The 144,179-nt window shown below is 36.3% G+C and overlaps 3 protein-coding genes across 7 annotated transcripts; 1 reads left to right on the plus strand and 2 right to left on the minus strand.

The window, feature by feature from the left end:
* The first annotated feature begins 19,173 nt into the window (after positions 1–19,173).
* Positions 19,174–32,847, plus strand: LOC126756339 (uncharacterized). Of its 3 annotated transcripts, XM_050469326.1 has the most exons (5): positions 19,174–20,068; positions 29,820–30,183; positions 30,287–30,579; positions 30,672–31,006; positions 32,160–32,224. In XM_050469326.1, exons 1-4 carry the CDS (start codon positions 19,492–19,494, stop codon positions 30,980–30,982), a joined length of 1,545 nt encoding a protein of 514 aa, XP_050325283.1. In that variant the 5' UTR covers positions 19,174–19,491; the 3' UTR covers positions 30,983–31,006; positions 32,160–32,224. The 3 variants fall into 3 exon arrangements, with proteins under 3 accessions (XP_050325283.1, XP_050325292.1, XP_050325303.1); XM_050469335.1 differs by lacking the exon at positions 30,672–31,006 and having other exon boundaries at positions 32,160–32,847; XM_050469346.1 differs by lacking the exon at positions 30,672–31,006 and having other exon boundaries at positions 32,163–32,847.
* Positions 32,848–32,974: 127 nt separating this feature from the next.
* Positions 32,975–40,148, minus strand: LOC126756447 (uncharacterized). The gene is made up of 3 exons (XM_050469519.1): positions 39,591–40,148; positions 34,186–34,361; positions 32,975–34,009 (listed from the first exon to the last, which is right to left on the minus strand). The coding sequence occupies exons 1-3, from the start codon at positions 39,678–39,680 to the stop codon at positions 33,433–33,435; spliced, it is 843 nt and encodes a 280-aa protein (XP_050325476.1). The 5' UTR covers positions 39,681–40,148; the 3' UTR covers positions 32,975–33,432.
* An 8,742-nt stretch (positions 40,149–48,890) lies between these two features.
* LOC126756292 (uncharacterized) lies at positions 48,891–115,471 on the minus strand. 3 transcript variants are annotated; one of them, XM_050469263.1, is made up of 8 exons: positions 115,342–115,471; positions 114,202–114,520; positions 73,405–75,075; positions 73,216–73,329; positions 50,266–50,698; positions 50,034–50,180; positions 49,807–49,943; positions 48,891–49,700 (listed from the first exon to the last, which is right to left on the minus strand). In XM_050469263.1, exons 3-8 carry the CDS (start codon positions 74,792–74,794, stop codon positions 49,198–49,200), a joined length of 2,724 nt encoding a protein of 907 aa, XP_050325220.1. In that variant the 5' UTR covers positions 74,795–75,075; positions 114,202–114,520; positions 115,342–115,471; the 3' UTR covers positions 48,891–49,197. The 3 variants fall into 3 exon arrangements, with proteins under 3 accessions (XP_050325220.1, XP_050325210.1, XP_050325229.1); XM_050469253.1 differs by having other exon boundaries at positions 49,786–49,943; XM_050469272.1 differs by lacking the exons at positions 48,891–49,700; positions 49,807–49,943; positions 50,034–50,180; positions 50,266–50,698 and adding exons at positions 68,047–68,286; positions 70,847–71,288; positions 71,346–71,498.
* Between the last annotated feature and the right edge of the window lie 28,708 nt (positions 115,472–144,179).

Genomic DNA, 144,179 nt, shown 5'->3' on the forward strand with positions numbered 1-144,179 from the left:
TTGGGTCGAACCTTTGGGTAGGGGCAAATTTTGAAAAATCCCACTTTGACCCATTTAGAGTGTTCCAATCGAGTCCAAATGTATGACCGACCCCCACTAACTTTGGACGGCCGATCCACCCATGCCAGTGGCACACCTCCTGGAACTTCCCTGGGGGGTTCCCCATACAATCATTTAAAAAAATCACCATTTTTGGTGATTTACATGAAAAAATCAGCTAAATTGCTATGTTTTTTCTTTATTTTTATTTATTTATTTATCATAATATCTATTTTTTCTCTTAAGAAATTTATTTCTTCTTCTTCTTCTTAATTGGCGTAGACACCGCTTACGCGATTATAGCCGAGTTAACAACAGCGCGCCAGTCGTTTCTTCTTTTCGCTACGTGGCGCCAATTGGATATTCCAAGCGTAGCCAGGTCCTTCTCCACTTGGTCCTTCCAACGGAGTGGAGGTCTTCCTCTTCCTCTGCTTCCCCCGGCGGGTACTGCGTCGAATACTTTCAGAGCTGGAGTGTTTTCGTCCATACGGACAACATGACCTAGCCAGCGTAGCCGCTGTCTTTTAATTCGCTGAACTATGTCGATGTCGTCGTATATCTCGAACAGCTCATCGTTCCATCGAATGCGGTATTCGCCGTGGCTAACGCGCAAAGGACCATAAATCTTTCGCAGAACTTTTCTCTCGAAAACTCGCAACGTCGACTCATCCGTTGTTGACATCGTCCAAGACTCTGCACCATACAGCAGGTCGGGAATTATGAGTGACTTATAGAGTTTGGTTTTTGTTTGTCGAGAGAGGACTTTGCTTCTCAATTGCCTACTCAGTCCGAAGTAGCACCTGTTGGCAAGATTTATCCTGCGTTGGATTTCTAGGCTGACATTGTTGATGGTGTTTACGCTGGTTCCAAGATAGACGAAATTATCAACGACTTCAAAGTTATGACTGTCAACAGTGACGTGAGTGCCAAGTCGCGAGTGCGACGACTGTTTGTTTGATGACAGGAGATATTTCGTCTTGCCCTCGTTCACTGCTAGACCCATTTGTTTTGCTTCCTTGTCCAGTCTGGAGAAAGCAGAACTAACGGCGCGGGTGTTAAGGCCGATGATATCAATATCATCGGCATATGCCAGCAGCTGTACACTCTTATAGAAGATGGTACCTTCTCTTTTTAGTTCTGCGGCTCGAACTATTTTCTCCAGAAGCAGGTTGAAAAAGTCGCACGATAGGGAATCGCCTTGTCTGAAACCTCGTTTGGTATCGAACGGCTCGGAGAGGTCCTTCCCGATTCTGACGGAGCTTTTGGTGTTGCTCAACGTCAGCTTACACAGCCGTATTAGTTTTGCGGGGATACCAAATTCAGACATCGCGGCATAAAGGCAGCTCCTTTTCGTGCTGTCGAAATACGCTCGATAGAACCTATTTATTTAGTGAGAACATATGTAAACGAAAAAAAATTAATTTAAGTGAGTTATAGAAAAGAAATTAAAAAAAAATATTGTTTGAAATCTTTTTTACTTTCAAGTCTGGGCAATTTCGCACGGCTCTCTAATGTCGTCGCCATAACAGCCTCTACATTTTCCGGTATAACCCGTTTGGATTTATCCATGATGAGAGGTTTCCCATGCTTATTTTTAATTTTAAAATCTTGCAAAAGAGCGGCTCCCAATGCTGATGCTACTCTGTCAGGCACACCAAATCTGTCACATACCAAGGCAAAGTTAAAACAATCGTATCTCTCTGTGTATTGTGAACTTGTGCTTCTATCCATATCTTCTTGAACCGGTGGCGGTGCGTATGTTGAATCATCGGGATCTTGGTATGTTGGCATTGATGACATAGACGTTGCTCCTTGCTCTTCAGTTTCCATCATAAATGCATTCATTGTTAGTCTTCTCTGATTATGTTGATCGTGCATGAACTCTTTGAGGCGTTCGGGAACCCAGCCGCATGCACATGGAGCTGCCTTCAAATCGCGTTTACATGTTCCAATTTAAAAAGGTGTTTGCAGAGATTTTACATATTCTGTAAATTGTTGGGTGTTGTTTCTTCTCTTGATTTGCTCTTGATACTTGTCAAGAAATTTATTCAATTTATTACATGCACTTTTTTTCAGCATTATTTCCATACAAAGTTTTTCCCAAATTCCAATCAACTTATCTTGTACTTGAATAGTGAATGATTTATGGGAAAACTTTTTTTGTTCTGTTTTAGCACGTTCGCTTAGGTAAAAATAATATCTCAAGATATCCAGATGGGTTGGTAAATTAAGATCAGTCAAATCAGTAGACACACCAAAAACAGTATCATCATGCTTGAGTATATGACTCATTGGGTTTTCGATAGTTGTTGATGTAGTTGCTTCATCTCGCGGTGTAGAGGATGGTGGATTCATTGTAAACTTTTTGAGGTAATAAGAATGAAATGGTAATTGTAAAGTAAGACGCGTAGGGTTTCGGTTGTTACATAGAACTCAGCTCTGGTTGCACAGAGCTCCTTTATTTATAGCATTCCTTATCCTAATTTATGTAGGCACCACATGCTGAGTGCATACACACATCTTAACACTAATCTACTGTACATACCGACAGTATGTACACATATCTTAAGCATAAGTGTTTTCTAGGGCAAACACAATTGTCTATTGTTAGTTTAAGATCATCACTTAAATTAATTTTTTTCATTTACATATGTTCTGACTAAATAAATTTCTTAAGAGAAAAAATAGATATTATGATTAATAAATAAATAAAAATAAAGAAAATACATAGCAATTTAGCTGATTTTTTCATGTAAATCACCAAAAATGGTGATTTTTTTAAATGATTGTATGGGGAACCCCCCAGGGGATCCATGGGGTGTGCCACTGGCATGGGTGGATCGGCCGTCCAAAGTTAGTGGGGGTCGGTCATACATTTGGACTCGATTGGAGCACTCTAAATGGGTCAAAGTGGGATTTTTCAAAATTTGCCCCTACCCAAAGGTTCGACCCAAATTGGGGGACATCAAAATTCGTTTTAGAGGTATGGTTCCTTCAGCAAAGTATATTATTTTGATCCCTAGAATATGATTTTCATAGAGCAATGGGCGATTTTTTTGCCCCCCACAAATCGACCCGGCTACTGTTCAGGGTATAAAAATATGCAAAAATTATAGTAAATTCATAAATACAGAATGAAATATAACATCTGAACGACAGCATTAAACACCCAGTATGTGAAACCCCTGCAAAATTAATACTTTTGCGTCATGTGCTGAACACATAGAGCGCGACAGACTGCAAGCGACATCTGTCAAATGTTAAAATACACACGTTCTTGTAGACACAGTCATTTTGACAGCTGCACGACCACACGACTGCAGGCTCTCAGTTGTCGCTCTCGCTTACTTGAAAATATTTTCAAATTTGCCGACGACAGTAGAGAGGAGTGATGCCACTAATATGTAAAATGTATAATTATTGAAAGCTCTACCAAACCTGACGTTATTTTACAAATTAAAGCATAAAATAGCTCCGTTATATCATTTGTAATAACAATTGATAATTTAAAGCAAAAATATTTACATATTTACTTATTTTTTGCATAAAAAATTTCACTTTGAACAAAATATTAAAATTTCATTGAAATGAAAGGTATTAGTATGGCCACAACGAAATTGTGTACATACAAAATGGACAACTGCGTTGTTTTGTGTACATGCCGGCCATTGTTATGTCGCTGCCTTCTTACAAATGTTCATGTAGTAGGATTCACGACGCCATTTACAGTTCACTGCCGTGCTGCCATTTCGTGTCGATTTCGATGTGTTCAGTCAAGAGCACCAAACTCTTCGTAGGCAACTGTCCCAGAACCGACAGTAAAAAACATTGTAGAAGCCCAAATAAATTTTGAAAAAGTATGTATGTGGACATACATATACATATATACATCATTTTAAAAACATTCAAATTGAAAATTCTCAAAACTCATATTCACAAATATCGCCGTAATTTTCGACGTAAACGGAACAACAACAACAAAGATGCTAATAAAATATAACTTGTTGCTTCAGTTCATTCACAGCATCAGTTTGCGGTCATTCAAGAGCAAACCGCCAACTATTCGGGCGTGAAGCGCAAATTTAAATGAAAAGTGCATACATACATACATACATATATATGTATGTATATACAAGCGATGTATGTGCCTGCGTAATGTGAAATTTCAAACGACCTAAAGTTGCACTTTGTGTGTAGCACTCATTGCTTTCTTGGACCATTTTGAACAAGCTTTTGCAGCTGCGCACAGCTCGCTCATGCAAATATGTAGTCAGGATGGATTGATGTACATATTTCATCTCACGAGCATGTTTAAAAGGCGAGACGTGCGTTTCAATATATGTATTTAAATGTAACACTCGCTATATACTTACATACATACAGATGAATATATATATGTATATGCTTAACTTTATATATACATATACATACATACATATATGCATATACTTACATATAGTGCATTGCATTTGTATGCATAAGTTTGGTTACAGATATAATTGCGGTTTGTTTATATTTTTGTTGGCGCATGGTGTGAAATGTTAAAAACTAATTTTTTAGCATTTTACTTTTGTTATCGTTTGGAAATAAATGGTCATTCACATTTTTCTTAGGTTTTCTTTTATTTCCCATTTTGACTATTACTTTTTGTTTCGTTTTGGAATTTCTTCTTTTTTGTTGTGCAGTGTTTTTGTCCGTGTTTTAGTTTTGTTAATTTGGCTAACAAAGTAATTGTGGTGGCCGTGGTGTTTGCCACCGCTTTGCCACTGTCACTGCCACTGTTGTTTGCTGTTGCGACAGCTTGTAATGGTGCAAATTGATAAATTGACAGATGTTTCTTGGTTTTCTTCGCAATAACTTTCCCTTCGATAGTTTTATTAACGGTTTCTTGTTAGTAGACCAAGAGCGCTCGTTAAAAATATTAGAGAAATATTGTTGTTTCGAAGAACTCGGCAATTAAATTCCCATTTATCAGATTTATTTATATTTATCTTTCTGCCATGAGAAGTCACTCAATCTATATATATTATGCATACATATATGAATACACGATAATAATTTAATTGTAACAGATGTTATGAAGGGCATCGAAAACACTAAAAGGTCAGAGCTTACAGATTTGCTTACGAAAAAATAACTTACGATGAAAAAACCCATAACTTTTCTCCTTTCTGAAAGTATTTTAAAACAAGAAAAAACGTTAAATTCGGCTGCACCGAAGCTAATATACCCTTCACAGGTGTATTTCTTTTAGTAACTATGTGTCCAGTTTGTATGGAAGCTATATGCTATAATAATCCGATCTGAACAATTTTTTCTGAGATTATGTTATTATCTTAAGCAGTGATCCATGTCAATTTTCTTGAAGATACTACGTCAAATGCGAAAGTTTTCCATACAAGCCCTTGATTCCAATCGTTCGGTGTGTATGGCAACTACATGCTATAGTGAGCCGATCTAAACAATTTCTTCCGATATTACATTATTTCTATGAACAATAACTCATACCACATTTCGTGAAGATATATCGTTAAATGAGGAAGTTTCACATGCAAGCACTTGGTTCCGATCGTTCGGTTTGTATGGCAGCTATATGCTATAGTGGTCCAATATCGGCAGTTCCGATGAGCAGCTTCTTGAAGAGAAAATGACGTTTGCAAAATTTCAAAACGATATCTTAAAAACTGAGGGACTAGTTCGTATATACACAGACAGACAGACAGACGGACAGACAGGCAGACGGACATGCCTAAATCGACTCAGCTCAACATACTGATCATTTATATATATAATTTACAGGATCTCCTTCTGGATGTTACAAACTTCGTGACAAACTTAATATACCCTGTTCAAAGTATACATAATTATTACTTTTATTGTTATTTTTAGGTCTAAAATAAATCGTTCATCCAAGTGATATTGAAGATTTGCTGGTCGCTAGTAATGCCAGATTGAGGTTCAGTTTAATTCGAGCTGAAGTATTCGTCTCACAGGACGTAAACATTTTTTGCGAACTTTAAGAGTTAATATCAAATTTTGATACTTCATTTAGTCCGTAGAACTACGGAGCTCTTAGATATTCAAGATTAGTTCTAAACAAGAAAAAACGTTGTTTTAGTAAATCTAAAGACGTAAACGGCCAGTGGTTTTCATCCAAAGGCAAACGTTTTACTAGTTCTTTTTAGCCAGGTTGTTTGCTAGAAACATTAAGGTTATTTAATAAAGAAAATGGATCTTTTAGACGTTTATAGTTATTTAAAATTTTAAGAAGATTTATTGTTAACACAAACTTAACTTAACTTAAATTATAATATTTATATATACATACGTATTCTTAGCATAATTTCAATTTCTTGTCTCAGTAAGTTACATGTCATACCTTATTACTTTTATTAAAAGCTCAAATTGGAAAGTAATTAATATAATAACCGATTTGTTTAGAACATATTATTTGTATAGTGATTAATTCTGATTACAATATAAAAAGATAATGTAGAATATTAACTAGTTCCGTCACACCTACAAACTGTAATACATTGCGGAGAAAATTTGTTCGCTATTTAATGAAAAATGTAATTCAAGTGAAATTTTGTGATGATATTTAGCCAAAGTTGCCCATATGTATATGAACTTGATTTCGATTGGACAGTTTGTATGGCAGTCCGGCCGTAACAATTATTTTCAATATTAAAGCGATATCTTGGGCAATAATACATGCCAAATATAATGAACATTTCTTGTCACATAAGAACTTAATCTTGATTTTTCAGTTTGTATGAAAGGTTTTGTTATCCGACCTGCAAAATTTCTTCAACTATTGTAGGGTTGCCTTAAAGAATAAACCACGACGAATTTGCAGAATATATCTCGATAACTGAAAAAGTTGCCAATGTAAGCATTTGACTCCGATCGTTCTGTTTGTATGGAAGCTATATGCTATAGTAATCCGATGTGAACACTTTCTTCGGAGATTAATATTATGTGTCTGTGTAGATGTTACAAGTTCCGCTGGCGATCCGCGTACTTTCGTGGCATATACTGTGTGATTTGTAACCATTTTTCCCAGCAAAGGCGTGAGGGTATATACTTTATTTTATACACCAAGTCTCTGCTTATCGAGTTATGCCAGACGGTTCTTATGGAGAATTCACCTTAGTAGTGTATATTAACGCTCTAGAGCGCTTCCTACAATTAGGCTTAGCGAATGAAGTGGATCTACGCTTTATACGAGTATAGGCGTCCTGTGCTTTCAACATGTTAGCCAGTATAAGATTCCCTGCAACGTAGGCATGCTGAATATTTCCGAATGTCTTCAGAAGGAATGAGGTTAAATTTATTGGTATATACATATAAATTCGAATACAGGGGGACTACTTTGTTCGTCTTCTGTATCAATAGGACCCTCACCTCTCCCCAACGCACAGGTCATATCCATAAGCCTTAAAAATCCACCTGCTGATAGTATTTTATCCTTCGTTATGATATCTGAGTGGACGTACTCTACGCTATTTCTTAGAGGTTGCAAAGTTGCAGCGTCAGTACACCCTGGGAAATGTGCGTTGACCACGTCCTCAAGTGATTTCTCAATAACTCCTCTCCATCTACTCTCCACGTAGTAGCCTAGGAGCAGAAGGGTGCTTGGACAATAATTTTCATAGTCTAGCTACTTCAGTTTTCTTTTCTAGTTTGAAGTTCTTCCACCACTCCCTCTTGTCTTTTATACTTCTTAACATCATCATGTTCAACACTCTAGAGCACTGAGCTCTAAATTACATAAAGGAATTTTAAGAGCGTGGTAACGCGTCTCTTCACTGATCATTTATATGTATGGGCCATTCCATCAATTGGCGACATGGTTTTGTACCCGTGGTTCTCCGATTGGTTGGCAACAAAGCACAAAAAACGGGTTTTTTTGGAAAAAAAAATGTTTTTTTTTTTAGATTTTGAAATTTTTTTTTGGATTTTGAAAATATTTTTATCAGAAAGCTGAGATTTTTTTACATAAAATTGGTTAATTTCAAAAAATTTTTTCACTCAATTTTCAGGTCGTTTAAAAATAAAAGAAATAATCATTTTTTGTTTGATCGGAATTTGAATTGCGCGCCAAAAAACAGTGGAGCAACTTTGACCACTAAAAGGTTAACAGATATTCTTCTTCTGGTCTATATTATGATAATCTATTCAAAATCCGAGAACCACGGATACAAAACCATGTCGCCAATGGATGGAATGGCCCATATGTATGTATATATAACTGTATATCCATCTCGATTAGTTTGAGGTGTTACAAACAACCATTAGGTGAAAAAACTATGGTACTCTAAGGCTGATGCATACCAAAATACCCTGCACTTGTGCGCCTAAAACTATGCAATTGATTTACTGCTGTTAATGTTGTACTTTAAAAGACGCGTGTGGCTTAACAAAATGGACTTTACTGTAGGCAAGCTATCTAATATTGTTAGCCGGTTTGAAAAGATTTGCATGTATTAATATACTCGAAATTATATAAAGTTATTAATTAATAATATAATTTAATGGCATTGCATTTCTGACCCGATAAGTCTTCGCATTAAAATATACTGAGTAGGCGAAGACTTGTAGGGGTCGTTTTCTCTATGTCTGGTTAGCCGCCATCTGTCAATTAAGTTCTGGAGAAAAAAATGATTTTTTACCTTGGTTAAGTTAACCAGAACTTAGCGGACAGACGGTTGCCAACCAAATATTCAGAAAACGGCCCTAAGGGTGGCGAATTTTTTCATTCAAAAATTTTGGTTTAAAAACTAGGTTTTTATTCTTCAATCCCCAAGGTTGGGGTTAAATATTAAATTTCATACAATAAACTCAATGGAGCATAAACTTTTATAGAGAACTTTGATGGAGCACGTACTTGACTTGTGAGTTGTTGCTTAGTTGTTTTCGTCTTGTTACCTTCAGTAACATTTTATTTGAGCTAAACATGGGAGAGCCTTTTCCTTACAAAATTTATTTCTCATTTTCTGATATATTGTAAACTTGTGAAGATTCATCTACATATCAAAGTTTTGAAGCGTCGTCACTGATCAAGCATACTAAGGACTATGTTCGGCCCCAGAAGTATGAAGGTTATACCATATATGTATGTATATCTACTTAACGTATGTTAACAACAGCGCGCTTCCGTCCTTTAAGATAATTTACAACTTCTTTATATTTTAGTTCTGGGATAGTAAAGTATGTGTGGAGAAGATCTTATAGTTTTAGATACCGTAATATTGAGTTAGCTACCTCAAATATTGCCTTCAACTGAAGTGAAGTATGTATGTGGCTAAGAAGCATTACATCTTTAAACACTTTTGCTTACAAAATTTGCATAATTGCCGTAAACGTTTGCACGCATCTATAAAGCAAATTCGGAGGCGCATTCACACATACGTGCACACTTAGGGTGTTTAATTGCCTGATCTCAAATTACTTTCCAATTATTATACGCCTCGCCTAATTCATTGTAATTTTCATTGCTCGCTTCAATGCATTCATCTCTAAATGAAGTATTGAAAGTTTAAAACCAGAGCAAAAAATATATGTTTTAAGAAAAATACCAACCAACCACAACATGAGAAATTACAACAGCAAAGAGGTATGAAACTCATACATTTAAAACAGCACCAGTGAAAGAAATTGTGATGAAAAAGGAAAAAGAAGAACGAAGTAATTACTATAAATTGCTGTTAACCGCATTAATTGGAAAACAATTAGATTAAAGCGTGCAGACAATTGGAGAAAAATAAACGCATTCAATTATGCGGGTAATGAGTAAAATACACATACATTCATACATATGTATGTATTTAAATATAATATTATGTTGTTTAGTATGCGATGATGTGAGTGGTAAATACCAGCGAAACAGAAAGCAAAAAGAATGTGCAGAAATCTGTGTCAGTGAAAATGGCATTAAGAACGGTAAATTTAAAGTAACCAAAATAGTATTTGTTCTGTCTGGTTGCTGTGCATTTATTTGAGGTTACGATGTCGTGTGTGAAACAAATAATCATTTATGGAACTTGGCACAGCAAATTGTTCGATTGCGTTGATAAAAGACGTTGTCGATGCAGAACTCAACGGCGCGCTCAGCGGCACAGAAATGGAGGAGGTTTGCTTAGAACAATTGCATGACTCCAGCATGAATAACACGCCTCATTTGGAGCATAGCGGCTAAAGAAAATAAACATAATCATAAATTTTCTTCGTGAATTCATGCTTTCGTGTCGACACTTGCGTATTTCTTATGCAATATTTTATTTTCTGAGGCTTCAGTTTTCCGTTTTAAACCTTTGCTTCCAATTTTCTTTGCTAAATTGACGACTCTTTGCAAATTGGCGATTTAGCAAGCAACGATGCACCAGGCGTGCAATAGACCATTTATTACTTTTGGATGCTTAATTCTTTTTTTTCTGGCTAAAATTGCATAAAAATGTGATTTAAATACACTGCACATATGTATGTATGTGTGAAACGATTTGGTAAAGTTGAGAATCTCGAAACACCAAATTAAGTTAATCTTCCTTTTACCATCAAAATGCAATTCAAGCCTGACAACAAAACCCGAATTCAACATTGAGGGTAACATTGGACTAGATTGAAAAGTAGGTGTGGTCCTCAAATATAATGTTTGTTAAGCTTAAACCTCAAAAACGAATAACAGGTCAAGTGAAAAGTCCCGACCTACCATAATAAAGTACCTTTTTTGGTAAAGTTCGTTTCTCCAAGGGTGTTACATTTTCAACATTTCGATACCATTTTTGTGGGACGATTTGTCCTTTACTCCAAAATAGACCTCAGATTCCGCGATCCCCTCTTCATTCGACGAAAATTTTTTCGCAGCGAGCATTCTTTTAAGAACTGAGAACAGGAAATAGTCAGTGGGGGCAGATTTAGAGAATACGGGGCATGCCGAAGCAATTCGAAGCCCAATTCATGAACTTTTAGCATCGTTTTCACTATTTGTATCTTGATTATACAATACTTTCTTTTTCTTCAAATGCGGCGCTTTTCGGAGATTTCGTACTTGGTACTCTCTGGTAACGCTACACAATGGTCGCTGTTGACCTTGCCAGTCGGCAGTTACGTTTTCCACGCTTTGGAGCGGGTTTATGCAGTGTGCAGTCGACTTGGGTGACTGTCGATGGGACTTCGGACTGAAATGGTGAAGACATGCTTCATCCATTGTTATATATCGACGCAGAAACTCGTGTTATTACTCTTGAACATCTCCAAACATTGCTCCGAATCATCAAGTTATTGCGTTTGGTCAAAAGTGTGCTCGGCCCAGTTATATGTTTTAATATATATGTAAATATTTTATATATTTCAAATGCATAAAGTTGGAATTTTTATATATTTTTTTTTATATATTTTAGCCATCATGAATCATTCCTTCAATTTTTTATTATATTTATTAATTTCTGTTAATAATCTAGTTTTTAGACTTTTGCAACATGGTACTAGAGAGCATAATATTTTTACTCACCTAACGTTTGGTTAAGATATCTTAATGGTACATATATTGGGACTTTTCCCAGGACATATTCGTTGATGTCGTAATCGGAGCACCGCCACACCCACAAAATACCATTAATCGAAAACATTTGAAGTGCCTAACCGAGCCGTAAATTAAGTTACAGAACTCAATTTTTTCACAACGAATCACATAAAAGAAGGGCACCTGTTGTTTCAAAATATTTAAAAAGTGGTCTTCGCCAGCTCCTTAATAAGTTTATTGCATATGTATATCTTCTAAACCAATAAAGTCACATAATCCAATTTTGCAGAGGACACATTTTTTCAACCAGTTTTGTTAAAAGCTACAAGAAGTGCGATAAATCAATAACTAAACACACCAGAGATCCATTCAGATGGTATAGGTGTTTTTCAAAGCAGCTGCTGTCAGAAGTGTGTCCCAAGATGTTGATGTAAGTGGGATTTTTAAGAGCCAAGTTCGAAATTGTACGTTGGACGTAGAACCGCACACTATTAAGTAAAATCACATATTTCCGGACCTACACAACCAATTTCAATTAAGTTCCATACACAATATTTCCTCACGATCCTATCTTATATTGCCAAAAAGGGCCAACCAATAAATATATCCAAATGAAACTTTGCACAAATAGGGCCATTGAGTTATTTCGAGTCTTAAAATCCTAAAAATCGCAACATAACGGTTCAAGCCCCCCTATATCGACAATTTGGGCCCCAGTGCGTATTACCTTTTTGCCGAAAATATCGGTAAATCTGTCAGATACATATGGTAGGTTTTTTTTATAATATTACTAGACAGTTCCAGCAAGGAAAATTACAAATTAGGAGTTGAGTAAGCGTATCGATGTGCTGATGTGCTTCAGACCCATATCAAAAATGGGTTAAACCGGGTCAATCATTTCCTTTTCATATACACAATATAAGGATTTTCAAACTTCCAGTTGACTTAATGCACATATATTGGCCAAAGTGAGAGTTATTTTAGTTTTGCTCCTAGTAATAATGTATCTTTATGTTTCTTCTTCTTCTTTACTGGCGTACACATCACTTACGCGATTATAGCCGAATTAACAACAATGCGCCAGTCGTTTCTTCTTTTCGCAACGTGGCGCTAATTTTAAATGCCAATCGAAGCCAGGTCCTTCTCCACCTGGTCTTTCCAACGGATTGGAGGTCTTCCTCTTCCTCTGCTTCCCCCGGCAGGTATTGCGTCGAATACTTTCAGAGCTGGAGTGTTTTCGTCTATGCGTACGTCATGACCTAGCCAGCGCAGCCGCTGTCTTTTAATTCGCTAAACTATGTCATTGGCGTCGTATAACTCGTTCCATCGAATGCGATATTCGTCGTGGCCAACGCGCAAAGTACCATAAATCTTTCGCAGAACCTTTCTGTCGAAAACTCCTAAGGCCGACTCATCAGATGTTGTCATCATCCATGCCTCTGAATCATATAGCAGGACGGGAATAATGAGTGACTTATAGAGTTTGGTTTTTGTTCGTCGATAGAGGACTTTGCTTCTCAATTACCTACTCAGTCCAAAGTAGCACCTGTTGGCAAGAGTTATTTTGCGTTGGATTTGCAGGCTGACATTGTTGTTGCCCTTAATGCTGGTTCCAAGATAGACGAAATTATCTAAAACTTCGAAGTTATGACTATCAACAGTGACTCCCACCTAGTCGCTATTGCGACGACTGTTTGTTTGATGACATTTCTTTATGTTTAAAATGCATAAAATCGGGCGAAAGTTGACTTTGCGCTCAAGTAACTGATATTCACGATTTTGGAACATTCGATTGAGTTTAATGCATTTTTATACTTCTATATTTATAAAAGTTCGTGCGAATATGTTCCCAAATATATCGGAAGAATGTAAAAATCAAATGCAATCAGCCCTTCAATTTCACTCAACCAATATGCCTAACGCTACAAAAGTAGACCGATGGGGATAGCAAACGACGTCATATTTCTCCCGTTCTTTTGAAATTTCTCTTCAGCAAGATTTGTCATTTCATCATGGAAAGACGTGCGGTCCAACAACGAGTCGAAATTATTAAAATTTACTACCGAAATTCGGAGTCGGTAGCCTCAACTTTAAGAGTGCTACGTCCAATTTATGGTCGTCACAATCGTCCTGTCAGATCAACAATTGAGCGTCTAGGGAAAAATTCAATCAATCTCTTACTCTTAGTTCTCAAGCGTTGGGCATCTCTGTGACATCGTTGTGACGAATTTTGTGAGAATAACTTGACCTACATCCTTACAGGACCAAATTGACGTTGAAATCAGCGTTATCGGTCAGGCAGCAATCCACACGTGCTCCATGAGTCACCATTGCATCCCGAAAAAATTACGGTTTGGTACGATTTGTGGGCCTTTGGCGTCATTGGCCTGTACTTCTTCGGTGATGATCAAGACCGGACCGTTACTGTGAATGGGAATCGCTGCCGCTCAATGATAACCGAATATTTTTGGTCGGAATCGGATGATATGGACTTAGGCAATATATGGTTCCAACAGGACGGCGCAAGTAGCCAGCGACTATTGATGAACTACGTACGAATATCGAATGTGAAATTTCAGCAGCATCGGCTGATTTATGCTTGAAAATCGAGTTCCATACATAATGATATCGAATGTACTTTCACAGGAGTAAAGAAAATTCTTTCTTTCGCAAACCTTTTTGTTTTATTTAAAAAACGACCTTATTGAAAAACACGTAAAATATAATAATTTCCGACTTTCCACTTGACTTTAAACCATTTTTGTTGGTCAAATGTGTGATATTTTAATGAAAGTAAGTGCACACGGTCCCTTATGGTAAAAGCTAAAAAATTATGTTAATAAATATTATTTAGAGAATTTTTACTGAAGATTTGGGTATAAAAAAGGTCTGGCGTGTTCCACATGAATTGAAAGCAGACTTAACAAATGAGTAAGGGCTAAGTTCGGGTGTAACCAAACATTTTATATATTTGTAACTTGCCAGAATCAACTCGAAGGAAATACCTTAATAATATGGGGGCTGAAGCAAATTTTAGCCTAATTTTGTCCATTTTAGGCATTAAGATATATTCCTTAAGATACAATATTAATAGAAAAACGTGCTTACTCAATTTTGATAAGATAACTTACATATTGACCGATATTGCATTATAAAGGAAGGTAGCAATTTGTCTATTAGGTAGTTGGAATGGGGACTAAGGGAATCATTGATCCAAATTTCTATAACATATCTCGCAGATTAAACCCAGCCTATTTAGAAGTTTTTGACCGAACCGTTATATGTACATATGTAGTAGGCGAAGTTATGATCCGATTTGACCCATTTTCACATTGTCGGTAAGGACGCCAAAAACAATTGTTTGAAACATTTTGTTACTATAACTTTAGCGGTATAGTAGATGTGTTCATTAAACTTATTAACAAAATTTTTGTAAACCTCAGATGCCTCTCCTTAATGTGTTTCGTTATACCAATTAACAGTATTATATCTTATCGTGGAGCTTAGTTATGGCACTATAAAAAAAGCTCCGTTGTAGCCGGAGTCAACATTTTTTCTTTTAAATGCCGCAATAGATACATACATACATACGTTCTGTGTGCTGAACGTTGATTCTCTACTTCAAATATACGTTTGCTTTAAAATAGTACAATAATTAATCGAAGTAGAATTTTTAAACTATATTCCTCCCCAAAACCACTTCATTTGTGAAAACAACTTTAATTTAATTTCCATGTTTCACTGTAAGCCGGGTTCACATCATTTAACTAAACAATAAGATAGATATGTGGCATGTAAATGAAAAACTACAAATATTTCAGAAAATAATTCAATGCAAACACGACAACACAGCATGCGCCATAACAAAAGCAATGCAACATGAATTCACTGCAAAGCACACATTTGTTCAAAATTTCACTCTGCCCATGGTGCTTGTACAAAACTTAATTGCGATCACTCGTTTACAGAATCGGTTTACGTTACACATATAAAAAATATATTAAATTAATTTATTTTGCATGAAAATGAAAATTAAAACGTGTGTATGTCAGTAGAAAACGGCGCTGCAAATACTGCTGAGCTAGAAATGTGCAACAAGCACGCACAAGTCGGCTTATTCAAGTCAGTGTGCACCGAAATTAATCCATAAATATGCCCGTTAATGGTGGTTTTCAACAAAAATAACAGTGTTTACTATATGCATTAACATCATTACTCAATTTACTATAAATTAAAACCACTTATTAGATGATTTACATACACATACATACATATGCAACTTCATTAAAAGTGTTTGAAAACTGAAAGTGAAAATAAAAAGGAAAAGTCTATAGGCATTGTGCTGCATTGAGCACATAAGTTTGTTCATCAATCGGTTGTGTTCAGCAACTATCAGGCAAATGTATAAATCTGAATAAAAGTTATAAATTTCACGCTGGACCGTACAACTGAACCAACTGTCCGCCAGCGCTTACAATGAATATTTCCTGAAAAACGTAATATACCTTCCCATAAAATTTCCGCCCGACCTGCTTGTTCTACTATACTTTAATTTCGTTTTCATTTAAGGGGTGATCTAAGTAGAAGCACTTTTTCCAATAGTCTTTTTTCACAGGTCGTGTCAAGCCGTCATGTTATTTTTGTTCAGTATTGTTTGACCGTGGAGAATAGATTCGGCGCCGTTCGCAGCAATTCGGACTTACGTATGGAACGACTTGGCGCAATTTACGTCGAGATCGTAAATTGCAAGCGTACAAAGTAAAGCTTGTGCAAGACCTGAAGCCGCTCGACATTCCCAAGTGACATCGCTTCGCTATATGGGCCCTGGGATGTTTTCGAGCCAAATGGGTATGTAAACAAGTAAAATTGCCGCATTTCTGAGATGTGGACGCGGTCAACATTTTGTCGACAGTTAGTTACAAGATACAAGAACAAGAACCAGTAATAAGTATACGTCTGCAATATTCGTGATAAAGTCGTGGACCGCCAAAGTCATCAAAGCAAATGACTAAATTTGGAGAATTGGAGTAAACATATAAATATACATATGTATATATTTCATTCAGTTTGATTTCCAACTGTGGGGTGTGAACTGATAACGCTAATACTTGTATATCAATAAGCTTGCACACAAAATTCTTGGTGCAATAACGTTCACTATGTTACATTCTAAATTATAATATACCTACATATGTATATGTATGGTGGACCAATTAATAAAGAAGTTAGAGGCACAAACGATGTTCAGAGAGTAATGTAGAAATTGAAAGTTAATTCGAAAGAAATCGCTTCTAACATTTAACTGTTACTTGCTTAGATATCTCTCATATTATAAAGGCTACTCATAAAAGAAACCATGCAAATGGTGAACGTACTTGTATATTCACACATGTACTGTTAGAGATATACAAATCTGCATTAGAAGTGACACCGCTTTGATGTTGGTTGATATTACTTAAACCACACACTGATGTATGCACATTTAGAGTTTCGAATTTTCTTTACGATACGCCAAGATGCCATATAGTTCAAAATTAAATATTTCAACTTAAAGTGTTTCACTTCTGTCCGGGTGATTGGGGCCCCACCGTAGTACCAAAGTTTTCTTTTAGAGTGCTTACTATTCATCGTTGAGATAAAAATAGGTGGTTTTAACGAATCGGGAGTGCCGATATTAGATAGATTGGTATCATTGTCTCAAACATTCGTTAGTGCTTTTTCGATCCACCAATCAATTAGACGAGATCGTTTTTGTGTTTTATAAATTGAAGATATAAATATATAGATATTTTTAAATTCTCTGCACTTCTCAATTTATTTCTCAATTAATAAATTTTCTGGCAACATCATTACTCAGGTGACATTGAATCTACGATGTGAACAATAATTGCGGTTTCCCTTTTCACTGAAAGTGGTGCGGAGAGGGTATCTTGTGGTTTTAATAAAAATGTGATAAAAATGTGTATATTTGAAATGAAGCAAAAATTCGTAGTAAATGTTGTTATACTGACTTTTATAAATCCATATATGTAAGTATATATACATACATACATGTACTGGCTAACGACGCGAGTTTAAGCTCTCCCTAAAAGTTTCCTTCCATAAATTGATTGTTATGTTTCGTTGGTTGTAAGGCATGTAGTGTCAAATGTCGTTCACGTCATGGCTGTATAGCATTCCCCATTGACTGGCCGGCTTCAGTTTTAAAGCAATATGGACCAATCATTTCCTCTTTCAACAGAGCAAACCAAACAGTGACTTTTTGAGGATGTTACAGCGTCTAACGTCTTGTGGACTATTATCACTTCAAATGCGAGATTTTTGTTTATTAAACGGTCCATTCAACCTGAATGAACAAAATAGTGAAAATCGGTATCGGTGGCTATCTCATTTTTTGACCATTCACCAAAAGTGCGACACCCTTGATGGTCGTTCGTCTTCCACTCTTGCACGAGTTTGATTTTGTAAGATTGCAAACCCAGATCCTCCTGCAAAATCATCTCTAAAGTGGATGGACACAGCTACATCAGTAGCATCTTCGGTGCGTACCGGATGCTGTCTCTGGGGATGCGCGTTATCCAAGTACACGTCGGGGGAAACCGACGTATAAGTTATTACGCATCATTAACTAAATCGAAGTAATAATTAGATATTCAATTTGGCTTCATAAAAATCTGTAAAGAAATACATTATACGACAGATTCATACCAGTATACATACAAGCGAGATTTCTCTTGTCTAACCGAATCTCTCTAATTCAGAGCACAGAAATGGGCGACACATGTTCTGTTACACCTACCACTTTGTGTTTCTAATTCTCCCGCCTGAGCTCCACTTCTTATCGTTCAACTGCTACCCCTTTTAACTTAATGATCTACGGTTTTGATGCAGGCACATTTACCTCCTTGCCGCTATTTAAACGAATTAAGGAGAAAATGCGCAGCGCAAAGCTGACGCACCGAAGCCGCACAGCAATACTGCTCGCATGCAACACCACAAGCACAATATGCAACTCGCTACATATTTGCACAGCAAAGAGCTAATAATCTGCGGCAGCCAATCGAACAGGCCACGGTAACGAACGTGGTGCTGTGCGTGTGGCATTTTGTAGGTGTTGTGTGACTGACTGAAAGTGACGGTGTTCGTGGTAGAGCCGACAACATTCAGAGGCGCGCAGCAGGGGGTACACCTTGGCATTGGATATTGTTACATATTGGTGTGGCAGCCAATGCTAATGTGATGAATGCTCATGATTGCCAGTGCTGTTTGCTGCATACCACCATATTGCATGCCGCACTTATATTTGATACTTGCGAATTGCGACGTGTTAGCCGATATGCTTACAACAACAGGCGCCACAGATGCCAAGGCGGTGTAAGTGAATATTAAAAGCATAGAAATTACACATGATAAGTGCGAAGATTGCAGCAAAGAAAAATGGTAACAAAATTACTGTCTAATTAATATATGTACAATTACATACACCTACATATGTACATATGTATATACATACATATGCGAAACGTTCCTATGCACATAGCGGCAGGGGCAGATAAATCTGTACGGCCTTGCTGGCAAAGAAAGACAATAAAACCGAGTTGCATGCCCAGTCGAGTGTTTAGTCTACATCGCGTTTCACCTCAAAATACATTCGCGCTCGCGTTCTATCGTCATAATTCCTAATTTCTTATATCTTACAGAAATTATTGGTCTATACTCGAAAACTGTCCGAAAAGTGGTGCAAGAGTGGTGAAAAGTGGTGGCGAATGTGCAGCCGCGCAGTCCAATGTCAAGGACATTTGCGTTACGTTAACGATCAGTGTAAATAATAGATGTGCTCTTGAGCTATCAAATAAGAACACACATATATCGACATAATCATAGAGAACTTGCATTGTAGGTAAAAAAAAAAATTAAAAATCGCCAGAATGTCGTACTCGAATAAACGGGCGCTCGCAGCTTGGGTATTCTGTTTGTGGCTTGTTCTGTGTGTTCAAATCTCCGTTGTGCGATCGGCATTGCATTCGCGTGCGCTATCATCGATTGCTAGTGGCAATACCAATGCCATTGGCGAAGGCGAGACAGAGACGGAGGAGGCCGAGTCAATTGCGGCTAATGATCCAAGCTATAAAAAGCAACAGCCTACTCGGCAGAGGTCAAATGTCAGCGCGAAAAGGGACTTTTCAGAAAAAATATCTTGGCAATGTGCTAATAATGCCAGTTGCCTCCATACACTAGGCACTGACATGTTGCAAGCTTACAGGCACGGCGAGACCATTAGCTTGGGTTTCATGGATTTGGTAAAGTTGCCACCAGTGGGCGATAAGGACAAAGAAAAATTGGGTGGTGCCGCAACGGGTCGAGGCATCTCGAGTTTCGTTGATTTTATTAGTGGAAATGCTATACGTATACCAGTTGGGCCGATGGTGTTCAGCGTGCAACGTGCAGAGGATGATGGGAATTACATTGAAATTGCGTTGCTGAAGAAGGCGAGCGGCAGTCAAGGTAGCGTTGCAGTGTTTTAGGAGTAAATAAAGAGTGGTTACTAATACTAAGTGATTAATTGCTTTGCATATTTAAAAAGTGCGAAGATACGTTCCTTACGGAAGAAGAACAATGCCACATGATAATACTAATAATTTATCATAATGACACTAAACATTTTTCATAAAAAGTGATCAAACATCTAATAATCTTAAAAGAATTTTAACGTGCCTCTAACGGAATCATTATAGTTATATATATATACATATATATCAACAAATATAACAACAAAATTATAAAGCGTTTATGGCTGAAATAAATTATTTAATTTAATTAAAAATTATTGATAATGGAAGGACAAAACGAACAATAGAATACAATAGACGAAGTTTTCTGATAAAGTGGGCATTTTGGGAAGAAATTGTGATCAGAGATTTTTGCTAATTTTTTGCATTTCAAAAACATTTTTCTTATCATGTTATTCTTCAATCCCTGTGTCACAATCTGTCGAATCTGTTTTTGGACGTTTTGCCAATTGTAAGGCATTTTTTAGTATATTTGGAAGCGCGCAACAAAATAATTATTGTTTTATATTCCTGTAAATTGCAATTCACAGGAAAGATTTAATCGTTAAGTGTAAGCACAAAAATGATATTAGTTACACTCGACTGGGTATTGGAAACTTATTCGAGAGATTGAATCTTCACTAACAAAGTAATTGCTTTCTTTTTCGAAGTTAGCCCCCAAAATCAAATTATTTGCTTTTGAATTTCGAAATTGAGCTTGTAGAATACCTAATCTTTAATTATATTATGTAAGCTCCTAACAAAGTTAAAATATAGACATTAGCCACATTTCTCTCTTACATCGCAACAAGGTTTCAAAATCGGGCCAATGATTTTACATTCTTGCAACACGTTGATATAATACTCTGTTATAGTTTTATATTAAAACAAGATAAGACAAATTGAAATCCGGAGGACTGTCTGTCTATCCGTTCGTCCGTGCTGTAAAAATTAAGATATCTTCATGAAATTCGGTACACACGTTCCTTCGCGAAAAAATACGGAGAATTTCGTAGATGGGCGAAAAAGGAATATTGTCAAGCCCACAAAACGCCATTAATGGAAAACCTATAAAGTGCTAAGCACTAAAACAGGTAAGAAAGGGCTAAGTTCAGGTGCAACCGAACATTTTATATTCTTGCAATTGGCAAGAATCAACGTCAGGTAAATACCCTAAGATGTCAGAAGTCAACCAGAGGATCGGAACCTCAGTAGTTTTATATATACATATAATCTATATAACTCGTACGCTGACCTACAAATTTGGCATAATCATTATACGTAATAATAGGAGTTGGGTAATATTGAGTCGATTTGACCTGTAATTTTCGTTGAGATAGCTTAAACATTGGCCGATATACCCAATATGAAGTCACCTGAATGTTCAAAAACTTTTATATTAGGTATGTGGGGGCTCAGGGAAGTGTTGACCCGATTCAATATTTTCGGTAAAAAGCCAACGATGGATAATGTAGTCCATATACTCGGTACCTTGCACAGTTTTGGTTGGATGTGGACAATTATTAGTCATAAGGTGGCATATGGTACTTTGAAAGAATTATTAGCGCAACATTTTATTCCATTATAGTAATTACTTCTTGATTTGTGTACTGGACAGTGAATGATTCAAGTAGTTGTAGTCTGATTCCGCCCATTTTTACACTGTGACGTAGGAACACAGGATGATTGCCACGTACCCAATTAAGTCGTAATCGGTCGGTAGGGTCCCGAGATATATGGTTTCACCAAAATGTGGGCAGTGCAACGCCCATAGTTCAATTTGCACACCGGCTCCTATAAAGCCCTTTCATACCAACCCAAAGGTAAAATGGCATAATTACTTATTGATTTAGTGCGCATTTAGTAGTTTTGAACAGTACCGTTATATGGGGAGTTAGCGGGGTTATCCTCCGATTTCTTCCATTCTAAGATTCTCGGTAAGGCTATGTCATAATGTTTACGCTGAGCAACTGTGTTTGTCTCAGCCTTAGTAGCTTAGAAGATATGTACATTAAACCTATTTGAGGGTGGGACCAGGCCCACTTACTACTACTACGATCACCTGTGCCAAATTAAAGTTTTAATTTTAATTTAGTACTTAATTATAGCACTTTATAGGTTTTCGGTTAACGACGTTTTGTGGGCGTGGCATATCAAGTTTCATCAATATATCTCAATTTTTAGTCAAGTTACAGATTGCATGGACGGACGGATGGATGGCCAAACAGACAGTCACCCGGATCTTAACTTTTCTTGTCATCTTGAACGAAACCGGAATTAAAACTGGTCAGAAAAACGGACGTACAGCCACGCCTACTTACCATATAACACAATTTGAAATTCCATTTGATTCTTTTACTTACCAGTACACTAATGAAGAAGTAATTACTATTACGACGTAAAATTTTGCCTTTATGTCCAAATACAACCTAAGCTGTTCAATACAAATATTTTCGAACTACCGAGTGGCTTTATATGGCAGATATCGGACAATATGCGAATTATCTCAATAGAGTTGACAGATTGACAATTACTCAAAACAGTGTATCTTTGTGCCAAAAATAGATAAATTTGAGCGAAAACTTGGCTAACCTCTATATAACAAATATCAGTATTTTCGAATATCGGTTAGCTTTACTCCGTATGATTGGTGATTGTAATGAGGTACTTTGATGAAACCCTGGGAGCATTTTGTTAGTATCTGGTATATTAATTGGAGCGGAATTAGTCAATGTTTTGGTCTAAACCTCATAATCCAAATATCCGATTCTCTGATTGACGTTTATCTCATCATCTCAGTATAATATATTTACCTTCTTCAAACAACTTAAAAACACAATATCTCATTCGAAGATTTTTAACATAGATTGAGGAAATGGAAATTAAAATATAGCAATAAGACTAAGTCCAAGTTAATGATATGTAATTAATGGTATTGTAATTAATTCACGATTTCATCAATTAACGGATGTTTACCTTTTTCTCAACATTTTTTAATAGACGTTTTTCCAGCACCTGAAGGAATTTCACGGGCTTTGATTCGTACAAGTTGCAAGAGTAACTTATAAAATGTTTGGTTACACCCGAACTTAGCACTTCCTGACTTGTTTTAATATTCTACAGCTTACTTGTGAAATCTATCCACGAATTACCTGAAATTCACTTACTACATAATGATTTTCATAATAAAGGCAGTCTTTTATTTAGTCAAAAATGTCGGTCAATGCATGAATAACTTATAAAATTTCCTGGTTATATATTTCTGAATGTAATCAGTCCAGACCTTCTTGTAGCCGAAATATACCCTATAGAAAGATTTACACCCTTTTAGACTTTCCGTTTGACAATACAGCGTTTATGTTGGTCGAAATGTCCGTTGTGGTATCTATGAAACTTCTATGGACTGGATCATAAGATATGTACATAAGAACCTAGGAAATTTCTTCAGGTGCATTAGGTTATTAAGAAAGTCTGGGGTAAGTTTTCACCAAATTTTTTAAATTTTAGGCAGAAAGACGTACCGTTATTAAAAAAACATGCATCCTCAATTTTAATAAAATGACTCACACATTTGCTGACATATATATATATATATATATGTAAAGCAACTAGAAGTTCGAAAACCGTTCTATTAGATACCTATACAAGGTTTGTCCGGAAAGTAATAGGACTAAGGCGATTTAAAAAAATTTATTGAACCAATCGTTGCAATTCTTTAAAAACTTTCTTAAATAGGCTCCTTTCGCGTCGATGCAGCACGATTTCCAAGCATTGATGGCTCACGGAAGGCATTCTCCGAATAGCCTTGAGAGCCGAGGTGCATGGCGCTTGCATCCCTTCTGTCGTCTCAAAATGCTAGCCTTTCACCGACCTTTTCTCATATCATACTCAAAGATTTATGACTCGTCATCTGTGATTACGTTATTCAAAAATTGCGGGTCCCTTTGATACATGTTAAAATTTTCTTGACACACTTCCACCCGCCGCAATTTCTGGTCGTCTGTGAGTACTTTTGGGACCATCTTCGCGCACACCTTGCTTGTTCTAGTGCTCCGTAGACAATTAAACGAATACTTAGTCGGCGGTCTGAGTTCAAAACTTTGCACACAAGAGTCACGTTGTCGGTGTTTGTCAAAGCCGCAGGTCTCGCAGAACGGTCTTCATAAGCGAACTCTTCCCGGCCCTCCAAAAAGGCCTGTTGCCACCGAAACATACCACTTCTCGCTAAAGCAAAATCTGGGTAAGCCTGCTTAATCATATTAAACGTCTCTGCTCGTTCGTTAACTAGGAACGCTCTCTACCGAATCCAGTCGGTGCACGCAAGCTCCGAAGTACAGTCGCGGCGGAAGATAATCAGTCCTATTACTTTCCGGAAAAACCCTGTATGGGGGCAAAAGAAATTGTTAATACGACTCAATCCTTTTTTGACAATATAGACATACTACTATTTTAGCAAAGGACTCTCCCCGAATTTCTATAATATATCTCAGAGATTGACCGAGATTTTCGATAAAAAGTCACAATTGGAATTTTCATGCACATATTCGGTATCTGAGGTCTTAAAATGTTTTAGTCTGATTTGAAAACTTTTTGGTCTTCCACAGCATTTTTCTTTACATTTTAAACATCGCACCTTTTGTTTGTTCAAATATTACATACTGTATACACCATTTTCTCTGTGGTGTGATGTGCATATATCCCATTTTTTTCAATTTATTAATCTAATTTCTGTTACGATGAGCATTGATTCAGTAATGCGTTCCGTTAATTAAAGCTGAACTTAACATCAAAACTTTGAGACAAATTTTTTTTTTTGACATTACTACTGTATTTGTTGAGTGGTCAGTGCCACGCCCATTGTCCAATGCTCAACCTGAATCACAGTAAAACCGCTTGATTTTTAAAGTTGGCACTTTATTCTATATTCATTAGTTTATGATATTATTTTGAATACATATTTATTTACATCGATGGTACTAGTATAAGCGTCTGTTAGGTGAACAAAACTGTTTCGTAAGTATTGTGGACACGCTGGGTGAATGCAGAACTTACACTGTTATCGAACTGCCTTCGTACGGCTGTTACCTCCACATGGTAGATGCCAATGTGTGTATTTAAATGATTTTCGAGATCTCCCATTATGTACTTAGTACAATGAAAATTCTAATTTGTATTCAGCCAAGGAAATTTAAAGCTAGCTTACGATTTCGTAGAACTCTAGCGCATGATAAAATTTGTGAGCATTAATTTGACAAATTTTACAATTTTAAGTTAACTAAAAAAAATAAACTTCGATTGCACGAAAGCTATAACACTCTTCAGAAATAAAAAAGTTCCCCATAAGAACTTAATTCGGATGATTTAGTTCGTATGACAACTATATGCCATAGGTTTTCGATCTGAACAATTTATTCGGAGATTTAGATTATAATCGGTGTCCGTTCGATTTGTTAAATTTGTTTGGTGATTGTATCATTGCCTTAGATTACAAGTATAATCCATACAGAAAAGATTGAGTTTGACCGTTCTGTTTGTATGGCAACTATATGCTATTGTGGTCCAATGTCGGCAGTTCCGAAAAATTAACAGCTTCTTGGAGAGTAAAGAACGTGTACAGACTGATCTATTATAAATGATAAACATATATTTTATAGGGTTTCCTTTAGAGTGTTACAAACATGATAAAACTTAATATACCCTGTTTGGGGTATAAATATTAATCATAAAAAATTTAATTAAAATGACAAAATATATATATGTATGTATGTATATAAAAGAAAATCGTGTTAGTTACACCATTTACAACTCAGGAACGGCTGAAACGATTTGGCTGAAAGTTAGTGGGGAGGTAGCTTAGAACCAGGGTAAGGACTTAGGTTACTTTTTTTTTTTAATCTATTTGTGTTAAAATTCAATGCAATTCATAAATACCAAATTTTCTTGAAGTCATGTTTATGATTCAAAATTCATGTACGAATCATTTAAAAAAATTTATTACTTCAAAAAAAGAAAGAAATGCTCCGTCAGATATTTTTAATATCACAACAAAAATTGACATTTTCGTCGTTAAGGCATTGCGGCTAATTTACTAGATTATGGGCGAAGGTCGCAAATACTTTCATAACAAAACACATCTAACATAAAAAATGAACGGAATAACTGCAGTGTTGATAAAAAGGTATGTTGTAATTTGAGATATACCGAAATATCTTCGAAGCATTGCACAGAGCAGTGCAATATTTATACGGAAACGATGAAGTATAAGCGTACAATTTCAAATCTGATCCTTTCTCAAAAATAATAAAATTGCTAAATATTGGGAATGGGAGAATAGAACTGCAACTAAATATGCAGTGAATGGATCATGACTGACTCAGTAATCAGTCGATGAATAATTTGGTGCAGGGGCTAGGGGCTGGCTAGAAATCATATAAATGGTATTAGTAGTACCATCTATGTATGTATGTATCTGTTATTTTATATCGACAATATCACGTTTAAAGTTAATAGCGCCATCTACCGTAAGAATATGTAATATGTATCTATATATGATGTAGTTTGCTTCTATAACAAATGAATTCAGTTCTTGTCTGTGATTCACGTGTTTCATTTGATTTTAGTATCAGCCACAATAAAGCGTGGATGGGTCCTCTAATATTAAATAAAATTTAGCATGATAGCCAGAGTAATTATATGTCACTAATCTCAACATCTATTCAATCTACCCATTTCAGGGCTACATACTTGTATATCACCCAAGCTTAATGAAAACATTGCATTTCATTAGTTGAAGGTGTTCGCTAATAACCATCATCCATTTAACCGCCATTATATAAAATGCGATAATTTTCAAAAATATTATCAAAGTTTTCAAAGTTTAGTTTTCGAATATGGTTGAGTTTATACTATGTATGTTATATCTACGAGTATCACTTCGAATACAAATTAAATTAAGCGAAAATATTTCGCTTAGCATCATATGGTTATGTGCAAAAAAATTTTTGTATCATTTTCGTCACATACTATACTATTGATGTTAATCATAAATAATCGCGAACAAATTATACCCTGGACACGGTACATTCAATTGTTTGGAACATCCAAAAGGAAACGTCAGAAAGGGAGAGATATAGTTTGCATACGAGAAGCTGCGCATTTCTCGGAACCGGCGATATCAGACTAGTATAGCATATACCTGTGCTTGACTGGAAAGCTTTATCATTTGATGAGATGTCTTTAAGAAATTTGGAATCGATTATTGCCTAAGGATATAATGCAATGCGAGGAAAGTGGTCAGATCGGATCACTATAGCACATAGCTGCCATTCAAACGGAACGATCGAAGTTCCTGTAAGGTATAATTTGTATATGTAAAGGGTTTTATAGCTTCGGTGCAACCGCAGTTAACGTGTTTTCTTCTTCTAATATATATATTATATTTCGGATAAAGAATAAAACGTAAAGTGATTTTAATTCAAAAGAACCTCCTAGTAACAAGCCGTGTTAAAATTGTTCAATCTTTACTTTTTTATATTGATTAAAAATGGTTAAAATGGACGAAAGCCATATATACTGCATATTATATATCTCATCAACTCCCATATTGAAAATATACTTATTTTCGCCTCCCTATTGAATTTATAACATGTGCACCACTTGAGTTTTCTTACTAAAGTTTGCGTAAAATTATACGTAGATTAGATCGGTTAATAACTTGTCTTAACCCTGATTCAATTTCCGTTCCAACCGTTGAGTTTAAATACTGTTATTCGATACTCCATGTCAATCTGCTTACTTTATATCTATCCTGATACTCAATTAACTATGGGTTTCAATAAATATGATACCAAAACTTTATCGATATGATTAACTTCGTCTACTGATGTTTGTGGAAAATATAGTCAACAAGTAAGGAAGGGCTAAGTTCGGGTGCAACCGAACATTTTATACTCTTGCAACTTGGAGGAATCAATGCCAGGGAAATAAGTTAAGGTGTAAAATGTCAACCAGAGGATCGGAGCATATTCTATATAACTCATACACTAACCGACATATTGGGCATAAGATTTGTTAGAAAAATTAAATTATATGTAGTAGCCATATAGGAATGGGCGGGTAGTATCGACTCGATTTAATCTATTTTTGCTCATTTCACATACTGTTAATATGCCACATATGTACTCAAAAAATGGTACCTTACATAAATCACCAATCATTTAGAACAAAATCAAGTAAATGTTCGAAAATTTTGGCAATAGTTATAATGTTGTACTGTTACGAGTAAAATTTGTTCTGTACTTTTCATTCCGATAACTCAAATATTGGGCGATACAATCCAGCAAAAAGTCAACTGGAAGTTCGAAAATCTTTATTTTAGGTATATGTGGGTTTTTGATACACAGAATAACTATTGTCAGAAAAAGATTATGTCTGAATTTCAATTGCATATCTCACACATTGAACAATATTTTCGGTCAAAAGTCAACTATAGATACTGGGGTCCACATATTCGAAACCTAGCGTCTTGAACAGTTTTGGTTGGATTTGGACAATTTTTGATCAAAAGGTGCCCTTGTGTAAGGAAATTATTATTCCGTTCTATTAATTACTGCTTGATTTGTGTTCTGGAAAGTGAAAAAATCAAGTGGAATTTAACTTTGTGTGATATGGTAAGTAGGCGTGGTTGTGGTCTGATTTCGCCCATTTTCGCATCGTGATATACATAGGAATATCAGAAGAATGCTGCATACTAAATGGTACCACGCTGGCTCCCGTAAAGCCCTCTCCTATCATCTCGGAGGTAAAATTGAATGTCTCTGACGTAATTAGGTTAAGCAAATTTGGTTGTTCTAGCTTTAGTACAGTTTTAATACAGTTTTATATCTTAATTTAGTGCTTAGTTATGGCACTTTATAGATTTGCGGTAAATGGCATTTTGTGGGCGCCTATCTACGAACGCGTAATTTTTATACCCTGAACAGGGTATATTAAGTTTGTCACGAAGTTTGTAACACCCAGAAGGAAGCGTCGGAGACCCTATAAATATATAAATGATCAGTATGTTGAGCTGAGTCGATTTAGTCATGTCCGTCTGTCTGTCTGTCCGTCTGTCCGTCCATCTGTCTGTATATATACGAACTAGTCCCTCAGTTTTTAAGATATCCTTTTGAAATTTTGTAAACGTCATTTTATCTTCAAGAAGCTGCTCATTTGTCGGAACGGCCGAAATCGGACCACTATAACATATAGCTGCCATATAAACTGAACGATCGGAATCAAGTTCTTGTATGGAAAACTTTCACATTTGTCAATGTTTCTTCACCAAATTTGGTACGGATTATTTTCTAAGGCACGAATGTAATCTGTGAAGGGTATATTAGCTTCGGTGCAGCCGAAGTTAACGTTTTTTCTTGTTTTTACTAAGAAACTCGCATGCCAACTTTCATCAAAGATATCTAAATTTTTACTCAAGTTACAGCTTGCATTGACGGACAGACAGAAAGTCACCCGGATTTCAACTTTTCTCAACATCCTGAGCATATATATATAAATGTAACCCTGACAACCGTTAGGTGAAAAAACTATAATACTCTGCTAAATCAGTTTTAGTCGAGGTTACATTTACTTAGCTGTTAAGTGGTACGGTAAAAATATTAAATAAGATTCTTTATTTTCTGAATTTACTTTTAAATTTGATTTTTTTCCAGGTCGAGGTGGACTTGGCGGTGGTGGCCTAGGCGGCGGTGGTGGAGGGGGTGGAGAAGGTCTTCTTAGCAGTTTAGGTTCAGGTATTGGCGGTGGCAACGGTGGTGGGGGTCTGATTGGTGGTGGAGGTAATGGCGGTGGCGGTGGTCTTCGTGGGCGGTTCCGCAAACAGAAACAGGAAAAGGACAAAAAGCAATTTCAAATGTACATACCAATGTATTTGGCCGCAACCACTTTTGGATGGACCATGGTAGCTGCAAAAGCAGTCGGTTTGCTGACACTCAAAGCATTAGCCGTCTCCAAATTGGCATTTATTGTAGCGGCAATGGTTATTGTGAAAAAGCTAATGGATAATGCCTCGGAAAAGTGAGTACCCCACCCTCAATTCCATATAATTGTACAGCGCCACACACAAATTTGGCTATTGGGTTCGCAGAAATCTAATTAAATTCTATTCACTCTAACGCAGAATGATGTATCAATTCCCTGAACACACACCCTACATGATGCCATACAGCATGGATTATGGCATGCATCCCGAAATGGCGTCGGGTGGTGAAATGTATCCTGCCGCATTGCAATTAGCCGCTGCCCCCATGCAACACCACGGCGTCGGGCACTCAGGTATCGAAAATCTCGCTGCTGAAAGCAGTTTACATCACAATATTGCCGATATGCAAAACAGTACACAGGTGTTGGCTGCGCTGAATGCGGTACATCTGGGACCAAAAGTAAAGCGCGAGGACTCCTGGTTGGGAAAGAGTGAGTATACTTGGCGGGGCAACCTTTAGAGGCCGACCTTGACAATATGTGTATTCTCCTACCTGTCGGTTGCGTTCAATTACAAATCCCAGTTGGCTGGCGAATGCCATTACGTTCCGTTAATAGTCCATTTAAGCGTACATTTTACGGGCATCCGTTTAAGCCAACTCGTTACAATGAATTTTTGATGCGCAACCAAAATTGGAGCCGACACAATGACGAACAAATAGCTGTAAAAGTGGCTTTGGCTGCAGCAGCGGCCGCAAACGAAGAAGAAGAACAGGAGGAAGTGGAATTAGGCGATGATGATATATTCAATGAGGAGGAGAATATTAAAGATACGTTCGAGTTTTTGGGCATGCAACTGAATATGAAAGCAGACAGTGCCCATAATCTTTCGTAAAGTTAACCAGCCAAATTTGCATATGTATGTACATGGTATATATATTGTAAAATCGGTCGAGGAAGAAGAGAAATTTAAGTTAACATAATAAAAAAGCCCTTCCATAAACCATGTCCCTTATATTGAATTAGAGGATATGTATTTTCTTTTTAATATAAAGAGACGTACATGTGATATGAGGAATTTCTTTTCTTTTGTCTCTTCTTCCATGTACGCTATATATTGATGAAAACCATAGATATATTAACGAAACTTGGTATGCGTATTTTTAGACATCATGTAAAGTTCGGTTCGGTACACAGAAAATCAAGACACCAAACAGTATTAAATTTAATTTTTTTTTAATAGAGAGTGTTTGACATTGTAGAATTCTAACTTTTCAAGAATAGTCCCTTTTAAGTATTCCATCACACGCACATACATACATATAAATAATGTCGGATTGTAACTTTTGAAACACATAAAATATCGGCCAATCTGTGGGGTCTATTGATATTGATTTGAAGATAATACTTTTAAGATAACAGCATGTGTCAAAACTAGATAAAACCGATTTGACCCCATATACCTAGTATAAAGGTTTTCAAAAATCCGCTTAATTTTATACCTTGTGTATTGATAAATTTTAAAGGTATCTTAATGAAACACAGAAAGCATCTATTTGCATTAATGAAAAGTCTTCTTACCAAAACGCAATAAAATCGAAACAATATACTAACAAGCTTCTCGATATATAATAAAAGACTTTCAAACTTCCGGTTGGCTTTATACAGTATACATTCTTCAATATGTAATATACCTTAGCATAATTGAGTAAAGTTATGATCCATTCAGTCTTCTGTCGAATAACGAATGTATTTTTTTAGTCTCGCAATATAAAGAGTTTTCCCCGCTATTGATTTTTTGGAACTGCGAGTGTATAAAATGTTCGGTGAATGCAATATCTAAATTTGCCGGCATTTCAATTAATCTTCACAGTTGACGAAATGAAGCACTATTACGTCCATATTTTGTATACAATTTTCGAACTGCAGCCGCCAAGCTTTTAATAAAACTTTAAATTAATATTAAAATCTCAATTTTGGCACACCCTTTGTCACTAAATAGTATTCAAATTTCTTACTTTCAAAGAAAAAAGTATTGATTTTTATTTTTAATATTTTAAAATCTTTTCCAGCAGCTGCAATGGGAGTGGGTGTCAGACGGCCGCTAGTTTACAACTATGTACAACCGCACCATCCGTATTACCGCGCATAAAAACAACGATCTGCTGCCTGAATCACGCCACTCTTAAGTTATCTGCAACTCCTGTTTGTTATGTCTTTTTAGATTGTAATTACAAGTTATATTTGTAATTTATTTACCGTAGATTTTTAAAGCAATCATATAAAAATGTGCTGAAAATACAAAAAAAAAATAATAATCATAATATACAAGTATGCGTCTTTCTAAAAGATTTAAACTAAATGCTAATACAGAAAACTGTTGGACACACATGCGTCAAAAATTAGTTCTTTTTATATTACAGAACAAGTTATACTAAATAAATGCAGTTTAGCAAGAAATGCTACAAAATCTAAAAAAAAAACAAAAAAAAAACTTTTTAATCTTAAGATTAGCCTTACATACGTTAAAGCAACTGAAACGAATTCTAAAAATAAGTACTTGTAGGATAAGTAATCTGCCCTGTGTTGCCAGTTCGATGGGAAAAATAGCCCTCGAAAGAGATTACGTTTTTGTATTTGTTGTTATTTATGAAAAGTATTTCTTACCCTGGAGTTGTTAAACCTTTCGATTTTTAATTTGTTTACGAATGTTTAGATTAACTAAAGAAAGTGAACAATAAAGCAATGTTGAAAGCTTCATTCGTTTTATTTTCATTTTTGATTTTAATAAATTATTGTACAATAAATAATAAAATAAATATTACATTACAAAAACAAAACAATATTTATACAAATTTTCTCTCTTATATAAAGCGATAGTCGGGAAAGGAATTTAAATAACGGGGTTCTAATATCATATATAAACATATAATTGTAGTAGATAAAACAGTTAGATGTATAAAAGCACCGTTACATATAATTATTTTCCATTTATTCCAGAAAGTAATATATTTTGTTGGTAAAATAAATATTTAATAGATACCTTTTATTAAAAGCCCGAATAAAAGTCTACAATATTGGTTTGTTTGTGTTCGTAGTCTTACCCAACAGAACCGACTGAACTTGCTCAGCTGAAGTTATTGGCTTTGGATTTTTACATTTTATTGCAGTTTTTCTGCAGCTGCTTTTCAATTAATATTTTTTAAGTTTTTATATATTTATTTTTCTTTTTTGCTTACGCCTTTCCTTCCATCTTTAAATATTCTTATTCGATTGTACTTATACATATGTTCATAAGTAATCGTTTGTACCACATAAATTAAGTATTGACTATCTAGCGTATGCTTAGTGCACTTCCTCTTTGGGCATTTGTCCGTTGTATGCCATATCCTGTGCTTCCTGTGCGATTATTTGCGCCGGCACTTCGGCCATGCCCTCTATGAAGCCGTTCAAAGCTCTCGCCCAACCCGAACTGTAGGTGTCGTGATGTGGTATTTCAACGATGTGCTTTTTCTGAGACAGTAATTTCTTTAATGCGATTATCACCGACAGCAGCAGTGCAATTTTGGAGACAATTAACGCTTTGCCCGCTAGCAGGAATAAGCCCTTGAGCATTATAGCACCCACCATGCCCGCCTTCGCCATCATTACCATCAACATTGGGCCCATGTTTTTCATCTTGCCACGTCCCTCCTCGAACGTCTCAACCGGGCTCACCGATACGCCAAAGTTTAAATTGCCTTTGGGTTCGGTGGTGAGCACGAAGTCTGCATTGTCGGAAAATTTATAGCGCAGCGTACGTGATCGTATGAATTTCCAAATTTTTCCAGCCACCAGCAGACCTAGCGTCTCATCATCTGATTCAATGGAACGTGCCAGCATTAAATCATCATCGGGGTCATCCGGGATGGAGTCAATATCTCTGCAATTGAGAAATTTGAAATGAATTTGAAACAGTGCCTTGGTATTCTTGTGTTCGTGTCAATGTTTAACAAGCAAGGCATTATATTGTTACGTTTGTTGGATTTTGATTTCGACATTTATCCACCGAAATGATTTCACTTAGACAATTTGGGGTTGCATCTACTTAATACTTACCTATTTTGCGAAACCCTTAGATTCTCATTGATATCGATTGAAGATTTTTTAAATATTCGATTCATGTACACAATCAATTTGAGCATCATACACGAATGATTATCCCTCTGACTACATTTTATGTTGAGTTTACGCAGGAACCCTTCTTCCAGTTGGTTACGATTCACAATGGGAATCTGTTGGTGAATTAAAAAAAGTGATATAAAAATATGTATTCGCTCGAGGTAAGATTGAAAAGTGCTATCTCATAATACCTATACGAAAAAGGTATTAATAACATATTACACCACAAAAATAATATTTTATAATTAATTATATTCAAAATTCACAAGTGTTCAGAACTCAAGAGTTCTGATGAGGACTCATAATTTAGAACAAAACGGAATCAGAAAAAACTGAAAATAGGAAATAGTGTTAATGACTTGAAAGTGATTTCAAAAACTTGATTCCTTCAAAATTTACTCCTTCCATATTAATATAGCGTTTTTTTTGCACATGAAGTGTTTAGGAAGAAATAAAATGCGTATAAATTAATGTGATTGATTCCCTTTGCCCATGAAGCTCACCAAACAGTGACTTTTTGGGGATGTAACCGCTTATAAAGTATCATCACTGCAAATGACACAATTTTGTTTATTAACGTATTTATTCAACCAAAAGTGATCTTCATCGCTGAACAAAATTTTCTTGTGAAAATCGGGATCGGAGGCCCATTTTTCAAACTTGCGACGCACTTGATGGTCGTTCGGATTTTTCGCACGAGTTGGATTTTGTAAGCTCGCAAATCAGAGTCCTAAAGATGCGCATTTTCTATTAGAGTAAAGGTGGTGTGAAACCGATTCATAGTAGCTTGAATTACTAACTTTGCTGAAAGATTATTATCTCGATTCGTTAGGTAGCTGTTCACAAGAAAGGCGGAGCGTTGTCGTGGTGCAACTTCCAATCGGCTGCGATGTCTTGTCGGATCCGATTGATCATTCATTTGAGTCTCTTGAGGACAAACTTGGCGCTGACGGTTTGTCCGAGAGGAACGAATTCACGGTGGACTATGCCTTTGATGTCAAAAAAGACGATGGGCATCGTTTTCTCACTTGCTCATTCTTCCGGTCTTCATCAGCGGCCCTCCAAAAAGGCCTGGTGTAAAGCAACATCATATCAAACGTGTCCGTCGCAGATTTACCGAGTTTCACACAGAATTTAATCGCGTACCGCTGCTCTAACGAACGCTGCATTTTCGACTTGCACCACTCATAGAAACACGTGGCGCGAAAATGTTTGTCCCTACTCTCCAGGTGCTCGGAGAGAACCTCTACCAAAGCCAGTCGGTGCGCGCACGCTCGGAAGTACAGTCGCAGCGGAAAAAAATCAGTCCTATATGTATATTATAGTTTTGTTCTCCTAACGGTTGTTCGTTTCACCTAAAACTGAAGATAGATATAGGGTCATATTTATAACAAGTAAGGAAGGGCCAAGTTCAGGTGCAACCGAACATTTTATACTCTTGAAACTTGTCTCAAAGCCAGGGAAATACTTTAAGGTGTTGAACCAATAATATACATAGATTAAAATCAGCCGGATGTTGGAAATCCTGATATTAGTTATATAGGGGCTAAATTTATCTATTTAAGGCACAAAGATACACTGTTATGAGTAAAATACGCTCTTTTATTTTCATTGGGATAACTCACATATTGGTCGATAAATGCGGTACAAAGCCGAAAATCTTTATATTAAGTATATGGGGTCTAAGGGAAGTATTGGTCCGATTCAATTCATTTGTGACATACAGACATCATCACACACATTGACCGATATTTTCGATCAAAAGTCAACTATAGGTACCGGGATCCAAATATTCGGTACCTAGAGGCTTGAACAGTTTTTGTTGAATTTCAACAATTTTTGGCATAAAGTGGCACACACTAAAAACATTATTAGTGCAAAGTTTCATCTGTACTGGAAACACTTAAGCTACAACAACCAATTTAGCTGAGCGCAAATCTTATAAGAACTTCTATCGACAGTGTGAAAATGGATGAAATCGAACTCACTCGCTCACTCCCCATATATACATATCGGTACTGTTCAAAACTATTAAAAGAGCGATAAATCAGTAACTAAATGCGCCATAAACATTAAATTTTACCACATAAATGGCATGAGAAAGCTTTATAAGAGCTGGTGTGAAAATTGCACGATGTGACTAATTTACTCAAAAAGGCGTATTACATCTCGTGCAATCCTGCACTTGCAAAACGTGGATCGAGACCACTTTGGTGAAAAACGGAAAGCGGGAAAAGAAGTCCGTTTTTACTAGAGAGAATATAAATTAATAAGTCTAACCTCATTAGACAGACAAGCTTCTCTGAGCTAACATAGCAGAAACCCAGCACGCTTATACGAAGGATAGATCAACGGAGACTACTCTTCACTCGCTAACCCTAAAGACAGAAAAGCTCTATAGCATAAGGAATATTCTGTGGGCGTCTTTCTTGACTTAAGTGGAACATTCAACAATGTATAACACATTTGTTGAAAGTCTGGATGTAGCCCGGATAGAGCGCATGGATAAAAACTTTTCTGAGCTGCAGAAAGATCAACGCGGAATGGAACGAAGTCACATTGCTCATATTAGCGCAATTGGAACTCCTCAGGGGGTGCACTGTCACCACTCTTGTGGTCCCTTGTTGCTTCTGAAAAAATTGCAAGGAAAGCACCCAAACTGAGTGGGAGCCGTAATTTATTGTTCAGAGCTGGATTTCAGGCAACCCTTCCAACTTCCAGCGCATTAAAGTATCTTTACTGGGTTCCAGGCTACAAAGTAATTCTGGGTAACGAAATAGCTGATGAGATGCTGGCATCACATGCGAGCCGGTTAGGCATAAGTAAATACAGAAATAATGGCATGAGTGAGCTGCAACACTTGCTATCTATTATCTAAAGTTTCCAAAAAATGTTGATATCTTGTATAACGAATACTTCAGTTCAAATTAAACTGAACCTCCAACTGGCATTACTAAGGACCAATAGAAGATCTATGTATGGCGTGCCGGCCAGTATAAACTAACCCATTGACATCTATCTAACAACTTAAAATAGCGATTTCTCTTTGGAATTTTCAATACTTTTTTCAATACTCGTTTTAAGAAGTGAGACTTTACGATCACAGTTGATTGTATCTGTCTTTTTTATCTATCTTATTTTTATTTAAAGCAGGGCATGGTACAAGTATATAGCCTGTATGAATAACTTTTATTTTTATCGTCTGTTTGATAAATATAGGAATTTCCAAATTGCCTGTATTTTATTGATACAAGTCTTTTTGTATTGCCTGTTTTGTAAATGCAGGACGTTTTAATTTTTCCGAGCACTAAATCCGGTACGAAGGACCAATGTTAAATTTCAGTGAAGTGATTATACGTTCTTACCACTGGTAAGGGAAAAATCAAGAATTTCATTGAGTAAGAATGTATTCTTATTCTTTTTTTTTTGTTTTGATTGAGTTTCGTTTCATATAGTTTGGGGTTTCACATAGACTCATAAAGTTATAAATTATAACGATTCGAAAACATAGCGTTCAGAGTTGTAATTGCGTAAACTTATTTTAGTATTCAAGCCAACAACAAATTTTTTAAACTAGTATAAAAATTTATGATTTTACGATGCTTTATGACACGTTGTGAGTACCCCAAGTATTATACATTATAATAGTAATCATACATAAGAAAACAATACCAAAACTTTTATTTACTCTCATCGGTCTTGGGTCACACTATCCAATTTCATCAATTTTTTTATCCCATCGATTTTATCTCATTCTGTGAAGTCTAGACAGTTTCGGGAAGATTAAAACTGATACAACGTTAAAATAACCGAAAAGAGTCCAATAAAAATTCTAACGTCAGAATTTATTATAAAAACCGGCTTTTAAAATCCTGGAAATTTTAAACCAGATACAAAACATCTATAGGATTGATCCGAGTGTATGCGTATTATTTATCAAAAAGTGTTTTCACGCCCTTCGACTTCCAATGAATAACTGAAACAACAATGTATAGTACTGTGGGCAAAAAATAGTAAGGCTTTTTAATTTCAATTTCTCGCGATAACTTATTCGTCGAAATATTCTTTTTAAGGTTGGTATGGCTGTCAGTGGCATCTGTGCCAAATGTCACATCAAAATACTCATTAGTGTTTAGTACACGCTTATCTTTCTGAAGTACATAAAGTGTATTCGGCGATTTTTACGATGAGTAAAATTATTCAACAAAGAAGTTCCATTAAATTTTGTATACGGATCAAATTTCTGGTGCCGAAACGTTTGGAACGTTGAAAAAGGCCTTCGGTGATAATTCCTTTTCACGAGCAAGTGTTTTGGGTTGGTACCAATATTCAAAAAGGATCAAGGACGCGGTGGCGAAGAACCATGTCTAGAACGTCTTTCAACATCTACTGATGATCAACACGTCAATAAAATAAAGGAATTGTACTTTAAAATCGACGATTAACAGTCAGAAATCTTTCTGGCATTAGGATCAGTGAAAGTCGTTTTGAAAGATCATTTGGGTCTTAGGAAAGTGAAAACACGATTTCCTCCAAAATATCTAAATTTTTTCGAGAAACAGCGTCGCATTAACGTCTGTGAAAGAATGTTTTCTGACTACCAGGATGTCATGAAACATATTATTACTGGTCATAAGTCTTGGATCTATGTTTACGACCTGCGAACAGAATATCGTGACAAAAATGAGCTAGAGTCGAAAAAACCTCGTCAACGCAAGTCAAAAATCAATTTTTCTTCATTTATCCGGGTGTGCTATTTACTTAGTTTACTCAAACGATCGCTCCCGGGAAACCGTTTTAAGTCAATTGAAGATATTAAACGAGAAGATTATTCCGGAAATTGACTTTAACAACTTTTTCGAGGATTGGAAAAAACGTTGCCATAAGTGTATGTGTAGGTGTGTAAATCGTCATTTTATTAAATATTGTATCATATTAAAGTTCAATTATTTATTTGTAAAAATATTCTCAAGCCCGAAACGTCAAATTCTTCTTATTCTCTAAACAGTCCATTTTATATTTGCTACAAAGTTCTTATGACAGTATTTTTGGGTGATGATCTGAAATTTTGCACACGTCTTTTCCTAAACAAGTGGCTGCTCATTTGACGGAAATGCCGATATTGGACCACTACAGAATATAGCTGTCATATACACTCATCGATCACATTTAAGTTCTTCTTCACGATTTAGCAAAGATTATTGTCCAAGTTACAATCTCCGAACAAATTGTTCAGATTGGACCACTATAGCATAAAGCTACCATACAAACTTACAGATCAAAATCAAGATAAGGATCTTCATAAACGGTATTTTTTCTTATTAAGTAAACTGAATAATTACCGCGTTTTCACTGGAACTGATGGCGGGAGTAGCTTGCACAGAAGCGAAGGCTAGAAGTGTTATTACACCGAACGATATTAGCGCTTTCATTTTGCACTCGTGTCAAACAGTTTTTACCGCTTCTGTTTTAGGATCTATTGAAGCGAGTAACCAGCAGCACAATACACTTTGCTTTTGAATATTCTGTAGTATACAAATTTATATAGCTCACTATTCCCGACTTAACGCACACACACACACTCTCAAATTAACCGCACTACTGCACTTTAACCGCTACATATGTGTTTAATTACACAGGATAACAAGCGCATGCGTTGCAGGACAACTCAAAAAAAGTACTCTAAAGTTACAAAAAGTCGTAATGTTCGAAAGAGAATGACGAACAGTTAATTAGCGCAAGCGAAACGAATGATATCCTTATTACATGAGCACTTTTAATCCTTCAGCTGTTAGTCCTTTTGATAGTAGAGTATAAACTTGCACACTTGCACCTTAAATTATTTTGCTATTTTATTTTGAAATCACATTGACACTGCACGAGCGCTAGAATGCGATGACATCGTCATGATATCAAGAGACCTAATGCGAATTTCATGCTCGTGATTAAGATTTTATATGCACTACTAACGTACAGGCGGCAAGCGACGTCTTCGAGGCAGCTTGGATTGCTGCACTTCGCAGTTAACCTAACTGTTGTTGCTGCTGCTGAGCGGGATCAGGCTGCTGGTTGTAGTTGTTAGAAAACCCGATCGGTGGCTTAGTTGTAGAATCCCAGTTAGTTAAATGAATGAGTGATATGCCAAAAGAAGCAAGCAGACAGCATGTTGCAAGCAAAATACCAACGGGTTCAAATTTGAAAAAGAGAACAACAACAAATGCACAAACTTGACTTTTCAAGTGCAAGGAATGAGATGTTATAGCCGTTCGCACTGGTTGTTGCTGTTGTTTGCGTGTGTCGCACTTTGCAACTTGCAGCAAATAAATCAAGACGGAGGCAGCGAATTGCTGGAGTAGGCTTTAGTTTCATAAACTTCTTTGTTTTTGTTAATCTATTAACGCTTAAATAGTCGCAAACACACATATACACACATTCAAATGCGGTTAAGCGCTTCTACTTGGCCGACGTCTTTGACCAAGTTAGGCAGCGAACGACATCTTCCTAGCACTTGCCACAAACCTAACATGCACCACACTTTCCACCTTATCCATGCACATAAGCATGTACATACATATGTATGTATATCCGTAGAGTAAACATCAAAGCATGCAGCAAGTCTAACATTCAGGAAACCCAATTCCCAACACTGATTTCCACAGTGAAAATTGAAATTTTCCTTAATGTCGTTGCTTGCGGTTCAGCAGCATTACTCACATATTCGCACACTTATAGGTATAAATATGCATGTGGTTAAACCACACACGAGGAGCCATTATATTTACGATTTTCACTTTATTACCGCAGGTCGACGGCGGTGCGCGTCTGTAAATAAATATTTGCGCTTCTGCCTTGTTTGTTTACAGTTGAAATTGCCACCACAGAAAGTGCAACACTTTTCAGTGTGGGAAAACCTTTTGAGACTTTTTTACGTTGCATCTTTCTGCATAATTCGCAGTTCACAATTAATTGCTTGCGCGTTGCAATTTATAATTCACACATACTTTAGGTGCTTGTCTGCAGTCCAATCAACCAGTCTCTTTACACCACCTCTTTACATGCATACAAAGTGCTTTCCAAAGTAAACTGGACTTTTTGAATCTAGCATCCCCTGTTGGCGCCATCTAAATGTCGACTGGTGCGTTAGAATCTGCTATCTTTATCGATTGTCCAGTGAGAATTTCATGACTTTTCATAAATTAGAAGTGAAGTTATTGTGTTTTAAGTGTCAGTATGTATGTGTTATCGGTGCGAAAATGAGCTTCTAACAAAGAGCCAACATTAAATTTTGTTTTAAAATTGGTAAAACTTTTACCGAAACGTTTCAATTGATGAAACAAGTTTATTGCGATGATTGTCTATCTCGTAGCAGAGTGCACGAGTGGTTTCAACGTTTTCAAAGTAGTCGTGAGGACATAAATGACGATCAACATATGGGCCAATCAAAATCCATGATCGACGGAAATTCCATCGAAACTGTGCGTGAGTTCGTCAAAAATCAGCCGAAATCATCATTGAAATTCATGGAAATAAAATTGAACATCTCCAAAACATCGATTTGTCAAATTTGACCGAACATTTGGGCTAACGAAAGGTGTGTGCACGGTTTGTTCCGCACAAATTGACTGACGACCAAAAATTGCTCAGAAAAAATCACATTTTAACCATTAACCACTCCCCGTATTCGTCTGATATTGCACCGTGCAACTTCTTCCCTTTCGGAAAAAGTTATGCATTTGCCCATGAAAGGAAACCGTTATGCAGACGTAGACGTAGAGGCCATTCAAAAGGCTTGCACCGGCATACAGGAGGCCATACCGGCCAACGAGCTGAAACACTCTTTCGACATGGTTTCGGACCGTGCAAAAAGCTGTATTGAAGTAGAAGAAGACTATTTTGAATGAAATTAATTGATTTAGCCGATAAAAACTTTTTGTTCTGTTTTTTTTTAAAGTCCTGTTTACTTTGGAAAGCACTTTCTATATAGTCCAACTAGTCAGGACTGGTTCAGTTGATGTTCTATTAGATGTCTATTCGCGGGAGTGTTTTATTGAGAGTACTCGCATAATTCATAGTTTTCTTCGCAAATTCAGAAAATGCGAGCTCTGAACGCTCCTTCGCCGCATAAAAACGTGGCTGAGGACGAACATGCTTCAAGATAGATTGATCGGCCTGGCGTTGCTGCACACGCATCTTGATATTCAAGTCACTGCAGAAGAAATTCTCGAAGGATTCTCAAAACTTGACCCACATCGTTTTTGGAATATTTTTCTATTTAATACATGAACTGACTACAGTATTACGCATTGCAATAAAGTATGCCTATTTTTACCATCTAGTGGGTATTTTATTTATGTATTGATTTGAGTTAGAAAAAATGTTGGGATCCCTGTCTTGCCCTCAAATGAAACACTTTTTCAAATAGTTCATATTTCTTATATGTAGTAGCGCAATACTGTAAGCAATCACATTACGCATTTTGATGTAGAAAGTGGAAGTATTTTTGCCCGCTGATGCCGTAAAAGACCGACCAATGCTATGGCAAACCTTCAATGAAACCCTTTATGAAATTTTTTTTCCGAATCCTTAAAACTTCTAGGTTATAAGTAGACTATTTCGCTTATCATTACAACTGACCCTGAACCCCAATGTATCCTATGTATACCCATTTTTCATGTTACTAAAAGAAGCTTCTCCTCAGTGTTCGGTAAATATTTGAAAGAATCTCACACATTTTTGCAATTATTTTTCACCATTTCCGCTGATAATTTGATTCACTTTATCTTATTTCATTAACAATTTTTCTAACAGAACCTTTCACCAGCATTGAATTGGATACAGTATAAAAAATTTAATTTAAAGAAATATTGGGGTCATACACAATTTCGAAATGTTTATGGTTCGACCAAGGAAATACATTCATACGTACTTATATGCCAGTGGTACATGATATACAAAGCAGGTTATGCTGAGGCTATGGTAAATGATCACAAAAATGAACCCTTCTCAAAAATACTAAAATATATGGGACCGTTACGTTTAAAACTAAGCGAAAAGTTTAAGAATATTTTTAGTTTTGAAAAACGTTTCTTCATTACCATTTGTATTGTGCTATTTGGGAACTGACAACATAATGTAGGTTATTTTCCTGGGTGTGATAAAGAAAGTTAAAAAATAGTCATATAAAAGATTTATGTATTCTAGTTCTCTAATTCATGTATCTTCCACAACTGGCTTGCACAAGAGCAGAAATACTAGTGCTACCAAAAGTGCTAAGGAATCTTCGATCGAAAACTGGGTTAACTTACAAAGAAGAATGTAGGAAAGAAATTATCAAGTTTAGAATAACATCTCAGACATCATAACAACATATTACAACAACGACATGGAGGAGCAGCTAAGGAAAACGGGTTAAATAAAAACTGAAAGGATTCATCATTGGCACAACGACACGCAAACCCGCCATCACCGCCTTTCGGCGCAGAAATGCGGGCATGAAGAACACAAGTGCCTTTTTATTGAAACTGCAATTATGTATATATGTTTGTATAGAAAATCATTAGGTTCAATAAAAGCAGTTGGCGCAGACAGAAATAGCAGTAACCGTTTCACACAATTGACAAGCGCACAGCTCACCAATCTACTAACAGACTGGCTGACATATTGACTGGCTGATAAGTTGCACAGCTGCGTCATTTGAGCGTACTCTATATGTAAGCGCACAATGCCACGTTTGGCGCTATGGCAAATACGGCTAATGTTGCATTGTAGCAATTTCACTGCATATCTCTAATCGGCCCGCTGCCGCGCCATCTCGCTGGCTAAGCAGTTTAACCACGCGCCACCTTGTGAGCTAGTGCCGCTGTCAGCGCATAAACACCAGCCACCAGCAATTGTTGCAAGCAGCTTTCTTTTGAGAAATGTTGCCTGGCTGCAACAACGAAAACGCTAACAACAATATGTCCATGACCATGGCGGCCATTAGTGGATGCAACTTGTGTTTTCGTACAATATGTAAGCGCAAGTGTGCCGTTAAGTGCCTTCAATGGTAAACATTCAACGCTTTATGGCATTACGTTTTCACGCGAGGCACTCATAGCAACAATAACAACTGTGGGGGCTGGAAATCGATTTCTGCTAATTCAGTCGTTGCCACTTCGCAAGCTTCACTGAAATGTTGTTGTTGTTAGTTTAGGCCATCATCATACTTTGAAATGGCATGAGTGGAACCAACTACAAAATTGTACATAAGCTGAAAGTCAATAGTTACATACATACATATTTATTTTAGAAAATCAGAAATTACTTTTGTATCAAAAATTTTTGCTGAAAGAATGATGTCCATGACATAACGTACATATCTTTTCGGTGAATATTTTCGAAGTTACACGCAAATTTGAAAAAGCGTTCCCTTTTAATCAATAAATATTTTTTTTATAAAAAAAAATAAGTCGGAAATTTTGGTCAAAAATCGATTTTTCCTGAGAAACCGTCATTTTGTCAAAAAAATGTATTTTAATTTTATTTTGCGTATTCTCCCAATTAATTACTAAAATTAACATTTCTTTAAATAAATCTTTTTCTTTCTTTAATTTCAGAGGATTGAGTTCAGAGATTCATAAATTAATCAATTAATTTAAAAGTTTTCCCAAAATTTTTTTTGGAAAATTCGATTTCTTCGGCTTTCTGACTCCCCTTAAGCGTTTTTGTTTAAAACTTAAACCCAAAGTATGTCTTGTTGTAAGCCACTCAAAGGGTGAAAGCATCGTAAGTCGAGGTTTCTTCAAAATCAGGTCAGATGTCAGCGAATACGTTCGTTGAAATGAAATATGAAATATTTTTATTTCCATCGATGTACATTTTTTCGTTGACAAAAATACAGATTTAACTCCTGTTAAATTATCGATTAGCCGATTGCGGATAATTGTGCCGAGGAAAACCGGCATCTTTGATTGACGATGTTACATCAGCATCGATGAAATACTGTTGAAAGTCTCTACCGATAAAGAAAGGCCAAGATCTAATGTGAGTCGTTTGCAGAATGCAGTTGGGAAGCAGTTCTGCGCAAGTCGAACCCTTTCGATTCTAAGAGCAAGACAAAGCTGCCTGCTCCTGTATCAACCAAACAGCGTTTTTTTTAAATAATTTTGTCTGTAGCATGTAAACGGAAAATTGTGCGTTGGGTGGTAATTTCTACGTTTTCCAATGAATTTAGGTTTTACCGTACTTTTGATTTCGTGTGAATTCTTGAAGTTCTGCCGACTTATGCAGCTATGGGATGAAAATAGACGTTGATGGCGTTCCAATAATAGACGATTGAGTGGCTGTAGTTAACTAAAATCATAGTGAACCAGAAACCCACTGAACAACGCATCTATGTACATATGTATGTTAACGCTTGACATCGGGGAATTGAGTATAATAGCCCTGACAGACGACAGCGCTAATTTGCATTAGCGGGCTTAATTTACATTAACTTGCGCATTTGACCCATGTTAATGCAAATTTGTAATGCACAAGAATTTCGTACATTTAGCTGAATTTACCAAATATGAGTAGGCAACACTGCTCAAAAATGGCCGATTTTTGCTATTTTTTGACAGATGCCGCTTGAAGTCTGCCGCCTCCTTTGCTTTTACAGCATCAAAGGTAAGCACTTTTATATTGCTAATTAAATTATGGACTAGCATATTAACTAAAACAAATTTTAATATTTTTAGATGGCAGAAAATAAACAACGCACAGTTTTCTATCAATTTTGCCAATATTCTTAACTTTTTCGCCCACTTTTTTCGCATTACAATCAAATATTGCTTTTAATTTCACTCTGGTACGTAGTTACTAATAAACGCATTTTTTCGTTAAATTTATATTGCTTTTCCAAAAATACCAAAATTTCTATTAATAATTTCTCTTATTCATTTTTATTTCACTTTTTTAATGAATAAACAAATCTCACAATCAACTGTTTAAATGCAAAATTCTGCCGTCTGTCACCATAAAATTCCAATGAGCATTAGCGTTTATTAATGCGCATTAATTTTGCTCGTCTGTCAGGGCTATTACACTAGTGAAAAATCTTTGTCTGCATTACTTGGAAATGGTCAGCCACTGTCGTTCATTGTTTGCGAGGTCACCAGTCTTTGGTGGCAGGTAGCAGATGGAATGAATATCGAGTTTTGTGACACAATTAAGACTTTATTATAACTTAAGTTGAGTTTACAAAATATTCAATTTTATTTTAAACAAGAAAAAACGTTAACTGCATTTCTTTTAGTAACTATGTGTTCAGTTTGTATGGAAGCTATATGCTATAGTAATCTAATCTGAACAATTTTTACGGGGATTACATTGTTGCCTTAGAAAATAATCCATACCAAATTTTGGTGAAGATACATTGTCAAATGTGAAAGTTTTCCATACAAGAAATTGATTCCGATCGTTCAGCTTGTATGGCAGCTATAGGTTATAGTGGTCCGATATCGGCCGTTCCGACAAATGAGCAGCTTCTTGAAGAGAAAATGACGTTTGCAAAATTTCAAAAGGATATCTTAAAAACTGAGGGACTAGTTCGTAATATACAGACGGACGGACGGACGGACGGACGGACAGACAGACGGACATGGTTAAATCGACTCAGCTCAACAAACTGATCATTTATATATTCTCTCTGGGTGTTACAAACATCGTGACAAACTTAATATACTCTGTTCAGTGTATAATGAACGCCAGATGTTTGTGGTACCAGATTGTTTCTAAATACATCAATGTGCAATAGTGAAATCGTCCACCCTTAGGAGAAATCCCGTACGCCGGGAACTACTCAACCAATTCTAAATTTGGTGCAATACACTATATATGTATGTATATCACCACATCCCAGTGTGAAAATGGCTGAAAACTGACCACAATCACATCTACTGCCCATAAGCACTATCTTAAATTACATCTTATTATTTCCCTATATATGTATGTAAGTATATACATATGCACAAAAGTTCGTTTCACGTCTAAAAAACCTTGAAATCGGACCAAAATTCCTCAAGCCCAAGATGCGTGCACGGTTTGTTCCGCACAAATTGACTGACGACCACAAATTGCTCAGAAAAAATTACATTTTAACCATTAACCACTCCCCGTTTTCATCTGATATTGCACCGTGCGACTTCTTCCATTTCGGAAAAATGCATTTGCGTTGTGCAGACGTAGAGGCTATACAAAAGGTTTGCACCGGCACCGGCGTTAAAACACTTGTTCGACATGCTTTTGGACTGTGCAAGAAGCTGTATTGAATCAGAAGGAGACTATTTTGAATAAAATAAATTGATTTTGCCGAAATAATCATTTGTTCTGTTTTTTTTAAGTCCTGTTTACTTTGGAACGCACCTTGTATTTGCGATTTTCGCTTCAACTTTGGTCGCAATCTTTATTCTTTTTGAAAAAAGTTCAGCATTATCGGGACTAGTCAATTAGGAACGCGTTTCATACCCAAAGTATCAACCGAAGCCATTCAAACGGACTCGCGACAGATGTCGAGCTCTCTTTCCATCTCTCTAACACTTGACTGACTATTTTCAAGCACCATATCTTTCACTTTTTAATATTTTCATCAGTTGAAGAGTAGTTGCATAAACAAACTGGTTGATAGATCGCGCTCATATTTGATAATTAAAGGCAACTCTACCAACTTCGCAAAATACATTTTTTTGAAATATCATTCACTCGGGGAATTTGAAATACAATTTGTTAGTACTTTTAAGTTACTTTTAATGTAAGCTTAACGAACATAATTTTTCAATCCCCAAAAAATTAAGGAATTTCTACTCTACACCGCTGGGTAAACAAAAATATATGCAACATGTTGATAGAGTATAAAAATTTCTTGCCTTCAAACACTTTGCAGTTTCTGATACAAAAGTTATGTTAACTTATTAGAACAGGAGTTACAATCATTGAAAGCTTAATCCAGTTAAGAGAAAAGAGAAAGAAAGAAAAATGTATCCTCAACATTGCCAATGAAAAGGCTCTCAAGGCGGATATTGCAATTAATTGAGTAGACCGAATGGCTGTATTGACTGTATGCCTTTTTGTTGCTGTACAAGATTTCTGTAAAATCTATCCTTTGGCAACGGGTTCTTTTCTTAGTACGGTATTGCTAAGGTTAGTGAATTCCGTCATTGTTATTTGTTTCAATAAATAAGACGAAATTTTCTCAATATTGGCCAAAATCTCAGTTGCTCTTGATTTCTTCACTGTGGCAACACACACACTACACATTGATCGGAGTGATTCGGAGACACGTTTTTTGTATAAGTTTTGTCAAACATTATGATTCCTTTAGCATTTGAATGATCGCGACTTATTTATTTTAAAAAATGCCGTTAAAAGAAATTGCGGATTAGGGATCTTAATGAAAATGTCTGATTTTCTTTGTATCGTTGTTCAGCCTTAAACAAGTGACATAAGATAAGTAATCGCAGCTTTTGTCTAGAGGTATGGATATCCGAGGGTCTTAGCGAATGGATATCAGTATAAACTGAAGCAAAATGTCAAAACATCCAATTTTCCCACAGGGTTGCATACACGAAACAACAACCAATTACTGAAATCCATTAAAGTTAAACCAACCAAAAATCAAACGGTAATTCAATTTACGAAAATGGCTTATAATTTATTTATATAAAATACATCCAATACATAAGTGTAGGTTAATAAATAATTAGCTAGGACATTGGATGAGAGCCCAACACTAAAGCTAAATAGTGATTGAGCAACTAAAATATTTACAATTCAACGGTCGGTGAAAACACGCACTAGCATATAACAAAATCAATGAAAACAACAAAAACTCAACTCTTAGAAGAAAACAAAAACGCGAGCACAACTTCAAAGAGTCGTGCCACTGGGATGGCAAAGGGAATATGGCGGCGCTCGGCCAGGTTTCGTCGCGCTCTAACTCTTCTGCTCGCTCTGTATATCCTTGCCAGTGTTGCGGCCATAATACCCCGAGTAAGCGGCTTCGTGAGCATCACCAAAACTTACAGAATTACCGCCGTTGCCAACAGTTTGGTAATTTTTGCTGTAGTAATCTGTGTATGGCTTCGAAAAGGCAGGATCCTGGCGATAGAATTGACCATGTCCAGCGCCTGCGCCCTCGTAGTGATCATGATGATGGTAGTAAGTGGCTGAACCCACACCTTGTGGTGAGTACTCGGGGAATGTATTTTTGCTGCCAAAGAGACCAGAGAAGGCGCCACCGCCAAAACCGGGACCACCTTGTGGACGACACAGTTTGAAGTAAGCGAACAAACCGGGTAGTATGATAGCAGCCAAGCCAAGTATCTTCTTCAAACCAGCAATGCCGAGGATGAAGGGCAAGAAGAGCAACAATTTCAGCTTGAAGATTTTCAATACCAACAACAATGGGATGATCATCTTCTTCAACTTCTTGCGAGCTATTAAGAGAAGAAGTAAATATTTCAAATGTTAATTTTTGATTCCCTAGGATATAATAGCAACTTGATGAGATGGATTATTTACATGTTTTGGAGCGCGACTTACTGAAGACGGGCGCATGCTTATCCTCAATGATGTCCAATTCACTGTCAATGTCGTTACCAATGAAACGTGCAGAATAGCGTCCCGCCTCGGTGAGTTCCTCAGGAACGTCGACTTCCAATGCTGTGGACTTGACAAAGCTACAAACGATATGAAGAAGCAGAAAATCGCGAAAGTGAGTAACGAGGGCCGAGGAAATACTTGGAACAAATAAACTGTCACACACTCACCGTTCGGCACGTCTCAGTGCGTATTTTACCAATTGGTCCCAATCGCTATCCTCGTTGCGCGGTTCCTGAGAGTACTCGAAAGGCTCCTGCAAGAGTGACCGTTGCTGCGTTTCAGGCAAACGAATGACGCGGGCGAAATCAGACAAGCTACAAAAGAATAAAATTGTAAAAATTAATTTTTATTATAATAAATTTGTTTTGACGGGATTGCCTGTTGCCCCGTAAAACTTACGCATATTGGTCGCGATAGAAAATTTCATCGAAGCTGCCGAGCGCTTGTGTCTTGAAGCACTCGGATAAATCGCCGCTCACGCAATTTTGGTTTGTGCGCGCCAAATAGGGGTCGTTATCCTGCTGCAGGCCAATTAAACTCAGGAAAGCTGAGCCCAAACCGCGCTCCTGTCCATAACTCACAGCAGGCGATTGTTGCTGCTGCTGTGGTTGCTGTTGCTGTTGCTGTTGCTGTTGTGGATGTAATTGTTGTGGCTGTGGAGCGAAAATCTGTTGAATATTTTGCTGTTGTTGAGGTTGTTGCTGTTGTTGTTGAGGTTGCTGATCGGGCAAACGCAGTCCCTGACCGGCCGCAAGCGCAACACAGCAGGCCGAAATTAGCAACAGCGCGGGCCAAGTATGCCTTAGGTGAGTTTCTGTTCGTGTTGTCATTGCTAAAACCGAAAGACGGAGATAAATAAGTAAAGAGAAAATCGAATAAACTGCAGTGATGGATGCTGATAAGCATATATAAATATTGGTTAATCAAAATGCGCAAAATTTGCATAAACTTCACAAACAAATTTCACACTCTCTCTTTTACTGCGAGGGGTTAATCAAAGTCGAACACAACAACTACAACTTTTGCTGGTTAACTACTCACGATTTTCCCGCGCAATGTCAATTTTACTACTCGAAATCAACAAAAAAATCACACGCGCACACATATGTAAAAATCAGTATGTATGTATGTATGTATGTGAGCGAAACTTGTACTAATCGTTTTTGGCTGTATTGACAGCGTCTCGATCCAGTTTCGAAATGAAATGACCAAACATCGGCAACAGTTTGAGAAACTCGCAAAGCCCGCGGTCGCCGGTCTGCCAACGCAATGTGGGCTTTTCACTTCGCTGCGGCGATCGAGTTCGGCGCAAGCGCAACACACTTGAGCGCATCATAGCAACAACAGCAAAGACTACACAATTTTAACTACAAATTTTAATTTTTTGCTTCAAATTTCGACTTTTCTCAAAGATACTCTTTTACACACGTACAAATGCGTGCGTCTTCTGGCAAAGAAATGCAGCGCCAAAAACAAAACGGAAAAGTGGCCAATCGCCTTTTGATTGCTCTGCGTTGACCGCATTTAACTCATGGCTTTGCTGGCGCGCGGAGCAGATTCTCTTTGACATCTGGCATACTTTCGGCAGACGACGCAATAATGGCCAGCAGATGAACAAGAGCGCGCCGAATGTGTGTGCGTGTGAACCTGCATGCCACTGATTAGCAACGAATTAATCTTTTGTCAAGCGAATGCCACCGCTATTTCTATTCTTTAGTATTGTGTTTGCCTTTGCAATATTTGATTTATAATTATTTAATCGGCATCATTTTAAAAAGACCTTTTTTCAACTCTGAGTGCGTTTCACCATTACATCTCCACTGGACAGGCTTGTATGAAGTGCTTCGATTCACTATAAAATGCGGCACAGACCATAAAAAAAACAAGTAAATTTCACTTTACTCTCAGCTGTTTGCAATTGTTGTGTGTGGTTGCCCAATGTATGCTGGACTTACATATACTTATATATATAGATATATATATATACATGTACATATGAATAGCTTTGGTGATGCCTCAGCGCTTGCTTGACTGCTTTCTGCCAGCTGTAATGGCACTGTGCGCTTGTGCGTGTGTATATTTTCTAATTCATAAATTGGACCCAAGACATGACCCATAGAAGCCAAAGCACATGTACTTATACTATTTCATGTGCCAATTCTTATGGCGAATATTATGTGGTATTTTGTTACTAAGTCGAATGTACATAAGTCATTAATGAATGCTTAAGCAATTTTGTTGGAGCAGATGGAGACTTAGACGATAAAATACAGAACCCAAACCAAATTTGATAAAATATGTTGACATTTAGGGCTAAAACTATAAATTATTTACTTGCAAATTTTCTTAGGTCTCAATTCTTTCTAACTTTCTAACATGGAAGGTGGTTTTCTCTTAAGAACTAAGTTGACAGTTCTGCAGAGACGTAGGCTAACTTTATACTGGAAAAATGAAAATTATGAAGATATGACGTTAACATATGCCAAATAAAACAACAAATTTAAAATTGCATAAACATTAGTTTTGAAAATTATTTTCAATAAATAATTTCAACTTGCAAGCACTTTGCTTACGAAACAAATCATTATTATTGAAACGCTTATTAAGACTTTTGCACTTTATGCGACTCGCATTGTAATTTAGTCGTCCACAGTCTTACAAATAAATGGTGAATTCGCCTCCACTATTTTCTTCTAACCCTTGTCTCTTCAATTCTTGTTTTGAATAATTTATGTGAATACTTGTACTACGGAATACGACTGCGGCGCACCTTCGTCCCGTATTTTCACTAACGAAACAAACCCAACGCTTTTCTCTCTCTTGCATTTGTCCATTGACTTTTAGCGACTAACTGATTGCTGCTGCGCGGCCAGCCAGTTGTACGGACAGCCAAAAGCAGCAACGAATGACAGTAAAAATTTGTATTTCTGCTTTGGTTATTGCTGACGAGGCTGTCAACCGTAGCGAGACACAAAAGCGCTTGTTCGCCATGGCGCATGCGCACAAACAGACTTCTCATATCAGCAAAAGAAGCGTCCTAACCGAACAAAAAATTATGAACGGGTGTAAATTTTCAAATTGAGTTGCTTGAGTTCATGCGTTAATGCAGAGTTGGAATTATGATTATTTAAAACCAAGTACCATGCGAAATTGGACCACTTTAAAAGTTTGTTAAATTTGGAAAACTAAAAAGTGAAATTAAAAAAAAAAAAAAAAAAGACTGTTACTTCGGTGGCAACGAAGCTATAATACCATTCACAAATATAAAAGATTCTGTGCAAGAACTTGATATTTATCGGTCAGTTCATATGGTATGCTTTAGTGCTCTGATGTTAATAATTTTTCCGGATATTTCACCATTTTCTTCTGTTCTTCGTTATAGCTATCCTGCCTTAACTGCATTTTTATTAAGTATCGTAATACTAAAGCGAAAAGCGCTTAAGTGGAAAGAGCGCTTTTAATTAGCCACGTGATATCCCCTTACTTTTAAATGTCAAACTTTTAAGCACCGCACGACCTCCGCACCAGTGTCTCTCATTTATGGTATTTTCCTACGTACATACATATATACCTCAGTTGCCTTGTGCCTTGTGACACCCCAACCATTACACTTTATTCACTTTCATTTATGGCGTAGGCGTAAATTCTATTTCTACACGTTTTTCCATTCACTTTACTTCCATCAATAAAAAATTGTAGGAATGAAAAATGAATGAATACTAAGTTATTATCAGCGTTTCCACTTAATCCCCACACACATAAGCAAGTATGTATACGGCAGCGTATCCAAGAAATAAGTAATTAGTATCACTCGCATCGTTTCGTATGGATAAAACTGTTCCATTTTGCACCCAAGCTGTTATTGATTTGGTAACTTTTTTAACACCTTTGGAACTAGTCGCCCAAAACTATTTCAAATTGTTTGCGAATTTGTTGCTAACTTTTGTTTTTTAAAACCAAGTACAATTTGATATGACCTCTGCAAGTCCATTAAAGAACATAATAACTAATTAACTCACCTAAAATGTTACTCAGTTGGAACTAGTTACTCCTGTACAGGTATTATAACTTTTTGCCCTGAATATTGTGTATTACTGGGATGTGCATTCATGGCAAATGTTTGCTATCATTTTGCTGTATCTTAGCGGCCATAAAATACCTATCTTAATAACGCAAGGGACGGATGATCTCAAAAGAAAAATTGTACAAAAACATAAACTTTGAAATCTTAACAAATGTGCGTGATTTGTTTTATGTTCGAGTGATTCGTTTTGCCTTCGTTTGTCTGTCTGGAGCAATTTGCGTTTTTTATTGATTTCTCTTACGGCTAAAGTTGGTCTCTTATCTGCTTTACACGTGTGATTTTTTTGTTTGGAGATTTTTGGTCACTGCTTCCTTAATGTTACTTTTGGATAGTTAAGGCAAAGTTTTGAATGAAAGTTTTGAAGTGATTACAAGTGACCCTTCCGTCTTAGTTGTTCGTAAAGTATAGTTGTATAGCAGTCATTTATGGCTATCAATATTTACTAAGGGCTTACATAAGAAATTTTAATAATTCGATATACTTGTAAAAGGTTGAGCACTCCGCAAAAATAGATAATTTTATATGTATGCAAATTATATGTTTGTATATGGTTTGTGTAAAAAACTCACTTGAGTCAAATTTTTCAGACTTGCTATTACTTTACAAAGCTTAATGTTGCTATAAACTTGCCAAAGTCTTGATGCTATTTATGATAAATTATATGAGAAAGTGAAATTTTTTATTTTGATTTAAAAGCAATCTCTAAGAGAGGTTTCACATTGACACATATTGACAAAATCCATTGCAAGCCATGACTTGTGATGCAGGTTTCAATTAGGTAATAAATATGAAGATCCTGTAATTTTAGATCTGCATATAAGCCAAAACCATAAAATAAGTTACACCGTTTATAAATCAAAAGTTATTTTAATGATTTATGATGTTGTGAATTCATCACCTTCTCGAGTAGCGAAAAAGCCGGAAAAATTAACTTAATCTATATACCTGAAAAATACTCGAATCGAGAATTATTATAGTTAGCAATTGGTTTGGAAAAAGTAAATAAAGTTTATGCCTGTTTGTGTTTCGCGAGTGTTATTAATAAAAACATAGCGTTCCAGAAGACCCAAATGGCAAATCCAACCACGAAAGAAGAAAATAGTTTAGGCACAGAATTTTTATCACAGACAACTTTTCCGTTCATACATAATTATACAATACACATCGGCACATGTCTATGCATTCTCACTTGAGCGCCACCGGTTCCATTAATCTTTACAGCAAGAATTTTACTGGTTTTTACTCTTTCCGTCCGTTTCTCATTCTTTTACGATTTCGCTTTTAAATTACGAAGCTCTAATGACCAAATTATCATTGTTAAGAGGTGAATAGCTACCGGTTTTTCGTCGCCTCTGTATGCTAAGTGGCAAAAATATGTTTTGTGGAGAATTGTGCTTTGACTTGTAAGAAATTGGACAAATTAACAAATGGCTCCCATTTGCGCCGTCGTAATTTGGTTGTTGATAATGACTTATGCTATACACGGTACCTGTATTATGCTCGTACATTACACTGCCACCAAGAGCTGCCGTTGTTTATAGTTGTTTATGAGCCACGGGTAATGTGATAAACTTTGTTGAGAAGTAGGAAGCGAAGAGTTGCAAATGAGAAATTTTAGAAACAAAAGCAACAGTTTCAAATTTTACTAAGCATATTTAATTTTGTTTCAAAATTTGGCTTGAGAGTATGCTTCTTTGACATTAAATATTTCATTCATACCAGAGAAATATAATGATAATATAAGCTTACTGAAGTGGACGCAAGCAGCGAGGCGCCCACAATGTTTGTCGGTGAATTATACAACAACAAGCGCTTGGCTTCAGCATTCAGCAGCCGCGCTATTTGGCCTTCTAGCCTTTGGCTTGCAATATTCGAGCATTTGTTGCATGTTGCACACGCGCTCTTTCCATGGCATGTGGAGTAAAAGCGTGCATGTGCTCGAGCACTTTCAAGTGCAGCCAGCGGCAACGAAAGCACCGCGAGATTTGTTTACAATGCGCGCTTTAGAAATGTTACCGAAGCGACCAGAAACCGAGGTGTGTTGATGCTTCTCAAAAGCGTGGATGAGTTTCGTATAAACTCTGAACAACGTCACCGTTGTTTGCTCCTACACACATACTTATGTGCATATGTATGTCCATAAACTTTTACTTTCAGTTTTCTCGCTACGCAAACGCTTGGCATTTCATTGTTGCTAAGATTTCATATTTCTTCACATGTTTGTGCTTTCTTTTCTCCGTTTCTAACATTACCATAATTTGCTTTCGCAAATTTTTTATCTTCGATCGTGCAATGGAATAAACGTGAACGTTTACGTGCCGGCATAAGCACCCGCACACACACTCACTTACTTGTGTGAGTGCTGTGTAATGGAAGTTGTGTGAATGTGTGGTAGCGTTGGAGCGCTGTACAAAGCCGTTGAACCCGCCTCATCTGCTCTGGCGCTATTCACCACGAAAGTGTGACTGTACGTGTGTGTGAAAATACAGTTTTTGCATTGAACTTTGACCACTTCAAAGTTATTATATTTTTTCAACATCACAACAAGGCCGGCGAGTGATTACTTATTGAAAACGTTGGACGAAGCCGTTGTGAATTTCAAGGAATGGTATGAATTTGTTGTAGCAACGCAAACACAAGTTTTTGAAATAATAAATTTAGTATGTAAGCAGTTGCTTTCGCTGGTGGGCGAGGCTTCGTAGTACGATATTGTAAATCTTTCAATCGTTGACCTCCTTCTCAAAAAACTTGATGTAAATGGTATAAATTATATCACAAATTTTGTCTGTATTTGCATATCGATCAGAATAAAAATTGAACGATATATATTCTCCTTAAATTTATAGCTGTTGCAAAAAGTGTCAATAATGTCCTCACATTATTCCGTTAGAGTAGCTCCACAAATCCTTTAATATCCGCACCAAACACCATTAAGTAACGGTATGCACGTAAGTGAATAACTTTCTACCTCGCGCATGCCTCACTCAAGCGCGCCACCGCAATGACTAAATTTATCACAGATGTCTGCATAAGCTCAAGTTTCTTTGGCAAATTGTTTTCAAGGTAAATTTCGGAATGCTTTCTACTTGAACTTCCCGGCCGACAGATTTTCCAGCAATTAAACTTTTTTGAGTCAACTTCGTCAACGAACTGTTTCAAGAGGGGGGTTTAAAGTGATGTTATGTGCTGGAAAATTTCTGTTTTCTTCGGAAGTTTTTCGTTGCCAAGTAAATCGACAGCAATTTAAGCAAGGGGAGCTTTGACTTTCAGAATTCAATCAATCCTTGTGCGATGAGTGTCGCCAAGAGTATAGGACTGCTTTGCAGGGAAAACGAGTCATTTCTTTTATGTGCCTTATTTAGTGCAGTTTCAAATAGCGTGTTCGTTTGTGTCATCTTTGACTTAAAGTTAAGTAAAAGTTATTTTGCGCTCTTAATAAAAACTCTTTAACACTACTGTTCACATGCGATTTGAAGCGGTAATGATTTTTTATCAAAAATCGTGCGCTTTTCAATCCACCGGAAATGCACAAACAATAACTAATTAATTGACTTCCGTGCCGTTTAGCCTAAAATTATGCCCCAAACCATTTCGATGCTTACGTAATGGAAACACGCGAATGAGCTTATTTTCAAACGAAGCTAAAATGCCTAAAAGTATGCAATAAAAATTGTAGTTTTTCATTTCATGTTATTTACGGTTGACTTGATTAGACCGCACGAATTTACGCTTGTACCAATTTGCAAAAAAAAAATACAAACAACAAAAGCAAACTGTTGCAGCCACGCTATAATACTTTATTTAGATCAGTCAGTTTGTTTGGCAGCTATATACTATAGTGGTCCGATCGGAATAATTTCATTGGAGATTGTAGCGTTACTTTAGACAATAATTCATGCCAACTGTTTTGAAGATATCTGGTCAAAGAAAACAATAGAGGTATTCAGACCAGCTTTGTTAATTCGTTAGTCGTTACTCGGTAGTTTTTTACGTGGGTTTTGTTTTTGTAAAATGAACAGATTATCGTTTTACCGAGTAACGTCTGGTACTGGCAAACATGATAGTTTTTTCGTTACTTGGTAACATCACTCAGCTGTTTTGTTCGCGTTGTTACCTCAAAAGTTAACTTAATTAGTTTCTGAAAAATTTTTCAAAAGCAAGTATTTAATATAATTGAATCAGCTGTTTTGAAACAAAATTTACACCCACTACTGATGTACAGCAAAATGTATGTTCACAGCTAAGTGTTTTAACGAAGTATCAACTAAGAACTACCAAATTAACAAGTTCGGTCTGAATACCCCTAATGTAAATTAAGGACATGGTTTTGATAGTTCAGTTAGCATGGCTGCTAAGGATATTATAAGCTAAATGGGCCGATATTAGCGGTTACGACGAATGAGTCCAACAGACAGAAAAATGGAGAGACATGGCTAAATCGGTTTAGCGTGTCATGCTTCATTTGTATATATGTATATGTATGTATGTATACATATGCATGTATATATGTAGATTTAATAGGGTCTCCGGTACAAAACTATTTTTTTATGAAATAATATTACATCTTAGTAACTGCTTGGTTTTCGAATCTTCTATCCAGATATGTTGTCTGCTCCCAAAATTGCTCGAAAAACTATAAAAAATTTCATCCAATTTGAAATTTGTTTCTTTTGAGACATATCATTTCGCGCAATGAAATTGTAATGAAACTAAAACAATTAATTAACTGATTTTTGGGGAATCAAAAAAATGTTCTCAAAACTAGACAAAATTACCACATTCGTTTCTCTCTTATCGTAATCTTATTGATTTTGCGAAATATTATAAAATAAACGGTGATTTGTATTTCGAGCGAAATGAGCCATACATTGAAAATGTGGACGACGCTTTATTTTGGCTTATCAAACATTTCCATAGAAAGCATATATTAAAGCTGAATATCTGCATTTGTAATGTGTTTATTTCGATTATTCAATGTCAAATGGTAGCGAACTTTGCTTGTGATAAAAATGCGATGTGCCAATTAATTAATATTCCGCCTATTACACACGAAGGTCAACAAATGCTTATGAATATTTACGAGTTGTGGCTAAGCGGCCACGCAGTGGCGCACATGTTTTGGTTTGCAGATATATTTGCATTTCTTTTATGCTAAAGTTCGCATACTCCATGGTTTGCATTGCGCAACCGCAAACGGCCGAAGTAGGCGACCATTCACACATACACACACACACGTCGTAAGTGACGCTAAATGATCGTCTATTTAGAGTCCGCAGTACGTTATGAGCACAACTCTTTCGTCCACCGACCGTTACACCGACACACTGAAAACTTCCAAGCATTGACTCACTGCCGCCTTTTGTTTATTTGCTTTACTTTTTGTTGTGTGAGCTCATATGTTATTTTTACCTTTCTTTGACGCTCGTTTCTTCGGGGAGCTTTCGTTTTCATTGCCAGCGGTTGTGGAAACATTGGCGACCTCTTTATTTCTGCGCTTGTGTGTTCGGTTTGTTTTTGCAATTTTCTTTGTAATTGCTTGCGAGATTTCATCTCTCACTCGTCCGGGCCGACCTTTTTCGCAATTTCATCGGGTTGCAACAGCAATGCTCAGCTCTGTTTGTGTACGAAATCTTGGCAAATGCGGTGATAATGGCAATGTTTATATTGGCATTATTATGAAACACTCTGAATCATCTGACACATTTAGCATTCACTCGTTTTCGTGGCAACAATTATTTGCCATTATTGAGGTGAATTTGAGGTTGCGTTGAGTTTCGGTTGCAGGAAGGGGAAGTTGTAATGCAATAGTTGGCAAATTTAGAGGAAATTACAATACAAATAAAACTCATTCATTGTATAAATTTGATTTCCTGGTCCACTCTTTTTTCGTGCAATACCAGATTAAAGCTCCTGCTTTCAACTTAGAAATTAATTGGTTATTAATACACCTAAAACGATTCACTAAGTGAAACTTTTATTTAAAATCATAAAGTTTGAATTTGTGAACCGTTTCAGTCAATTTGGCGAGTTGGCAGTTCTTGCCAGATAAAAATTTAGGTCGAGCAATGACACCCTACATAACCGTTTTATAAAGAGCTTTTGAAATATCTTTATTAGCAAATTAGTGATGTTCGTTTTTAATTACATAAAAAGTTTACTTTTCGAAGAGATTTGTGATGACCTAACCGATTATTTGCGTTATGAAAGAGGCGCACAACCATAGCTAAGGATCAAAGAACCATATAAAATATGTTTCCAAAAAGACCGTTAAATTAATGGTTTAAAATCAGACGTCACTTTTGCTTTTACGAAAACCTTCAAAACTATTGGTTTCTTTCAAATTTAGTACGATGACATTTAAAAGGGCTCAATAAATTTATTAATTACCATAAATCACTGTTAATCGATCACTTTCATTCACAATATTCATAAAATACAATAATTGTTCAATAACTAATTACACAATCCTAATTATGGATATCTCCGTTGTAACAAAAATTTTAATTTTTTTTTCAAAAACACGATAAAACACGTTCCATACACTATATTAAACGACGACTGCTCACCTTTTGTTGTTGCTTGTAATCGTTTAGGTGTTTTCATAAAATATCCTTCGACGGTTGGGTGCGTCTACCACAACTTTGCACTGCTGGCTCTACAAATGAACTGTGCCAACGTCAAGCGACCGCAAGCAATTTATATGGAAACCAAAAATTTAATGGATCACAATGCGAAAGAGCGATTTTTGTCTTTAAACGAAAGACAATGACGCTGGCTTGTGATGTTGGTAAAACCGAAATCGAGGAACCTATAATTGCAGTCGCACAGCGGAGAGGGGAATATGTGCAGAGTGTAGAGGAATAAGCATGTAAAGGCATAAAATCAAAGTAACCCAAGCAGTTGACACAGTAAGAAATTAAAAGTCGACAAAACTCAAAACAACAACACCAATAAAAATAACAATAATGGCCAAAGATTCAGCACGACGTTAAAGCGTCACTGTGATGCGTGTAGTCGCGAAAGCAACAACAACAGCAGCGGAAATAAAATTAAAAACCCAAACTTAAACAGTAAGGAAGGGCTAAGTTCGAGTGTAATCGATCATTTTATACTCTCGCAAGGACTAAAGCCAAGGAAATTCTCTCAGGTGCTGGCAAAAATTTTGATAAAAAAATGCTGCCAAAGAATTCAAAATTCATTATTCGACGAAAGGTTGGAAACATTACAATCATATTCTTATTAAATTATATTATCCTTGTAGGTCGTAAACTCACGTAGTCTCATAATATGTTTTGCTTTATATCCGACCTTGTTAACTCAAACGCGATTTATGTGATATAAACTCAACCGAAAAGGTCAAATTTAATACATTGTGAATGTGAGGAAAAAATTGACCATTGGAACTGAAATCAATGTGTTAGTGATGAGGATCTTAGGCCGCGGTCTAGACGGATTTCATTCATACTTAGCGCTAAACCTTTACTAAACGAAACATTATGAAAGTCGGAAATCATTACACATGGTGTATTTGGACTGGAGGAAGTATTTACCCGATTTTATCCATATTTGGCAATATAACATAACATTACTTGGAGAATATGCTCTCTTATTATAGTTTCATTAAGATATCCCATTTATTGACCAATTATGTATACTCTATATGTGGACTAGGGGAGGTGTGAAGCAATGTTCTACAATTTTGACCACAAGCCATATTATTTCAAGAAAACGATGCTCTCTAACTTTTATTAAGGTACTTCACAGATTGACCGATGAAAAGTGGGCGTGGTTATCATCTGACTTCACAGTAAATAAAGAAGTTTCCAAATCTTAATTAGGAGCTTAGTTATGGCTATGGCAGTGTACTCAAATCCGTTCACCTGCATTCCAACCCGATTACTTTCGGGTGATTCAAACAGCCGTTAGGTGAACAAAACTATAATACTTTGTAGCAGCATGTTGCGAGTGTATAGTGGACTAATATGATATAATTTATGCGAGAAAACAATAACAACAGCAATTCAGTTGTGGTAGGTTGTTGATTGTTTGTTTTGATTGTTTTCTACGTATTTTTGGCTGTTTCTTTCATACCATTTCCCATTGCTTACCCACCGAAATGCATGCTCTCTGCAGACTGGTGACGTTAACCCTTTCTGTAGCGTCGCATGAGCCCAGCTTGCACCTTGAGAAAACCCCAACATTCAGCCAGGTTGAGTTACACACCGCCGCAGCCTTGATGCTTTCATTCGAAGCCGTAGACGACGGAATGGCATTAATGCGACAATAAGCGGCAGTTCATCGAAGCAGTGTATTCGCGGTGCGGATGAGTCACCGCTAGGCGGGAAAATACCAAACGCATTGGCACAACATCTACATACATACGTACACACATGTGTACATGGAATTATGTAATCCATTCGACTGAAGCCGTACTACTAAAAACGCATTCATAGTTATTCATCAATTTGCTGTTTGTCTGAACCTCGGCTGGATGTTGCTGGCCTGTGGAGAATAATCGCCAATTACTGTTACCACATCGCAGTGTGAGATTGTCTACTTTCACACAGACACACACACTCACACATATCTCGTAACAAATTACATGCTCGTCAGTTGTCTCAAATTGAAACACATTTACTTTTTCCTCAGACAACTGGGTTCATTATCTCCTTCGGCCTTTTACCTTTACGTCTTCTACTTTGGTTCGCATATGCCGAGATTAATGCCTTGTGGCTGTTGCTTTTGCTCTCGATTGCTGCCGTTTGTCACAGCTGTTGCAACACACCCACTCGGTTCGTTAGCCATGTCCTCTGTTATTGGGGTTTTCATCGGTTTTCAAGTGGATCCACTTGAACGCTGTTCAATGATTTACATATTTAAATATCATAAGCTGGTATGGGCTTTTGCTACGGGCAGTTATTGAACGCGTGACATTCAATCGGATGAGACTGAACTTTATTTGGGTCGCCTGCGGTCAAACTTTTTAAGTTTGAAGAATACATAAGCACATATTGAGACTAAGACAACAGCTGTGTTAAACAAATTACATTTTCATTTGTTTACCATTTTTAATCTATTTTTATTTCATGTTGAAGCTTAAAGTAAAAAAACAATTGGTGAAGAAATATTAGTGTCTGTGTTCAAAACAGTTGTTACAAAATATAAAGAAATACAACAGATGTTTCCAAATTACTTCGTTCGGCCCGGAAATTATAATTCGGTAATTCATGTCAACATTCAAGACGAAAGAGCAGAAACTCATCGGTATTATAGGTGCTCTACAGTATCAATACTACGTATAAATAAAATGACCAATATGTACTTAGGATATTGATCGCGCACCTATAAGAACTACCCCGCCACGATGCCAAAATCGTACTTGGCGACTTTAATGCCAGGGTGGGCACAGAAGGTGTCTTTGGCAACGGACGGTGAATTTAACCTCCATGATGAAACGTCCCCAAATGTGTTGAGTCTGCTAGACTTCGCCGGGGCCCGACATATGGTTATCTGTAGTACTACATTTCAGCATAGGAAAATTAATCAAGCTACCTGACTGTCTCCGTATCGAAAAGCCACAAACCACATCGATCATGTTGTGATAGACGGAAGACAAGTCTCCATTGTTTTAGACGTGTAGGGATCGTTACAATCGGCCACAACACGTGGGGGATGGGATAGATAGAGTTCAAGAGGGAAGCCGTATTTGCCGATAAAAAAGAATGAGGCTGAAATGCGTCAGTACGAAGAGTTTGACAAGCTGGTAGACAGGGGTAATACTATGTTCGGACCGACATTGAAAACATTTTGAAAACACATTTGTATGTTGTGGAATCTAAGTCGTTCGGACCGACAATGTGTGTTTTCGATGAGTTTTCACTGACAACTATCAATAGCGGCATTTTTCTTGCTCTTGCAAGATTGCACGATGACACAAAATGCAAAAATCCTATACCGAAATATGCAAGGCCAAGAGAGCACCCATTGCAGAATCTAGTGATATATGACGGCACGAAAATAAACATGGGTTTTGGTCTGACATATTTTACAGGCATTGCAAATAATTTTCTGCGTGTGTTTGTTGTTGTGCCGTTGCACCAAGAGGAAAATTCTACAATTTCTGCACCGTGCAAGATTTTGCAAGAGCAAGAGAATCCTCCTAATATGAGAATATCAAGTGACAGCTGTATTTGTATATGGAATGTAAACAAACATCAAGTGACAGGGCCGGCAAAATATGTCTTCCAAAACATCTATTAAACTAGAGCAGGCACCGATTATAATGAGTGGAATGTAAGGTTTCAAATAGTTTTCAGCGAAAACTGTGTTTTCGTTTGACAGATTTTACATGGACGAAAACACAAGTTTTGTTTTTTCGTTGTCGGTCCGAACATAGTATAATGTTTGAAAATTCTACGAAAAGATGCCGCGACTGGGAAGGTTTGAAGTCCGAAGCATACTCTTGTAGAATCCACAGAGGTGAACACTTCTCCTGTCTGCTGAATGGCAGTGAAGCCATAATTTCAGATTCCCCAATTGATGACGATGGAGCGAACGTTCCTCTGCATGACCACGAAGAAGTTTGAATAGCAATTACCCGTCCGAATAACAACAAAGCGGCGGCAAAGAGCTGATAAGGAGCATGCATCAGCTTCTTTTTAGAACATGGTCGGACGAAAGCATGCCCGACGATTGGAATTTAACTGTGTTCTGCCCAATCCTCAAAAAAGGAGACCCCACAATCTGCACCAATTACCGTCGGATAAGCCTCCTCAACATTGCGTATAAGGTTCTGTCGAGCGTATTGTGTGAAAAATTAAAGCGCACCGTCAACAAACTGATCGGACTTTATCAGTGTGGCTTTAGCAAAATAGACCAAAAGAGCTGGTCCTTTGCGCATTGGCAACGGCGAATATCGCATTCGATGGAACGATGGCGATAAATGTATATGTAACGGCTGTTTTTTAGAGTTGGTAGTTTTGATGTTACTTGATTTATACTGATTTTGGTTTGTCATTTCATAATGAACAGACGTACTCCGGAGCAAAGTTTGCAAATTATTCAAAACTATTGCTAAAACACCGTTTGAAGCCTTACGGTTATCAAGCGCGTCGCACGTTCGATTAATGGGACCAAAACACGATTGTCTGGCCGTAATGCTAGAGTAAATGAGAAACGCTATAGAACCTTGTTTAAAGACTTTTATGCCTGAATTTGAGGAAGTTAATGTGGTAGGACTCAATAATGGTTGAGGTGTTAGGACAAGAAGTTTTAGCAGAAAACTACTTAATGTTGATAATTATACGTTTATGTCGATAATAACTGACATTAAGCAATGCCAATGAAATAGATGGCATAGTCAAGGATATACAAGTATAGCAAATAATGTCTGCGACAATTCACGGATCGATTTACTTCACTTAAATTCACAGAAACTAAAGAATAAGTCCAAATCTTCGCAGAACTGAGTATTATGTATTGATTCTAAATGCTCATTTTGAAAAAGTAATACTGATTGCTTATATGACATATTTGAGTTATAATACTGGGTTATATGTTTTTATACTCTCGCAACAAAGTTGCTAAGGAGAGTATTATAGTTTTGTTCACATAACGGTTGTTTGTAAGTCCTAAAACTAAAAGAGTCAGATATAGGGTTATATATACCAAAGTGATCAGGGTGACGAGTAGAGTTGAAATCCGGATGTCTGTCTGTCCGTCCGTCTATCTGTCCGTCCGTCCTTGGCTCCATAAGAAGATTAAGTTCGAAGATGGGCAAAATCGGCCAACTGCCACGCCCACAAAATGGCGAAAACCGAAAACTTATAAAGTGTCATAACTAAGCCATAAATAAAGATATTAAAGTGAAATTTGGCACAAAGGATCGCGCCAGGGAGGGGAATATTTGGACGTAATTTGTTTGGAAAAGAGGGCGTGGCCCCGCCCCTACTAAGTTTTTTGTATATATCTCGGAAACTACTATAGCTATGTTAACCAAACTCTATAGAGTCGTTTTCTTCAGGCATTTCCATATACAGTTCAAAAATGGAAGAAATCGGATAATAACCACGCCCACCTCCCATACAAAGGTTATGTTGAAAATCACTAAAAGTACGTTAACCGACTAACAAAAAACGTCAGAAACACTAAATTTTACAGAAGAAATGGCAGAAAAAAGCTGCACCCAGGCTTTTTTTAAAATTGAAAATGGGCGGGGCCTCGCCCACTTATGGACCAAAAACCATATCTCAGGAACTACTAGACCGATTTCAATGAAATTCTGTATATAATATTTTCTTAACACCCTGATGACATGTACGAATTATGGGTGAAATCGGTTCACAACCACGCCTTCTTCCAATATAACGCTATTTTGAATTCCATCTGATGCCTTCTCTGTATAATATATACATTAGGAACCAACGATGATAGCGGAATAAAACTTTACACAAATACGATATTTGAAAAATATGTAAATGACGGAAAATGAAATCTCGATTATCACTTTATCATGCGAAAGTATAAAATGTTCAGTGACACCCGAACTTAACCCTTCCTTACTTGTTAACCATTATTACTAATATTTAATCCAAAAAGAAATAAAATAAACAAAAATATATATTAGGAATGTCCCTAGTACATAATATTGACAACAACTACTAAGATTAGTAGATAGCTCAAGTGATTATTATTGTTAGGGATAGCCAATTGTGATTGAAATATTTCATACGGTCAAAATGGTCACCATTTATATACTGTTCGATTCCTTCAGAACATAAAATTTGTATTTTTTATATTTCGATCTTTTCCGAGTTTTATACACGGAGGATTTTTAATAAATCAAAAACTTGCTGTATTGGACTTCTAAAGATTTTTCGTATCCTAATAATAATTTATACGAATATTTAAAAAAATGGTATACACCTTCATTCAAGCAATTAACTAATACTTATTGTATGATATTTCCGTCAAGTTTTTATTGGCTATATATTATTATTAAAAAGCATAACAATGACAATAATAAATACAAACAATTTAATAGAACTGTAATGACTAAAACTTCGCCATACAGGCTTCGCATTAAAGCTTAAAATATATAAATACGTGAGACATTTTATTATTTATTGGAAATTAATAAATATAAAATGAAATTCTAACCTTTCAAATATTATGTAGAAAGGCATTTACTTCGAACAAGTTCATTTAATTGCTTATATCTCAAAACTTATCCGATTTCATAAATATTTATGATTTCTTCCGTTTTAAATTTAAAGTAAAATAAAACTCCTTAATTAAACTACAAGCACAAATATACTTAAATTTGCTATTTCAAAGCCATCATAGTTTAAGTGCTATAAGTTAGTAGTTTTACGTGGAAATGATCCTGTCAAAAAGCTCGAGGTAATTCCACTTTTAACCAATTACAGTGTAACTCAAGTTTCAAGCCGTATTTCATTTGGAAGTAATTTTATACCAGACTGTATGTGTATATATACACAGGTTTGCTACATAAGCCAGCACTTGTCCAGAGCAAATGCTATAAATAATTTATTTAATTATTTTACTAACTATATTTAAAAGTATCATATATAAGTAAATAAATAAATAATTTAAGATTAATAAAATAAATTAACTTAAAAATAAATATACTTATAATATGACCGTAAATTTCATGCCAAATATTTACATTAATATTTCTTCATTTTGATATATTTTTGCTGTTTTTACAGCAATTTTTTGTTATTAAATTCGTAAGGCATTCGTTTTGGGCACTTTAAAGTCTTTGCCAACAGGGAAACAAAGTCGAGAATTAGTGATAAATAATATAATGCATATGAAATTGCCGTCTAAAATTTGTTGGCCAATGAACTTAAGGATGGGTTCATTTTTTGTAAAAGATTAATTCATTCTCGATTTATATATTCCTCTAACATTCTATGCAAACATTTATTTAGTCCATACAGTACTTGTACGCCTTCAAGTCTGAGTTTAATGTCAATGCCCTCAATTCTCGCTCGTTAATCATTTTCGTTTACGCTTATCCAATTCGTCTCCTTTCCATTTGCCAGTTTCGCTTGCACTTTTGCTGTTGCTAGCTCTTACTCAGACGACGGTTCACTCTCCTCTACGCCAACTTTCTTGCTGATACCAATTTGTTGATGTCGTGATATGTTGAGACCATGGCTGGATTCTCGAAATCCTTAAATTCCTGACAACGATCAAACGATTTTTCACAATCAATGCCATCCTGCCCGTCCTTGGCGGCGCGCATATACTTGAAGAACCTCAAAATATCTGGATTATCAGAAGTTGGTTTGCGCAGCTCATTCAACTCACTGCAAGATATCAAATGAAAAATGATAAGAAACAGTTAAATCACAAAACTGCACATGTATTGCAAATAAATAAAAATTATAAAGGATTTTCTCATAAGTTTGTGCAGCCATTCGAGTAAATGATGTACAATGTCTTGCTGTGAACTTTAAGGCAAAATCTCTTTGGAAGCGGCATTTGCGATTTCAACACACACCGAACTACCTTTCTACTGCCTAAACAGTGGGACATACTCACTTTGCTAACATTCTCTCATTCAATTCTAAGTGTGTGCCGTGGCGTATGAGTATCCTTCTTTGATCGGCAGATATTCAGCACATCGTAGGTTTACTCTTTTGTTTTTTTGCTCTGTGATGGAAAAATCCATCGGAAGACATTGTTAGTATATATTTACATATATATACATGTAAGCAACGCTTCTTGCTCGTTTCTTGCACATTCCAGTGGCATTACAAAGGCATAGAATACACAAGTGTGCTGATAAACTGGTTGGTTAAACGGCTTTGCCAAATTGCAAACGTAAAATGTAATCAAACAAAGGATTGGCTGGAGCTTATTATGTTGGATGAACGCTGCCTAAATGCGAAACGAATATTTTATATAGACTCTTAAGGATTCGCTTCAATTTTTCAAGAGCCGAATGCAAAATTTATAAAACCATACTATTATTATCGAATTTTTAAACATTTTTGCATTTTTGTGATTTGATGTTTTAAATATTTAATTGTTATTGAGGCACTCTAAAACATAATATAATTTGGTAACAAACAAGTTGTCTGAAATAATAAACTATGAATCAAAAAGAATAAAAGAAAAATATATAATCTCATTAAGTAATTTAATAGAAAACTAAAGTAAATTAACAAAAAAGACTCTGAAATAAATGACTCTAATGAAATGATATATTCTCTTAGATTGATTACTCAAAGTTTCTCTCTATACTATATAGCACTTAGTATAACCGTGGTACATTCTAAAAGACAACAACTGCCGTCGAAATTTTTGTCGCCACGCGTGAAAGCAAGATTCTTCGCGGGTTTTAGAAAAATGGAATAATAGACTAATATTAGTTTAAAAAAGTGCCATCGCACCTAATATAATGCATATATGTAGTTGGGATTGAAATATATGTTCTTACAGACAAATAACACTTCTTAATACTTTTTTTAAATTTTGAAACGTCTGCTAAGTTCTGAGTTTTCACATAAAATATCGTTAAAACTCTGAATTTTTTCTTTGTTGTTGCATAATTTATTCAATTCTTATTAAGCAACAGTGTTTGTCGGATATAATTAATATAAATATTTATCTAACAAATCCGCTGCTCAAGTTATAAACTACTTCACAACTACGATTGAACAACGAAGTCCACGGCTATACTACATACTACTGTGCCCAAAAAATAAGGTGACATTGTGTTTATTTTGTAAATTCTTTATTTTTTCTTCCAAATCAATTTCATCCTCTTCGAAGTAATCCCCTCCCGATGCAATGCACAACACTACGATAATCGAAGAAAACAGCCAACATGACCTTGATTTTCGAGCGACTTTGGCGCGATTTTCTTGGTTTCGGCTCTCTTTTGGCACGATATTCGCTCGATTGATCGGTTGTTTCGGGGTCGTAAGCATAGATCCAAGTCTCATCGCCAGTTATAATGCGTTTCATGACACCCTGGTAGTCGTAAAACATCGTTTCACACACTTCAACGCGACGTCTTTTTTCCAAAAAATTCAATGTTTTCGGTACCAGTCGAGATTTGACGCGCTTGAGGCCCAAAACATCCTTCAAAATGGTATTGGCTGAGCCTTTCGATATGCCTACTTCATCAGCAAGGTCCCTTATTGTTAATCGACAAATTTTCAACACCAAATCTTTGATTTGTTGAACGTGAGCTTCGTCGGTTCAGGTTGAAGGTCGCCCTGGACGCTCTTCGTCTTCGACACGTTCACGGCCGGCTTGGAACTGACTATACCACTGGTAAACATTTTTTTAGACATAACCTCATCACAAAAGACTTTCTGCACCATCCTCAACGTATCCGCAGCAGAAAATTGATTCCGTAAACAAAATTAAATGCAAATTCTTTGCTCAACAAATTTCGACATCGCAAAAAACGAAAAACTCACTTTTAGCAGCTCACAAAACGACACGTATCTCAAACACTAATGAATATTTTGACATGAAATTTGACAAAAATATGACTGATAGTACTACCAACCTAAAAAAAAATAATTCTCCAAATCCTTCGACGCGCGCAGCTTAAATTCAAATGTCACCTTATTTTTTGGTATGATACTACCATATATACACTTAACCTTTCCAACACTTGCATCTTTTGGTTAACAAATCATAAATGGGGAGAGTGACGCATTTATATACAGATTCTCAGCCACACCATAAACTATGAAGCAGTGGTCGGATCAAACGGTAGCTATTATAGATAAACGGTATTGCCTACTTTTAGGCATCGTCAATTATGATTCATACTTATGCGCGTCATACGTACTATGCATACATATACAAGTGCATACATATGTATGAGTTTCAGACAAAACTTACCGCGATAATTGCGCTGACACAAGGTTGCTATAGGGCGCGTATTTCGCTGGATTTGCATACATTAGACAAATCAGCTTTTCACGACAGTTTTCGTTGTCGGAATTTAATTTCAATTGCGCGAAAACTGAATCCAAACGTGAGAGCAGTGGACTGTAGAAGGGGTCGTAGTTGGAAAGTAGCAGCGACGAGGCTGGCACCTTTTGGAAAGTCTGGAAAGTGTTGGTGTTTGCTGGTGCAATTGGTTTTGTGCGCAATGGTGCGCCGAGGCCACCTCCGCCCAGACCTCCCCCCGAGAAACTGCCCGAGAGCGAACCGGAATTTTTAAACGACGCGGAACCGATGGTCTGTAATGCACTCAAATAGGTGTCTGGCATTTTGTTTTGCTGTTCAATGCGATTTATGCCACCTGCTGCATTGTAGGTGTAGTGTGTTTGCGAGGCCTCTGCGAAAGACAGTTCATAGTAAAATTAAAAAATAGATACATTTTAGGTTAACTTACCCGCTTGATTGTAGGCATAGCCATCCTCTTTCGTGCCCTCCTCGACGGCGGCGAACTTGTCGTCATCGAAATTGATGGTATTATCACGGAAGTCTAGATCCTGAGGCGTGTCTGGCGGACGTATGAAGAGCGGTGCAGAACCGGAGACGATGCCTAAAACACATTTTCATTTTACTTTATTATACAGACGACCAATTTTCACACTACTCTCATTTTTTCAGATTCTACTGTTGTTATATATTATTACATACATACATATATAGATATATATAACGTGAATGTCCTACGACGTTGAGACATTTATGTCGAATCAACTTTTTACTTGAAAATATCGCAGAAATACAAATCTGGGCGCGCTTGCTAGGGGAAATGAAACTTTTTTGACAACTTTACTGAAGCACTTGCTGTAATAGCTCTTTTTACATCAACTCATTATCAGAAACCATAAAAATGACTGTACGCCCAAGGTATGGACTACTAGCTAGCGTCTTAGGGTGCCTGCAGAGTGAATGCTCAAAGTCGAAAGAGCGCAAAGCTTATGAATGCGAGAAATAACCGTCAAAACTGTGTGCGTACATTTTCATACGTCGCACAAGCAGCGCAGTGTGGGAGCGTAAAACTGATCGATTCGAAAAAGCAGCTTGTAGCATTTTACGGCGACAACCCCTGTTGAAATAGCACATATGTATATTATAAATTAAAAAAAACTTTTGCGGATACCATTTTAAAACAAATGGTGAAATTAATTCATTCTCATTCTGATTCTCATATCTATTCTGCGGTTCCTAAAATCGATCAGCGCTGATCAAAATTAGCTCGCTCGGTTCGGCTTTGCGCGTCCACTCTGCAGGCACGCATACGCTGAAGGGCTTAACTTGGCATACATTGAATTTCGTGGAAAGGCCAGAGCAAGTTAACACACGTCGAATTCGGCAACTTGTCTTTATCAGTCAATATTTCACCGATATTCGCCATGCAACTTGGAAGGACATGACAGCGAAACTAATTTATGATCAAAGGACTTTGTTGTGACCCCACTGAATTGGTGCACCAATTTCAAACGATATTACTTGGATTTCTTGTCGCATTCAAACGCAACATAAACGCTTACTCAGGATTATTTACTTATGGGTCAATCCCAAGAAAAGTTTTTGATAGCAACGAAGCTCTTAAGATAGTTCATATCTCGTCTCTAAGTGATCACTAAAGTTAATAAATTCTAATACGTAAATGTAACCCAAACATTTTGAATGATTCATTCAAAATAGTCGTGCGATCCGATGCCGATCTCGAACACTCTACCGTAGTTAATCGGACAGGAGATCTGCACCAATATCAATCACTCCTTCAACGAAAACTTGAACAGTGGACCGGGAAATGCCAACACTTTTGGCTGTTTGAGTTCGATAATATTTTTGGCCTCATCTAATATATAGTAAATATATCAATAAGACAGTGCTCAGGTAGAACTCTTATAATTATGGAAATGATACATGCAATGCAAGAACGCAAGAGAATATTGGGACACCGGCTCGTTCTAGATATGTATCATAGAACAATTTAATTTAGAAAAGGATGGTAAAGGTCAAAGTCTTTATATTATGTAAACGATAATAACAAATAATCTTAAATATCGGATGCTAGGATAATTTGGTTAAATATTTACCCAAAGACCTAATTAAAGCTAATTAACATTTTAATCCTAACATTAAAATCAATCATCATCAATTAACTTTGTACCATTTGGTTCAGCTGTTTTGCACATTAAAGCAACAAGACTAATAAGCTACAAATACGCGTAATTGCTTCAAGCATTTGCAATTTTCCATCGGATATTTAACCATCACTCGATGCGTTGAGCTAAACTTACCCTTGCCCAGGAATTTGCTGAATGAGCCAATCAATACCGGCATAAACAAAGCCAATAGCAGCGATTTCAGCACCTGCAATCCGATATACACTGGCCATAATGCCTTCTTCAAACCTATAAAACGGAGTTAACAGAAAAAATAAATAAATGAATTTTCGGAATGTATGCAAATAGCACATTGAAACGCACCTGAAAAGAAGAGCAGCCTTCCCGATTCCAAGGCACGCGGAATATTTACACTCACATTGCCATCTGGCTTACGTACAACAGCTGGCAAAGAATGTTGGCGGTGGTGCAGGTGGTTGTGATGGTGATGGTGATGGTGTGGGTTGGCATCGGCATGCCGTGTCGGACGCTCTTTGTGCGGGCCACCGACCATCGTGTGATTTTGTTGTAACGCATTTACCAGCTCACTAGAAGGCTCATATTGGGCTTTGTTGAAGAAATTCTCCGCATATTCAACCAACAAGGCTTCCAGCTCTTTTATATCACCACCGACTGTATTTTGAGAGACATCCCCAAAGTCTGTTATTGTTGCCGGATGCGGTTTGACATTTTCTTTGTGGCCACTTCCTACCTTTCTTTCTTCTAAAGCCAGCTGCCCAACATTAAAAGATTTCGGCAATGCTTTGCTTTTGTGTCCCAAAACTGTTGCTGTTGCTGCGATGTTAGTTGATGCACCCACTTTGTCAAGTGCGTGCTGCGTTTGCTTTAGTGGCCTTTCGTTTTTGCCAGCACTTACGCTGAGCGTTGCTTCCCTCTCAGTCTCTTGCTTGACATTCATTTGTTCCTTCATCTTTGCCACCATTGCTCCTTCGGCTGTAATTTTTATATTGTCATCCGTAGCACTACTGATATCGCCCACTATGCTGATATTGTGCTGTGCTATTAGTGCGTTGGCGTTCACCTCCACGCCATCGACACTGTTTACCTTCTGACCCATTGTCATTTGGGTGCGCAGGTCGCTATCTGTGGGCTCAAACACGCGATACTGACCTCCTTTCGTAAACACATTTTGTGCAATATATTCTGGACTAATGTCCTTGGGGATAATCGGCAGGAAGCTATTGTTATCTGCATTGTACATTCCCCCCTCAACGGTTAACGGTTGACTATATTTCGCCGCTCGCATAGCTCTGTGACCGGCTGTATCGGAGTGAGTGTTGATTACTCCCCTGCTGAGAGGGTGTGGTGTTTGCACTGCTGTTGCGTTAACAATTGCCACGCTGTGACACATCAAGAATGCTGCCACTGTGAGTAACTGTGGCATCCATAGCATCCTGACTTGTGCACTGTTGCTGAACACATAACTCTTGTGGGTGGGACATGTGCCGCGGTAGGCTCGTTGACGCTGTGGAGCGTGTTTTCTATTATGCCCGATACTATTTCGCTGTCGATGTGGTTGGTACTCGTATTTACCGTTACAAGTTGTGCTGGTAGGTATCACTGTTGTTATTGCTTTTTGTTTTGGGTGAAATGTGTGCGACATTTTTGCTAAATTATTCGGCCTCTGATCTTCTGTTGGCATCGCTATACTTGCCACTTGGGGTGCTATCGCTCGATTTATGCCTATTACCATCGAGTGCTGTATTTGCTAGGTTTCACCAGTTTTCTTTCACCTAATTGACCTCAACGGCATTTTTTTTATCACATCATGGATGAATGCGGATTGAGGAATAAATTTGCTGACTTTGAATCTGATTGTTTGTTCTCTTTATCGCTTGCCTTTGTTTGCGTTTCTTTAGTCTCCTGGATTTTGCAGTCCTTTGTTGTAGTTAATATCCGTATTTGTGTTTTACTAATGAAGAGTTATCTCCTGCGGGGACTTTCGTGTGAGTTTATATTAAGTCAATTTGTATCCTGAAACAATGAAAGGAAAAAGAACAAAGAATTTACTTAAATCACAAAATCAACAATAAGGGGCCAATGAGGCGCCACATGCTCAACGTTAATTGTGTGAACACAATACATCTTAATATAAGTTTAAATTCCCACAAATGGTTTGATTAACATTCCATACAATTTCAAAATTAAATTTTGCTTATGTGCTCGCATGTACGTGACGTTTAAAAACAAGTAATTGATCCTTGCAATGAGTAAATTGCAGGTTTTCCACTTAGAAGTTCCAAAATTAAATATTTCTCAACGTCTTTCATTCAAAAGGAATCTATATTCGTAATATTGCTTAATTTATTCAATGCCTCTAATAATAAAATTAAATTGCTTTCTATATTGTCGTCAATTAGCTGCCATAGTCAAAAAGAATAGGCAGCTTTTAATCATTCATTTCCTATGGTTTTTTAATTTTTTCATGTAAACCATAAGAAAAAGGAAAATATTACATCTTTGCATTTCTTGACTAAGTCATCTGTCCACTAACGATACAAACAACTTTAAGAACTCTTTTTTTACAGATAGCCGACAACATGAATTTCTTAAATGGGACGCAACGTTGTTTTACAAATTTTTAAGTGACATTTTTACAAAATAACCGCTACATGAAGTAACGACTAACGACCTTCCTATTTTGGAAAATGAGAGGGTCAGGGTCAGCTGTGTTAATTTCCGACTGCGGATTGGTCAAGGAACTGGTAGGGGGACTTGTTTTTTTAGTTTGGATGCTGAGATAAACGAACTGAATATAATTAAATACACTGAATTCGTTAAGAAAATTTAATTTTCACTTAGGAATACGGTAATGTTAATTCATATTGTGGATTGTCTAACGTAAAGAATTCATAGGTTTTCATATAGGTAATACCAGCTTGAATAATAGTAAAACAAGAAACATGTTAATTGCCTTTTATAAAAAATGAAAAGATCTTTATATTGCTTATATTCGGGCAGTTTGCTTGACCGTTATATGCTATATGGGTGCGATGTGACCAGTTTCTTCAAATTAATTATATAAGCAATGCTGGTATTAAATAAAAAGTATAAGTACTCCATCCTTCACTCTATAATTATAACAGTACTTTAAAGGATTTTGCTTTTATTTTGCATGTAATTTCTTTTCACCACATCAATCACACGAAATATACGTAGTAAAAATAACGAAATATTTCAACACATTTATATTTATATATTTTTGCTACAAATCAAATGCGGACTAGCATCTCTAGCTGGTACAGGGTAGTTTGATTATATTTTTATGGTTGTTGATTTTCTGCGCTTATTTATTCTGCTGAAGTACAGCAATAATTACACAGGCCTTTACAAAAATAGTTTACATTAACCGTGCGATCCTGCACTGTGATACTGTCTCAAGTCTCTAAATTTGAAATTTTTAATTTGAGACAGCAATAATTACACAGGCCTTTATAAAAATAGTTTACATTAAACCTATTAAAAAGCGGGACCATGTCCATTTTTCTGTGATGATCTCTATTGAGTATATTCAAAATGGCAGACAAGAGTTCTTTTTTGGTTTTGTGATCAAAAAGTTTGAGTCAATTGATTAATATCTGACTAATCTGCAGGTGCCCCTAGCTATAAACCTATTAGCTACGATCCCCTGTGTACGATCCAATTTACAGTACTATATCTTAATTTAGTGCTTATTTATGATACTTTATAGGTTTTCCTTTAATGGCGTTTTGTGGGAACACGTATTCCAATTTGCAGTTTTACGAAAGACAAGCTTGCACAGACGATCGGAAAGACAGTTACTGATTTCAACTCGCCTCGACATTCATTTATATATATACATATATTCATATATATATATATATATTCATATATATATATATAACCCTTTACATCGCGATTAGGTTTAGGTGATACAAACAACTGTTAGGTGAGCAAAACTATTCTTGTTCTTTTATCTCAAGACGCTTTCAGTGAATTTGTTCGAGACCTTGACCTTCAAAAAGAAGAAGATTTTAGCACCTCGACTCTAAGGAATAAATAATATCGTGATAATTTGTTTAATTTTTTTCATATAGTCTATAACTTTTTTACATTTACATATTTATGCCGTTAGTTTGATAAGCTTTTTTATAAATTTATACTGAATTTTGCTTTATATTCAGAGATTTGGCTAAGAAACTTATGATGGCAAAACTATAATATATAGGATTTTCATGAATATTTGAATGATGTTTGTGCTTTCAGTTTCGAGAAACTTAAGAAATTATGTTCAATAGATCTATTTTATTTTAAATTCACTCGTAAAATGAAAAGGTTAACGAAAGCAAACTTTGCAGTGAAAGTGTTCTTTAACGTCAAATTATGCAACGCATCATTTTGCAATGTTGTTTGACTTTGCATACCGACGACGTCTAAATACTGCAGTCTTTTCGTTCGATACTTTGCTAGTACGTTTTTCGAGGTCAGCTGTTTTCATCAGTGGACTTGATAAATATTTCAACCAGTTTTACTTTTTGCGGTAACAAAATCATCTTCCAAAACGCAAATCGCTAGACTGGCACTTTACTTTGCAAAGCCTCAAAACCGGCTAACAAAATCAATCTATTTACATAGTTTATGAACTACCCTTTGTGTTTGTATTCCATGAAATGACAGCTTGGCAAAAACATTTAATATCAAAAATATGTCACGACCATAGCACTGCAAGGGATTTTTTGCTGTTTTTACTTGCTATTGTTATCCGCGTTACAACAATTTTTTAAACTTCGCAACTACCATGGCGATTATTCCGTTTTTGTTATTACAAGACTTTTTGCTGAAGTGAATGGAAAATACGTCATACATATTTTTTTTGATACGCTCTGGAATCGAGTACTTTAACAAAGTGTAGGAGTTTTGTTATCCCAAAAACTGTTTGTAAGAATAAAGAGAGAAATGGAAGGTTATACATATGTATGTAGTTGTGTTTTTATGTATTCAACCACGATAACAAAAATTCAAATGACAAGGTCCAGAACCGTTATACCTTTTTCTCCACTATACAATATTTCGTTTAAAATACAGTTACGAACGAACTTAAAAATCATAGGCTAGGCTAGGTTGGATGACTGTTCTTTGTGATGCCAATCGAAGAGTCCTGAAGTTGAGTACACAGTACAACAGCTAATCTGGGGGGTGAGAAATTCCAAGTCAGGGTGATGGTACTAGGTCAGTATAGTAAAACCCTCAAAGGGTTTGGATACCAACGCCAAACCGTGTCAGTTTTTTTTATGACCTTTTAAATTTTTTCTTATGTTATAGTGAACGAAAATTGGGTACTAAAAATAGTGTGTAAAAGCTGCTACAACCGTCTATTGGATAGGAAATATAGATAATAGTGGTTCGCGGGTTATGTTAAACTACGTTTTTGCCAAAATGTTACAACTAAGCGAAAAAACATCAAGATAAGGAAAAAATTTAAAAGGTCATAAAAAAAACTGACACATACGAACGCCCTTTGAGGGTTTTACTATAGTGACCTTGTACCATCACCCTGACTTGGAATTTCTCACCCTTCAGACAGTAATCCCAAAAATGTTCCACAGTGGTATCAGCTACCAACAAAAACATACTAAACATATCACAAAACTGCTTAAATGTTTTATTTATATTTTCGCTATTTCTCCTGGATATCTTGAATTATGAGATTCGAGGAGTTTTTGACTTGATCTGTCGAAAGCGGAACATTCAAGTGGAAAGTCTTCTTCCAAACAGCTAGCATTCGGTGAGATATTCAATCTTAATGCAATAGGTATGCTGTGCCCTTGAAAATCAATTTTTTAGGATACCACTTCTCATATGCAGATCAATCTATCTCTCTAATGTATTCAATAAGAAAGAGGAGAGATTGATGTGTCTAAGGTACTTGGCCGGCACATGCGATCTCTTACCGGTCTTCGGTATGAACACAACCATAACCAGCCTCCAAGCCCTTGCAATACATACATATATCCCAATCCAATGCAGTTCGCATATACCATCCTGCTCAGGGGACTTGAACGGTTTAAAGTTCTCATCAGACACTCCGAAAGGAGCTAATTCACGGGAAGGATTGCCCGGAAGTGAGTGGCGTTCTTTGCGGAGATGCTCCTGAACCTTGAATCCTCCACTTTTCCTTCCTTATTTCTGATTTTTAGAATATGAGTCCTGCCTGGTACAATCCCCAATCGCTAGTTGTACGACTCCTGCGGGCTTCGTTAAAAAGCCGTCTACATGAAGCATTGATTTCCGAGAGTTTCAATGTTCACCAGAACGGTTGCCCCTGCCACTTGGTGATATAATTGAGCAAGATGGTCCTGTACGTTTTCCTATAGGGAGATGCTGTCCCTGTAGTTAGAGGATAAGGAAAGGGAAATGTCGCAGTTGTCGACCTCTTCCCTAATTGCCGTACTAAAAATGGGGACAGGAAATACTCTTTATAGTCACCATTAATTGTTTAGTAATTATCCGTTGCTCGATATCGTCGGACACCCTATAAAATATGTATATAAATTATCAGTGTGACGAGTTGAGTCGATTTAGCCCCTTCTGTCTGCCTTATATTGGTCTGAAATTCTGCACACCTATTCTCACAAAGAAGCTGCTCATTTGACGAAACCGATCACATTCGCAGATATTGGACAACTATAGCACATAGCTGCCTTGCAAATCGGAATCGATTAGAATCCAGCGCCTATATAGAAAAAGTTTTCATTTGATGAGCTATCTTCGTTAATTTCCTACGTGGTATATTTTAAATATATTCACACATACATATATAGTATTATCCGGCAATGGATTGAATTGTTAATAAAATTTTGCTTGCATGAATAAGGAATCTTCTCACAACGACCATACTGTTACGCAGTAAATTTGGATTTGAATAGGAATAAATATGAATAACTAATTAGCAGTGAGTATGCACTTATATGTAAGTACTGAATTATATTTAAAAACGATTTTTATTTGTAAACTACGTGACAAGATTTCGAAAGTAAAATTAAAGTATTCCATATTTTATACTCTACTACAGAGTACAAGAGTTTTCTTCAACTAAATCTTATGTAGATTGATATATATGTACCATATATAACGGTATATAACACATATAAATTATTAGGATAAGGAGACGAGTTGAATTCCGACTGTCTGTCTGTCCCTCTGTGTAAGCGATAACTTGAGTAAAATTTAGGATATCCTGGTACACATGTTCTTTGGCAAGGAGTTGGTATTACAGATTGGCGGATTCGCACAAATCTGAGCAAAACTGTTCAAGCCCCAGGTACAGAATATATTAACCCCTTTTCTTATCGCGAACACTTTATCGAAAATATCGGCCAATTTCTGAGACATATAAATGAAGCTTGCAGAGAATCTTTTCCTAATAACAGTCATCCTTTCAAAAATTGATTGAATCACCTTAGTACCCAATATAGCTTATTGTACCGGATATAAAGTTTTTCAAGCTTTCGGCACTTTATATCGCAAATATCGGCCAATATGTGAGTTATCTTAATAATATTAATAGAACCAGTTTTCTAATAACTGTGCATCATTATGCCTAAAATGAACAAATTGGGTGAAAATATCCCTAATATCCCTTTTTCCGGTCAACTCACTACATACAAATTAGACTCCTCGTTTGAGTTTGTTTTAGATAGGTCTTATGTGAGGTTGATTTTCACATAATTTTAACTGACGCGAAGTAAAATATAGTAACAGAACTGAATAAAATTCCAAATTTAATGGTAATTCATTCACGATTTCGACGAAATATGGATGTTGATTTTTTTTTAATTCCGGCTTTGATCCTGAAAGAATGCAATCGTATGAAAAGTTCGCTTACATTCGAACCTAGTCCTTCCTTACCTGTGTGGCACATATTTATATGCAATATATGTTCAAGTATGTGTACATATTTCAATGTTGCCAGATTATATCTTAAAATTACAGTAATTTACTGATCCAAAACAAAACAAGAGAAAACGTTAACTTCGGTTTCACCGAAGATAAACTTGTATGTAATACCCTTTACAACAAATAAAACAAATACATCTTAGTATATATGGCGTTTATACGCTATAGTAACATCCGAACAATTTGAGTCCTGGCCGTGAAAAATATTACGTGCCGAATTTCGTTAATATATCTTGTCGAAACAAAAGATTACATATCAGAATTTGATTTTTCCAATATGGACGGTTCCGACAAATGTGCAGGTGAGAAAACATACAGACAGACAGACAAATGGAAATTGACTCAACTCGGTAATTATTTAAATATTAGGTATGCTTTATAAGGCCTCCGACGGTTCCTTCTGGGTTTTACGTACGGTACTTTGTGGCAAAATTATTATATCGTGTTTAGAGTGTTAAGATATAATACAACAAGTAAGGAAGGGTTAATTTCGGGTACAACAACAACAAAGCCATATTAATATCGATTAGGTTTAGGTGAAACAGAAACCGGTAGGTGGACAAAACTATTATACTCTGAGCAACATGTTGCAAGAGCATACAAATTAATATGAAACATGACAAGGATGAGAGAAATGAAAAACAAAATTAAACCAGAAGAAAATTGTCGGAAATTAAAAATACGCTTTAATGACATGGCTGAAGTGCTTTGTTACGCGCTTACATACATACACAACATAAGTATGAAGTATTTGGCGCCAAAGCCTTAAAAACATTCTGCTGCATAAGGAAAAGAAAACGAAGAACACAAGTAGCAGCAACGTAAGTGGCAACCTGAAAGTGTACTCGAAGTCAAACTCAAAAGTACAGCTACGTACTTGTAAGTGTGTATGTGTGTGTGTCTGCATAAAGTGAAGAGCGCACCTGCTTCTGTGTGGCGCGCTGCCGCTTTGGGCGTGTAGAGTAGCAAAATATGAGCTGCAATTAAGTTGATTATGAAGTGCGATTTATTTGCAAAACAAAAAAAAAAGATGGAAATTAAAATACATGAGTGCTTCATTCATTTTAATGGAGTTTTTAGGTTGCAGCTTGAAAACAAAATGAAAGAAAGCCACAAAAAGTAGAGAAATGTATGCTAATTATATTTAACTTTTGTGTAGGATTTACTTTTAATTTTTTCGAGCTTATTTTTCAGTTGCGTTTGTTGTAAGTGATCATTATGTTTTATTACTATTCCATTTTCCTTTTGTATCCCGTCTATTAAGTCAAAAAAACTTCCTTTTAAGCTCTTAAATAGGTAAATAATACAAATGTTGACACTCGCTTAAAAATGTTAAAAATAAAAATAACTATACACCATAGTCGAATTAAAAAAGTTTCGGTTTAAAATTTTTAAATAACAAAAAAAATAATTTGGTTGTGTTAATTTTCTAACGTCTTATTTATAATGTACTTAAATCCTTAATATAATTTTAAGTAATAAAGGCCCAGCAGTCAGTGCTTTACATACGTAACTATAGGTGGCACAACTATTTATATTTCACAGTTGACTAATTTGTTAGGGTTGTCGTCTCAAAACTGAAAAAAACTGGAAAAAACAAATACTTCAACGCGTTTTAATGTACTATTCCAAGAAATTATAAAGGAGATAAAAACATGGTTAAAAACATTTATTAATTTGTATGAAGAATTGTTTTACTTCTTAATGGAAATTGATTCATTTTTTATTTGATAACCTTTTCAGGTCTAACCGCCCATATTGTGATTTAAAAAAGATACGAAGAGAAATTTTCTACCGGGGCCCTTAAAATTATTCAGATAACCTGAAAATCGATTATTCGAATATCCGGTTTGTAACCGTTCCTATGAATATTAACCAATTAATACTATTTGAATAGTTGTAATGTTGCTCTACCGAGACTTGCTCTGCTGCGAGTATTTTAATGAAGGAAAATTGTTAGTAATCCATGCAGACTTTGATTTTTCCTTTGATTGGTTGGATTTGGATAATTTTTGGTCAAAAGGTGCCATACTATAAGGGAATTATTACTGCAAAATTTTATACCGTTACATTAATTACTTCTTGATTTGTGTACTGGAAAGTGAAAGAATGAAATGGAATGTTAAATGGTGTTACTCGTACATGGGGAAGTAGGCGTGATTGTAGTCTGATTTTGCTTATTTTCACACTGTTACATAGGAATGTTAGAGAAATGATATGTATTAAATTTAGTCGAAATCGATTGGTCGGGTCCCGAGACATGGGGTTTCACCAAAAAGTGGGCGGTGCCATGTCCAATTTTCACACCGGCTCTCATAAAGCGTTCTTATACCAACTTCAAGGTAAAAGGTAATGTCTCTGGCGCAATTACTTATAGATTTATCGCGCTCTTAATAACTTTGAACTCTACCGTTAGAGGGGGAATAAAAGCTGTTATCCTGCGATTTCAGCCAGTCAGTAGAAGTTCTTATCAGATTTGTACCCAGCAAATTTGGTTATTGTAACTTAAATGGTTTAGGAGATATGTACATTAAACATATTAGAGGGCTTTTTCAAAATTTTTTACCCACAGGTGACCTTTGCTAATGGGATGTCCTGCGCCAAATTACAATTTTATATCTTAATTTTGTGGACGTGGTAGTGGTCCGATTACGCCCATCTACGAATACTTAGAACTCTAATTTCCACAATATTTGTAAGAACATATGTATGTTATAAACATTTCATTGCCCACAAAAAACAAAGTTTTTGGTTACGTAAATTTGAAGGACGGATAATGGAATAATTTTAATATGAATAATATGAAAATAATATGAAAATTTCAACATAATTTTACTTTTATAGAAATTGAATAAACATGTTGTTATACATAGTCTTATTTATCAAAAAAAAAATTATTGCTGCACCCCACTAGACGGTTATTGCTTTTTTCTGCTTCACACTTAAATTTTCTCTGAGAGTTCATGAATATTCCAGCATTATTTAATATTTGTTCTCTTTAACTATCAGTTGTTTACCTCTATCTCTTTTATACTCTCACTGCACAGCAATTCTTAGACTGAAACTAATTTTTTGCTTCATGGACTTATTCCTATAGACAAAAGCAGGCAATTTGTTCACCTTTCTTTCCTTCCACCTTTTGTGCCTTGCATTTTGGTGTTGTAATTTTCGTTTTGTAACTTCTTCAAATGTGTATATGTGATGTTCCCTCGGCGTAACTCAGCACTGCATTGCTGCATGCAATATTTGTGGCATTTACGCTTATTGTTGTTGTTATCATTAAATTTGCCAAAGAAAGTGAAAATTGGCGCGCTTCCACTCGGCTGACGGGGCCATTCGCCTGCGGTGATAATGCTTTATTGTTTTTCATGCGCTTGTATTTATGATTTATTGCTGCTGTGTATTCGAGAAATGCTGACTATTTTTTGTTTATTTGTTTATTTACTTATTTTTACCAAATTTGACTTTGCAATGTGCGCCATAATTTACCTGCCGCTGAATCATTTCGCTTTCACGCTGCCAATTACACCGTCGACGTGTTGGCCTGCACGTGAAGTGTGTTACAAAAACAAATTTATGGTAATTGCATTAAATTTAATTTGAGGCGTATCACATGCCAATTGTGGATGTCACGTATGTATGCGCGTGTGCGCTTGTAGTAGTGTTATATTATAATGTCGTGGTATTATGCAACAAAGCCGTTATCTGCCTCATCCTCAGCAGAAGTACATGTGATATAAACCAAAGCATACTCTTATGCATATGTCTATGTGTGTGTACATATGCCTATGTATATACTTATGTAAGTGTATTACCGCCAGCGTGATAGAGGGCTTCTAACATTAAATTTGCACGTTTAGTCCAATTGCTGTTATAAAGATGACATCAACTTAATTGCCCACATGGTTAGTGCGCGCTTAAATTTAATTAGTGCCATATGTACATACAAGTATGTGTGTTTGTATATTTGTAGCAATTATTGCCGCATTAAATAACTGCTCTCTTTTTCATAATTCACAAAATTGGTTTGGCACGTTTTTGATATGGTAATTTTAATAATTGATTTTACGTAATATTGCAACGCATCTAAATATTTTGACTTAAACATATGTATTAGGGTGCTTCAAAAAAATTTTTGAATTTTTTTTTCAACTCTTACCTCCTCAAATGTTAGTGATTGACATACAAAAAATCCTCCCTCAAGCCAGGCGCTCTAGCTTAACTCTAAGGAGTCGCTATTTGTTTTTTTTTTTAGGTTCCCATACATTTAATATAGGAATTATTTTTTCATTCAAACTAAAATTTCACCAACTAATTTTCTTTTCTCAAAAATAACCATCACATATTTAGAAAGCTCACTTTTCAAGCTTTAAAAATTCCCGCGACAAAATTATTAGTCTCAGAAACTTTTTTTATTTTTATTCAAAAATTTCCAAATTACAAATCACAAGGTTTAATCCTCTATTTTTGATAATCAAACTTTGTCGGCTTGTGGGAGAATTTCTTGTCAATCTCTAACATTTGAGGGGGTAAGAGTTGAAAAAAAAATTAAAAAATTTAATCTTGGAATTATAGAGTCTTGGAGCAATGTTATCTGCCACTCAAGATTGGACTAAAACTACAAAGGATCATAGAGAGATATATAGTTATTATATACATTTAATCTTATCTCTCTGTAAAAATCATGCAAATCACCTCCTTGGGGTTAACGGTCGTCAATGACGGTTACGTTCTCAATGGCATCAATTTTGAAGATATATGGACCGATAATTCCACCGGCCCCCATACCACATCAAACTGTGTTTGTTTCTCAATTAAATGGTAGCTTTTGGTTAGAAAACGTCGGATCATCTTGGAACTTTTCATGAGGCCATAGAGCGAACCGATGGCGCTTGTGAAAGTCAGTCGGTTTCGGTTCTTGCACAAGCTATATTTTGTACGCTTTCAATTTAAGATCTCTAACGATTTGTTTGTTTGAAAATAGTTCGAGCTGCAGAACTAAACAGAGAAGGTACCATCTTCTATAAGAGTGTACAGCTGTTGGCGTATGCCGACGATATTGATATCATCGGCCTCAACACCCGCGCCGTTAGTTCTGCTTTCTCTAGGCTGGACAAGGAAGCACAGAAAATGGGTCTGGTAGTGAACGAGGGCAAAACGAAATATCTCCTGTCATCAAACAAACAGTCGTCGCACTCGCGACTAGGCTCTCACGTCACTGTTGACAGTCATAACTTTGAAGTTGTAGATAATTTCGTCTATTTAGGAACCAGCATTAACACCACTAACAATGTCAGCCTGGAAATCCAACGCAGGATTGCTCTTGCCAACAGGTGCTACTTCGGACTGAGTAGGCAATTGAAAAGTAAAGTCCTCTCTCGACGAACAAAAGCTAAACTCTATAAGTCGCTCATAATTCCCGTCCTGCTATATGGTGCAGAGGCTTGGGCGATGACAGCAACCGATGAGTCGACGTTACGAGTTTTCGAGAGAAAAATTCTGCGAAAGATTTATGGTCCTTTGCGCATTGGCCACGACGAATATCGCATCCGATGGAACGATGAGCTGTACGAGATATACGACGACATTGACATAGTTCTGAAAGTATTCGACGCTGTACCCGCCGGGGGAAGCAGAGGAAGAGGAAGACCTCCACTCCGTTGGAAGGACCAAGCGGAGAAGGACCTGGCTTCGCTTGGAATATCCAATTGGCGCCACGCAGCGAAAAGAAGAAACGACTGGCGCGCTGTTGTTAACTCGGCTATAATCGCGTAAGCGGTGTCTACGCCAATTAAGAAGAAGAAGAACGATTTGTAAATGTTGTTCAGGCGTAAATCTCTCGATGATGAAATGCCAAACAATACTGGACAAAAATAACATGGCAGCGTGACACGACCCATGCGTGATTTGTCCAAAAAAGGGTATTGAAAGAAGCACCTCTGCTCGGATCACCCATTATAACTGGATTTTGTAAAGTTATAATACCCATTATATGAAAAACTTTTCATCCAGAAAAATGCAATCCTAACTTCGTGTTAAAGGTGCCTGGTAAATAACTTATTCGAACTTTTTGGCTTAAAACCAAAACACTTTCTGGCGTCAGTAATGAAATACTTTGCTGTCTTTATAAAACCGATATGCAAAGTACATTGCATGTTTTTATCCTCTCGCAGTATATTGCAACGAAGTATAATACTTTTGTTTACCTTACGATTGTTTTAAGGGGGTATTCTGGTTTAGAAATTCGAAAAATCGATTTTTTTTGCATATTTTTATAGTATAACCCTTCAAGAAAATGTCCCTAAGAGGATTTTTCGAAATTCATATTATTTTCCGAGTTACAGCTCATTTTGTGACAAAACCGTTTCGCAGTGACAACTTTAAACTCGTTTTTCTCATAACTACTTTTCTAGAAACGGTGTGCATGATATCTCAAGTTCTACTTAACCGATTCACATGAAATTTTACACAGAGCTTTCTTATACATTACAGTTTTTAAAAAATTCCGAACCACAAAAAACAGGGAAAATACGAAACTTTTTTTTTCAAAAAAGTGCGATAACTACACTTATGTATATCCTGCACACCAGGACAAGCCATTGTTTCATCAGTCTTTACTTCGCCGACCTGCAGTTTTTTAAATTTAATGTTTTTCCATATATTTTTTATGTTTTGTTTTCTTAGAATATCAATAAAAAGCATGTAAAAAAATAGATAGCCAAAATAATTTTTTGATTTTTTTATCGCGTCAAAAAAATACCTAAAATTCAGGCTTCTAAACCAGAATAACCCCTTAAACACCTAAGACTTTACGTTATAGATATAGAGTTATATGTTTAAAACTGATGAGGACTTCGAGACGTGTTGAATTCCGAGCGACTGCTTGCCCGTGCAATGAATACTGATATATCTTTAAAGTAGTATAGCTAAGACCCAAATTATTATGGGCAGGCCATATTTATATATGTGAAAAATGGGTAAAATCGAGTGAATACTCCCCTTATTTGCATATAACTAACGTTAGGATTTTCCGACTTCTGTATGAATTTATACCATACAATGTTTTATGTATATTTTAGTAAACTCAGAGAACTTCTTTTTCTGAAAACAGTATGTCATGCTGTCAAAAATTCATAAAATCAGGTCAATATTACCTCTAGCCTTTATAATTAATATAAGAATTTCAAACTTCCGAAAATAGGCCCCGGGTTTGGTCTTTCAAAATTGGGAGTGTATAAAATGTTCGGTTACACCGGAACATAGGCTTTCCCTACTTGTATCATATATTTGCGGAGATGTGTGTTCAGTCTAAGCTTTGTTGCATATACTCATTTCACATTTCAGACAGCAAATAAGCTCCACGCAGAGTCTCGCCGACTTCTTCACGCTCACAAGTGCAAGGCAACAGAGCAAGTAAAAAGCATTTCGAAGAAAAATAGAAGTGAAATTTCCATTTACGAGAACAAAACTGCGCTAACTTTGAGAAAAGTTTTTACATTAACATTTAAATAAATTTTCAAAGTGACAAAGTTTGGCATGCTACGTTGACAACTGGATTTCGATCTCCTTCATAAGTTGCCCGTGACGGACTACAAGTGCGCACCGGCATTAGGCGGCAAATGGTAAGCCCTGTTATATTGCCTCTTTGCGTTGGAATGATTTGCTTGCTATAATCCCCGAACTATCTGCTCGGAAATGGTCAATGGTTCGCGTTCTTTTCACGTTTCTACAGCAATAACTTTTGTTTTCCTCCGACGACTATTCAGTTGCCGACGCTGTGCTGAGTCGTGAGTATAAGCTTTATCGTTATGCGGAACGGCTATGACATTGTGTAACTAAAATTTATCATTCTGCATAATTTTGTGTTAATTGGCTTGTAACTTTGTCGTGTCTTGCTGTCTTGTTGATTTAATTACGAACAAGATGGAGCAAATGTAGTGGATTGTGAGAACATTAAACGAACATGAGAAACTGTTGTTTCAGCTTTTACTGTCCAACAAATTATCTTCTTGCAAGCTGAACTGTTTTATTCATTTTTAAAGTATGTATGAACTTTTCATTCATTACATACATACATAATTTTTATATAACATATAGTATGTATGGTTTTCATTAGTTAGTTTATAAGGATTATACATATTTCCCCTTATATTCAATAAATACATGTCAGAGGAACTTTTATTTTATGTTCGTTATTGCAAAATGCATTTCACAAACTGCAACAAATGATTTTAGCAGTTAATAGCTCTTTAAATCTACGTACATATTTCCGTTTCCTAGGCGACTGATCCAGCCAGTTGCATACGGTATACAGACAAAAATTATTACTTTGTAAAGCTTATAAGAATTTGTTAATAGTTTAACTTCTTCTTCTTAATTGGCGTAGACACCGCTTACGCGATTATAGCCGAGTTAACAACAGCGCGCCAGTCGTTTCTTCTTTTCGCTGCGTGGCGCCAATTGGATATTCCAAGCGAAGCCAGGTCCTTCTCCACTTGGTCCTTATAACGGAGTGGAGGTCTTCCTCTTCCTCTGCTTCCCCCGGCGGGTACTGCGTCGAATACTTTCAGAGCTGGAGTGTTTTCATCCATTCGGACAACATGACCTAGCCAGCGTAGCAGCTGTCTTTTAATTCGCTGAACTATGTCAATGTCGTCGTATATCTCGTACAGCTCATCTTTCCATCGAATGCGATATTCGCCGTGGCCAATGCGCAAAGGACCATAAATCTTTCGCAGAATTTTTCTCTCGAAAACTCGTAAAGTCGACTCATCGGTTGCTGTCATCGCCCAAGCCTCTGCAACATATAGCAGGACGGGAATTATGAGCGACTTATGGAGTTTAGCTTTTGTTCGTCGAGAGAGGACTTTACTTTTCAATTGCCTACTCAGTCCGAAGTAGCACCTGTTGGCAAGAGCAATCCTGCGTTGGATTTCTAGGCTGACATTGTTGGTGGTGTTTACGCTGGTTCCAAGATAGACGAAATTATCTGCAACTTCAAAGTTATGACTGTCAACAGTGACGTGAGAGCCTAGTCGCGAGTGCGACGACTGTTTGTTTGATGACAGGAGATATTTCGTTTTGCCCTCGTTTACTGCCAGACCCATTATCTGTGCTTCCTTGTCCAGCCTGGAGAAAGCAGAACTAACGGCGCGGGTGTTGAGGCCGATGATATCAATATCATCAGCATACGCCAGCAGCTGTATACTCTTATAGAAGATGGTACCTTCTCTATTTAGAAGTCGCACGATAGAGAGTCGCCTTGTCTGAAACCTCGTTTGGTATCGAACGGCTCGGAGAGGTCCTTCCCGATCCTGACGGAGCTTTTGGTGTTACTCAACGTCAGTTTACACAGCCGTATTAGTTTTGCGGGGATACCAAATTCAGACATCGCGGCATAAAGGCAGCTCCTTTTCGTGCTGTCGAAAGCAGCTTTGAAATCGACGAAGAGGTGGTGTGTGTCGATTTTTCTTTCACGGGTCTTTTCCAAGATTTGGCGCATGGTGAATATATGGTAGGCTGTTGATTTTCCAGGTCTGAAGCCACACTGATAAGGTCCAATCAGTTTGTGGACGGTGGGCTTTAATCTTTCACACAATACGCTCGATTGAACCTTATATGCGATGTTGAGGAGACTAATCCCACGGTAGTTGGCGCAGATTGTGGGGTCTCTTTTTTTATGAATTGGGCATAGCACACTTAAATTCCAATCGTTGAGCATGCTTTCGTCCGACCATATTTTACAAAGAAGCTGATGCATGCTCCTTATCAGTTCTCCGCCGCCGTGTTTGAATAGCTCGACCGGCAATCCGTCGGCCCCTGCCGCTTTATTGTTCTTCAGGCGGGCAATTGCTATTCGAACTGCTTCATGGTCGGGTAATGGAACGTCTGCTCCTTCGTCATCGATTGGGGAATCGGGTTCGCCTCCTCCTGGCGTTGTGCGTTCACTGCCATTCAGCAGGCTGGAGAAGTGTTCCCTCCATAATTTAAGTATGCTCTGGGCATCGGTCACTAGATCAACTTTGGGGGTTCTACAAGAGTATGCTCCGGTCTCGAAACCTTCTGTAAGTCGCCACATTTTTTCGTAGAATTTTCGAGCTACGTCTGCAAATGCGTCTCGCTTCCCTTTTCAACTCTCGGTATCTATCCCATCCCGCACGTGTAGTGGTCGATCGTAACGTTGCGAGGTAGGCAGCCTGTTTTCTCTCCGCTGCGGCACGGCACTGCTCGTTGAACCAGCTGTTCTTTTGCACTTTCCGAAAACCAATGGTTTCGGTTGCAGCTGTACGTAAGGAGTTTGAAATGCCGTCCCACATTTCCCTTATACCGAGTTGTTGACGAGTGCTCTCAGAGAGCAGGAGTGCAAGCCGAGTAGAAAATCGTTCGGCTGTCTGTTGTGATTGCAGCTTCTCGACGTCGAACCTTCCTTGTGTTTGTTGGCGTGCGGTTTTTGCTGCACAGAGGCGGGTGCGAATCTTGGCTGCAACAAGATAGTGGTCCGAGTCGATGTTAGGACCGCGGAGCGCACGCACATCTATAACACAATAGTTTAACTACATCTCGAGAATAATGCCAAATTTCTGAATGTTTTATTAACCAGAAAAATTCTGGTCTTAACTGGTGCAGCTTAAAACTCGAAAAAATAATACATTTTTGGCATTATTTCGGAAAAAAACAAATTTCAAACGACAAATTAGTCGAGTATATGCTGTCCATAGTAATACACAGGGGGTGACTGAGTAAAAAGAGGTTTATAGGATTAAAAACTATAGCCGTTGCATGGTCCTATCTTCTAATGGAGCTTACAGTTTCATATACAAGTATCTGTATAAATTGATACAAAAAATTTGTTTTTTTTTTATTGCAAATATTTACATAACATAAAAGGCAATTTTAAATTTAATCATCTAATTTATATGCGTGACTTTTTCCTATAAATTATTATTATAATTTTTTTTTTGAAAGCGTATTTAACAAGTAAGGAAGGACTCTGATTGATGGTATGTTATCCGCTGTAGCATAGGTAGTAGCATTAAGTTAAAATTATGCTTCCAATTTAGAAGAAATTGTTCTATTAGCCCTCTTGAAATAGGATTCATTCATATTCACTTAAAGGTGGTGCCACACCTTTCTGTACAACTTCTGGTGCCACATTGCGATCTTTGTACCAAATAACAGTTTTCAATCTAAATTTCGAACTTAGGCTTCAGAACCGCGGCATTTTGTGGGCGTGTGAATAATCGGATTCCGCTTATTTGCAGTGCCAAACTTCTTCTGCCATATATTCTATATTTCACACCCTCTTCATCCCGTTAATTTAGGTATAGGTATATAACTAACTCCATGCCTACCTCGATTAGCTTTAAATGTTACAAACAAATATTTAACAAGTAAGGAAGGGCTAGGTTCGGGTGTCACCGAACATGTTTTACTCTCGCATGATAAAGTGATAATCGAGATTTCATTATCCGTCATTTACATATTTTTCAAATACCGTATTTGTGTAAAGTTTTATTCCGCTATCATCATTGGTTCCTAATGTATTTATACAGAGAAGGCATCAGATGGAATTCAAAATAGCGTTATATTGGAAGAAGGCGTGGTTGTAAACCGATTTCACCCATATTTCGTACATGTCATCAGGGTGTTAAGAAAACATTATATACCGAATTTCATTAAAATCGGTCTAGTAACTCCTGAGATATGGTTCTTGGTCCATAAGTGGGCGGCGCCACGCCCATTTTCAATTTTTAAAAAAAGCCTGGGTGCAGCTTCCTTCTGCCACTTCTTCCGTAAAATTTATTGTTTCTGACGTTTTTTGTTAGTCGGTTAACGCACTTTTAGTGATTTTCAACATAACCTTTGTATGGGAGGTGGGCGTGGTTATTATCCGATTTCCATTTTTGAACTGTATATGGATATGCCTAAAGGAAACGACTCTATAAAGTTTGGTTGACATAGCTATAGTAGTTTCCGAGATATGTACAAAAAACTTAGTAGGGGGCGGGGCCACGTCCACTTTTCCAAAAACATTACGTCCAAATATGCCCCTCCCTAATACGATCCTTTGTGCCAAATTTCACTTTAATATCTTTATTTATGGCTTAGTTATGACACTTTATAAGTTTCCGGTTTTCGCCATTTTGTGAGCCGGTTTTGCCCATCTTCGAACTTAACCTTCTTATGGAGCCAAGGAATACGTGTAATAAGTTTCATCATGATATCTAAATTTTTACTCAAATTACAGCTTGCACGGACGGACGGACAAACAGACGGACGGACAGACAGACATCCGGATTTCAACTCTATTCGTCACCCTGATCACTTTGGTATATATAACCCTATATCTGACTCTTTTAGTTTTAGGACTTACAAACAACCGTTATGCGAACAAAACTATAATACTCACCTTAGCAACTTTGTTGCGAGAGTATAAAAACTGAGGGACTAGTTCGTATATATACAAACGGTCGGACAGACAGACAGACGGACATGGTTAAATCGACTCAGCTCAACATACTAATCATTTATATATATACTTTATAGGGTCTCCGACGCTTCTTTCTGGGTGTTACAAACATCGTGACAAACTTAATATACCCTGTTCAGGGATAAAAATAGGCGAGCATTGCTGTATGTCATAACAAATACACAAATTCCCAATGCATATACATACATATGTTTGTGGCTTTGTTTGTTTAGTGCCAAAATAAATTCTTTTGGAAAAGTAAGAAGCTATGATAGCATTGAAAAATCAAATATTATTATATAATATTATATTAAAATATTATGATTACAACTTAATAGCTTCTTGGTGACATATAAATTATTTACATTGGTAAAAGCGAAATTTTAAATTTTTTAAAAGATGAAATTATTCGTCAGTTCCTTTTTTCAGTAAAGCTTACAAGTTAGACAGCCAGCTGGCAGAAATGGGAAGGCATATGCCGGCATATTTGCACTTTTAAATATATACTTTAGCTAAGTATTTTGATAGCGAAGCTTAAAAGTAGTGGCAATACACACTGGAAATCATTGCTTGATCTTAAAACATAACATATTTTCTTCAGTTGTTTGTGAATTTCCATATGTGTGATTATACTCATGTTCACTGACAACGGTAAACAATGCGAAGTTTGTGTAGATGCAATGCAAGGAAAATAATGGATGGGAGAAGAGCCTCGACCGACATAAAGATATTATTAGCCTAGTTACCCACTCTGGCGGCTAGGAGCGACGTACGATATGTAAATTCGAGTATATTGTATACATATTGTAGATTTCTAGCACTCTGTAACTCTGTAGTTTGAGAGTAGAAGCAAGCTCGATTTAGGCAACACAAGTAAAAATGCAGAAATACTGCCGACCATATGAGTGAAATTAGTTTCCCAGTTGGTGTGGGTTTCTTCATACTTAAGTAGTGATTTATTGTACACCTTATATAATGAAGATATTATTTCTCTGGTAAGGTTTACGAATGGGTTTGTGTAAATGTGTGCATTTGTTACTTCATCGTCCACTTATCTTTATAATGCCGTTATTCCTTTGTTCGCTTTGTGTACTAAAAATTACTGTCATTTGTCACTTAACAGTTTAAAGATAACCCTTTGAGTTCGTTACCATTTTAGCACCTAACCGGTTCTACTCAAAGTTTGTTGCAACATTGGCCAAGACTTAATGCGCTCGCAATCAAATCTGCTTTTGTGCATGGCAACTTTTAGATTGCTTTGGAGACTTTTTACTTTCTTTACAACATAAAATTAAAATAATAATACCGACATTTTTGGAAGTCAAAATCGGACATTATGTAATTCTCATTTGGCGTTTGCTCGCATATTCGGTTCATTGTCATCTTTGAAGACACTACCACAAGTGAATAGCGGCACACTACAAGTAATAACCGGCTTAGCTTTAGTTTATCAACAACGGGGATTGTCCATTATGGAGTGAGCAGCGAAGTCGGCATTATAATTGCTTAGAATGTCGTTCTGCACCGATTGGCTTTCTGTTTTACGAGTAGCCATACACATGCAGTTGAGGAGTTGCTAGGTGGACTAACTGTCCATCAGCGCAATATGTAATCAATGGATATGAAAGTATACCAAATACCGCGCTTCTCTTATTAGTTGAAGAAATAAGTAAGCAAAGAAGTATTCTAGGAGAATCTCTCTACTTAGCTTTCATATGCTGTACAGTTGTTGGATAAATACATAGAATTAAAGTTCATTTTATATATTGCATTGTATATTCGTAGTTATGATCACATAACGGTTTTGTACATTTGTGCACTTGCATACAGTTGTGTGAGAATTAATAATGACAGTGGTATGCAGTTAATGAAATTAATGTTTATCTTGAATTGTGGGGGAATCAACGGCAATTAACCAATCAAATTAATTGAGAACAAACTAAAAATAAGTATTTTTTCAATTTTACCCATATTTTGCAAACACTTGTATTTTATTTGCATTTGTTTTCAAATTTGCGATATTAACGTGTGAAAAAAATAAGGACACTTCGTAGTTTACTATAAAAATACCTTATTAAATATAAAAAGTAACTGGTTTTCATTCAATTTAATATCAATTTCTGAGTAGTTTAATATTTTGTTGAAAATCCATTGTTGTTTAAAACTTATCGATACCGCTTCGGTATAGAGTCAATTAGGTTTAGGCAGATGAAAACCGGAATTGCATTCGATGAATTTTGAATAAGTTGTAAAAGCTCTTCATTAATACTTGAGCACTTTTCTCTTAACAACGCTTTCACTGTATTCCACAAATTTTCAATGGATTTTAGATCCGGGGGCAGCGGTGGCCACTCCATTATTGACCCTAAACCAATCTATTGTATACTTAGCCGTGTTGTTAGGGGCGTTGTCCTGCGTAAATATCCACCTAAGTGGCATATTGTCTTCAGCGTTCTAAAGCATAGCTTGTAGTATTGTCACACAATCGGTTGCCTTTATAGTTCCCTGTATCCTATGCAGTGAGCCCAGACAATTGTATGAAAACGATCCCCAAACCATAATGTTTCCGTCAACATGTTTAACGGACTTTGTCGTACACTTAGGGTTAAATGCTGCATTATTCGGTATTTTTACGTAATGGATACCTCAATCAGAATTAAATAAGTTGACTTTTGTTTCGTCAAACCCGAAAATGATATGTCATTTTTCTTCAGGCCAAAGAACATGTCCTTCAGCAAACTTAAGCTTTTGTTGCACGTTCTTTTTTGACAACATAAAATAGACCCTTTTCTCGTGCTTCGGCTCTTCGGCTCTTTAGATTTTCCTCTATAAGTACTTTGCGGTTATTTGATGGGTCAACATCAATATTCAAATCACATTTTATATGTTTTGATGAAAAAAAAGAATTTTTCTTAACACAGCACTCTATATTTTTTGACAAACAATGCTATTTTTGACTTCCTGTCGCATGTTTCAATTTGGGGAATGTCCAACCAGTGTTTTAAGTATTCACTAAATTCGCTACTTTTCTGTACAAATTTCATTGTTTCACTAAATATTTAATATGTTCCGAGTTTTCGGATTTTTCACATATCGATGCAATCAAAAGAAAACCGGGTTTTAATTGATTGATATCAAAATAAAAGTATTATGTTTGCCTTATCTCTGCAAAAAAACACACTTTTTAGTAAAACGATTTTCGTTATTGTTTTTAAATAGCAAACTGTCCTTATTAAATCGCACAAGTGCTTGCGGACTTTGTTAAGAACAAAATGGCTATTTACGAAATGTGTGCAAATACTTTGCATTTGTCTAACAGAATCTGTTTTTATAAATGAGGAGTCATAAAAAAATGCCGTTAGCGGGCGATAATTTTCATCACTATCCTTATTATTTTTCACATAACTGTATGTCAACTGTAGCACAAATATGACTGCTCTGTCTGTTCTTTTGCATATAAAGTAAAAAGCACAAAATACTCTTGGAAGTAATTACTTACTCAAATAGGTTTCATTAGGCTCAACACAAAAATACCAAGTTTGGAAAGTTCAACTTGCGCTTGCACAGTTTTTGCTTCGCCATATACAGGAATGCTCTTCAGCACCTCTGTTACGGGTATTTGGTTGGATATCCTCATAAAATGCTTTTTTTTCACTTTTGGGAATATAAAGTAGACTCTCGGTGATAGATCAGATAGGGTGGTTGATGAATCCGTCCGTTTTTTCATCAAATGCTCGTTAATTTTATTTATTATTTATTTATAATAATTCATATAACAAAAAGAGTTTTATTATATAAATACATAAACGCAGCACTGGCTACGAGGCCTTCAGCCGAATGCTCGTTAAATTTCGTGGTGTTCCTTTAATTTTTGTTGAACAAAACGTGCATTGATATTTCTTTTACCCAAATCTTCATTTGAAATTCGCCAAATAGTGTTTTTACTCGTATTTAATCCCTCACTCAACCTCATCGTAGTAAAATTTTCATCGATTCCAAGAAAATACAAGACCATGCTCTTATTAAATAAGTAAGCAAAGGCTAAGTTCGGGTGTAATGGAACATTTAATATTCTTGCAACTTGCAAAGATCAGAGGTCCCGGCAAGGAGCTGGAAAAACTTTATATTAAAAGTCGACTTTAGCACCGACCCCAGTACCACAACTAAGAACATGAATTTCAGTTATATATTCCATATATTGGCCCGTATTTTTGGTAAGAAGTCAATTATAATAATGTGGTCCACATATTCGGTACCCAGGAGCTTGAACAGTTGTATGTGGGTATGGTGAGTAGACGTATACTTAAAAGTATTGCTCTTTAGGTCCAAGTCTAGATTCGCATGACTTCTATCCATGCTTAAATATTTTGAGAAGTTAAATTTTTTCAAATTTTTTATCAACATACTTTCAAGGCATCAGTCCTTATAACTGTTAAGGATATTTTTTCGTAACGGTTGAATTTGAACAAAACCAATATCCGCATATTTCAGCCATTATGATGTCTCTATTCGAAATTTATATTCATCATTTCCATTTCTGTTTTTACAAATGATTCCACGAAATGTAGATTTAATGCAATAAAAACAGTAAACAATTCTACTGCAATAAAAAGCACAATACAATACAAGCCAGGCAATAATACTTTGAGCGACTTATGTGCGTAGACTCGCGCTATAATGACGGAGAAGAAGGCGATGGAAAAGAAGACGAAGAAGAAGCCATAACATTAAAAGTCACATGAAGGCCATGAACTACATGAAAGGAAAATCAAGTTTAAGGTCAGAAAAAAATTATGTGAAAAACGCCGAACTGTCATTGTGCATTGTAATTTAATAAATTCTCAGTTAATTAGTGCCATTTAGTCAGAGCCACAAGCAAGTTGAATAATACTGTGATTAACACCGAAGCCAACTGTGCGCTGAGAGTCTAGCAGAAAATAGAAGAAAATGCGGAATGGACGGTTAGCCACTTTAGGCTTTGATGCGATTAAAAAACTTAGAGTTCTTCTTAACTGCGCGAATGAGAATAAAGCTTGTTTATACTTTTATGCTGAAGTTAATCATTTGGACTCAAGCACTATTCCAGAAGTAGCCGCTAAATATTTACAAAGAAAAAAATTAAAAATACATCAGTTTATTAAAAATATTGAGTGGTTTTATCATTAATACCTCTGAACAAGAAATTACACTAATTCGTTATGAAATAGTTCAACCGTTGGTTGGTCAAAAAGAAAGCGCCTTAGCGCAGGATCACAGGCGGCCGCGGCTAGACCATCAATAGACCCATTGTGCTCCCGAGTGGTAACCAGGTATCCAGCAACTTCGCGGATTATTTACAAAACCTGATTCTTTCTACACCATCTGCCCAATGTATCTTAATTTGGAGCATTGGGAGCCGTGGAATATGTGTGGATGAATATGATGATAGGATCTTAAGGGTAGGTGTCTGGTGATGAACCCTACAATGTTTTGCTTAGCGGTAGGAGTTTTTTTGCTCTGTTCACCATCAACACTACCCCACAGCCCTGTGTTGCTTGTGTTCCAAGATCTGTAGGGTCAATTGGTTCAAACAACCCTGACTGGCTCATCTGCGTTTTCATTCCTTTCTATTGTTATATGACAGAGTACCAGTTAACATTATGCGAGTTATTTACTAAAAGTCTAGTTTTTGCCTGATTGCTTTAATCTGAAACACACTTTTTACTCTATAATATTATTGAAATTAATAAATAGAGAATAGAGCAAGTCTGGCAGAATATATACCCCTAAAGGAGGTATAAAGCCTAGAAATATAAAGAAGTTAAGATTTTAATTTCAATAATATATCTACAAGAATATTTTTCGAAAATAAAAATATTTTCGGAGATATTGCTACTTTGCTGACCCGGCATCTAAACTAATTCGGCCGGAACTGAAATTTTCAACGCGTTTTCCGAAACTGTCTTATTGAAAACGAAATTAGGTGCTATAGGACTGATTTACCTGAAATTTTCCGAGTCTTCTTTATAGACTTGTCTTTATCTGAAACTTTCCTTATCCACCCCAAATTTCAGTTTTTACTATTTTGAAAAACAAAAAATTCGAAACTAACAAAAAATGTTGTTAAAACTTTTTTTCAGATGTCTTCTTTTTTACTGCCGTAGAAACCGCTTACGCGGTTATAGCCGGGTTAAGAACAGCGCGCCAGTCGTTTCTTCTTTTCGCAAGGTGGCGCTAATTGGAGATTCCAAGTGAAGCCAGGTCCTTCTCCACCTGGTCCTTCCGACAGAGTGGAGGTCTTCCTCTGCTTTCCTCGGCGGGTACTGCGTCGAATCTCAAAAACTTTCAGAGCTGGAGTGTTTTCGTCCATTCGGACGACATGACCTAGCTGTATATCTCCTACAGCTTATCGTTCCATCGAATGCGATATTCGCCTTGGCCAACTCGCATAGGACCATAAATCTTTCGCAGAATTTTTCTCTCGAAAACTCGCAACGTCGTTTCATCAGATGTTGTCATCGTCCATGCCTCTGCACCATATAGCAGGACGGAAATATTTAGTGACTTATAGAGTTTTGTTTTTGTTCGTCGAGAGAGGACTTTACTTCTCAATTGCCTACTTAGTCCGAAGTAGCACCTTGTTGTTTTTCAGGTGTCACCATTTTATAAAAAGAGTTTTCCATTAGTTTCCACAGAACTAGACGTTGCGACATTCTTCTAGACTAATATTTTTTTTGGTTTCAGATTGCTAGGAAGGTTGAAATCGTAGATATGGTCACGCGCCAATTATTTGAGAGTCACCATCAGCTGGTAATTTTTGAAGCTTTTAACTTTTCTATTTTTTTCCTGTATTTTTTTATTGTTATTAATAAACTAATAAAAAATTGATAGTAAAAATATGAATAACCTGGCGTCATGCTTTTGAACTAAAATACTTCCTTACCGTTATTAAGTAAATTTTATCAGTAATACAGACCAGCGTTAAGGTAGAGGTTAGTTATTAAAATTGCAAAAAGTTACCACCCCAATTTCTTGTTAATGTTATAAGAATTATTTAAATTCTATTTTTTGTAATATACTTTATAATTTAGCGTGCTGAATCAGTACGATAATCACTTGATCCCACATTCCCGAAGCCTTTTCTTTCTGTAAATCAAACACATATACATACATATATTATACATTAAACAAAACAGAATAATCTTACACAGTAAAAATTACAAATTCCCATTTAAGTTACTATGTATATACAAATCTTTTTTCTTTTGGTAATTTTTAACTCAAAAATAAAAATATTAAATTTTAGTAGAAACAGTTTTTGCTTAAAATCTCCCTTAAATTAAACAAGTTCTCTTCTGGAGTTAACTACGAGAGGCCATGTAATACACGTACTCCAATCGTACACTCTTTCACAACCAAAAATTACTCTTTAAACTTGCGCACACAGTTCAGTGGTGCGCCAGAGACCATTTACCGGCAAATCCGGTGCTTCTCACTTGAATCAAAACAATTAAATTTTCCCGCTTAACCAAACCAAACGCTCAGCTGAAGAGAGTCATGCGCCGTTCAAAGCAAACACTAGCCCGAGAAATCCAAACACTGCTCATTGTTGTACAACAATTTCTTCAACAACTTTCACTTATAAGCCATAAATGCCTGAAATGGTTATTGGGGATTTCGTTCACTGTCATCTGCCGGTTCGATTATAGTGAATCGACTTTTTTGCTACTCGTACCACTATATGGTATACTGCTAGCTTACAAAAAACGCAGACAGTCACTAACTATGGCATGATGTGTTTGTATGCGTATGAACTGAAAAGCGCTCATGAAATTTAATATTAGCAGTTATTAATTTAATTAATTTTGAATCTAAAGCAGAACCATTTTACAATATAACAGATGAATTCAGTTAACTCATTAAATTTACGGAAAAATTTTAAATTATTATGGAGTTTAATATTCCTTCTATTGAACAGAATACAGGATGGAAGCGGCTTATTTGACAATTGAATAATTTAAACGAGCGTATTTAGTGTTGATAGTAGGTTGAACATTAATTTCGGTGGCACGGAAGCTAGAACACCATTCACAAATAAAGAAAAAAAAAACAAAAAAATTATGTTCAACCCATTAGCAAGCTGAGAAAAAATCGCAAACATTAGGCTGTCTAGTTTTTTTATAATTAAATAATTTTCTCCGTATTCGCAAATATTTACAGTTACTTTTAGCGAGCGTTGAAATTTAGAAAATTTATAACTCTAAAATTTTCACATTGTGTCGAAATAAAGAAATACGTGACCAATATTTTGCCCCAAGGAAAACAAAAAAAAAATATTTTGTACAAAAAAATTGTAGAATGTAAATTTCGGAGTGAGTTTTCTTCTGACACTTACAAAGTTCGTGGCAAACTTAACATAACCCGCTCAGGGTATATTCACGGTCTAGACGATGCCAAATTTGTGGACAAATTTTTATTTATAACCGATTGCGCTTACATAGGAGAATGCAAACCTCCGACTGTACTTGCATTCATTAGCAGAAAATAGTTGAAGCGCAATCGTTAATTAAAGGGGTTTGGATTCATGTGTAAAGGGCGATGTTATCACAAATAACTTCTAATCAAGCGTTCCAGGGCTCTTATGAAGAAAACAATGTGCGCTAAACAATCAAATCGATGTAAATATTTACCGCTTAAGAACCGCAATGCGGTTTACTACCTTGAAACTTAGCGAAAACATAAACAGCATTCACCAGGCAAGAAATAGAAATCGATATCACATATTCGTAGATACATTAACACTTACCTTGGCATTTGTCTCTATGCCAAGGTGTCGATTTGTTTATGAGTTTTGTAAGCTTGGGGCCGCTAATCGAACAAAGGTATATAAAAAGGTATCTTTGAATAATAAACATAAAGACACATAGCATTTAGAGTAAAAGGTTTGAAAATCATACAAATTGTATTCCCTTAAAACCACTGCTTCGAATTTGGATTCCCAAGTAATATTATAGGTAAGAAAGCCAATTTTAAGACCGAAATTATATGGCTTCAAACAAATAGCCAACATTAAATGCGCCGTCTCATCGATCGACGCGTGTGACCGATTAAATGACCAAAAATCACATTTTAACCATTAACCACTCCCCGTATTCACCTGATATGGCACCGTGCGTCGTTTTCCTTTTCGGAAAAATTGTATTACAGGAAAGCGTTATGCAGACGTCTCTACTATTCAAAAGGCTTGCACCAGCATACTGGCGGCCATATCAGCCAACGAGCCAATACACTCGTTCGACATGCTTTTGGACCGTGCAAAAAGCTGTATTGAAGCAGAAGTTGACTATTTTGAATAAAAAAAATTGATTTTGCCGAAAAAACCATTTGTTCTGTTTTTTTTTAAGTCCTTTTTACTTTGGAACGCACCTTGTATTTATCATATACATATGTATCTTATATCATTTTAGAAAGTAAAACAATCGATCCCATATGTAAAGAGCAAATTTTGGTGCAATGTAATACCAAATTAAAGTGAGTAAATCCCTATATTGCTCAGTAGGATATATGAAAGCTGCGACAATTGATAGATAACTGAGAGGATTAAATTCCTGTGGCTTGTTTGTTTGGCTGTTGCGGTCAGATTAAAATTGTTTGTACCGTTACGCAGCTTTGCTTATGTAAATACATTTGATATTATTGCTTCTATGTACATCATTTTACAAAATTGCTAAACTTTTTAAGACGCTAACGAAGTCTTTAAGGGAATAATATATATGTATTAAATTTCATTCTCAAATATATTATATTTTGGAATAGCTTAAGAGTTGTAAATTGCACAACTAGAGAGCGTTTCAAAATTACCAAGTTCCTTAACAATTTAAATAGAAACCCCAATCATTTACTGCACTAAAGCAATAATTTCGAAATAAATTATTTACTATAATTTGACATATGTGGTTTTAATATTCATACGGTAGTCAACAAAAAGGCAAAAATGAAGCCAATTAGTGTAATAGTTGGGTGTATAACGCAATGCCGACAATCAAAATCTCGAAATTTAGAATCCCGTCAGTGAAAATACCGCCAAATCAAAACACCGATAAATCAAAACACCGACAAACCAAAATGCCGACATTTGAAAAATATTTTACAGGGGTATAACGTAATGCCGACAATCAAAATCTCGAAATTTAGAATCCCGACAGTCAAAATACCAACAAATCACAACACTGATAAATCTTTCACCTGTTTTTGATTTAGCTGCATATTTAAATTTTGTCGGTATTTTGATATGTCGGCATTTTGAATTTCGATATTTTAAGTGTATCCCACATTTTACCTTGTCCGCCCTTATTTTTATCGAAGTACAGAAAGAGAATTCTACTGACTAAGGGCTATAATCCTGTGCGTGTTCGTAGCCCGAGGCCATCTTTTCTTCATTTGTCGGTATTTTAATTATACCCTGTATAGGGTATATTAAGTTTGTCACGAAGTTTGTAAGACCCAGAAGGAAGCGTCGGAGACCCTATAAAGTATATATATAAATGATCCGTATGTTGAGCTGAGTCGATTTAGCCATGTCCGTCTGTCTGTCTGTCCGTCTGTATATATACGAACTAGTCCTTCATTTTAAAAGATATAGTTTTGAAATTTTGCAAACGTCATTTTCTCTTCAAGAAGCTGCTCATTTGTCGGTACTGCCGATATCGGACCACTATAACATATAGCTGCCATATAAACTGAACGATCAGAATCAAGTTCTTGTATGGAAAACTTCCACATTTGACAATGTATCTACACGAAATTTGGTATAGATTATTTTCTAAGGCAACTATGTAATCTCCTAAGAAACTGTTCAGGTCGGTTAACTATAGCGTATAGCTTCCATACAAACTGAACACATAGTTACTAAAAGAAATGCACCTGTGAAGGGTATATTAGCTTGGGTGCAGCCGTTAACGTTTTTTCTTGTTTTCATTACAATTTAATGTGAATTGTCATCTCTATCGATCTATCGATCTGAAATTTTGTTCACGCTCTTTTCTCCCCAAGAAACTGCTATTATTTTTCCAGTTGCGAAACGTCAGTCCAATCGTCTGATCCAATGAAGTGTCGAAATCGAAAGTTCGAACTTATAAGGGCAATAGTGTTTTTATGTTGATCGATCGACCTTTGTAAAAATCTTTAGTGTTTATTTTGACAAAAAACTTCATATAAAGGGAGATCCGTTTCGAGATACACTACCTTTATAAAGCAAAAATACAGAAATTTCAAAGTTAATGGGGAATGTTATGTTAGCATAGATGTTACTATCAGTACTACCAACTTACAGAAAAACAAGTAAGGAAGGGCTAAGTTCGGGTGTCACCGAACATTTTATACTCTCGCATGATAAAGTGATAATCGAGATACTGTTATTAGCAACTTTTTTGCGAGAGTATAAAAATGATGCCCTCTGAATTACATGAAAATGTCTGAGAGATTTACCGATATTTTCGGTGAAAAATTAGGTTATGTTAGGTTAGGCACTGAGTTTTTCGTGTTCGATATCAGGGACCTTGAAAAGTTATAGTCCGATCACGACAATTTTTCCACAAGGGTTACCTCAGCTCAAATACCATATTTGTGTAAAGTTTTATTCCGCTATTATCATTGGTTCCTAATATATTATACAGAGAAGGCATCAGATGGAATTCAAAATAGCGTTATATTGGAAGAAGGCGTGGTTGTAAACCGATTTCACCCATATTTCGTACATGTCATCAGGGTGTTAAGAAAATATTATATACCGAATTTCATTGAAATCGGTCTAGTAGCTCCTGAGATATGGTTCTTGGTCCATAAGTGGGCGGCGCCACGCCCATTTTCCATTTTTAAAAAAAGCCTGGGTGCAGCTTCCTTCTGCCACTTCTTCCGTAAAATTTATTGTTTCTGACGTTTTTTGCTAGTCGGTTAACGCACTTTTAGTGATTTTCAACATAACCTTTGTATGGGAGGTGGGCGTGGTTATTATCCGATTTCTTCCATTTTTAAACTGTATATGGAAATGCCTGAAGGAAACGACTCTGTAAAGTTTGGTTGACATAGCTATAGTAAACTCTGAGATATGTATAAAAAACTTAGTAGGGGGCGGGGCCACGCCCACTTTTCCAAAAAAAATACGTCCAAATATGTCCCTCCCTAATGCGATCCTTTTTGCCAAATTTCACTTTAATATCTTTATTTATGGCTTAGTTATGACACTTTATAAGTTTTCGGTTTTCGCCATTTTGTGGGCGTGGCAGAATACCGATTTTGCCCATCTTCGAACTTAACCTTCTTATGGAGCCAAGAAATACGTGTACCAAGTTTCATCATGATATCTCAATTTTTACTCAAGTTACAGCTTGCACGGACGGACGGACAGACGGACGGACGGACAGACATACATCCGGATTTCAACTCTACTCGTCACCCTGATCACTTTGGTATACATAACCCTATATCTGACTCTTTTAGTTTTAGGACTTACAAACAACCGTTATGTGAACAAAACTATAATACTCTCTTTGGCAACTTTGTTGCGAGAGTATAAAAATTTGACGATTCGAAAAACACTCGAAGTATAAGTTAAAAATTCACCTTTCCATTTGATCACAGTCGTCCATTCCTATACGTAAATAAAAATCTTCAACGAATACGTTCTAAAAATCGAAACCCTTACATGGAATGTTTTACAGACTTGGAAACGAAACATAAAATTGGATATTTGTACTCGATATCATATTTATTTCTTTATATATCTACATATATCATACATATTAGTGTCAACTAGCAATCTTGAACTACAGTCATTGTGCAATTGTGCTTGTTCCCTGCTTCCTAGTTGCAATCCTCATTTAATTTAAGCATTTATTCTGCTGCACAAAACACAAACAAGTCATTCGGAAAATTGCATTTATTCATTATTCCTTTGATGGCTTAATGCGGGAAGGAACTTTAACGAATGCAGCTGTGCAAAAGTGCCGGCTTTTCGGTTACATTGAATTGAAGTTTCACCAGAGCCATAAAAGCTGGCTGCTATGTGCACAAAGAGCATCTATATGTACCTGGATGTAACGAACGCATACCCAAGCACATATTAAACACCTAATTCGCCACTCTATACATGTACATATACTCAAGTATTTCCGCATTTTCTTCCATTGGCCATAAAACTATGTAACTGCATTATTAATCCCCTTAAAAGTAAAAAGAAAATCGGAACAATCATCGTACCAATACATCAAAGTATCTATTACGAGCCTCTAAACTCAGACTCGTTAGTGGGTTAAAGTAATAAATATCAGTCAATGAAAAAGTAATTTTGCGGGGTATGCTCTTGCCATTGCACATATTCAAGACTATGGTGGCGTCCGTCGCAATGCAAAATATTTTCACTCTGTCAATAACAAGTATTTTGTCTGCACCATAAAATGTCGCTTGATTTTTCAACTCCAAAAACCACTTGAGCAGCGCTACCGGCTTTGCTAATTTTAGCACGGTACGAGTACGGTTTTTTATGTCTTTGAATTTTCTTTTATGAGACTTCTGTTTAATCTATTCGGTTTAAAAAGGATAGTTTCTCAGGGAATATTTTGAGAAAAGTTTTTTGTTTACCTAAAGATAAATTCAAAAGCTTTTCTAAACAAACATTTGTATTTGTATCTTCCGATAGTCTGTAAGAGAGACAGTTGAAGATGCTTTTCATCATAGAAAAAATTAAAGTCATGACAATCGACTTATAATTATATAAAGATGAGTTGGAGTAGTGGGCGTTTCGAAACCAATAATAAATTGGGTATTTAGCGAGATTCAATAATGATTTGAACATGGAGCCATTATAATTCTTTAGTACAGGGTCAATAAAAATGCATGAGCTGGCATTTTGCATTCAAGATTCCTATTTTTTGGATGTGATTAAATATTCACTCCTCCAAGATGAAAACAGAAAATATTATTATTTATCATTTTCCACTCGACGCTCATAAGTCAACACATATAATTATAGATTTTCATACGAATTTAGTACATACATATATAGCATTTCTATGCATCAACTTAAAGTGGCAACACCAAGAGTATTTTTAAAGTGGTTGTGAGAAGGATGACTGATTTGTTTTTGTTGTTGTGAATTCACTTCATGACTTTCATTCATTTGTTGCATTACTCAGCACACTTTCCGGTATACGACTGAAAGCATTTATATTCGTTTAGAATGCATAAAAGTTTGAAGATAAGTAATTTCAACTAAAAACATTTGCTGTGAATCTCCGTAGGTGTGAGATGGGGAAAATAAGTGAACTTCATTGTTGCTGAACAAAGTAGTTTATCTTGATGAAATCAAGTGCAATTGTGCTTTGGAAGATTTGATATATATAAAAATATATTCTTATCGGATGAAAAGGATTTTTACTTGACCTGTGAAATGCAAATAATTAATTAAGTAGACATATTGGTTTGCTTGATGGCATAATAGACATGTAGGTTGGTTATAAAATTTCGTAAATTTTAGGACACAACGTAAATGGAACCTATAACAATAAATCATCAGAGCGTACGTCCAAGTTTGAATCTTACTCTGACTATTTATTCCGCACGGAATTTAAGCGTTGACCGTGGCACATCGCACAGAATATCTTCATTAATTCCTGGTATTCCTGGTATTGAGTAAATATTTAAAACCGATTATATTAAGAATCTTTACATTTATCTGAAGGAGGATGTAACATGTCACAATTGTTAACCCTATGGTTACCGAGGAAACCATGCACTGCCGTTCCAGGCTGTTTTCTACTCATTGCTAAGGAACTTACAAAGGTTCCAGCTTATATTTTTGCCACTGAAAGCTTTGGAAAAACATTTTCAAATATTTGAAAGCTTTGGACTCATGAATGAGAGACTTTACAAATTGTTTAATAAGACCCAATTTAATATGCAATTGGGGCATTAAAGTAGTTTTAGGATAGATAATTGCTTCCCATTTAACATTGCACTTTCTCATTTCGTAATCGGTACATGCCGCCCATGGTAGTGAGTAGCGTCATTCCTACTATTACACAAGCAAGGATAACAGGAATATTTCGTATATTCACTTTACCTTCCAGTCAAAAAACACAAGTCTCTATTAACTTCCCACTGGAAATTCATATATTTCATTGCCATCGATAGCATTTTAGTACTGTCGCAATTTTCTTTCACATGTACATACGAGTATATATGTATGTGTCAATGTTCAAATCGAAAAGATGAGGAATTCTTCGTATTGTGACATTTTCTTGAGCTATCAATACCTTACTAAAGAAACAAGAAAATTTTTCATGTCGTTTGTTTTAGTGAGATATACGAACTAAATAATTGGAAAATTCCAATCCGCGATGCCAATAACTCTGATTTATTTTTTGATAGATATGTGTCTCTTATTAAATCATTAAAATTTTTAGGAGCAGATCAACAATACAAAAGTAAGAATCTGAAGTAGAAGGCCGATATCATTTGGCCAAATCGCTATAATTGCTATAAAAGCAGAAGATATTAAGTAAAGTCCATGCGCTAAAAAATAATTTTTTGTTGACCTATGTCAACAACTGTTTTCAAAAACAACAATTCTGATAATGCACGGATTACGGTATTATTTAAACGGTAATCAATTACTATAATTTCCTTAGAGTTGATTAAAGTCGAGTAAACCACATTGCAGAAAAAGCCAGCGCATTTTTTTGTTAGTCGATTCCTAACCTCCGACTTTATTTAATCACACAGTCATAAAATATTCATAAAATTAATTTCATTGCTTTCCAACTCACATCCCATCGCCGTAAGCCCTGACGACCGGTGACGACTTTATAATTAACAGCTCTGTGCATATTAAATGAAAACTTTGCACTCTGCTGCACACAGCTGGAGCGGGGCAATTTACACATACATACATATGGGTGTGTGTATGTATGCACAACAAGTTGGAAAGGTTGGTTATCTTGCTTTTGTTGTTGTTTAATTTAGTTGGGATTGTATGATTGTTTATGCTACAGTTGGAGATTTTGCTGCGTATGAACTTGAGTTTGGGAGAAGAGCGTCTTGCTTCTATTTATTTGGGAATTTTTTAACGCTGCTATTTTGGTGAATGTGGATGACTTTTTGTTTTGTGTTTCAACTTTTCGGTTTCACTACCACGCGATTTAGTACTTTTGAATAAAAGAAAGTGTCATCAGCACAAGGTGGTCGAGTGCGTGGTCAACATAAAAGATTATACAATATAAAACAATGGAAATGCTCTCAATTTCTTAACTCGACAAAGTGGTTAATATCAAAGCAGATGCGATTAAGAAATTATTCCGCGAGACATGGACCCTTTTATGTTGCCTTTGCGTATTTTTATTTTAATTGAAAAGTTTTGAGTGGTGGCTATGTGGCTAATGACAACGACTTGGAAAGTTGGAGAGACTGGGTAGTAAACGATGCAAAGATATTAACGAAACGGGTTGTGAAGGCGACAAAAGTTATTCAAATGTCTCATTAAAAAGACATTTGGTTTAAGAAATTATGTAAGACCGAAGTTGTTTTAGTTTTTCTTTAAACAGTAAACTTTCCTGAAAAGCCAATTTACCTTTCATTTTAGAGTTTTATGTATTCTATTTTTTTCATCCTTTTGTGTTTTTAAAACATGAAGGTTACTTTGGTGCTCAGACTATTAAACCTTTCAAAAATACAAAAGATTCCATACGCGAACTCGATTTTGATCGATCAGCTTAGATATTCGATTTTGATTTGAGATACTGCTCCGATATTGGTGATTCCGAGCAGAACAGAGTCTTGGTGAGAAAAGTACATGTGCATCATGTCTTATCTATATCTCGAAAACAGAGAGACTACTTCGCTTATATTCAGATAGACAGACAGGCTGATCATTTCTATAAACATATCTTTGTAGGGTCTCCGACGTTTCCTTCGGGGTGTTTCAAACTTCGTGGAAACTTAATATACCATGTAGATTAGATTTGATTGTGTGAATGCATATATTATACGTAAAAGGTATTTTTAGAAATTATACCCACATTATTTAGTATTTCATCAAAACCGGTACCATACAAAATGTTCTGTGATAATATATAAATACGTATTACATTTATTTAAAACGAATCAGGAATTGTTCAAACAAACCCCGTTATCAACTGTTGGTTAGTCATTGTCTGCTTACGTATTTTATCTTAGTGAGACTTCTCTGCGAGAACATGAAAACGCGTCTTCAGTTAAAATATTATTTGTAAAATCCAAAATATTGTAGAAATTATAATAGACAAAAGCAGTTCGTCTTATATGGTGAATAAGAAAATATTAGCTGCCATTGAAGTGAACAAACAACAAAACTGCAGACTTTTCCAAGTTATAGGTTTCAACCGATCATTGTTCAATCGGTGTCCACGCGGTCGTGAGGTAGATTCATCTCAGTACTTCCCTCTTGATTTGTCCGCTTTTGCGGCATGAAGACTAATATTATATCATGGATCTCACCTTCAGGCATTCATGAGGACTAGCGAGAATAGCAGAACCCTTAAGTTTTTTCAGTCATCACAAATTAATGTCTTTAGCTGCTGGAGTATGATCCCCATTCGGACCACATAACTTCTCCTAATCTTTACGCGTCCATACAATTTTTCTTTTTCAATATTGAGTTTATGTCAAACCACATGATCTCAAGATTTTTTCTTCTTTACTGGCGTAGAAACCGCTTACACGGTTACAGACGAGTTAACAACAGCGCGCCAGTCGTTCCTTCTTTTCTCAAGCGCCAATTGGAGATTCCAAGCGAAGCCGGGTCCTTCTCCACCTGGTTCCTTCAAATGAGTGGATGTCTTCCTCTTCCTCTGCTTCTCCCGGTGGGTACTGCGTCGAATACCTTCAGAGCTGGAGTGTTTTCGTCCATTCGGACAACATGACCTAGCCAGCGTAGCCGCTGACTTCTAATTCGCTGAACTATATCAATGTCGTCGTATATCTCATACAGCTCATCGTTCCATCGAATGCGATATTCGGCGTTGCCAACGCGCAAAGGACCATAAATCTTTCGCAGAACTTTTCTCTCGAAAACTTGTAACGTGGACTCGTCAGATGTTGTCATCGTCCATGCCTCTGCACCATATAGCAGGACGGGAATATTGAGTTTGGTTTTGGTTTTTTTTCGTCGAGAGAGGACTTTACTTCTCAATGGCCTACTCAGTCCAAAGTAGCACCTGTTGGCACAAGTTATCCTGCGTTGGAATTCGATACTGACATTGTTGTTGCTGTTAATGCTGATTCCAAGATAGACGAAATTACCTACAACTTCGAAGTTACGACTGTCAACAGTAACGTAGGAGCCTAGTGATTCCAGACTCACTTGCGTCGCTTCCTTGTCCAGTCTGGAGAAAGCAGAACTAACGGCACGGTTGTTAAGGCCAATGATATCAATATCATCCAGTGGCCAACAGCTGTGCACTCTTATAGAAGATGGTACCGTCTCTGTTTAGTTCTGCAGCTCGAATTATTTTCTCCAGAAGTAGGTTAAAGAAGTCACACTAAAGGGAGTCGCCTTGTCTAAAACCTCGTTTGGTATCGAACGGCTCGGAGAGGTCCTTCCCGTTCTTGGCGGAGCTTTTGGTATTGCTCAACGTCAGTTTATACAGCCGTATTAGTTTTGCGGGAAGAGGTGGTGTGTTTCCATTCTCTTTCGACCATATCTGGTCAGTTGTTGTTTTTCTTGGTCTAAAACCACACTGCTAAGATCCAATGAATGTTGTCTGTGAGCTTTAACCTTTCACACAATACGCTCGATAGAACCTTATACGCGATGTTGAGGAGACTTATCCCACGGTAGTTGGCGCAGCATGCTTTAGTCCAACTATATTCTACAATTAGCTGATCCATGCTCCTTATCACTTCTTCGCCGCTGTGTTTGAATTGCTCGGCCGGCAGTTCATCAATTTGTTGTTCTTCAGACGGGTAATTGCTATTCGAACTTCTTCAGGTTCGGGCAATGGAACGTCTGCTCCTTCGTCATCGATTGGGAAGTCGGGTTCGTCTTCTCCTGGCGTTATACTTTCACTGCCATTGAGCAGGCTGGAGAAGTGTTCCCTCCATAATTTTAGTATACTCTGGGCATCAGTTACTAGATCACCTCTGGGGGTTCTACAAGAGTATGTTCCTATCTTGAAACCTTCTAATAGTCGCCGCATCTTTTCGGGAATTTTCAGCATTACCCCAGTCGGCCAGCTTGTCAAGCTCTTCGTACTCACACATTTCGGTCTCTCTCTTTTTCTTCAACTCGCTTCCTTCTTCAAGTCTCGGTATCTATCCCATCCTGCATGTGTTGTGGTCGATCGTAACGTTGCGAGGTAGGCAGTCTGTTTTCTCTCCACTGCGACATGACATTCCTCATCGTACTAGATGTTGTTTTGCCTTTTCCGAAAACCAATGGTTTCGGTTGCAGCTGCACGTAAGAAGCTTGAAATGCCGTCCCACAGTTCTATCATACCGAGTTGTTGACGAGTGTTCTCAAAGAGCAGGAGTGCAAGTTGAGTCGAAAATCGTTCGGCTGTCTGTTGTGATTGCAGCTTCTCGACGAGGTTCCTGTCTCAAGACTGCCGTGGGTAATAATCTCATTCGTGTCTAGTATTACAGATTAACTGTGTTATTATCTGGACTGTAATCTGTACAGGATAGTTGGTGTATATGTGTACAGGAAATTCGAAGACTCAAGCGCATGAATACATGAACAAGAAACCATAATTTGTTTCGTTTGCTGAAGAAACATAAGAAGACCAAGTTTAAACATAAGCTGAACAAGTTAATGATTTATAGTTCATGCAGAGCTCAGCATAAATTGTGATAAGCTGATAAGCACAGATAAATACCGACATATCAAAAATATTTGCGCACATCGTTTGGAATTTAACAATTTCTTGGATAAATAGTTGAGGGCAATTACATAAACTAGTTTAAACACACATTTTTCGCGAATTTAATTTTCAACGTTATAAGCGATTACACTGAAAACATGCTAATTTATTTACAAAACCGTTTAAAAAAAAAAAAAAGCCACTTACACACACAAACGGGCATTAGCCAATTGCGAGAACACATTTCTCAATTAGCTAAAGTTTTAAGTGTTTTTATACAGACATACATATGCCAATTCTCCACAGCAAAAACTGCGGTATGCGAAAATGTATTCGTATGTAACCGAACATTTTATATTATTGCAACAGGCAAGGATCAAAGCCAGCGAAATACTTTTATGTGCATAAGGTTTGTTAGAAAATCATTAAATTTGTGGGAGTTTGGGAATTTTCGCATATTTTCTGTATTAAACTGTAAACTATGGTTATGATATACGCCCTGTAAATTTTGCAGAGAAGTTGGAAAATCTTTCTATAAGTTATATGTGGGCTAAGGGAACCCATTTCTGACTTACAGGCATACTATTATCATAAAAAGATTATCTCCCGTTTTCTGTAATACGTCTCACAGATTGACCGATATTTTCGACCCTTATTAACAGTACATGCAAATTACGATTGCAAATCATGCTTTGGTGAAAACGAAATTGAATTTGTTCTAACTCTTGCTCTGCTATTTTTCGCTAAATATCGGTATATTAACCTAATCAGATATTCTGAAATCGGCTCCAATTACTTAATAATTACATCTATATGCATGTACATATATATATTTGCACTTACCACTTCTGCTTTTCGGAGGCACGTCACTTTCTCCTTGGCAATTCCTTACAACCTTGCACTTTCAGTTGAATAATGAAATTCGTTATGCTTCTATGTGAAACACATTGATAGGGAGTGAAATATCAGAAGCTGTTATCTTTCGAATTCTCTTCTCCACAGATTTCACCATTCAAGCAAAGGCATTTTGTGAGCACTTTTTATGTTTTTCTGTGTATATATACTTTTGTATGTACGTATTTAATTTTCCTTCACAGCACTTAAATTTTTTTACTTTTTCGCTTTTAACAACACACGCACACACATTGGGATGTAAAAATAACTGTAAAAAGCAAGGAGAAAAAATTGAATATAATTCAGCTCAGGCGTCCACTTGACGCTTCAACTGCATTTGTCTGCCACTAAACCAACAAAACAAGTTATCAAGTGGAAAAGGATGCAGCTTCACGTCAGTAAGCAAATGCAATGTTGTTGCTGCTGTTGTGGCGTTTTCCAGTGCATTTAACTCCTTTCACTCGAGCCGAACGCGGCACGCAAGAAATAATGCCTTGTATTTTCGCAGAGCAAAACAGTTGGGTGTATGTGTTTGTGTATGTGAGCACCTAAAATTTTGTTTTTAAATAATAACATTCTTTATTTTGCTGGCACACTGATTTATTACTGATAATATCATACATTTTTTGTTGCTAACTGCCTCAATATAGTTTCATTTTATTTCTGAAAGTCTTTAATGTAATTGTTTGGGAAGTTTCATTAACCCTTGCCACCAGATTGTTTTTCGATATTATTGTTTTTGTTTGCGCAGTTTCATAGTAATTAAATTAGTTGGCAAGTAATCCACTTATTTAGAAAGTCCAATTAACAGTTAGCAAATACGAATAGTATTAAGCAAATTGATAAATTCGCCAATTTCTACAAATTTGTACTTAAACAAGCCGGAAGCCACAGCAGCGGCACGAAGGGCGCTTGAAATGGAAATTAGAGCGATTACTTTTGAGCGATCGAATAGTTGAGGCGCCGCTTGCTCCCCATACACACGTACATGCACACAAACACAACCGTTAAGCTCATTTAACAACAGGTTTTTGGCATGTTTTCAAGTAGATTTTCGCTTGTTGCCACCGTTGCTGCAACTTAACTCACACTGAACTTGTACCAAGCGCCAAAAACAAAAACAAAATAAGCCGAATTTCAAGGCAAATCGAACGGTAAAGTTTCTACTTCGTTACACGAATTTTGGCTAGCACTTTGTTTTCCGCACACGCAACTGTTATCTTTCAAGCGAGTTCGTTAACTGATCACTTTAAGCCGTCTTTAGTGCCGCGGACTTGGCTGAGAAGAGCCTTACTTTTGCCGTTTGCTGCTGAAGACACGCCACATGAACGCACGCTGAGCTGTTTTAAGCGATGAGCTTCACTCTTTTCACACCAGTAAGCTCTCTTATCCTCTGCTGCCAATACTCTCTTCCACTGCTCTTGATATTAGCTTGGTGTGCGTTTTGCTTATTTTTTCTCGCATTGCGTTTTTGGTGCAAAATCGTCGTTTCTATTTATTATTCCGCATTTGTCAACTTGCCACCAGCACTTAGCCATTGTCTGCTGCTGGCCAAAATGAAGTGACAAAGTGTGTCGGGTTTTTGTTAGATTCGCCACCGCTGCTTCTTAGTGGGGGTTTCATATGCAGCCGTTTGGAAAATTTGTCACTAGAAAGTTTTGCCAGACACGCATTGTGCCCAGATGAATAAACACATATGCTGTTTCTGAAGCAAGGCTCTTGACGTTTGATGTAAAAAAAAATCTTAAAAGTGAACTGAATTTTTGTAACAATCTTACGATTATATGTACATATGCACAATATATATTACTAAACCACACAAAAAAGGAAATGACAATTTCATAAATATTTCTAATAGTGTATGAAGGTCGTTATAACGTTTAATGAAAAAACTTAATTATATTTAATCACCTTCATTATGGAAAATATATTCAAAACACCCACATCAAAAACTAAACACAACCTCGTTAAGTTCCCTGTGCAACGTGTACAACCCTTATAAGGCCTGTCTAACATAGTTCCTAAAGAGGACTGGTTCATAAAAGGAGCATGTCTGTAAAAAGAATGTTGACGTCCACTAATCTATTATAGTCTCTGTTGTACGGTGTGCTCGAGCTCGATTTATGATGATGGGGATTATATCTCTCCAGATAGTCTGCAATAGAATGAATATTTAAAGAAATTAAAAAGATATTATATAAAAAGATACAGCCTGGATTGGATAACTATGGAAGCTGACATATGTAGCTCAATTCATCCCATCCTATAATCATTTTATTTGTTCAAATTTTAAGATCACCTATTGATGAGTCTCGAAGTTTTTTTGACGAATGAGATGACTAAAATACTTATATAGAGGACGAATTTTAGAAATAGACTTACGTCAGCTTTGTCCCATTACTTTATTCCGAATGCGTCTGACGATTACATTATGCGAGTTTGTTTCATTTATGACATGTACTGAAAATGGTGAGAAAAGTCGTGTACATTTTGATTTCTCTTGGTTAACGGTTTTGCCAGTGTTCGTTTGGTATTAGTTTCGTTGCTCTGCGTGCAAATAGAAATAATAGATAAGAACGAAAAGAAACAAGTAAGAAAGGTCAACTTAATATTTTATATTCTTGCAATTTACAGGAATCAATTAAATACCTAAAGGTATAAAACGTCAACCATAGGACCAGAATCCAAGCAATTTTATATATACCTATACTAAGGAGCGATCCAAGTAGAGGTATTTTTTTCAATATACCTTTTTTTGACAGATCACACTTGAGTCGTGTCAAGTTGTCATGTTATTTTTGTTCAGTACTGTTTGGCATTTCATCATGGAAAGACTTGTCGCATTTCACATCTAGATCCAAAATTGAAGGCGTACAATATACAGCTTGTGTAAGAACTGAAGCCAAGCGACATCGTTTCGCTCTATGTCCTCTTGAAAAGTTCCATGAAGATCCAACGTTTTCGAGCCAAATTTGTTCGGCAATGAGGTCCATTTTTGACTCAATGTGTATGTAAACAAGTAAAATTGCCACATTTGGAGCGAAGAGCAGCCTGAAGAGATTCAAGTGGCGCCATTTCATCCAGAAAATATAACGGTTTGGTGTGGTTGTGAGCCGCTGGAATCATCGGTACGTATTTCTTCAAAAATGAAACCGGTGAAAACATGACCATCACTGGCGTCCGTTATCGCGCCATGATAACCGATTATTTGATGAGGTCCAGATTTCGGTGACATCTGGTTTCAGCAAGACGGAGCTACGTGCGATACCGCGGTCATTGGTATTTAGCAATAAAACAGACTCTCTTCAAGTTTTAGATGCCAATATTGAGACCATGACATACGGCTTGATTTAGTGGAAAAAGCGCTCGAAAATTGGGTTCTTCGATTTCGGATTTCAACTGATTATTTATATATATATAATATAACCCTTTATCTATCTCGTGATGATACGTATAATCGTTAGGCGAAAAAACAATTATACTCTTGCAACTTTTTGCTACAGAATAAATACTAGAATAAAATGCGGAGCTTGAAGCTTTAAAATGATCCATGCAAGTGGTGAACACAGTGCAATATGGATGATCCCATCTGTTTGTCTTTTCATAAACATACACAAATATTAGATTTTTAAAGCTTTTTACTTTTTTGCATTCGAATGTAACTGGACTTTAGTCTTAACATTCGCAAATACGCTCTAAGCTCAGTGAACTGACAGCTTTTAAAGCCAAAATTTAACGGTATGAATAGTGTCAAATGTCTTTGCAATTATTCCATTTGAGACAACAACATATACTCTGAAGTCACTCAAGCAAGATGACAATGGTAACTGTACTTGAATTTGTTTGGCACTAGTTTTAAAAATTAAATGAAGAAATGAAATGATTTAACTACTTACAAAATGGTCTTAAGATTGTCCTTGAGTGCTTTGAATAAGAAGTAAGACTAATTCCTTAAAATGACGGCCTAAGTACAGATTTCATTTACTTCCATTATTTTCTTGGGCCAAATGTATAAAGTAAAAATGTATGTTTCTTTGGTGTATAGTATACTAAAACATATATACTCATGGTTGAATATATCTCTACAAAAAGTGGAAAAATTCCTAGGGCATTTTTTATTTTCATCTTTTAACTGGCTTTACTTTTTTGTAATTAATTTCCTAAACCTGTACTGCTTGGTATTACGTTCTTATATTGGGTATAAGGTATAAGAGAACCATAATTTTAATAAAATGCATTGTGTTGGCATAACACACTCTTTAAAGAAGGACAAAAACGCCGATTCAATTAAGCAGATTTTGATGTCAAAGAATCCCAAAGCTCGGGAAAGCCAATTGTCGAAAATATCTATAAATTAATAGAAATCGTCAAGTCCCATCATCATGTAGGCAAGGTTCCGATTGCACAGGAACTAAATATAAGGCTTAATACATAAAAGAAGCTCTATGTATGGGTGCCACTCGGGTTTGCATAGAAAAACCTCTTGAACCGAGTTTCCATCTTCGAATTACTGTTAAATCGCAACAACATCGATTCTTTCATAAATTTTTGGTTACTACTGGTGGGTCACTTACTACTAAGACAAGCAAAACCGGTGGTGGTCGAATCGCGGTAATACGGCGCAAATGGTGTCTAAGCTAGTATTTACGGTCAGGAAAATTTACTATGGGTTTGGTAAGATTGGTAATCAATCAATGATATGCTCTCATGCGTCGCAACTCTTAATTCGAACCTGTCAACAATTGGACCGTCTAAGGAAGCAATCGCCCAAAAGCGTCCAGCTAGGACAATTAGGAGAGGAATTGTGTTCGATCAGGACAACGCCATCGATGAGAATGATTTTGCTGATAAAAAGTTTGCTTGTGAAGTCGACTGCCCCAGTATTTTGCTTACCGGGACAAGGGTTTCTACGCGAGTGGCGTTAGTCAATTATTTTCAAAATAACAGTAAAACATGTGTATAAAATCTTTTAATGTAATGTAAAAATTATGAAATTTTTAAAAGACCATATATACATATGTATCTAAAACTAAATTTTAATTGGCAATTGCACATTCTAGCATTTAGCCTTCCCATTGTTAATCGGCATAAACCAACAAACACACTCCTCAATGAATAAAATCTTTTTAGCAAATAATTAGTAACGGCATGCGGTAGATATAATTGGAAAGCCAAGTGATTAATGTCTCCCAAATAAATAAAAGAAACTTAAATTTATGCCCGCCATACCATAGATGTCTTCATGTGATGAAGTCACAATTACACGCGTTAATGGCTGTAACGTGACATTGACGCTTAACTGGGTGTTTACCGAAGCGACGCTCTTTCGAAATACTTTACACATATGGAAATAGTGTTTCTTAAACTAATGAAAATACCATATACTTCTTGGGGTAATCTATTGTGTTTCTTCTTCATTTAGGATTTCATTGAAATCGTGTGTAATCAAATCCTTGAAAGGCTTCGCCTTTGCGTTAATATTATTTAAAGTCTATTCAGACTTTGAATAATTTGGCCACACCACCCGATGGCGCCAATATATCTACATAGCTAAGAAAAATTTATGCTCGGCGGTTCGATTATGTTTTTTGAAAGAAGATCGCGCATTGACTAAAGTCAAAAAATTGGAGGCTGTACACGACTCTTTTTCTTCAATAGGGACTATCAAAAGTTGATCTAACGAGTCCACACCAGGTGCTTTGAAAAATACTTCCACAAAAGCGACAAAAGTGAAGGATCTCGATTGACAGATAATTGAAGGTGCGAGATAGCTGAGAGAAGAGAGCGAGAAAAACATGCTTTTCCGTCATTTCAACAAAATGGCTTACTCCTGCGTTGAAGCAACAGCCAATCAAAGAACGCTACGACCTGCTGTTCTACTTTTCAGACCTCCACAAAACGGAGGGCCAGAGAAGTTGAAGAATATATCAATATGTACGTACATACATATGTATGATGTATGCCACTCATCGTGAATAAAACAATCCACCTTTACTTCTTAATCATAAGTAAATGCTTATCTTCTCTTTCTCATAATTCATAATTGTTTATTCCCTGAACAGAATACATTCATTGAGTTGGCCACGAAGTTTGTAGCCAAGTTCTAGTTACTTATAACTTTCTAGTTACTTATAATATAACATTAATGTATATGTTATATAATACTTGTAAATTTCACTTCATAGTTCTAAGGGCTCTCTATCTGATGATAGATGGTGAATTGGAAATTAAATCATCAATATTTATCATGAAAACATAAAATAGAATATTTAATATTAAAAAATATATATTTTTTTAATAAATAAATATATATATATTTTGCAAACACATCCGATGTATACAAATATATATATGTGAAAAAATGTTTTTTTCTCTCCTTGCTTTATCTTTTACATCTGATTTATTTTATATACTCACTTTGTTAGTATACTTTATTTGTGTTATCTCTTTCATATTGGCTTTATATGTCACTTCAGTTTTTGTTCCGCTATTTGTGGAATGTTAGTCTGCCTGGAATATTTCATAGTAAATTATTATTATTCTATTTTGGAAACAGTTTAAAAATTGTTATTAAAAATAAGCAAGTTGTGATATCAGCCGTGAGTAAAAAATTGTCAAATATGGTTAGATTATATTAAATATGAACAGGGACAAATAATTGGACTGCGTAAAGATGGCTTTAAAAATAAGGCAGACACATCAAAGCTTAGCAGTGGATGCAGGATACACTTCTATGGTACCTTCACCAGAGCTTTTGCCACGACATTTATACCCCCCGAACCTTCTGGTCTAGAAATTTAAAAAAAACTATTTTTTTTTTTATATTTTTAAAGTTTAACTATTAAAGTATATGTTCGGTTCGGCCAGAACTAATCGAGCAAAAGACATTAAGCGAAACTTTAAACGCGTTTTTCACAAAACTGACTTTTTCGGAACGATACCCACGATTTCTCAGGTTCTACTTGACCGATATACTTGATATTTTTATAGAGTCTTCTTTATAAGCTTATCTGTGGTTGGAACTAGCCGCAAATTTTTATACTGTCGCAACAAATGTCGAAAAGAGTATTATAGTTTTGTTCACATAACGGTTGTTTGTAAGTCCTAAAACTAAAAGAGTCAGATATAGGGTTATATATACCAAAGTGATCAGGGCGACGAAAAACTAGAGTCGAAATTTTAAAAAGATGTCTGTTTGTCCGTCCGTCCGTCTGTGCGTCCGTGCAAGCTCATAAATTTGTACACAAAATAAATAAAATTTAATAGATATCTATGAATGAAACTTGGTAAATTTTTGGCTCCATAAGAAGGTTTTTTGAACCACTGAAGATGAAAAACATCAAGTAACATAAAATTGGGAACGCCCAAAGCAAAATGGCGATGCCGAAAACCTATAAATGTTTGTCAGAAAATTTCCAAGACTAAACCATAAATAAAGATATTAAAGTGAAAATTTTAGAAATGATGTTGCATTATTTTCAGGCGTTCTCAATGGCCCCGATATAAGAAAAATTTTTGAGGAAAGCAAAATTCGAGAACCCTCTAAGTTTTTTGAAAAAATATCTGGAACTCTACTATGACCGTTATAAACCAAACTCTACAGAGTCGTTTGAAGATTCAGGCAAATTGTCCATATACAGCTTTTGAAGAAATCGGATAATAACCACGCCTTCACCTCATACAAAGGTTTCCGACTGAATGAACTTTTAAATTTTATGTTCGTTATTGCAAAAGTGCGTTAACCACTTCAACAAAAAACGTGATTTTAAACACTAAAGCTTTTAAAAATGAATATTTCCGTTTCAGGAAATGACTGATCCAGCCAGTTGCATACGGTAGAAGTTCAAAAATGAAAGAAATACAGACAAAATTGAAATTATTAATATAATGGCGTAAAATTATTAATAAATTTATGTTTAACTACATAAAATGCCATATTTCAGAATGTTTTATTAATGAGAAAAATCCTTGTCTTAGCTGGTGCGGCTTAAAACCCGGAAAAATAATACATTTAAAGCTTTTTATTTCGGAAACCTTTTCAAACGAAAAATTAGCAGAATATAGCTGGTGTAAACACCATCGGTGACTGAGTAAAAAAGGTTTATCATTAAAAACAATATAACGCCTATCTTCTAATGGAGTTACAGTTTCATATACAAGTATCTGTATAATATTTAGTTTTTATTGCAAATATTTACATAACAAAAGGCAATTTTAAAATTAGCGGAATAAAACTTTTTTCTATAAATATTATTATTCTTAAAAGCGTATTTAAATGACTGATTGATGGTATGATATCCGCTGTAGCCTAGGAATCTTAAGTTAAACTTTATCTGCAAATTTAGAAGAAATTGTTCTATTATATATTGGATTTCACTTAAAGGTGGTGACCACAACTTAGCCATTGCTTCCTACCAAATAACTTGTTTTAAACTTTGGCTTCAAATCGCGGCATTTTGTGGGCGTGTGACTAATCGGATTCCGCTCATTTGTAGTGCCAAACTTCTTATGCCATATATTCCATATTTCACACCCTCTTCATCCCGTTAATTTAGGTATAGGTATATAACTAACTCCATGCCTACCTCGATTAGCTTTAAATGTTACAAGCAAATATTTAACAAGTAAGGAAGGGCTAAGTGCGGGTGTCACCGAACATTTTGTACTCTCGCACGATTAACATTATCCTTTACATATTTTTCAAATGACATGTTTTTGTGGGTAAATCCGTTCTACCACGTCTTCTTCCAATATAACGCTATTTTGATTATCAGATGAAGGCATCAGATATATAAATACATTACATTGGAACCAATGATGATAGCGGAATAAATTTCACCCATATTTCGTTCATGTCATCACGGTATGTTAAAAAATATTATATGACGGAATTTTATTGAAATCGGTGAAGTAGTTCGATTATGGTTTATTGGTCCATAAAATGGGCGACGCCATGCCCTTTTCAACTTAAAAAAAGCCTGGGTGCTGCTTCCTTTTGCCATTTCTTGCGTAAAATTTAGTGTTTCTGACGTTTTTAGTTAGTCGGTTAACGCACTTCTAGTGATTTTCAACAAAAAGTGATCCAAATAAATTTGTTTAGCATAGTAGCCGAGATATGTCATCGATTTTGTGAAAAAATTGTTTATTTTGGCTTAGTTATGACACTTTATAGGTTCTCGCCATTTTGTGGGCGTGGCAGTTAATTTTGCCCATCTTTTTTTCTTATAGAGCCAGAAATACGTGAAAGTTTCAAATCATGATATGGTCACGTTTTAAAGTTACAGCTTGCGAGGACCGGACAGACGGACGGACTGACAGACAGACATCCGTCAGCCCATGATTTTTGAAATTTTTTATAACCCTTATCTTTACTTTTTAATTTTTTTCAAACAACCGTTCTAAAAAACTTAACAAATAACTAATAAAAAAATGGATAGCAAAAATATTAATTGCCTTTTTTTACGACACATTAAAAATTATCTGAAATTCATGCTTCTAGACCAGAATACCCCCTTAAATGCAAGACTGGCGTTCGCTCATAAGTACCAATTTTGGGATGCAAAGTGGAGAAACGTTGTGTTTAGCGACGAAAAGAAATTTAATTTCGACAGTCGTGATTGCTCAAAGAAATATTGGCGGCAAATGGACCAACAAAGACGCACCTGCCACCGCTGGGATCATGGTGAAGTATTGGTTATGGTTTTGGCTGGATTTTGCTTTGAAGGAAAAACTCCAATGTGCTTCATTTCAACTAAAATGAATACGGAAATGTATGTCGTCTTATTGGATTTGGACTAATCAAATTTACGAGACAGATTTATGGCGATAACTTGACTTTTCAGCAAGATAGCATGCCAATTCACAGTGCAAAATATACCAGAGAGTTTTTTAACTCGAGAAATATCCCGCTACGGACTGGGAAAAGTCCCAGATTTAAACCCTATCGAGGATATCGGGGGTATACTTTCTGCATCAGATTTCAAAAATGGCGACAATTCAGAAGCGCCAAACAGTTAAAAAAAGCAATAGTGCAAGATTATTAGCCCAGTAACACTAAAATCTTTGGTTAACTCAATGCCATTTCGTCTACATCAGACAGTAATTCAAAAAGTAAAGCATATTAAATATCAAAATTACAAATTTTTACGATAAAATTACCAAAAGCAAAAATAAATTAAAAGAAAACAAATGTACTTACCAAAGATCTGTTTCTTATATTTTATTATTCATATGACCAAAAAAAGTTAACATTCACATCTTCACTGAAAAAATTTCCATATGCTCATACATATGTATATGTATGTATGTATTGTGTTTAAATCTAGTATTAGAAATTTTTCATTAAAAAAATGATTGTCATTTTACGAATTCAGTAGTAGCAACTGAATTAATAAAACATAATAAGTACTTCTTTGAACTAAATAAAACAAATTATTGTGAGAACTATTCAGCTATTTATTATTGCTGCTTGCTGAAAAAGTGTGCCCATTCCTCGGAAATCGGTAGATGTTAGTAACCAATATGATATTTTATAACAATAAAATATATGCTTTGAAACTGAACAAAGTAATAATATTTAACTTCATTATTGGTGCACAAAGCAAATGGTCAACCACACGCTGCCAATAATTGCTGAAAGTAAATAACGAGGTACAAGATAAATTATGGAAAACCGCAAGCAACCGCAAGGTGACAATAAAAAAAACAACAAAAGAAAAGTATCAATAACATCAATACTTACCTGTTGAAGAAGTTAACATTACTGACACAATTCACATTGTGGACTTGCTTCACGACATACTCGAAGTACTTGTCCGACGAATAAAATACGAAAGTAAAAATTGCTATTATCGTTGTGAACTACTTAGTATGAAATTGACCGCGAAAACCAGCAAAACAAATAAAACGCTGAGCAACTGATGGCTAACGACCCACAACCAACAACTGGAAACCAATAATCAATGGCATTATGCTTTAAAAACTGGCTCACATGTAATTTTGTAACAAATATGTATTGTACCTACAAATGCTAATGAAAAAAAGAGAGCAATTGCTTATTATAATATTTAAAAACGGTAAATAATTGCTTGTTGTGCGAGAGTTGATGAGCAGAGAATAAAAATAATTTAATATAATATTAGGAGAAGAAGCTGCTATACCGCCAACATAAGGCGATTCTTATAGATCTACGGACAAATCGGAAAGAATATAATCCTGCTACCATTCAACATTCATTATTTAAATATTAACACTATTTCGAATAAAAAATAAATGCTTGTTACATCTGGTGGACGTCTACTCAAGATTAAAGATGATTAAGAGTACGATGTAACGAGTACGATATACGACGTTCTGTACAGAAGCATGGTAAAGAAAATCAAAACCCGATGAAATGAGCTACCTGGTTGCAAAATTGCAAAAGTCATGCAAACGTTATATTGGAAGTACACAAAATTCCTATTGGTACTCCATAGAAGAAACTATAGGCACGTAGTCGGAATATTAACTGGCCACCGTCTGGTGGTGACACACGTACGCAGAATGACTACGCTGTAAGCATCCGGGGTCCCCACGGTATGATACACTGAAGGAGGTATCGATGTTGAAACCACAGAGTCTGTTGAAATTCACGTCAAGCATAGGCATCCTAAATGATGACTACTCCTCATGTCCCTAGTAACTGAACTCCATCTGGTATCCAAAGGCCCAAAACTGGGCCTAGCCTATTGGTCTATCAGTCTAACCTAACCTAACCTAAAGAACATTACGATTACGATGTAAATATATGCGCATTTCCATTCCGCAATCGAAGTGTTAACAAATTATAAGCCACACATTTTGTAGTACTGGGCGAGTTTGTGAAATGCTCAATTCTAACCTTTCTTCGTATCACCCTCTTTTTGAAAAACATGTTTTCCAAATTATCCACTTCAACGGTTAGTACGCTTATTGCGTCAGCTCAGTCATTGTCGCACTGAACTTTGAAACAAAAGTACAAAACCGAAATAAAACAAAATATCCGATAAGCAAAGGCAATGTTGATAACAATCAATCCATCCACCCATCCATTGGAGGAGCGGCAAATGCGCCGACAATCTTCTACATACTACTTAGCTAATGGTTCACTTGAAATATGTGGATTTAATGTGTCGTTGTATTTAAATATGTATGTATGTATGTACATATATGAGTGTGCGCTGCATATTCATCGTCAACCTAACAAGTCTGGGATAAAATTATGAATTGAAGAATTTGTGTAAAACCAAATCATTCCAAAAATAGCATCCACTTTCTTCACAAGCGAAATTGAAATATTTCTGGGTACACAATTTTACTGTTCACTGGATAACTGTAATTTAACTAACGCATACACGTATAAACATACACACCTTGGCATATGCAAACACTCGTTTAACGCTACCTCAAATGACATGTCTGGCATTTTTCACGTTTTCGCTTTACATACAAACGAATACTTACACACATACACATGAATGTATGTATGTATGTGCACATATTTATCAAATATTTTCGTTAGTGGCTATGACATGTGAAAGTGTTCGTTCATGCATGGCACGTTTCCGACTGGGCGACCGGCATTATTATCCACCATTTTTGGACACAGAGTCTATATACTTACATACATAAGTACATATTAATATTTAGGTATACTCCCGTCACATGTATAATAGTTTTGCTCACCTAACAGTTGTTTGTAATACCTTAATCTGAATATGTCCGCATGAGTTATCTTTATAGAATTGCCGGGAAACTAAATATTCAGTATATTTGCATAATGTCACAAATTAATGCAATTAGTCCAGGACTCTCCGTATTCACGGATTTAATTTCACATATAATGATTTCCGTTTTTCTTGTTGACTATTTCCTTATATATATACCCAATACTTTCAATATATTACATAATATTGACTTTATATCATATACTTACATACATATATCTTATACTAGTTCAGTTGATTGAATTTAATATATACATTGCGGTCCTGAAGCAAAATATAGTGTAGTGAAACTAAATGAGTTTATGATCTATAGTAAGGGGTGTTATTTTAGACGTATGGTTCCATTCAACAACACTTTTTTTCGTAGTTGATCTTTTTGACAGCTGTCACTTGATTTACAAGTATAATCTGTTTGGCTTGCCATTTCATAATAAACAGACTAATAAGAAATAACTTCTGCAGATCGTTCAAATTTATTCCAAAAATAATGATTCGGTTCACGTGATACATTGTTCGCCTCGTCCAATATTCGGTCCACATAATCGCCCACAGGATTCGGTAACTCGAGAAACCATGGATCGGTTCACACCACATTTTCTCTAGTGGATAATGCGTCGTACAGCGCGCACTGAAGTCCCTATTGCTGTTGTGGAGCATAGTATCTAAGAAGACCGAAATGAGTGAAGCTCATTTCGCAAAATTGTCGCGTTTGGAGTGATGATAATGCACAAACCATTGTTAAGACGCCATTATATCCTCAAAAAGTCACTGTTTGGTGTGCTCTATGGGCAAAGGGAAGCATTGGTTGTACAGGAATTGAAGAATTTTGAAGTGGACGACATCACTAAAAATACGCTACATGCCTTACAGCCAACAAAACAATCAATTTATTGAAGGAAACTTTTTGTGAGCGCATTATCTCGTGTCGTGGGCCTGTGGTATGTCTTCCAAGATCGTGCGATATAACACCGCTGAACTACTTTTTGTGGGGTTATGTGAAGTCGCTTGTCTACGCAGACAAGGTCGAGACGATTGGCCCCATTGGCCGCAAAGGTAGTTCAAAATTTGAACCTCTTGGTTGAAATTTATTCGAGCCTGCCGCGGCGATCACTTGCTCCACATCATTTTAAAGCTTTTTGGCAAACCCTTATCTTTATAAAAAAAACTAAATTCTTGGTCATCACTTATACTATATACGTTTAATAACTTCTTGAAAACCACTTGTCTAAAAAAACACCCTTCATAAGTTAATAAAATACCAAATATGAATGTTATTCTTTCACGGTTTCGTCGAATAATAGAGGTTGAATTCCATAAAATAAAGTTTTGTCAACTCCTGAAGGTATTTCCCCGGCTTCGATTCTTGCGACGGTATAAAATGTACGAATGCACCATTCCTTCCTTGTTAAGACAATAAAAATTTGTTACAGTATTTCGGCACCTTAAGTTTTTTTATTTTATTTCCAGGTGCATAACTAGGAAACAACACCTGGGTGAACGGTAGTTATTTAGGAAAAGTTTACCCCAAATGTCAAAAAGGGTTTAATGCTTCCAATTTGAAATTCTCTTCTCGCAATTGTTACGCAGGGATTGCTTAATAAACGTTCAACCGCATGCCAACGCGTCTGTGAAGCTTTTTTCATAACTCTTATAGTATATACATACATACATATGGTACTGCAGCTTTCCAACGCCATGCTTGAGATTTTAATACAAAATATGATAATCACTTCGACTCATCACTTCTTGCACAGACTGAGAGCAACAACTCCCTTGTTTTTGCATTCATCATTTGGGCCTACACATGTTGAGAGACGTTCGGTAATGGCACAAATTGGCATTCACGGCGTTAGCGTCGGCTCTGTCCATTCAACCGGTTTGCAGGTCACGTCAACAAAAGTTAATAGAGGCAGTCAGTCGTTCACTCAGTGCGTCGGAAGCATTCGGTGCGTTTAAGGTTGCTACTAAAAGCATCCGTCGTTGCTGCTGTTGCGATGATGAGCTCTTTATTTGAAACCGCCATTTCTTATATTTGACTGATTGTTAGCACGACGAGATTTGAAGTTATTTTTTTTTCAATGCCTAAGGAGGAAAATCTGCGTTAACGGCGGTGGAAATGACTTTTGGTTTGGAATATCTGAATTTTGTGTTAGTTAGTATGTGATTTCTCATTTACATTGTTCGAGTAAGGGTGTGTGCTCAGAATAAATTTAGCAAAGAGCGTTGGTTGTTAAAAAGGCAAACCATTGGACTTACTTTGACGATTTCTTCTGAAGCCTCTGAAGGATTTAAGTATGCATTGTACTTCAAAGAACTTATCGTTAAATCTAAGCAATTTAATTCAACAACACACACATATTACTGACATATTTAATGTTTAATGACAGTTAATACATTTTTGCTTCATATGGCCAACTATGTAATAAGTTGTTTAACAATTAATGGTTACTTTTTTAATAATTAGAGGAACAACGCTTTCAACTAAGAGCACAGACAACGATGGACTAAATCTAGAGAGGAATGTATTGTTTTGGTACAGTGTAGTTGAAAGAAAAAGTTATTAGCTTAGTGAATGTAAAGATCAATCAATAAAAGAGTAGTTAAGAAATATGAAGAAGATGTACAAGCAAATAACTGGGAAGAGTAAGGAGGGAAAGAGAGAATCAACCAAAAACGTAGTTCATATCCAACGGCTACAACGATCTCTATTAATAAAGCTTATGTAATGTGTGCGCCTCAGTCTTTAATACTTAAGATCTATACCCATCGTTTCTTTATCTTCTTTTAAGTATTTACATAAGTTACTTAACGTAATCTTCGAATTGGTTACGAATTGGTTATTTAGAGCTATTTGCATGTACATTTGTTGTCTTTACTTTAAGTATGCCACTGAGGTACTTACGTTTGCTGTACAATGTATATGTATGTATGTACATATTTACTCTTAGACGGCTTTCTTCTGTCGCCTCTACTTTTTATTTATTTCTCAACTGGTAAATATTTGCAAAAAGTTTTGTATTGATTTCACTTTTACTCATAAATATGCTAATAAAAAGTTCACGCTCACAAGCCTCACAGCGACACACACAAGCGTGTGTTATCGGCATTACAAACATACATGCACATACTGATGGAAGTAAACGCCTGAACCAAATACTTAAGTCAGTCAATTCAATTTCGCTTTCAATAAAAAAGCGTAAACTGCACACAAGCGCACAACAACAATCGCAACGCCACATAACAGCAACAACATTATGCGTAAATTACTTATGATTCAGTCATCAGCATTCCCATGTGAACTTGTGGCGTTTGTTTTACTTTTTCGAACCTCACTTTCTTTCCTTCACTTTTGCCGTGAATAGTTTACCTTTGATTTTACTTTTCAGAATTCAGATGTAAAATGTTCGCTTTGATTACATAAGCATTACGAGAAAGTTTCGCAGAAGTTTGATTTTGCCATTATCGCACACGCATACATGAAAGACTCACACAATTATCTCAATTTAGCATTACAAAAGATTTTTCTTTAACAAACCAGTTTCGATATTTTTTGGTAATCTCAGCGTGGTATTATTTGTAAAAATTTCTAATATTGCTTTGTTCCTTCTGATTTTCAATCTGTACAAAGAGAAACTAATCTAATTTGGCATACCAATTCCAGTTTAAATAAATACATATGTTATAACGTAATAATTTGGAATATATGTTCCGTGGAGAAAAGTAAAGACGAGTTCGTAGATGAGCCCATCCATCAAATGAAAACCGATAAAGTCCCATAACTATGCACTAAATTGAAATATGGAACTGTAATTGGGCATAGAGGATCGCAGTAGCGAGGGGTACCTGTATGCTAAAGATTTTAAAAAGCGGGCGCGATAAGTCAACAATGAAAAATTCCAGAGACAGTAAATTCCACAACCGAGATGGTATTCCGTTTGTGAGAGCACGAGTCAAAATTGGAAAATGGGAGTGGCATTGCCCTCTTTTAAGAGAAATCATATATCTCGGGATCTGTTCGATCGATTTAAACCAAATTCGGTACAGAACCACATTTTACTATTCCTAGGTCTAAGTGTGAAAATAAGCGAACTCGGTCTATAACCACGCCTACTTATCATATAACACAATTTTTATACTCTCGCAACAATGTTGCTAACGAGAGTATTATAGTTTTGTTCACATAACGGTTGTTTGTAAGTCCTAAAACTAAAAGAGTCAGATATAGGGTTATATATACCAAAGTGATCAGGGCGACGAGTAGAGTCGAAATCCGGATGTGTGTCTGTCCGTCCGTCCGTCTGTGCGTCCGTCCGTTTGTCCGTCCGTCCGTCCGTGCAAGCTGTAACTTGAGTAAAAATTGAGATATCATGATGAAACTTGGTACACGTATTCCTTGGCTCCATAAGAAGGTTAAGTTCGAAGATGGGCAAAATCGGCCCACTGCCACGCCCACAAAATGGCGGAAACCGAAAACCTATAAAGTGCCATACCTAAGCCATAAATAAAGATATTAAAGTGAAATTTGGCACAAAGGATCGCATTAGGGAGGGGCATATTTGGACGCAATTGTTTTGGAAAAGTGGGCGTGGCCCCGCCCCCTACTAAGCTTTTTGTACATATCTCGGAAACTACTATAGCTATGTCAACCAAAGTCTACAGAGTCGTTTTCTTCAGGTATTTCCATATACAGTTCAAAAATGGAAGATATCGGATAATAACCACGCCCACCTCCCATACAAAGGTTATGTTCAAAATCACTAAAAGTGCGTTAACCGACTAACAAAAAACGTCAGAAACACTAAATTTTACGGAAGAAGTGGCAGAAGGAAGCTGCACCCAGGCTTTTTTTAAAAATTGAAAATGGGCGTGGCGCCGCCCACTTATGGACCAAGAACCATATCTCAGGAGCTACTAGACCGATTTCAATGAAATTCGGTATATAATATTTTCTTAACACCCTGATGACATGAAATATGGGTGAAATCGGTTCACAACCACGCCTTCTTCCAATATAACGCTATTTTGAATTCCATCTGATGCCTTCTCTGTATAATGTATATGTACATTAGGAACCAATGATGCTAGCGGAATAAAACTTTACACAAATACGGTATTTGAAAAATATGTAAATGACGGATAATGAAATCTCGATTATCACTTTATCATGCGAGAGTATAAAATGTTCGGTAACACCCGAACTTAGCCCTTCCTTACTTGTTTTTAAATAACATTTACTTGAGAAATTTAATTACAATTTCCAGGTGCTGTTTTGTCCTTGTGTTTCACTTGGGCCACAGAACTAAATTTGATCATTTTATTACACGTGTCGAATAGCTGATCTGTAATATAAATCCCTCAGAGTTTACCAATATAACTCATCGACAAGGTTTTGTTCAGTTACTTTTTTGAAACTCTTAATCTAAGCCGCCTTTTTCCCTGACACAGACCAAAACTTTGAAGTAACTGACTCCCTCAACAAACCGCAAATAAATAGCATCAGATGGTATTTTTTTATTATAGTGGCTTATTAGTACTATTAAACTTTTAGACGAAATAAGTTTTATGGTTTTATTTATATTTTTTAGTAACTTTTAAGTATGTATATGTATATCAAAAATGACAATTTACAAGCTTCAACTCATAGTCTGCCTCTTGACAATGCAACACTTAACAACTTTCGCTTTTTCTCTCCACTCGAGCATCCAGAAAGCCCCACACGAGTGAAAGCCCCTACAAAGTGTCATAACAAAGCCATAAATAAAGATATTAAAGTGAAATTCGGCACAAAGGATCGCATAGCTATGTCAACCAAACTCTATAGAGTCGTTTCCTACAGGCATTTCCATATACAGTTCAAAATGGAAGAAATCGGATAATAACCACGCCCATCTCCCATACAAAGGTTATGTTGAAAATCACTAAAAGTGCGTTAACCGACTAACAAAAAATGTCAGCAACATTAAATTTTACGGAAGAAATGGCAGAAGGAAGCTGCACCCAGGCTTTTTTAAAAATTGAAAATGGGCGTGGCGTCGCCCACTTATGGACCAAAAAACATATCTCAGGAACTGCTCCACCGATTTCAATGAAATTCGGTATATAATGTTTTCTTAACACCCTGATGACATGTACGAAATATGGGTGAAATCGGTTCACAACCACGCCTTCTTCCAATATAATGCTATTTGAATTCCATCTGATGCCTTCTCTGTATAATAAATACATTAGGAACCAATGATGATAGCGGAATAAAACTTTACACAAATACGGTATTTGAAAAATATGTAAATGAAGGATAATGAAATCTCGATTATCACTTTATCATGCGAGAGTATAAAATGTTAGGTGACACCCGAACTTAGCCCTTCCTTACTTGTTTTTCCATTGCGCATGACTTAGGGTGTCAAGAGTTTTCATATTCATCGGCGTTCCTTAGCACGGTAAGATGTTCTTTGTTCTATACCATTTGGTATCCACTATTCCCGCGAAATTCCAAAATCACCAACTATTTGCTTGTAATTTTGGCTTACATATCTCGTAAATATTCAAGTCCTCAATATTCGTTTCAAATGGTGAAAACAAGATTTCGGTTATCTCCCATATATAAAGCAATATGCAGTTTTGGAAGTCAAAGTCCCTGCGTTTATATTATGTTGATACGTTAATTTTATAAAAATTCAATTTTTACATCTGCTGTCCCAACACTCTCCGGCAATATTTTATACTCAGTCGCTGCGAATGATAGGCACCTTTTCCTTGTGCAGGAACTTATGTCAAAAGGCATACTCGACACCTCCCAACCGGTGTGAATGGTGCGGCATGGCACTGCTCAGGAGGGTTGTCAGAGATAATGTGTGCGGCAATCAAGAGCTGCCCCTCCTAATCCAGGGTGTTAGTCGACCACCGTGCCTATTGGATAACTTGTAAGCAGGAGGGAAATTCGGCTGTATTCTAACGGAACCTTCCCAACAGGAAGTAACGATGGCCTATCACCAGTACAAGAAGTACAAGATAACTGTCATAGGAAGAGCATGAACATTGCCCACCTTGAGTGGTACCTGAGGCATCTCCAGAAGAGAATAACTTCTAAGGATGTTAAAAAGACCGCGCGCAAGAGAGTTAGCGGCAACATTGCCCCCCCCAACGCATGGGAAACACCAGCTACACCCCCAAAGGCTGTACAGAGCCTAGTAGACTACTGCAGAATTAACAAGTTGTCCCTAATCTTGGGATGTGACGTAAACGCCCATCACATAGATTGGAGCAGCACGAACTGCAACACATGGGGTGAGTCTCTCTTGGAATTCATTATTAGTAGTAATCTAAGTGTTGATAATATGGGTTGTGAATCTATATTTGCTGCAAGAAATAGGAGAAACGCACGCCATCTCGCACTTATTGGATAAGTGCAAGACAGATATTTAATGCGCGAGGACAGACGGCATCTTTCCAGCACTTTTGCAACAGTGAAAGCAAATTCTTCTGATCTACCTTGTTCGGCTGGTGAGAGATTGCCTTGTGTTGGCGTATATCTCGGAATCATTGCTTGGATCCCTGAACCCCGATTTTAATACACAAGGTAGGAAGGAAGAGCTATTCATTGGCGAAATCTTTTAGGTCAATAAGTACACCAGTATTACTGAAACCACAGTAGGGGATACTATTATTCGTCTCGGCACCACAAGAGGGTGTCCACAAGTAGCAGTGCTATCCCCCCTCTTATGAAGCCTAGTCGTGAAGCCACCCAGCGGTGTGAGCAGCATGTGGATCTGACCTTAGTCAAAGCTAAATGCGTGCAATCGACTAATTGGGAAATCCTGGCCTCCAAGAAAGGATTTCGCCCTGATCAAGTGACCGATTATTAGGTATGGAGCGTTGTCTTGGACCTCAAAAGCATTGCATATTAATGGTGCACCAACAGTTCGAAAACGTCGGAGGAAATTGGTGAAAGAGTCGCAGGACTACGTACCAAACTCTCTATACCTAACTTCCGATCTTCAGTTAATTGCAACTTTTAGAGCTTTTGCGGCAGTGAAAAAGTGAATAGTCTATCTGTTTGGCTTATTGGATGTAATTTTTTTGGAAAAGTGGGCGTGGCCCCGCCCCTCACTAAGTTTTTTGAACATATCTCGGAAACTACTATAGCTATGTCAACCAAACTCTACAGAGTCGTTTCTTTCAGGCATATCCATACACAGTTCAAAAATGGAAGAAATCGGATAATAACCACGCCCACCTCCCTTACAAAGGTTATGTTGAAAATCACTAAAAGTGCGTTAACCGACTAACAAAAACGTCAGAAACACTAAATTTTACGGAAGAAATGGCAGAAGGAAGCTGCACCCAGGCTTTTTTTAAAAATTGAAAATGGGCGTGACCAAAAACCATATATCAGGAACTACTAGACCGATTTCAATGAAATTCGGTATATAATATTTTCTTAACACCCTGATGACATGTACGAAATATGGGTGAAATCGGTTCACAAACACGCCTTCTTCCAATATAACGCTATTTTGAATTCCATCTGATGCCTTCTCTGTATAATATATACATTATGAACCAATGATGATAGCGGAATAAAACTTTACACAAATACGGTATTTGAAAAATATGTAAATGACGTATAATGAAATTTTGATTATCACTTTATCATGCGAGAGTATAAAATGTACGGTGACACCCGAACTTAGCCCTTCCTTAATTGTTTCATATCATGGAACTGCCACATCTCTCATCGGGCCTGAGAGTAGCAAAGTAATGTTATGACAACAACAGTGTTGAGCACGTGAAGAAGTTATATGCCAGAAGCCTGTGGGTAAACAAAAATGAGAAGGCGTAGAAAAGCATCAACAGCAATGGTTAAAGTGACGAATATTGCTTTTCATATCATTACGTGTTTGCAATGAGTTAATTTGTTGTTACGTTGTGGTTGTTAAGATTGCTTTTACGCATTAGCCGAAACTGCAAGTTTCAATTTGAAACCAGATTCTGGGCAATGGGGTTTGCCTTTAGAAGCGCAAAACTTGTGTTAAATACGTGCAACATATACAATAAGTATATAACACAATATATGTATGTAACCACTGTTACAAATATTTGTACGTAATTTGTGTTTTATAGTTCAGGATTTGGCAACACTACTGTTGCAATCTGGATAAAGTTTGACATTTTCGATTGTATGTCAATCACTCAAAAAAGGCTGGTGTGGATTGGCCGAGAGAAATGTTAACATAATACGATAGCGGTGCTTCGAAACACGTCTACAAGGTGCGTTCCGAAGTAAACAGGACTTAAAAAAAAAAACAAAAACAGAACAAATGGTTTTTTCAGCAAAATCAATTTATTTTAATCAAAATAGTCTCCTTCTGCTTCAACACAGCTTTTTGGACGGTCCAAAAGCATGTCGAACGAGTGTTTTAGCTGGTTGGCCGGTATGGCCGCCAGTATGCCGGTGCAAGCCTTTTGAATGGCCTGGTCTGCATAACACTTTCCTTTTATGGGCAAATCCATTTTTCCGAAAATAACGAAGTCGCAAGGTGCCATATCAGGTGAATACGGGAGTGGTTAATGGTTAAAATGTTGTTTTTGGTCAAATAGTCATCCTTCGAATGATGGATTCTGAGCAATTTTTGGTCGTCAGTCAATATGTGCGGAACAAACCGTGCACACACTTTTCGTAAGCCCAAATGCTCGGTCAAAATATATTCTATTTTCATAAATTTCAATGATGACTTCGGCTGATTTTTGATGAATTCATTTATATCCTCACGACCACTTTGAAAATGTTGAAACCACTCGTGCACTCTGCTACGGGATAGGCAATATCGTCAACTGATTTCGTCAATTGAAACGTTTCGGTAAAAGTTTTACCAATTTTAAAACAAAATTTAAATTTCACCTATAACACAAACATACCGACACTTAAAACATAATAACTTCACTTCCAATCTATGAAATGTCATTCTCACTGGACACTCAATAAAGATGGCAGATTCTAACGCACCAGTCGACATATAGATGGTGCCACCAGGGGTGCTAGGGGTGCTATTCAAAAGGTCTTGTTTACTTACATGGATGATGGGTGTTTCAAGATGAGCCGAGTCCAACAAAAGTTGTTTCCGCACGAAACACTTCCAAGAAAATGGTTGCCTTTTTATATATACTATATATATGTATATATATATATTCCACTGGAAAAACGCAGAACAGTAAATTCTGTGTGGTATACAACCATTTGTTTGCCAGTTGTCTTTCAAGAAATCAGAAAAACTAACCGCCGAAGACGAATCACTCTTCACCACCATAATGCATTTTTGAGCACTCAAAACATCGATTTGGTGGGTCATACTCCGTATGACTTGGCTACGAATGATTTCATTTTATTCCCGTTCGTACAAAATAAACTAAGATATCAAAGTTTTTCGACTCCTGAAGAGGCGGTTCATGCGTTCAAAACTCATATTTTGACAATAGTTCAATCAGAGAGTCATGAATAATATTTTGAACAGCTATAAAGCGATTTCCGATGATTAAAATTTGTTTTTGTTCTCAAATCCCGAAATGTAAAAGCCAACCTACATATTTGGTACACGTTCAAACTATGCAAAAGAAATTCTCTGCTGAATCTAAGCAAGAGTAAGTAACATTTCTAAGTGGTCGGTGTACGATTTCATTCGAAAGATATTTGTAGTTTTGTATGTGAGTGATGGCTAATGAAGAAAAATTTGCGAACATTTTAATGACAATTTTCGTTGGTGTCTTTAATTACGAGACATCGTCATATGTAAAAAAGACTGTAAAACTGTAACGTAAAGGAGGTTTTTTAATAAGAACTCTAACTTCAAACGAAACAAGCGGCTACTTATGAAGAATAGCCTGTATGCTTAATTTCATACACTCTTTAGAGCAAAGCTCACGATCTCGTCAATGACACGCCGTAGGTACGATTCCTACTGATAATTTGTAGAAGGTTGGTGATTGTTTTAGCCACAAAAAGTACAAAAAAGTGAAATCATCGAATAAAACATTACATCGAACTGTCTCGGTCTAGAAAAGCTTTGTTGGCACTTCAATTACTTAGTTTGACAGATGGATTCGACCATTCCGTGCGTCTGTTTATTCGTGAAGTAGTTCCATAGTTTTTGAGATATCGAGCTCAAATTGCACATCCTTTTTATTATTGCAGCTTGTGTGCAGCCGCGAAGTAGTAAAAACAACATTTAAAATTACAAATTAAAAAACGAATATTTTAGTAGGAAATATTACATAAATTTTAAAATAATATTTGTACATTTTAACTTTTACTGGAAGAGTCTTCAATTAAAAGGCTTTAATAAAACTAACTAATATACATACATAAATCCCCTTTAAAAGGAGAGTTGTGAAAGACAGAGTTTTGTGAGTTTTTTCTTGAGTAGGAACAATTTTTGTACCAACATTTTTTGTATGATAGCAAATTTGGAGTAAATTATTGTTTTTGAAAAAATGGTTATACGAATATTAAAAATTGCCATTCTACGATCGGATTTCAGGTATTGTAAAAATTTTTTACAGATTTTAACAACCAGTGCTGAGCAGCATGTGTAGTTTATATTTCAATATATTTTATATACTTATACATATATCCGTTCTATATATCTCCAACAAAACTATACTAAAAATCCCAAAAAGTTCTGCACGGGTATAAAAATGTCAGGTCGGTCATGTGATAAATTACCTCTGCTTACGCGTGACTTAGTGAGTTATGTGCTAACAATGCAAGACTTGTAATGTGACAGTGATGTACATATATGGCTTTATTTTATATGATTTTGTGAGCTGAGAAATGGCAAGTAATAAACTTTATAAAATAAGCCGCAGCATATCATTTTGTTATTTTGACGCAATGAAAGGTTCAAACTATTTTCTAATCACGAAATATAATTTATGTAAGCGCAGACGTTTGCGTTTTTTTTAACAGAAATTAACAAAGATTTATCCATTAGTTTTGAAGAAGAAAAGTACAAAAGGTATTTATTTTCAAATTTCCATTTTGTTACCAAAAAATGCCAGCTACGAGGGCTGCTATATATATTCTGGCCTATGGTAGCACTAAGTGTTGCCAGGTGCAATCTGACATTTCCATTGGAAAGTTTGACATTTTTTAGCATAACATCACTCAGAACGTTTTGTCATTTAATCGTGAATTGTTTTATTTACAGGGAATTAAAAAATTCATCTCGGCCAAAAAATGGAATTAACTCGTGAACATTTTCGTGCGATCATTTTTCACAACTTTCGACGTGGATTATCACGACAAGAGTGCATCGATGAACTAAAATCTTTGTATGGCACTATCCTATAGCACTGTGAAAAACTGGTACAACGAATTCAATCGTGTCCGACGCTCGCTCAAAGACGAATTCCGTGAAGGTCGTCCAAGAACAGCCGTTGTGCCAGAAAACATCGATGCCGTACGTGAACTGATAATGCAACACCGTCATGTAACATACCTTCAGATAGAGGCATGCCTTTGCATTTCTCCCACCAGCATACATTCGATATTGCATGAACACCTGGCCGTAAAAAAGGTTTGTTCTCGTTGGATCCCGCACAATTTGACAATCGCTCAAAAAAAGGCTCGTGTGGATTGGTGTAAAGAAATGCTGAAAAAATACGATCGCGGTGCTTCCAAAGACGTTTATAAGATCGTCACAGGTGACGAATCATGGATCTATGCGTATGAGCCCGAAACAAAACAGCAATCGACAAAAAAAAAAAAAAAATAAAACAAAAAAAAAAAAAAAAACATTTTCGTTGATAAATATGCCTATTTACATTATTAGGCCAGAAATATATATAGCAACCTACGTATACAACATTATGTCAACTAATGTTCAAAATTATATTTCCAACAGCCATCATTTCAACAAGGCGAGCGGTTTTTTGACCAGACAATTTTTATTTCGTGAAATTCGTTAGCATTGTTCATTCATTGTTCCAGTGTTGGATAGACTAACGACATTCATTATAGTGTGAGAAGCTTAGCTGGACATCGTTCAAATTAGTTTTTGTTTGATGCACAAAGTTTTTATCTTGAATATCTTTACTTCTTAATTTGTTTGCCACCATGATATCGGCAGCCAACACATAACAATAATAAATATTCGTTAATTTCTTTATGAAAAGTTAAAATCATACTGATAGTAGGGATATTCCCCAAGATGTCTTAAAGCTACCAACACAAGTGTTAACGCAGAGCAAAATGCTATAAAACATGGCCAAGTCACATTCATTCAACATATATACATATGTACATACATACATACGAGTATAACAACAACAAGTGGGGATGGCATTATAAGAATATATTAATATATGAATAAAAATACATAAGCTGCCGCTGCTGTCGCTGCTGCCAGACAGAAGAACACAGTTAGTCTTTAACCTTTCATGAGCCTTTTATTGTTCCCTGCTGTCCTCCTTGTTTTGCACACATACACGCGAGTAAGTGTAAACGTACATAATATATTAATAGAGATGCAAAAGAACACACTTCTTTCTTTTTATTTTGACTATTTATTTAGTTGTCCTTGTTCGTGTCAACAGAACATAAATGAACAACCATTCAACACGAGTGAACTACAAGTGAGGAAGTCGAGGCTCTCACGATAATTGCTAATGCTTTTTATGGATTTTTTTTACAGATGTGGGTATTTCTAGCTGCTTGCTTTAAAACTGAATATTGGATTTGACTGTTTTTACCATTCTTGAGGAGTTTGAGTAACGTAAAATAAACAGTGTCTCCAAACTATTTCTCACTTTCTGGTCTGGAAGTTGTATCTATAAGTTAACATCGTTGCTGAAATATGTTAAAATATCAAACAAGTAAGTTATTCTAAAATATTTACGACATTTACAAATGAAACGATTTCACATCGTTGCATTAACACAGCTAACTTACCTACCGATATATTTCGTTTTCAAAAAACATTATAGATTATACATATGTTGTATATAATGGACAGATTTTTCACATTCCTGAAAATAAAAATATCCATTCAAATTTAGCTCTTCAACGAAAGCTTTTTAAATGCTCTTTGTTTCCGTACATTTTCAGTTTAGTTGAATTACGAAATACCATCACAGTCGAGTTTTTTGGAATATTGCGAAATTATTATTGTCCATTTGATTAAAAAAATCATATATCCATTACAAAATCATATAACGTAGACTTACTACGTTTCGTTACTATATTTTGCTTCATCTCCGAACTATTTATGGTACCTATATTTAAATTAAGCTATTTAGTTAACTAAACACATGCATATGTGATATATACTAAATATTTAGCCAAAAAGCATAAATTCAGTATATTACGTATGTATATGAGTAAAATATAAGTGCATGGGCTTTACCCAAGTCTACTCGAGATATGTCTCCTCGCAATTTTATGAAGTTAATTCACTCCTTGACCAACACATTCGGCATAAAATTGCAAGAATAACGAAAATTACCAAATGTATATTGGGTATGAGATGGTTAGCGGTATCATTTTATCCATTTTAGTCATCAAGACATATCATTCCTAGACACAAATGCTCTCTGAATTTCAGCCATGGGCACTGGGGTCCACATCTGCAAATTATCAAAACAAGTTTGATACACATATAACGGCAGAACATATCTTATGAGATGTGATTGAATTTGATGGGTTGGATCTATAGCAATTATTTTTCATATAACGGTTGCTCTAGAAAGAGAAGTGAAGAACACATTAGCTGTTTGGATAACAATAACATATAAAATATCGCTCTCGCACAACCGAAGTTTCTGTTAAAGAGCTTATATGTAGTTTTATCACACAGATTAACAGCAGAAATGATTTATCTGAGTAATGATGTGAACACTCTGACAATTTGCTGAGTAATTCGATGAAAGTTTGATCAAATCCAGCTGCTCAACATTAAATCTGATGAGGAGTATGTTCTAAGTTATTGCTGGACGAAACAGTAATGAGGCGAAGTTTTGCGCCAATCTGTAATCAAGGGAAGCGCATCTTAAAATAGGCACATTAAGCTGACAAAAACGTAATTTGCTAACGAACAGTTTGTGTATGAGAATCAGCAATAAATTACCACATAAAACTGTTGAAGTAACGTTTTGTCGATAAATCATCGACTATGCCGAACATGGAGGCGTTGCGTAAAAACTTGCAATTTGTGTGACACCGAGAAACATTGTGCACAGCACAAACAACTTTCGCCACTAACCTCTGCATTGAAGCATCCTTAATGTCAAAGAAAATGTCTTTGTAATATGCGAGTATGTCGGACAGGTCATTGTTAAGAGGATTTTTGCTTCTATATTTGGCATGTCAATAAATCAGAAGACGGCAATGATGATAGTTCACATGTTTGTATGTTTACTCATTTGCTGTTATAGAAAACTAGGCCCATTGGACGTTAGTCTGATTTTCTTTGATTTCATATCGAATCGGTGAATGGAAATTCTCGACAAAATAACAAAATATCAATAACAACAAAACTAAATCTGCTTCCACAATATCTAAATGTTATCTGTGGTTATATTTGAAAACGGAGATGCATAGGAAGTACTAACGGGTGTTTTTTAGACGTGTGATTTTCAGTGAGGCAATATTATTCCCAAAATAATGGTTATTCAGCCGACATAATCGCTCAGCAATTCAAGCAAACAAGTGAATAATGCATGCCCTGAGACGCGAATATCGAAGAAGAATGAGTTCATATTGAAGCTATGTCCTTCCACTTTATGCAAAATTTGCGGAAAGATTTTTGTTAGCGAGCTTACTAAATTAAACTGGTGCGAGAATTTAAGTCGAACGCATCGCAAGTTCGTTGAATGTGCCCAAAACTGGATAGCCATTGATCCCGATTTTCGCAATAAAATTTTGTTCAGCGTTAAAGCCCACTTTTAGTTGAATGGTTATCTTAATGCAGAAAATTATCTCATTTGAAGAAATAAGAGTTAGCAACTATTGTTGAGGCTCCGTTATATTGTCAAAAGGTAAATACTTAGAGCACTCTATGACAGACGGAATCATGTCTCAGGAGTTTTGGGTTTTTGATTTATCGCGTTTTTAGCAGTTTTTATACTCTCGCAACATGTTGCTACAGAGTATAATAGCTTTGTTCATCTAACGGTAAAGTCTCACCTAAAAGTATTCGAGGTAAATATAGGTTATAATTGATGAAATCAGAAGATAACCCCGCTCATTCCCCATATAACGGTACTGTTCAAAACTACTAAAACGCAATAAATTAATAATTAATTTCGCAGGAGACATTAAATTTTACACCAAGACGGTATAAGAGGGCTTTATGGGAGCCGGGGTAAAAATTGAATGATGGGCGTAGCACCGCCTACATTTTGGAGAAATCATATGTCTCGGGATATATGATCGACCGATTTCGACCAAGTTTAGGACGTCCCATCCTTCTATATGCCCATATCACAGTACGAAAATGGGCGAAATCGGATAACCAGGCCGGTTTCCCATATAACACAGTTTTAAATTCCAGGACAAACTAATAATTCTTTTAAAGTATGCCACCTTATGAGGCCTTAGGTACTGAATATTTGGACCTCAGTATCTATAGTAGATTTTTGATCGAAAATATCGGTAACTGTGTGATAAGTATAACTGAATTTAAAGAAAACTGTGTCCTGGTTTGAATAGAGTCAATACTTCCCTGATCCATATATACCTAATATAAAGATATATGCAGAGCGTGCTTTACTCATAACAGTGAATCTATGTGCCTTAAATAAATAAAATTGGGCGGAAACTTGACCGAGTCCCCATATAACTAATATCACGATTTTCGAACATCTCCGGCTGACTATATTACTCCATGTGGCATGATAATAGTTAAAAGATAAAATCAGGTCGATACTACGCCCACTACCATCTTATGCCCAATTTGTTGTATATAGAGTATATGTATATACATATGTATCTCTGATTGATTATTTTCCTGTCTTTGATTCTTTTAAGTTGCAAGAGTATAAAGTTTTCGGTTTTACCGTCTATGGTCCTAAGTGTTTTACTGGCATATTAAAATAATATTATAACAAAATTCATTTGCACCTACTACATAAGTATGTATCAAAAATAAGTGTCAAAAATTCAAAATATATTTATAGTACATATATAATATA

Source organism: Bactrocera neohumeralis, chromosome 2, assembly GCF_024586455.1.
Source record: "Bactrocera neohumeralis isolate Rockhampton chromosome 2, APGP_CSIRO_Bneo_wtdbg2-racon-allhic-juicebox.fasta_v2, whole genome shotgun sequence".
Classification (NCBI taxonomy): Eukaryota; Metazoa; Arthropoda; class Insecta; order Diptera; family Tephritidae; genus Bactrocera; species Bactrocera neohumeralis.

Bases quoted from the DNA above. Each gene is read 5' to 3' on its own strand.
- LOC126756447 (XM_050469519.1), bottom strand. From the start codon at position 39,680: ATGAAAGCGCTAATATCGTTCGGTGTAATAACACTTCTAGCCTTCGCT. The intron at 34,362-39,590 runs GTAATTATTCAG...ATTCACCAACAG, and splicing joins TCAGTTCCAGTGAAAACGCG to ATTCCCATTGTGAATCGTAA. The intron at 34,010-34,185 runs GTAAGTATTAAG...TCTCAATTGCAG, and splicing joins CTAAGGGTTTCGCAAAATAG to AGATATTGACTCCATCCCGG.
- LOC126756339 (XM_050469326.1), top strand. From the start codon at position 19,492: ATGTCGTACTCGAATAAACGGGCGCTCGCAGCTTGGGTATTCTGTTTG. The intron at 20,069-29,819 runs GTAGCGTTGCAG...ATTTTTTTCCAG, and splicing joins GAAGGCGAGCGGCAGTCAAG to GTCGAGGTGGACTTGGCGGT. The intron at 30,580-30,671 runs GTGAGTATACTT...TACAAATCCCAG, and splicing joins GGACTCCTGGTTGGGAAAGA to TTGGCTGGCGAATGCCATTA.
- LOC126756292 (XM_050469253.1), bottom strand. From the start codon at position 74,794: ATGGTAATAGGCATAAATCGAGCGATAGCACCCCAAGTGGCAAGTATA. The intron at 73,330-73,404 runs GTGCGTTTCAAT...TCCGTTTTATAG, and splicing joins AAGGCTGCTCTTCTTTTCAG to GTTTGAAGAAGGCATTATGG. The intron at 50,699-73,215 runs GTAAGTTTAGCT...TTTCGGTTTTAG, and splicing joins CAGCAAATTCCTGGGCAAGG to CAATGACAACACGAACAGAA.